Raw genomic sequence first — 132,049 nt, forward strand, 5'->3', positions numbered from 1 at the left:
CCTAGAATCTTACGTTACCTTTAATAACTATAATAATAATAGAGAGCTTACTATTACTCTACTCTATCTACTAGACTTTATATACTTAGAAAAAACTAGCTAGTTATTTAAAGACTTGCTTAGCTATATTACTTCTAAAGTCTACTAAGTTAATTATAACGTACGTCTTTACCTAACTTTAACCTCTATAGGTATCTATAGCTTTAAGACTTACTATCTATTACTCTTACTTTATTAGTGTTTCTTTAATAGGTACTCTACTTAGCCTAAGAAGTTATAGTAAGGTTCTCTATAAAGAGAGCCTTAGTTTTCTTTATTTATATTTTATTCTACTAGGCTCTCTTTTAATAGGCCTAGAGTCTACTAGATATTAAATCTATAGCTACTAAAGTAATTAAACGCTTAGTTAGAACTTTAAGTATTTTAGAGAGAGAACGTATAATAGTTTAGATTCTTAGAGACTCTAGCCTATATTAGCCTAATACCTCTACTATATATATTTACCTCTAATAGCTCTTATTACAAGCTTCTTACTATAATTACTTTATTATTTCTACTAATTATTATCTAATCTCTATAAGACTCTTATAACTATACTCTTACTACTATACTCTTACTACTATACTCTTACTATTTTATATATACTAACTAAGATAACTACTATTTATTAAGTAATATAAATAGATAGCTTAGTAGTAGAGTACTATAGATATATATTAGTAGATAGAACTTAACTTAGGTTATTTTACTTCTCTTATATACTTACTATCTAACTATAATACTTATTTATAAAAATTCTAAGTTTAATCTTTAGTCTATTTATTCTTTCTTTTTACTTTTTTTTTCTTACTTTTTTTTACTTATATAGAGTAGTAGAATATCTTAATTCTAGTAGTAGTAAAATATCTATATTTTTAAGTTAGATAAGTAGTAGTAGAATATAATAAGAGCTTAGAAGCTTATTAGATAGTTACTATAGTAGTAGAATACCTATAAATCTAAAATAGATAAAAAGTAGTAAAATATAACGCTTTATTTCTATTTATAGTATTATTATACGCTTAGACTATCTTAATAGAAGGCTTTTTAGAAAAAGTATAGCTTAAGTTCTACTAGAGTAGTAAGCTTAGTAAGTAGAGAGATATAAAAAAGAGCGTATATAAAGTAGTAGAATATAAGATAGTAGAATATAAGATAGTAAAATATAAGGTAGTAGAATATAAAGTAGTAGAATATAAGGCCTTAGAGGCTAGTAAGCTAGTTATTATAGTAGTAGAATATAAGGCTTTAGAGGCTAGTAAGCTAGTTACTATAGTAGTAGAATATAGAGCCTTAAGTACTAAAGAGCTAATTACTATAGTAGTAAAATATAAAGCTACTAGTATATTATAGCTATTAATAAGAGTAAAGAGAAGTATAGTATTAATAGTACTACTAGTTACTATTAAAGTAGCTTACTATATAAGTATAGTACTAGCTACTATAGCTATTATTACTTATATATACTAAGACTATATAAGTAGAGTATTAAGTATTAGTAGTACTAATAGTATCTACTAAGGTAGCTTACTATAAGTAGAGCTTCTAGCGTTAGTAGTACTAATAGTGTTTACTAAAGTAGCTTACTATAAGCTAAGTAGAACCTCTAGCGCTAATAGTGCTTACTAAAGTAGCTTACTAAGAGTAAAGTAAAGCTTTTATTTTATTTTAACTTAGTATAAACTTAGAAGTATATTAGTAAGTTAGGTAGGTATAGTACTATTATATTCTTAAGATTATCTCTAGTCTTATCTTCTAACTCTTCTATATTACTAAGTAGATTAATAATCTTATACTTTTTTTTTACTATAACTTATTCTATACTTTTTCTATTATCTTATAGTAAAGCTACCTTAGTTTTTATTTACTTAGTAGATTTTAAAGTTACTATAAAATTACTTTACTTTAAGAGAATATTTTACTTTAGAAATAGTAGCTAGTAAGCTAGCGTATAGTAGTAGAATATATAAAGAGCTTAGAAGCGTATAAGTAGTAGTAGAATATATAGAGATTAGAGCGTATAAGTAGTAGTAGAATATATAGAAGTTAGAGTATATAAGTAGTAGTAAAATATATAAAAGTTAGAGGCTTATAAGTAGTAGTAGAATATATAGAAGTTAAAGTATATAAGTAGTAGTAGAATATATAAAAGTTAAGGCGTATAAGTAGTAGTAGAATATATAAAGAGCTTAGAAGTATATTAGTAGTAGTAGAATATAAAAAGACTATAGAGGCTAGTAAGCTAGTTTATAGTAGTAAAATACTCTTATTATAAGTAGTAGTAGAATATAATAAAGTTAAAGTATATAAGTAGTAGTAAAATATATAAAAAGCTTAGAGATATATTAGTAGTAGTAGAATATAAGAAGACTATAAAGGCTAGTAAGCTAGTTTATAGTAGTAGAATACTTATAGACTTAATATAAGTAAGTAGTAGTAGAATATAATAAAGCTTTAGAGCTAGTAAACTAATTATTATAGTAGTAGAATATTTTTATTATAAGTAGTAGTAGAATATTCTTATTATACTATAGTAGTAAGATACTCTTATTATAAGTAGTAGTAGAATACTTTTATTATAAGTAGTAGTAGAATACTTTTATTATAAGTAGTAGTAAAATACTTTATTATAAGTAGTAGTAAGATATAGTAAAGCTTTAATTTACTATATATTATATAATAATAACTACCTTTTTAACTAATTTAAGCTATTCTACTACTATTATATACTTATATAGCGCCTAAAAAGCGTAGAATAATTTCTAAAATTATATAATAAAATTCTCTACTCTAATTAGACTATAATATAATATATTTTATAGCTTTTAAATACGTTGTATTTTATAGAATATATTCTACTACTATTATATAAATTACTTATTACTAAACATAAGTATATAATAAGTTATATAATATTATATTTTTAGTATTATATTAAATATAATAATTGCTAAACAGGCTCTAAGTAAGAAGTTAAAGACGTAAACGACAGACAGTATTAGAGAAAGGCGAGGGACATGAAGGTATAATGACCTGCGATGTTCGTGCAGAGACAAATTCCAATGCAATCAAGGCCTCGTGTTCAGTGTTTGATGTTGACCTCAGGTGGTCGTACCTAGGTGGTGATGTGTGAAGCATGCCGAGGGGGAAGTTGGATGACTGAGCGGATGACTAAGCCACGAGCTGCAAACGCGCCAAACAGCAGGGAAGGCGGGTGTTCGCTGATAGGTGTAGCCCGCAGCTATCACACCTCACTCACCCAGCGCGCCTGCTCGTCTAGTCTGCCTCGCCATTTGGACTGTGCCTGCTAATGGAGACGCGGCTGCTGCTCCTACAGGACGCTGGACTCGCTGGGGGTGGCTCATAGCCCGCAATTCCGAAAGGTACCCATCCAATTGTCCCGCCCCAAGCATGCCACTCTCGTCGGCTATCGCGAAACATGCCGCCCGCCATGTCTGACGGCGGCCCTGGGCACCTCCAGCCGCCGTCTGCCTCTGCCCACGACGTGTCGCCGCTGATGGGCTCGCTCTCTAATGTGCTCGCAGGAACTTCTCACCACGCCGGCCACAGGTTGCCCACCATTCAGCCTGCATCGCCGCCGAACAAAGGCGCGCCGCACGCTTCCACGACGCCCCCGCGCCCTGCCTTCTTTTCCGTAGCCAGGGGCCACCCACATGCGACTGCCATTGCCAGCTCTGGCTCCTCGACTACCGAATCTTTCTCCGAGTTGACGTCGTCGTCGTCACGGGACTCGCTTCCCAATCCCCCCGGGCGCAACGCCCCTACCACGCCCCAGAAACAGGCGCGCACCACCAGGCGGAAACACTCGAACAAGTCCACGGGCCGATGGAGTAGGGGAGGCGGCTCGTCAGATGATACCGGCTCCGACCGCAAACCCCCCACCTCGCAGCCCGTAGAGCCCGCGCAGAGCGCTGCTCGCTCACCCCCGACTGCGTCCAAGACGCGCCAGCACCCCTCTATTGCTACCAACACCGCCTCGACGACCCAGCCGCGATTCATGGCAACGACCTTTGGCGGTCCTTCGGGTGATTCGCGACGGGGAGTCGTCTCTCCTCGCCCTAAGGGACGCGGTATGACGCAGCCACACCTTGTACACATATCATGTCTGACTGGCCTATGCAGAAGCGAAGAACACCCTCTGCCGCAATGTCACCATCTACGGACACTGCCGGTACGAAAACAGTAAGTGCTGCTGGCCGCACCTGCCGAATCCTGTGGTGACCCTGTCTAGCCTGCCCCTACATCCACGACACCCTCAAGCTGGGCCAGAATGAGAATGCCAAAAAGAGATTCAACGTCGACTCTCCCTCCTTCACGCCTCTGCAGGCGAGCACCAATGGATCTGTGACCCCGTCCTCTCGCAGTGCCGCCATCTCCCCCAAGGCGGCCAATGCTGCAGTCTTCACTCCCAAATCGCAACGCTCCGGTGAGTCCTGAGCATTCGCAAATGACTTCTATATGCATGCTGATCGTCTCAGCCGTCACCACCCCGCATATGCACGCGAAAGAACCCGCCATTGATTGGAATTCACATGACTTCCAAGATTTTGTCCCGCAGTCTTTTGAGGGTCAGCAGATGGTGCGTGGCTTTACTTGATATATTTGTCTTCACTTCGTGACCTTGGAGCACGTTCTTACATCCAGTTCTCGACTCACAACGCCCTAGGTGGACCCTAATGTGGGCTACGATCCTTTCAGCACACCGTCCAGCATCTCTACCTTGGCAGGTGCAACCCACCAAGCTGCTACCATCAACCCGTATGCACAAGATGCTTCGACGACGTATTTCCAGAACGCCAACGCGTTTCAAACTCCAGCATACCATCTGTACTGGCCGGTAGGGCCTCAGCCGACGGGTCTGCTTGCTTACCAGCGTACTGCACATGATTTCTTCATACCTGACGCTCTCCGGGAAGAGTTGCAAAAGAAGGCGGATATTGCACGTCAGGTCGCGCCGAATAGTACTTTGCCGGTCATTGAGCAGTTTCACTCCTTGTTTTGTTTAGACATGTCACCCCAGAAGAACACGGCTCCATTTGGGTACGCCAGCTGGATCTACAAAGCTGTGTCAAGCAAAGATGGCAAGACGTATGCGCTACGCCGTCTGGAAAACTTCCGCCTTACAAGCGAGACTGCAATTCGCTCCGCCCAGCCATGGAAACGCGTTTTGAACGGTAATGTGGTTACAATCCACGAAGCGTTCACTACTCGAGCTTTTGGCGATAGTTCCCTAATCTTAGTCACGGACTACCATCCAAATTCGAAGTCACTTGCTGATGAGCATTTCAAGCCAGTGCAGCGTTTCCACGGGAGGCAACCTGCATCATCGCACGTACCAGAGCAAGTGTTATGGGGCTACATTGTTCAGATTGCATCGGCTCTAAAGGCCATACACGGTTCGGGTCTCGCAGCGCGCCTCATCACACCTTCGAAAATACTGTTAACGTCAAAGAACCGGATACGACTCAACGCATGCAGTATTATGGACATAGTCCAGTTTGACAATGCGCGTCCCGTGCCCGAACTGCAAGCAGACGACCTCGTTCAGCTAGGACGACTAATACTTTGCATCGCGAACAACAACGCCACAGCCCATTTGCAGATGCAAAAGTCGATGGATTATATCACTAGAAGTTATACAGCTCGTCTCAAGGAGTGCGTGCAATGGCTGCTCAACCCCCAACCAGCACCAGGAGCTCCGTCTTCGCCCACAACACCAGCGCCGATGCAGAAAGACATTGACACCTTTTTGGGAGGTATTGCCGATCAATTTGCATCGGTCTTCGACAGTGAGCTACATGCTCAAGATACGCTTACGGTGAACCTCGGAAAAGAGTTGGAATCGTCGAGACTGGTCCGTCTGTTGGTCAAGCTCAATATGATCAACGAGCGACCAGAACTAGACGCCTCCCAAAACATGCCCGGCAACAGCGGCGCAAACCCGTCATCGGTATGGGCAGAAACTGGAGAGCGCTACTACCTCAAACTGTTCCGCGACTACGTCTTCCACCAAGTAGACGCCAACGGACACCCAGTCACCGACCTCGCGCACGTTCTCGACTGCTTGAACAAGCTCGACGCCGGGACCGACGAGAAGATACCGCTCGTCAGCCGCGACGAGCAAAACGTGCTGATAGTGAGCTACCGCGAAGTAAAGCGGGCACTAGAATCAGCCTTCCAGGACTTGGTCCGGGCGGGACGTGTTTCGGGGAAATAGGATTCCTCAACCCCCAGTCCACCCGGCTAGCAGCATCGTCATGGATGGACGGAAGAAAAAGGGTTTCTCATTAAAGGGGCTGCGGCGAGACTTGGCTTGTCGACAAAGGACCCAGACGACGCGAATGTGAATGTTGTTTGTGAGGAAGAAACGATTGGATGGACGAATGAATTGGAATGGGTTGGAGAGGAGCTGTTGGAGTCGCTTGCATGAGTTGCGTATTGCTGTTGTATCGAAGGAAACAAGATGGGGGATAGTAGGGATTAGAGGAAACACGTATTATTCATAGCGCAATGAAAACGCAATTCTAGCTTCACATGTAGCATCTCCGTGATTTCCACATTTCAGTAATATATACAGCAAACGACATATTATTATGTTGGCGTACAAAGGCCTTGTCAAGACTTTGATCTTTTTTTTCTCCGCGCCGCAAAGCCTGGGGACCATCTATAGAGGCAAAAGAGATGAACACTCGTACAAGATAAAAAGCTAGAAGCTAAAAAAAACGAATGAAGAAAGTTGAAGCAGACAAGTGAAGTCGCAAATCACTACAAAATGAGTAGGTGAAAGAAAGATGAAGAGAGAAAACCCGCATACAGAAGATCTGATCTGTACACATGCATGCCCGCCAAAATAACCCACCAGGTGAGCGATACTCCTCACTATCGGCGGGTTTGTCTGTCCTTTTGCCGGCTCTGGACTTAGACCCGCTTGTATGTCCGATAAGAAGAGACGTCTATTGACTCTTCTTCGCGCCCCCCTTTCTAGGCAAACCCGCCTTCCTCCTCGCCTCGCGGTCCCCCTCCGCGAGCCACTGGCTCGCCTTAACCATCTGAACAATATTTATCCACTGCTTGACCGCCATAAAGGGAGCAGATGTAAGCATGCAGATCCAGGGCACAGTCGAGTCCATCTTGTTGGCGCGAGCCATCTCCATGGCAGCGGCGGAGAAGGGGCTAGCGAAGAACATGGAGGGTTTGGGAGCGGCGGGGGAGCCGGGCTGGATGGACGAAGGGTTGTTGAGGTCGGAGAAGAGGGTCGGGGACAGGAGGGGCGAGCTGAAGGAGAGGAGGTAGAGGGCGATGAAGAAGATTTCGTTCATGGCGCAGAGGGTGAAGAGGACTTTCTGTGGGTGGTTGTTAGCATATGCTTTGTGATTGTGCTACACAAAGGATTCCAGTTGGGGAACGTACGTTATTAGAGTAGTACTGCTTCAGCAACCAACTCCTGCTCTCATTGACGTTCTTGTGGCTCTGGCCGCTGCCGCCCATGCTCAGCGTCGCGTACATGTGCATGTAGTGGCTAGCCAAGTCGAGGGAGATGAGGCCCTGGAAGACGATGCTGAAGCGCGGGAACGCCTGTGCCAGGAAAACGAGCAGACATGTTGTTGTACACCTGTCCGTCACCATGTCGAGCACAGCTCCAAACTTGGTGCTCTGTTCGTAGGCCCGCGCGGCGTAGCCGTCGAGCGCATCGAGCAGGCAGGATATGCTGTAGAGGAGGGTGCATGTGCGTGGGTGGAGGGGCATGTAGTAGAGCGAGATCAGGGCGAGGAAGACGCGCGAGTAGCCTGTGGGAGTTGTTAGCTCGTGTATGTTGAGTAGAGAGGGACGCGCATACCGATCAAGTTTGGGATGAAGAGGAATATGTTCTCGTACGCGCCCTCCTTCTCAGCCTGTGCTGGCCGTACCGCGGCGCCGTTGCCGTTGGCTTGTGTCTGTACCGATGCCATGGTGGTCGAGATGGCGTCCGATCCGTCTTCCCGATTATCCTCAATGTAGACACTCGCTATAGCTGCGTGTCTTTGTATACACGTGTACCCCGCTGCGCTGACTGCAGAGAGTGGAGGCTCGTATGCGCGCTCTGCTGATGCTCAGAGCGCTAGGCAGCAGGTTGCTCGTATGGGATGACGTGCAGCGACGTAAAGTCCAGCGCTGGGCGTGAACGGACGGAATCGTTCGGAACGGGCGTGCTTCGTGCCAACAGACGCTTTGTCGGGCTTGCAATAGCTGTTGAAGCTGTGCGGGTCCAGACCAGAAAGTTGTCGAATGAGCCGCCGATAAGCCGAGCTGATAACGAACCCTGTCGCGAATGCAGGTGCTTGGTAGTACGGCTGCCAAAAAAGTAAGACCGAGATGGAACAAGAAGGCGTAGTTAGAGGTGTTGGGAGGAGCGTACGTGTCAAGAAACTGGTGGAAGCAAAAGTAGTTGTGCCTGGAAATTGAGGTACCATAAATCTGCCATGTTCGTCCGCCAGCTCCCGGTTACCCGCCTAGACCAGAAAGGGGGTGGGCTTGGCATATGAGGTCAATCGCACATCAGTTCCGTCACCGGACCAAACGGAGTGCGCTCATCAGCAATGAACACTGTGAATTTATGGTTATTGTTTTCACACCATCTGCCTGGTCTTGCTGTTGACGGTAGTCTCGTATATTTCACACAGAAGGGTAATACAACAGTGGGGAGGTCTTTAACGAGAGTTTGCTTGCGTAACGACCTACGAATATGTCTACGCATTCGTCAACCCTGTTCATGTACTTTTATATCTCGCACTCTTCATGTATCTTAAGAGGCAATGAATCAATAAATCGTGATCAGAGGTATCATTAAGCTATGGAACCACTCCTGAACGAACCACCTACTCCTTGAAGCCCTTGAACGACCCGGTCTTCGCGGCGATCTTCTTCGACTTGGCCTTCTGGTGAGCCTGCTTCTCCTTCGCTTTGCCAGTACTGAGACCGCGATCCGCCTTGCCCTTCTTCCATACCTTGCCTTCTGATCGGACGTCATTCATCTCGAGCTTCTTGCGGTCTTTGCCACTGAGCTTCTTCCCCTTCTTGGCCTTCATGGCTGCTCCGGCAGATTGGGAAGACCCGTTTAGTGCAGCAGCACCCTTCTCTTTCTCTGCCAACTTGTCCTTCTCAGACTCGAACCATGTGCGCCTTGGCCGAGACTTGATCTCATCTTCGTGCTGAATCAGGTTCTCACCTCGCTTGAGGTCACGCTCTGTGACGCTCATGGCACGCTCTTCTTTCTCTTCGGCGAGGACCTCCTCAATTTCGCCTTCCAGATCCTTGATTTTCTTCATCCACCTGTCGGTTTCTTCCACTGGTACTTGTCGACTGACAACTTTGGCGCCTTGGTCGCGCGAAGCCTTGACAGCCTGCTTGACAACTTTGCGGTCAGGTTCTGCGGCAAGCGTACAGGCACGACCACTTCGTCCTGCACGAGCGGTACGACCAACACGATGCATGTAGATATCGTGACTTTGCGGTGCTTCGTAATTGATGACTACCGCAACGTTCTTGATATCAAGACCACGCGAGGCGACATCGGTTGCCAATAAGTACGCTGACTTGCCGGATCGGAAAGCCTCCACGGATTGAATACGCTGTAACTGTTAGTATCGCATCAAACGTCAAGTATGGTTGAGTTGCTTACCTGTTCTTGGCTCATGTTACCATGGAGCTCACTAGCCTTGAGCCCACACAGAGCGAACACAACGCGCACCCTATGCGCTTCCTTCTTTTGCCTGAAGAAAATGATGACCTTCTCTGTGTAGATCTTTTCGCAAATATACATCAAATATGCAAGCCTCTTGTCTTCCTTACCCTGCCTCAATCGCACGAACTCTTGCGTCAGACCTGCTACAGTATGCTTCTTCGCATCAACCATCAGACGTACGGGCTTGTCCATACCGATACGGATAAGCTTGTCGACTGAGCTCGTCATGGTAGCGGAGAACAGCATAGTCTGTCGTGATTTCGGAATAGTCGTCAGGATCTCGTTCAGTTGGCTCTCGAAACCCTCTTCGAGCATACGATCGGCCTCATCGAGAACGAGAATTTCGAGATGCTCTACCTGGAAAGCAGCTGTGTTGTGCATGTGATCGATGAAACGACCAGGCGTCGCAATTACAACATCCGGTCGGGTCTTCAGCACAGCCTCTTGGTCGCGCGTTGAGAAACCACCAGCCATCAGTGCGAAGGTAATGTCGGTGAAGGAGGCGAGTTTGGTCGCGACGTTGAAACATTGTACCGCCAACTCACGAGTAGGCATGAAGATGGCGACACGGGTGGTTGGAACCTTCTTCGGTCGGTAGAGCAGACGTTCGAGGATAGGAATGAGGAAAGCGGCCGTTTTACCGGAACCAGTCTCGGCTCCTCCCACGACGTCCTTGCCTTGCATCGCAATCGGAACTGCTTTGTTCTGGATAGGCGTAGGCTCGGTGAAGCCAACAGATGCCAAACCTCGTAGAATGGGTCGTGAAAGCGACATGGCTTGGAAGGAACCAGTACCACCTTTGGCCCCCTTTTTCTTCTTGATCTGCACGCTGTCTTCGGGCGCGAAGAAAGCGGCTGCCTTCTTCGCCTCGACGGCGTCCTCTTCCTCGCTCTGATCTTCCTGGTCTGTTTCGGCGCCCTCAAGGTCCATGGGATGTGGTACATGCGGTACTTCTGCTTCTTCGTCTGAGTCGCCCTCCTCTTCGCTTCCACTACCCTCAGCCCCCGAAGCCTCCTCCTCGTCCTCCTGGTCTTCCTCTGAGTCGCTTGCTGCGCCCATGCCGAACCCGTCTTCGGCCATGAGCTCGTCATCCTCGCCGAAGCCCTCAAAGTCGCCATTGACAGAAGCCTCGGGCGACTCCGTTTCTATGACTGCTTGTGCGCTCTTCTTATTCCGCCTCCGCTCGATGATGTCGTCGACATCGACCGCGGTGCCCTTCTTCTGCGACTCCTGCGCAACTGTGCCGTTGTCGTTGCCCCAGCCGTCAAACTCCTCCACGAATCCGGTATCTATGTCGCCGACCGCAAACTCGAAATCGCTGGCAATGTCGTCGTTCTGTTCGACATCTTCAGTCGGTTCTGGCATTGCGTTGTCATCTTCGATTTCTGGAGCGGGATCGGCTCCTTTCTTTCCCTTCTTCTTGTCCTTCTTCGCTTTCTTCGACGCGACTTCTTTCGGCTTAACGTTGAGATCTGGGTCTTCAGTGTATTTCCTCTTCTTTCCAGCGCCAGCTAGTTTGGCCGTTGCTGCAGCCTCGTCGGCACCACCGTCGTCGGATACATCGTCGTGATCGGAGATGGTGAAAATAAAGTCGTCGTCCTTAGGCGCCATGGTTATCGTGTGACGATACCTCGTGTACTGGGGTAATTGCAGAGATAGTTGAGCGTTCTGCGTTTGCAAGCGTCGCAAAAAAAGTTCGGGCTCGGGGGATCTGTGCTCAGCGCACCCCTGCAGCCTAAAAGTGGGGTCGATGCAGCCGTCGCGACTGCGAACAGCTTGGATCTCCGAGTCGTGGCAAACATCACTCGGACGTCTACATCATCTCGAATACTACCCATTTATCAACATTCAATGGTGTGTATGCAGCAAGATGCACACAGAATCTAGCCACCAGGATCCTCGCTAGCGCGTTGATAGCGCGTTGACAGCCTACCAGGCATCAGAGACGTTTGCGACAAACGAACATGGTCCAATGACGACTGACGAAATGCGCCAATAGATGACACCAAGTCTCACACTGAGGGCGCTCTCTCATGTGATACTGTATAGGTCCTGATATAATACTGCTTACTACTTCTGCTAGCCTTATCCAATGGGATATCTAGGTATAGGCTAAGCAACATACCCATCTGTCTGGCTCAAGCGTCCATGGTACCTAGATGCCAAGTTACAGATCTCAGGCTACAATCTTCCTACTAAAAGGCTGAGAAGTTTACCGTGAGTCACTGCCTGCCAATTGAAGCCAGGCATCCACAGCGCCTTCCGGTTCCATACCGCCAACCGACGTCAGCTGCAGCCTCAGCCTGATATAACCAGCCTTGTCAGTCACGACTCGGTCGAGGCACCTTCTATACCACGCTTTTCACTCTTCAATCTACTTTACTTGGTCGCTGAATCACCACTAATCAACACTCGTACCACCACCCCACTGACCACCTCACTCCACCATGCGTCGAGTGCCACGAACAGCAGCCTCACCCACCCCAACCACCCGAGTCCTCCGCTCGCAAACTAAACAAGCAGCTTCAGAAGCCCAAGCCACCAAGGTCACCAAGCCCAGCAAGAAGCGTCGCCCACGTGCAGATCCCTGGGCGAAGAAGCGCAAGCCAAACCCCAACCCCAGGCCGCGCAAGCCACCGCCCACCCACTTCACATGCCGCATCTGCATCGAAGAGCAACTCACCGATGAGTTCGTCAAATGGGTACCACCCAAGCGCGGCCGCTGGCAGCAACACCTAGACGTCCCCTTCAACTGCATCGCCCACCTAGCCCGGAACCCCAGCAAACGGAAAATCGACCCCGTCTGCAAGACATGTATCGGCAACTTCCTCTCCGCAAAGATGGACACGCTCGGTGTACGCCAACTTGGCGCCGGCTGTCTAGAACCCGGTTGCACGGAGCCCTGGGACCACCACTTCATCCTGCGCTACATGCCTCCTGGTGACGCGCTTGAGAAGTTCAACATGGAGATGCTGGAAGTGTGGAAAGAAACTGCGAGTCCCAAGCCCATGACCTGTCTCTCACCTACATGCACTGCGATCGGTTTGCCAGATGCGACGGCGGCTGGATACCCGCAAGTCGCGTGCAACGACTGTGCTTTCCGGTCTTGCGCCCAGTGTCTTGTTCCGTGGCACAAGGACGTTACGTGTGCGGAGTATGCGGCGAAGCATGTGGATGAGAAGATGAGTGATGCCGAGAAAGAGACGCTCAAACTCATGCAGGGTAAAGATGGAAAGAGGTGTCCGAACTGCCAATTGGTTATCGAGAAGGATGGTGGATGTGATAGCATGGTAAGACCCCATTTTGAACCTCACATATATGTCACTTTGCTAATCTATGAACAGTTCTGCGTTGGCTGCCACAAATACTTCAACTGGGCAAGTGCTGCTTCAGCGTTGACTGGCGCTAAGAAAGCCGAAGCTCCGTACATCCGCGACATGCCGTACTGGCTTCACGATGGTATGGTTGTGTGCGAGATGGACGGTATCAATGGACTGGACGGTACTACTGGTGCGGTTGCTGCGGCGTCAGACAGCGTGGTAGAGGGATGATGTGTGATATTGAATTGGCGAGGTTATGACTGTTATGATTACGAAGGGATATGCATTCTTTACATATTATGTACTTGCGACATGGGTCCCGGCATCGAGTGGATTGGGTTTGGACGTATGTTGTTAATGTCCAACAGAATTTTTATAGAAGAACCTCAGCACATCACAATCACTCATACACAACGATGCCATCAATGGATCTGCCAGAGCACTTAGGCCCCAAATGGTGTAGATTTTTGGTTGTACAGAGTTTGCGTATTAGTTACAGAATCCCAGCTCGCAGCCACGAGTATCCTCTCTTTCCCGGTGTTTGTAAAGCAAATTGATCGCTCCCCTCGCTCTCTGTGACTCCAATCGCGCGCGGACGAATACCACCTGTCCCGCTCGTCGTGAAACGCCATGTGAATGCATTTTGAACGCCAACCAACGCCAACTGCAGAATGGGAGGGTTGATGCATTATGGTAAAAAGTGGGTGATCAAACCTTCTTTGTAGTGTTTTTGTGTCGCGCTCTGCGGCGGATCTTTTCCTACTTTTTTTTTCTGGTTTTGTTTGTTAGAGGCACCTCGGATGTACTGATACGCACCTGCACCTGATGCGGCGTCGGATCGCAAGTCCGGAGGCGTCTCTAGTTCGATCGATAAGACCTGTGTAATCAGGCAGGCAGGTTGCTAACGAGCCGTACCTTTGTCGGCGCGTGAGGAAGCAGCCGGAACTGAAGAAAAGAAGAATGTCAGAAACCCCAAGAATATCAAGTGAATGATGGAGAGTATGGAAAAAGCGAACATGTGCTAGCTTAGCTGAAAGCGAACTTATGCTGCCGCTGGAGTAGCGACTCCATTGGTAGCCAGTTCGGCCTGTCGACGCTTTGCTGCCGAATGCTCGCTGTCCTGTATTAGCACAATCGTCAGCATAATGGCGTATGATTACTCTCGGGACGCGGGTGAGCGTCGAGAGGATTTAGTGAGGCGTGAGTCACGCACGTCAATGCCTGTATCGGCGAAGTGGCGCTTAGCACTTTTCGCGTCCTTCTTCTTCTTGTCTTTGCTAGGCTTCTTTGGTCGGGTCTCTCCTTCGACGAAGACATCATCGGGAAGCGCAGTGCTGACAAGTTAGTGATTGCCACAAGCATCGACAGGTGGTATACTTACTTGCGTGTATGGACTACCTTGACCGACATCACTTTGTCATCGTAGAGGTCGGAATCAGTGATGTAACTCCTGAATTGGCTCACTGGGTAGGAGATGTCGAGCGACTTGGTAGCATCTACACGCCGAGTTAGCTGTGCCATGTGTTGGATAACTTAGACATACGAACCTGGAGGTAAAGTAAGACCAATATAGAAGGTCGTAGTGTAAATGATATGCTGCTCGCCATTCGCTGGCTCAGTACCCTCAGCAGGAACTTCGGATGCCGGGATCATGTACTCGAGAGAACCCTGTGTGACCTCATGGAACTGATCGTCTTTGCAGCGGTGGAAGCGTTCGAAGTAGTGAATGTACGGGCGGGCGGTGTCGATGCCCGTTTGTCCATCGTCGATGCCTTTGACGATATGACGGATCTTCGACTGTACCAGTCCGGAGAAGGTCGAGTTGGCTTCCTTAGTCCGACTCGCGGCAACGACACTGAGGTAGTATTTGTGGTCTTTGGTAAAGAAGGAGTGGCGCTCGAAGAGTGAATCCCAGTCCTTGGCGCCCGAGAAGATATGCTGTAGGATCTTGTCCGCTCGCCCGAACTCCTCCTTCATGATTCGCAGCGTCGATGGCATCACCGTATGTGTAGCGCACATAGAAGGAAAGGCGGGTGTGATGATGGGCATGAGGTGGGCGCGATCGCCGCCGTAGACCTGGGGATTCCACACCCGGAGACCCAAGTCGCCCTCTTCGATGTGCTTTAGCATAACAGGTCGCGGCCAGGTCCATTTGTACATCAAGCTGAAGAACTTGGAAACGATAGTAGCACCGTTGGCCATGGGATACAGCTGGCAGATGCGCGCAACCATGATAGCCCACGCAACTCCGCCAGGGTATCCGAAGACTGCACCGTAGATGCCGCGGCGGTTTGACCAAAGTTTGATGGCCCTCAGCGCGTGTCGAAAGCTGACCTTTTGCGGCACCGCATCCAAGAGTTCGTTGGTGACTCGTGTACCGTTCACACTCCGTGTTGCCGACTCGCCGAGACCTTCCAAATCCTTCTTCTCAATCGTCTCCATTGTTCTTGGTATCGACGATCTCTTCGGCAAGGACGCGAATAGCAGGTCTATGCTCACACCGCGATATTCCATCTTGATAATGGGGACAAAGGCATCTTCGACGGGCACGAATTCGGTGATGTCTTCGGCCTTGGACATCTCTCGGAAGGTCGGAGGGAAGTTTTTGAAGAATTCGTCGATGGTCACGAACTTGGGCGCGACAACGAGTGTATCGATATCCGACGTGGGACCGTGGACGCCGAGAGCGTAACTACCGAAGGTGAAGATCTTGCCGCCGGCGGCATCGAGGACAGGCTGCTGCACACCCTTCTGTTTGCCGACGCGACGGACAAACTCTTCGACGACCTTCTGGATGTGATCGATGACCTCCTCCCTGCGAAGATTAGCTTGGCGCGACTACGTGTTCAGGGACTGCCGTACCTCCTGCGGTTGCCCTCGGGAGTCTCGAAGACATTCTCAGTCTTCAGCGTCTCGATGAGTTTGTCGTTTAGCCGGATATCGTGTTCGGTCGGCGCGGCCTCTGATATGGCGCTGGTGACTCCAAACTGCCGGGTGGGCTTCTTCTGGCCGTCCATGGTGAAGGGTGAGAGAATCGGGGTTGAAAGAGTCGCGCGACTTCGGGGGTGCTGCGGCGAGCTGGCGCGGAAGAAGTCGCAATCGGGCGCGTGTCGGGGTGGATTGTCGTGAGAGACGGCTGGGAAATGAGTGTAATAAGAGATTCAGCGCTCCCACATGGCGACGCGACCTTTCCCGAGTTGAAGTCTGGAAAGTGAATGCACAGCAATCAGAAGTCGAGGATGCATCCGTCTTTCGAGCAGCCCGTTGCCAAGGCGCTAGGGCGCCACTGTGGCTCAACCTGGAAGCGGCGGCATTCACCCGTCGCCATCGCAACATTGGCAAACCTTGCCAACTCAACATCACCATCGCCTAACATGGCGAGACAATTACCCTTGCATCTCTCCCACAAGAGTGCACTAGTGCTATTGCCTCCCGCTAATATCGCTGCACCTATCGAAGGCGTCCGACGCACGCACGATAAGAACTTCGAGCGATGGCCTGCGCATATAAACCTGCTATACCCTTTCCTATCGTCACCTTCTGAAACTAGCGGGCAAGGCGAGGACTCGCACTCGTCTCTCAAGCCTGACATACGTGTCCGTATCGCAAGAGCCGTTCAAGACATACGATCATTCCACATAACGCTCAATGCGGATCCACCCGGGTTCTTCAGCCACGGCAAAGGGGGCAGCAAAACAGTCTGGCTAGGTCCTACTACAGACAATGTCCAACGGCTTCAAGCAGTTCTACAACAGGAATTTGCTGAAGTAAATGCAGATCGGCGGCCCTTCGTCCCTCACCTTTCTGTAGGACAGGTGAAGAGTGAGGTCCGCCTGGATGAACTCCGCACACTGATTAGAAAGAGAATAGCGGAACATCTGGATCACAGCCCAAATGATGAAGTCGTGCCTGCAGCTTTGGACTGGCATGTTGATCAAGTATGTGTTATTCAACGTAATACCTACAATGATCGTTTCAAGGTAGTCGAGACTATCAAGCTATAAAACCAGTAGCATTGTTTACGAGATCAGTTCTTCGAAAAGAACTCCCGCATTTGGTTATCCAGCCATTTCACGTCTTCCGTCGACTGTCCTGGTCCGCCGGCCCTAAGTTGCTTGTCAGCTTCACGTGTTCGATACATTCGGGAGAAAAAACACACCAGTGGCCCCAGATAGACGGGAAAACCTCCAATGTTCCCACGCCTGGCTTCATGTTCTGAACTTCGATTTCTGAATCTTCTGGTGGGAAATACAGATCTGTCTTCGCTGGCAGGACAAGTGTCTTCGCTTTGATACCCTTCATCGCTTTCTCAAAATCGCCATTATACGGTTCTTGCTGCGAGCAGTCACCAGCTTGCCATGTATGCGCCATGACCAGCATATTCTCTGGGTCTTTCGAGAGTGCCCAAGCTTCCCAGAAGTTGACAAGAAAGTCGTCCAGATTCTTGAATCCAAGCGTGGGTGCTGTCTCATACAGCTTCTCACGATAGAATGCTTGTGAGAAGCCCCAGCCAGCATAAACGCGTCCAAGAGCCTTCAATCCGACCTCTCGGTTCGAGGATGCGAATTGCTCTGTTTTGCCTTGAGCAGCTAGAAGACTTGGCTTCGCAACTCCTGCTGAACTTGTTCCTATTGCAGCGTACAAGGTGCTTTTGACGCCTTCTAGGAATACCTGGTTATGCAAGCTCGTCTTTGCACTTCCACAAAACGGCACCGCGAGGTCCATGAAGTCGGGGAATTGCGTAGCCCATTGGTACGTCTGTCCTGCTCCCATGGACCAACCAAGGACTGCACGAGCATGCTTTACACCAAGATGTTTAGTGACGAGCTCATGCTGCGCTCTCACGTTGTCGTAGAACAGCACTTCTGGAAACGGGCGCAAACCTGGCATGTTGGATGGCGAAGATGACTGCCCGTTGCCGAACAAAGCAGGCATGATGATGTAGTATTCAGAAGGTTTGAGTGTCTTCTCTGAGCCCGTCAGCCAGATATTGTCGGATATCGCTACATCATCGTATTAGCAGCTGCTCAGTAATGGGTGCCTGGGGCTATGCATACTCCCAGAATACCATGTTGGATATATGATAGCAGGTAGTGACGGGTTACCTAAAGTCATGTAGGCGATAAAAGCGTCTGGTATCTCTCCACCTGACTTTAGCTTGAAATTGCCCAACTTGTAGGTTTGATAATCATCGTTGGAAGACATGGTGGTATTTGAATGAAAAGACTATGCCGGAATTTTGGACAGCTACGAGAGTATGAGTTTCAAACAGATATCACCATCGAAAGACGTGCGTGTACAGTCACGCTATCTATCTATCATCACCATGCCCCTCAGTTCCAGCTTCCGTGGTAGACCCTGCCACTAAGCTCTGGCGTGGTTATCATTCATGGCGGGGTAGCTGAGAGATATGGTGGGGTACATGACGTTGACAAACCCGTCCCTTGCGGCAAATCGCCGTGTGTACCCGTCAGAATGGCCATGGCCAAACCTTCTATACGGCCCAGAAACATATGTGTTCTAGCAGCCTCAATGCAAATAGAACTTCTTAGTTCCAAGCGGCCTACCAAGATTTCTGCGATGGCGGCTCAAAAAGCCTCGGTGGGCATTCCGCGGCCGCCCCTTGTGCAATTGCAGGCTCGGAATTATATCCGCTATTTGCCGTGGAGCACTTTTTTGCGCGATTGATCATCTTTTACTAAACGGCAGTTGCACCCATACCTAGGTATCGATATAAAAACATCGTTCCTGTGATCATCAGTATAGCACAATTTTTCACCTGAATCACAACCCCAACTACAGATCTCATCATGGCAACCGGACGAGCAGATGCCGAAAAGGAAATAAAACGCAACCCGCACGGTGACTTCAAAGCAGTCGAAGCCTCGCGCCCACCCTTCGACACAAGCTCCTCCTTCCACTACACGCAAACCCCGAAACCCAACTGGCAACCCGGTTCCGGTCCCAACGAGCCCTCGAGCTTGCAAAAGTCGCACCGCTCCATCAACCCCTACGAAGAAGGCCGACCCGTAGTACACAACTACAAGCTGCTCATCTCCGCCATTGTCCCCCGCCCAATTGGCTTTGTCTCAACAATCAGCGCAGATGGAAAAAGCACGAATCTCGCTCCGTTCAGCTACTTCAACCTCGTAAACCACGACCCACCAATGTTCGTCCTTGGTTTTGCAGGCGGCATGGACAAGGCTAAGGATACGCTCAAGAACCTGGTTGATACCAAGGAAGCTGTTATCAACATCATTACGGAGGAGTACATCGAGGCGGCGAATTATACGAGCATCAATGCGCCGGCTGATGTGAGTGAATGGGCGTTTAGCGGGTTGCACGCCGAGAAGAGTAAGTTTGTCAAGCCGGATCGTGTCAAGGAGGCCGTGTTTAGTATTGAGGGAAAGCTGGTGAACACGGTGGAGTGGACGAGTAAGAATCCTGCTACGCCAGATAAGAAGACGGGTGTTACTGCATTTGTGGAGGGTGTCAACTTTTGGGTCAGGGAGGATGCTGTTGATGAGCAGGGTGTGCTTGTTGATCCTGCTGTAAGTATTGAGTGTGAAGGCTGTGGGTGTTGAAGGTTGCTAATGCTGGACAGGTTCTCAAGCCGATATCTAGGTTGGGTGGTATTACGTATGCGAGGTCGACCCAGGCGTTTGAGCTGCCGAGACCGGAGTACGAGGAGGTTACCAAGGATCCTGAGGTTGCGAAGTTGGCGCAGCCGAAGGGTCCAGGTCAGTAGTGGGTCTTATTGAAGCTGCAGGACAGTAGACATGTACTGTGTGCATAGAAAGAAGGAGGGACATAGACCTAGAGGTATAGATGAGTAAATACATGGCCAATACAAGAAGACATCACTCAATGGGAAGAGCGGCCTGTCGTTCGCAGCTCATAACTGTGCAGAAAAGAAGCAGAGGTATCATAACTAAAACTCGTCTACAAATTCGGATGTCGTTCCGCCTCATGCGGCAACCTCATCCCTAGCCAAGGGCAGCCCAATGAAGAAATATAAACGAGCTGCCCTGTAAATCCCATTTCCTCTAATCCAACTTCAACGTTTCGTCCCAACGCTTACAAGGCCATGACACCGGCGAATGCGGCAGCAAAGCCAGCACCCATCACGCCAACTACGTTGGCCATGGCGGCACCGGTTCCGGTAGCAGATGCACTCGCACCTGTCGCAGACGCACCACTGGCACCAGCCCCAGTGGTAGTAGCAAGAGTGCCATTCTCGCCGAGGATAGCCTGGTTGACCAGCCTCTGCACCTCTTGGTTGTACTTGTCGTAGTAGCTCTTCACATCGCTGGGGAGCGCGCTGTACCAGGCCGGTGTCTCGGAGAGGGTCTCGAGCGCACCGACTTCGGTGACGCCGCTGGGAATCGAGTATGAAGCAGTCGCAACGAAGGATTTGAGACCATCGTGAGCGGATTTGGCGGCAGCGAGGTTGGAGGCTTGGGTGAGGGATGCGAGACCCGTCTCGACTACGTTCAACACGGACGAAGCGTAACCGTCGATCTTAATATCGTGGATCAGCATTGATTACACAATGTAATGGGTGGGTAGACTGGAACATACATCGGTGAGAATGTTGAGATTGGTGGGGAACGGTGTGGTGATGATAGCGAACTCTGCGACAGCAGTGCCCGCAACGGCAGTGAGGAGAGCGAGGTTCTTGAACTGCATCGTAACGGTAATTGCGAAGTTGTGGAGACGTTGGTAAAGAACAGGTGAACAGTGCCGTCTAACGTTGAAACTAGATCGAAGAATGCAGAAATAACGATTGACAAGAAGCAAGAGCGAGGACCTAGGAGAGCAAAACGCGTGGGAGAGCAGGCAGCATCCACTTATGTATACTTGAATTTGTGCATCAACACCCGAACGCGTATACTCCGCCACGAAACTCGGCTCCAGCGCATGGGTAATAATGTCGTGTCAGCCCGTCATCTTCGCTGTCTTGCGCCATGCGTAGTATTTTTGTTTTTAGTAACGAAAACCGTTGAGCGCCTCGCAGGTAAGCTGAAGATCTGTCAAACGGTCCCCAACATGATCGTCACGTCAACGCAAACCATCAATCGGGGACCCACAGCAAAAGATCAACGACACGCGTTCGATGTGCAAACTGCAATGAGGGCCACAATCTCACGGTGTTTCGGATGATATTCAGGGGGCGGTTATCTTGGATTCGGTGCGTGGGTGTTTGGGGCGGCCTAGGCCTCGTTTAGAGTGGGTTGCATTAGGGCCCACTTTGGCCCGAACAAGCTTTTTCCCTCAATCGTCCCAATTAGCTGACAGCGAGGCCTCCCACTAGATCTATAAATACGCTCAACACAATTTCACAGCCTTGATATTCGAGGCGGCGATTTCTCACCTCTTCTAATCAACCTCTCGTACCGCTGTTGTGGTTGTGATGCCTTCACCGCTGGACTTCTTTCCTGTGGTTTCGCGTTCCTCGCTGGAAGAAATGCTCTCAGCTTGCGCACTGTGAGGCGGGCTGCTCTTGCTTTCTTTCCAACCTAGGAACGCGAAACCGATGATGACGACGAGCCAGTATAGGTTGTACGAGATGACGGAGCCGTAGGTTGCGCTGTTTTGCCATCCAAAAAGAGAGTTGAAGATACCCCAACTGAACGATGCCATTAGCGAGAGAACAGTTGAATGAGAGTGCATTTACTTACCCGCCATCGCCATTCTCCAATGGTGAGCAGCACTGTTGCAGCAGTTAGCATACGGAAATGCGCTACTGTCAAAACGAAGACCTACGTTGACATGCCACACGCTCTTCCTGATATCATAGCTACCTGGGCCGGCTCCAGCTTCTGCCGCACCCTCGCCAGCGAGCTTAACCCAAGCATTCTGTTCGAGATTCCAGACGCCTTTCGAGAACAGACCCGCTGCAACCAGGTAGAGGAAGCATGTCGAGATGACGAGGAAGATCTGTAGAGATGTCTTGTTGCCGCCCTTGTAGATGAGAAACCCGACCAAGGCACCCGCACCGAGACCACAGAGTACGGCGAGAGGAAAGCTAGTCGCTGGCGCGCCAAGTCCGACACCTGCAATGAACCTGATGGACTGTTCAGCTCTGCGATGCAAAGGCAAGACTTAAGTAACTTACAGCACTGCTTCAATGCCTTCGCGAAGCACGGTAACGAAGGGCAGGATGAACATAGCGTACTTTTCCGACCATCGCTTCAACCTACCCTTGATGGGTAGTTTCGAATCCTTTTGCTCCAGTACCTTGGAAATCTTCACACGCCATTTGTCTTGAAGCTTGCTGACGCGGAGCAGTGCAGCTCCCATCATAGTGATGATGACACTTGCGAGGATTGCGAAGGCGCCTTCCCAGATGTTCTCTGCGGCTTCGAAGGCATTGCGTCCAGCAGTGTAGAAGGTGCCAATGACGCCGGCGCAGATGATCAAGCAGATCAAAACACCAGCTCCAACGCCGTACCAGACCTGGCGTACGAGTCGTTTGTGGACTGTCGCGTCATGTTCAGGGCCGAGGGTTTGCTTAAGAAAGGCGAGGAGCACCGAGACGATGATGCTCGTTTCCAGACACTCTCGGAAGCAAATGAAGAAGACTTGATCAGCGTTAGCAATGATGGCGTGGTCTGCACCGCAAAGTGGAAGCCGACTGTTCTCGCATACATACCTGGCACAGCAAAGACGTTCGGCATCTTGAGGGACCTTGGAACTGTCAAAGTTGCGTGGTTTGCTACCCTCACTGGGTATTTGATAAAGAACAGAGGACGGATCTAATCAGATGGGTGGACATGCAGCGACTCCCGAAGCTGAGGGTGGCTAACACGCGCCTGCCGTTCGTGTCGATAGCGTTAGACCACAGCCGAAGTTCGGGCATGCACGACGACCCTGCCTCTTAATTTGAGTTTCTCCCGGTATCACGACGGACCGATCATGCTTCAGCTTTGTGCTGCGTCGGCTGCGACTCCGACTGCGATATCTCTGGTTGTCATCTTCTGGCGTTAGGCAACTACACCCGACCTCAGTCCCATTTCTCCGCTCTATTTCCGACGACAGATGCTCCAACACCTTCTCAAACCTCCGAGTTATCTGATCCGCACCTTCACATGCCCAGCACGCCAAATCCAATCAAGACTTCGTGGCGCGGACTAGCGCAGGCTTATTGGTCCTTCGGCGCCGTCGCTTACCCCAGACCCTGGCCGATCGTGGTCCAGATTATCAGATGGACCGATAACACCCGGTGAATGTCACCCCACAGCAAATCAAGCTCGACAAACTCGCTAGTCGTTACCCAAGACGTGGAAAATTCAATCTGATACTGGGATGATCAAACACGTCAGACCGAGGTAAGTCTAGTTCGTGAGGGAAAAACACATAAGCCCCGCTTTGCGACACTTTGTGGCCGCCTTCAGACCGTCGAGAACATGGGCTGATGATCTGATAACTCGGCGCCGAAGCATGCGGGCTTGAGATAGTGGAGGCTAAGTGCTTAGAGAGTCTTATCTGATCTCCGCACGTCGGATCTTACGTCCTGCGTCTGACGAGAGTGTTCTTGGATCGGCACTAACGTGGGTGTAGCACATGAACTTCCTTAGTACAGTCGTACTCTGAGCAGCCTGATCATCCGCGACGAGTTCTGGCTCCATTTGAATCTCAGCACTCGCCTCGTGCGCCATCATGGCACCCTCATCATCGAGCCTCCTCCTTCCGCTCTCCCTACTACTATCAGTCGCTACCTGCGCGACCGTCACATATGACTTCGACATAGCATGGACTTATGCGAACCCCGATGGGCAGGAAACGCGCCCAGTTATTGGCATCAACGGCCAATGGCCTTTACCACCCATCGTAGTCACGAAAGGCGATCAGGTCATCGTCAACGCAAAGAACTCTCTAGGAAATGAGTCAACGAGTCTACATTTCCATGGCTTGTACATGAATGGAACTACGCACATGGATGGTCCTGTTGCTGTCACACAATGTGGTATTCCTCCAGGTAGCTCCTTCACATATAACTTTACCGTGAGTTGCGCAGTCTCTGGTGGACAGTCATAGCAGTCTTTAACCTAACTAGGTCGATCAACCCGGCACATATTGGTACCACAGCCATGAGCGCGGCCAATACCCAGATGGTCTTCGAGGCCCTCTGATAGTGCACGACCCCGAAGACCCATTCAAAGATCTCTACGACGAAGAAATCGTCATAACACTTTCTGATTGGTACCACGATCTCATGCACAATCTCTTGGGCGAATTCATCAACATCGCCAATCCTTCCGGCGCGGAACCCGTACCTCAAGCCGCATTGCTCAACGACACTCAGAACTTGACTGTCGCCATTCAACCAGGAAAGACGTATCTCTTCCGCTTGGTCAACATGGGTGCGTTCGCTGCGCAGTACGTCTGGTTCGAGGATCATACCATGCGCGTTGTCGAGGTCGATGGCGTGTATACGGAACCCATGGAGGCAGATATGATCTATCTCACCGCGGCGCAGCGGTATAGTGTTCTTGTCACTGCCAAGAACGACACCAGTTCCAACTTCGCCTTTGTAGGAAGCATGGACCAGGACCTGTTCGATGCTATACCCGATGGGCTGAATCCCAATGTCACGGGATGGCTTGTCTATGATGATAAAAAGGACATGCCTGCCGCAAAAGAGATATCAGCATTTGAGCCTTTTGATGATTTCGCTTTGGTACCGCACGATAAGGAAGAGCTGTTTGATCATGTTGATCGTTCCATCACGCTGGACTTGAAGATGGATAACCTAGACGATGGGGCAAATTAGTGAGTCGCTGATCTACTGTCCCATGCTTGGACTTGGACTGCTAGAAACTAACATATGTCAGCGCTTTCTTCAACGACGTAACTTACGTCAGCCCCAAGGTACCCACGTTATACACCGTCCTATCCACCGGGCCCAACGCAACCAACCCCACCATCTACGGCAGCAACACAAACGCATTCGTACTTGCTCAGAACGAAATTGTGGAAATCGTGCTAAACAATGATGACCCTGGAAAGTGCGTATATCCCTCATCTTCGCATTGTCCACTCTCTACGCCAATGTCGAAGTGTAGATGATGCATTCATACTAACAACGCTTCTTAGACACCCCTTCCATCTCCACGGCCACGCCTTCCAAGTCGTAACCCGCAGCGAAGACGACGCAGGCTTCTACGACCCCACCAACACAACAACACCCCCTTCAACACCCATGCGACGCGACACCGTCCTCGTCCGACCAAACGGACATATCGTGCTACGTTTCCGATCCGATAACCCCGGTAAGTCACTCACTCCCACGCACCACCAAGATCAACATTCCCATCACAACGTTATCTCTGCACGATCCTATATGCGTTCACCTACTAACACCAACCCCAAGGCGTCTGGCTCTTCCACTGCCACATAGAATGGCACGTAGCCTCCGGGCTAACCGCCACCATGATCGAAGCCCCGCTCGCCGTCCAAGCCCAACTCTCCCCTTCTTCCTCAAACGCTATTCCGCAATCGCACTGGGACGTTTGTGAAACGGGGCATGTACCCACGCAAGGGAATGCAGCGGGCAACACGGTTAATTACGAGGATCTGAGCGGTGAGAATAAGAGTCCGGGGCGGTTACCGGAGGGTTTCACGGCGAGGGGGATTGTGGCGTTGGTGTTTAGTTGTTTGAGTGCGTTTGGTGGGATGGGCGTGATTGGGTGGTATGGGTTGAAGCCTATTCAGGGGTGAGAAGGGAGGGGTGGGGTGGGATGGGATGAGAGTGGATTTGAGGGAGATGTGATACCAAACAAATGGGCGTGGATACGATAAGTAGCATGATTACAGCTTGAAAGATGTTGTAGGGTAACGAAGTCTCACTGACGCAACATACTCTCATACAGCGTTGACAGATGATACTCAGGGAAGTAAGTGAGCAATTGAGTCTGTTTTTGATGATACTCCGGTGAGTAACTTCCAAATACAGACTCAATTGCTTACTTCCTTCCCTAATTATTATCTATTACCCTATATCACCACCTCTGTTTGAAGCCTCATACAGCGTTAATGGATGATAATTAGAGAAGTAAGTGAGCAATACAGTTTCTTCTCCAAAGCTTCATTCTGATATGAAGTTTTACAGAAGAAACTGTATTGCTCACTCACTTCCCTGATTACCACCCATTACCCTATATCACCTCCTCTGTACCACACACTCACTTATCCCAATAATAACTCCACATATCCGTCCCCATAAAATCATCCGCATAGCTTCTTCCCTTGCTCCCCGCAGCCGCCCCCGCAGCAACGATCAACGGCAAAAAGTGCTCCGCCCCACCCCGCGGATGCATAGTATAAGCGCCCGGCCACTTCCTCCAATGCTCAAACTTGCGTTCCCTCTCCTGCTCGCTATCCGTCATAGCCGCATCCGTAACAGCTCCACTCCACTCCTTGTTCAGCGCTTTGAACTCTGGATTCCGTGACGTGCCATCGAACATCAAGCGTAGGTTGTGGAATGTAGCGAAGCCGCTGCCGATGATGGCGATGTTTTGGGTGCGGAGCGAGGAGAGGGCGCGGCCGATGGCGTAGGATTGTGTTGGGGACTCGGAGGAGAGGACTGAGAGTTGGATTATGGGGACGTGGGCGGTAGGGTCGATGAGTTTCATCGGGACGAAGACGCCGTGGTCCCATGCTGTGGTGGTGTTGTTAGAAAATGTGGGGATAGGGAAGATAAGGGAGGACATACGTCTTTTGTCGTCTTTTTCACACTCGATACCGGCGTCTTTGAGAGCTTGTGCTACTTGCTCTGCGACTTCAGGACTGCCTGGCGCGTCATGCTTGATCTCGTAGGACTCTGGTGGGAAGCCGTAGTAGTCGTAGAGGAGTTCGTGTTTCGAGCCGCTGGATACGGTCACTTTGCTCGTGCTCCAATGCGCTGTTACCAGCACGATGGCTTTCGGCGCTTCAGGCGTCCCCAATTTGAGTATCTTGGGTACCTTTGTCTTGAGCGACTTGGTGATGGCGGCGTGCGAGGGGTCGCCGAGTAAAGGCATGGGGCCGCCGCCGTGCGAGAGCGAGATGACGGGTGCCAGACGCGTCATGTTGCTGCTGTAGGACGAGATTGGGAATTGCTGGATTCCTTGGAGGGGATTGAAGGTCGTGTTGCTGGAGGAAAGTTCTGCGGATGTGGTTCGTTGGAGGCCGAAGATGGTTGCGAAGAATGATGAGGTGCGCATGAATCTCATGTTCCTGGCAGCTGTAGGGACTGAACGCGGCATATATTCATGCTCAGAAGAAAAGAGCGCATTATCGGTCTCGGCATTTGGATTGTCAGCGTACGAGTCGTGGGCGTCGGTGGCATGTTGAGGGTTTGTAAGATGGGGTTGAGGGTGCGGAATTTTGCCGTCACACATCTCAGGGCAGCTGGTCTGTGTGCCTGATTACGTGTGCATGTCAACGCTAGGACGCGACAAGTCGCGACACGATTTACAATACAAAGGCATGAAGGGAACCGCCATCTACGTACTAATATCCACGTCTATATACGGTATGGAAAGCGAATGGCACAAAGTTCATACCCGAAATCGGCAGTACATCCATCACGGCACATTCACGAACACACAGAATCTTGGAAGTAGAATGTATCATCGTTGATTCGACTACGCGAAGAGTGCGTGCCATACCCAACAAAAGCCGTCAAAAGCCCTCATAGCCTTAACACCGGGGTAGCAATCGTCATATCATGCCATACCATCCACCCAGAAACTCCCTTCGCCAACACACAACCCATCATATACCCAAAGGACACACAATGCTATCGTGCGCAACCCAGAACTTCCTGCTGATGTAAGAATACGGTCCCTTTTCTTAGTACAGTGACGTGGGCAATGCCTACCATTTGCGTGTGTACAACGTCAGGAACCAAGAGCGCCTGCAAGAAGTGATGAGCGTCTCTAGATGTCGTCTTCGATCTCGCCGCCTAACTCACTGTCAGTATTGTTCAACCATGTCTCAAGGTTTTTGAGGTAGGAATACTCACCAAGACCGTCGCCGCCGTCGGCGGAGTTTTCGGCAGACTTGTCCTTGACGACTTCTTCCTCAGAGGCGGGCTCTTTCTTGGCTGCCTTCTTTGGGGCGTTCGGGCCCTTGACGGGAACGCGCTTCTTGGTAGGGGCTTTCTTTTCTTTCTTGGCAGGAGGAGCCTTCTTCTTGGAGTCGGATTTCTCGGCCTCAGACTTGTCAGCGGCGGAAGCGGGAGGAGCAACATCCTCGGCGCCATCCCCAGCATCTTCAGGGACCTCGGAAGCAGCCTTGCGCTTCTTAGTGACCTTGGCGGCGGCAGTAGGCTTGGAATCACCACCGGCAGAAGCAGGGGCGGCGACACCGGCTTGTCCCAAGTAGGCGGCGAACGAGGGATGGGCCTCGAGAGCCTTCTTCTTGACCGGGGGCCCTGCATGATGGAGTATCTCATTAGCGTAGTTAACATGCTGCTGATATGATGCTACTTACACATCTTCTTGAGAGAGCCAGCAGTGTTGCCTGTAAGCGTAGCCATCACATCGTAATCGAACTACTCATGTTAGTATGCGGGAGATAGCATATGTAATGTAATATACCTTGTCGGGAGCAGTAGAGCTCAGAAACGCCGCGGCCAGCAGCTTGGTCTCTTTATCCAAGAAGCCGGAGAGCAGAGCCTCACCCGCTACGACCTCTTTCTTGGGAGGCATCTTGACGAGGTATATGTGAGTGGGTTTGATAGAAGAAAGAGAAAGTAAGCTGCAAAGCTGCGAATTGACGACGAAGTTGTTGAAAGCTTTGAGTAAAGGGAAGAGGGAAGGAAGAAGGAAAGTTGTTGTGAGGGAATAAATGTGGGGTTGTTATTGTGTCTCGTGGAAGAAGACGCAGTGAAGTCGGAATTCGCGCAACGTGCAAACGGGAAATTACCTCTAGGCTGTCATATTCGAGTTCCGACGCTCTCATTCGTCGAAGGATTGTCCTCCCACTGCTATTACCTGTTCGAGGTGAGGAAAAATATGGTAGTGACGGGCAACATCAAAGTCATGTGTAGACCGCTTCGCATGAGCATGCTACGGTGACTATGATTAGGCACCCTCCAACACCAAAACATAGCCGGAAGGCACTCAGTATGTTCGATCTAATCAGTCCATTCAAGGCAAAGTGTATACCTTCAGGGTGTGTCAAAAATAGTCACAGTACTGCTACACCATATTGACATAAGAAAAATGCCGCCACAGCGGGGACCTTGTAGACATTGGCATAATGAGTCTGAGACGAGTGGTATGAACATTTGTTACTGATGCTTTTGTGAAGAGAAGAAAGAATAGTAAGCATACTGAGATGGATGTTGAGTACCTTTGGATATCTAAAGGCTTGTTGTGATGGAAAGAGAAGTTCAAGTGATGAACGGTGGGTAGCAGACTAGAATCCTATAGATTACACAATCAGATACTTGTTAGATTTGTCAGAATGCCCATTTGACGCGTGTTCTGGGCTTCTCATTTCCACATGTACTCGTCGGCTGTAGAGTTCACGATCCGAACAAAATGAAGCCGAGCGAGGTTTCCTTGGCCTGACATCGTTTACCACTAGGGCCATAACAGCGACGGGATATCTATCCTTCCGAGGCGAACGCAGCACCAAAGCGACGGGAAGCAATATCAACAATCAAGCAACGGACCGACCAACTCATCAGAACCGGGGATCGCGATGCGGGCATGATACGACGTCGCCTCTGGGCCCCACTTTCCGATGGAGCACACGCAGGCATCACACGAATAGGGACTGTTGGCGAGCTGCAGGTGTGCAGCCGTTGCCAAGGCCTTGAGTCGACGTGTTGATATTTCGGAGCGGCGCAATTGAGGTTGAGCAATTCGGCGAGGAGGCTGCAATAATCGGATGACAGGCGTAACGTTGCGGTGGGGTGTCTGGCAGCACTACGGTGGCGCTTGAAGCGCTGGCTACGGCATGGTGGTTTACAGCGGGATGGTGGCTGGGGTAATGACAGGAGGAAGCGACATGCAGTCGGTTGGCAACGCTAGCAGTATGGCCGAATAGCCCTGAACATGAGTAAAGCGCCGGTCAGGAGGCGGTGCAGGATCTGGAATACGAGGTGGTGAAGCGGATGAAGTGGTTAAGAGACAGCTGTTGCAGGCGATGCCGGGTGAGGGAAGTGGAGGCTCATCCGGTCAGTGCAGAGGTGCATGGCTAGGCCCGTGGTGCAAAGAGCGGTAGCCGGGCAGGCCGCAGCTTGGGTGGCATTTCTGGCGTCTATGGGCGGTCGCTGGCTGCGGTGCATGACGGTTTCGGTTCGACTGCGCGTCTAGACATGATCTGCGACCAGCGCTGAGCGGGCCGTGCCAGGAACAGGCGCAATTTTTGTGCGCACTGCCTGTCGGCGCCCGCGTCCTCGACCTGCGACGACGGGACCGTCGACGTTAGCCTCCCATTGCTATATTTCTTACTTGGCTGCTATTTCCCGTTCCTTCCTGGGTGGCTTTCTTTTTTTGTATAACACGCCTCATCGCACCTGCCGATCTGTCCATCGCTCCTTCCTCCGTCGACAGCAGTGCCCCTCACCAGAGACATCCCCGCGGAGACACTCGCCAAACAACACCACGCTGCCGATCCATTCCTTCACACGCGTTGGCTATATATCGGCCCTTCTCAAACACACAAGCCAAAATCCGGCGGGCGTCCATCACCGATCGCCGTCATGTCTTCCCACCCGAGCCTCACCAGCACGTACCGTGCGCGCGCCTCACTACCCACGACCGGGCCCTTGGCTTCGTACTTGCTGAGCCTGATATCCGTCAAGCAGACGAACCTCTGCCTCTCCGCCGATGTCGAGACGTCGGCCGAACTCCTCCAACTGGCCGAAGATGTTGGTGACTCAATCTGCGTGCTCAAGACGCACTGCGACATCGTCGTCGACTGGTCGGACAGGACAGCACAGGCACTGAGAGAGATTGCCAAGCGGAAATGGTTCCTCATCTTCGAAGACCGAAAGTTTGCGGACATTGGTGGTATGTCATGTTGGCTCGTAGGATATTCACTGGCGGGGCAGTCTCTAACGCAGCACAGAAACCGTACAGAAGCAGTACACTTCTGGACACCACCGCATCGCGCTCTGGGCCGAGATCACCAACGCGCATGTCATTCCTGGCCCAGCCATCGTCACCGCGCTCGAGAAGGCTGCCGATGCCACCATCGCCAAGTACAACACGTCCGTAAACACCGAAATCTCTGCCACACGGCAAATCAATGGCCTCGACGACGATGATGACGAAGAGGACGATCAATTCGTACAACAACAACAAAACTCGGCGATTGAGTCACCCATCGAGATGGAGGGCGAGGAGAGGCGGCTGAGCATCAAGGCTGCCGACCGCAAACACAGCGTCGTCAGCGTGACAACCTCGATATCCATGCGGACAGAGAGCATATCGCCGCGTCCAGAGCCTAATACCAATGGAGAAGAAGTCTTCAACTTGGACGTAGCAACAGAGCTCATCCGACTTGGTCCACCACCGTTCCTGCGGTCGCTTCTGCTGCTTGCCGAGATGAGCTCCGAGGGCCACCTCATGACACCCGAATACCAGAAGCGGACCGTCGAGATCGCACGCAGCCGTCCCGAGTTTGTCATGGGCTTCATTGCGCAACGAAGCTTGAACGCTGAGCCAGAGGACAACTTCATTACCATGACACCAGGCTGCCAGCTCCCACCGCCAGGCCAGGAAGGCAAGAAGCTGGGCGATGCTCTAGGCCAACAATACAACACTCCTCGCAAGCTGATCTTCGAGCAAGGCTGCGACGTCATCATTGTCGGGCGAGGTATTGTGCGCGCACAAGACCGCAAGGCGGAGGCAGAACGATACAGAAAAGCTGCTTGGTCAGCCTACGAGGAAAGGATCAAGAAGGCGTAGACGACTTGTCTACGCGCTATCTACTATAGCTGATATATACCCCTGCGATTCGCAGTTAGCATGCTGCCTGGAGCATTTGTGTACTTTGTTGCCTCTTCAACTACAGAAACATCAGACACAGGACATTTTGGGGGCGTTGGAGGTCATTTCCACATACATGAAAACGCATATCACGGCGTTACGATTGCTGGCTCACGTATGAGAATACAACACCACCGTGCATGCACACGGGATTAGATTACGATGTATGCTCCCAAGATGACCCAGATAACCCGTTGTGATGCCACGATCCATAAGCATGGCTTCTTGGCCAATCATACTACTAAACGAAGATTTTAAACGGTTTCTGGCACTGCCGCATGCCATAGCCTCATGAAAGCTGATCTAGCCAAGTCCGAGTAATCTGGTAAACTAACAGTGAGTCTGCGAGTGCGTATTTCCAAAAATACGCATACGTCGCGTGGGCCCAGGCGCGCGGAGATGTGTGGGGAAAGAGTCGGAGCTCGGTCCTAACGCCAAAAAGTTCGCGACTCTTCTCTCGCATGCGCATGCGACAGCTTCCATGTCACTCTACTACGAAGCCGCGGCGGTCCTCGCAAACACCGAGAACACAGGCGGGTCTCTCAAGTCGCGAATATACGGCAAGAAAGATTTGAAGAGCACACCAGGCCAATTGTTTGCGCTCATTGCGGAAACATCGAAATGGTCCATCGTGCTCAAGGATGTGATTGAGAAGACTAAATTGCTGGCAGAGGAGAGGAAGGTGGGTAGTTTGATATCCATATTCTGTGTCGCATTCTTTTACTAACGTGTTTTGTAATAGCTCACTCCAATCCTCGCTCTCCTTCTTACCCACGATCTGCTGCTCGCGAAGAACGGTGTTGCCGCAGCCGCCAACCATGTCCTCAAACTCGCCATCACCAGACACAAAGCCCGTCTGAGCGCCGAGCTCACGAAAGCCCGCATACGGTACGGATACGCAACCATAGAGGCATTCAGGGAGGCTGTGAACGATGGCGAGCTGGAGAAGGATGAGGGTGATGCGCCCAAGAGCCGCCATCCTCGCTGGGTGCGCATCAATACCGTCAAGACGACGTTGCAGCAACAGCTATCGACCACATTTGCCGGCTTTGTCAAGACTGAGAATTTGAGCGAAGTGCTTTCTGCGCCTAAGAAGTCGAAAATATACTACGAAGACCCCAACATACCGAACCTGCTCGCGCTACCCTCCAAGATTGATCTGAGCAGGTCAATCGCGTATACGAAGGGACAGATTATCTTCCAAGACAAGGCTTCGTGCTTTCCAGCCTATCTGCTAGACCCGCAGCCTGACGATGGCGACGTTATCGATGCTACAGCGGCACCAGGAAATAAGACAACACATCTGGCAGCTATCGTATCTGACCGGAGGCGACCGGGTGAAGAACAGAAGGTCATTGCATTCGAGCGCGACAAGGGTAGAACTTTCACGTTGCAGAAGATGGTCAAGCTTGCATCAGCGGACAGCATCGTTCAAGTCAAGGGTAGTAGCGACTTTATCGCGGCAAAGCCTGGATCCGACGAGTATGCCAACGTCGGTGCTATACTGCTCGATCCCAGTTGCTCCGGTACTGGCATAGTTGGACGTGACGATGCAATCAAGATGCATCTACCAGAATTACCAAATAGTCGCCCAGCACCGCAAAAGCCTGAGAAGGGCAAGAAGCGGAAGAGAGACGACGAGCCTAAGGAAGCTGACCCTTCAGCGGCGCTTGACTTGGATATGGATGACTCGACACCTGAAGAGACACCAATGCACGGCAAGCTAGCCGAACGACTGACAGCTCTATCATCCTTCCAGCTCCACATCCTCAATCATGCTATGCGATTCGACAACGCGCATAAGATCACGTACTCCACCTGTTCGATACACTTCGAAGAGAACGAAGGCGTTGTCTTCCAGGCATTGGCATCTTCTGTCGCAAAAGAACGGGGCTGGTCGATTCTCAAGAGAGATCAGCAAGTCGATGGGATGAAGAAGTGGCATAGACGCGGAGTGTGGGAGGACGAGAAACTGGAGATTGATGTGGGTGAATCTTTGAAGAGTGACGTACTGGAAGCGTGCATTCGGTGTGATAAGGGTACGGAAGAAGGCACAATGGGTTTCTTCGTTGCTGCCTTTGTCAGGGATGGCAGTCCACATTCGGCACCGATCATGGAAACTGCAGCTGTAGAAGTTGAAGATGAGGAATTCAATGGGTTTAGTGGTGATGAGATGGTTGAAGAGACAGTAAAGCCTGTGGAGACATCGGCAGCTGGAGGGACTGAAAAGCGGAAAAAGAAGAAGCGCAAACACTGAGATATATGAAAGAAATGGGAAGGCGCTCAAACCCTCATGGCAGAGGAAAGGGCAGCTGGTGCCAGGACCTCAGACCTCGAACCAGTACGAAAGCCACCCTTTCACTACACCATTCAATACACTGGCCGTACCTATTCCTTCTCCGCCAAACCCTTACCATTATTCAATGCAACACGACTCCATATCTTGACACCCCCAACACATCAGCACCAACACCATGACACCCGCCCTCCGTGACAGTCTCTCCAGCCCCCTAACCATATCCACAACCCACACCGCCGCCACCTTCCCCGTCACTCCCCCCGTCCACCCGGACCTCTCCCGCCCCCGCCTCAAACAAATAGCCCGCTGGATCCGCGACGAACTCGACCTGCGCGTCGCCCGCGACGGCCCGGACGTCCTCCGCCCAGACGACGTGCTCACCCTGCACGAAACGCTCGTCGCCCTCCGCCAAGCCCAAAACATCACCATCTCCGTCCTGCGCGCAACCGGTATCCACAAAGCCGTCCAAGACGTTGCGGGCGTGGCGACGCGCTGGCCGAGCAGGTTGTGCGACGACTGCGACAAGATTGTAGACAGTTGGACGGCGAAGTTTGGGCCGTTTAGCGAGATTCATCCGTTTTTGTATGGGAGGGGGGGCAGGTTGGAGGGGATTGCTAGTGTGAATGAGTATTCTAGGGAGGCGTTGCTTAAGCGCTGGGCGGAGACTTGTCCGGAGAAGATTCATCCGAAGAGGAGCCATAAATTGGGGGATTTGGGGTTTGTGGCTGGGACGTAAGTCAAACGAACTGTTGTTTGGAGAGACTACGCAGATGGACTGATGTTTGCTGTAGGTGGTGGATTAACCCTCTGTTCGCACACCATGCTGGTATCATCGGGCTTGAGGCATGCGATGGCGGTACGACATACGACAAACACGGTGCATATGCTCTTCTACTCAAGGATACGGGCGAGATTGAAGCCTCGTCCGAAGAACGCTTTACCTATCGTGTTCCGCAGAACGACAAAGGCAAGTTCCGTCTTACCTCTGCTACACCCAAGAGTCGAGATCCCGTCAGGGTACTTCGTAGCCACAGCATCAACAGCGTTTGGGGACCAAAAGCAGGTGTGAGATATGAAGGCTTGTACAGCGTCCGAGGCTGGTCCATCAAGCAAGCCAAAAGCAGTAATCTTGCTGGTGGGCAATGGAAAGAAGGCGATATCCTGTTCGACGTCCTGTTTGAGAGGACCGACTCAGTGCCCATGGCCGTAGTCACCAAGCGACCCACAGCAACCGAAGTAGACGATTACGCCGAATACAAGCGCCTCCGCAAAGTCAACCGAGACGGCAAACGCAAGTCACACAGCACACTTCCCGTAGGCGCCAACAAAGGCGATTTCTCAACCCCGCTCAAGACAGCACCACCAGTCACACCGCACGTAGTCCCCAAACCCCTACCAACAGAAGCTCCACCAAACGAACCACGCAGAGGCATATTCAAACACCTCCACTTCGACGAAGAAGCCCACGTCCACGTCCTCGACAAGGAAGACGTCATATCCCCCAAATCCGTCCCCGAAGCCGACCCCCTCACCACGACCGCTACAATGAGCAAAAGCAACACGCTTCTCGTCCCCGCAAAACCCAACCGCACAAACACACACAGTAAAGCCGATGTATCCACAACAGGCGGCGAACCGCGCAGACATGCCAGTCCTGCTGGTTCAAACGCCAGCAGCGCCCATACCCATGCCTCAGCTACCACTTTCCCCGGCATCAACATCCGCGAAGTCGCACCGTGGATCGACTACGATGCTGATTTATCATTGCCCTCGCCCCCGGAAGACTCGACGATTGTGCACCAGCGTCCTATTATTACGCAGTCTATTGCTACTGATTCTATCAAAACGAGTATTTCAAGGGATACGTTTGGTACGCCGGTGGAGGGGGATATGTCGAGTCCAGTTGGTGGTGGTAATGGGAATGGGAATGGGAGTATTGATGGGGGCAGGCACGGGAGAAGGGGAGATGTTGAGTTTGGGGATAGTCTTAGTCCGCATGGACATGGACATGGACATGGGCTTGGACTTGGGGTGGGGAAGAAGGATGGAGGCAAGAGGAAGAGTATTCTTGTGCGGAATCGGAATCCGGTGGGGAGATTGTTTGATGGGGTTGTTGAGGATGATGAGATGGACGGGAAGCCAGGGAAGTGGAATACTCCTACTTTAACGACACCTATGTTCCACGACTTCGCCGACGTCACCTCCCTAGAGGATCCTTTCATCGCGAATCCTCCTCCACGCATATCACGACGACCTAGACGGCCCTACGCACCAACATCAAGTAGGAACCTTATTTCACGATCTAGAGTCCTAACGCCTGTTGGCAGTCCTGTCTGTATCCTTCATCCTAGGCGCGTAGGTGAAGTACAGAAGGAACCCGCTGAGTCAAAGTCAGAAATGGAGTTGAGAGCCATAATGAAGAGGGTGGATGGTGGTGAGATGGCTCGTTGGCGTTATATCTAGAACACTCAAAGAAATCCTACTATTATCTTCATGGAGATGGAGATGCACTCACTCTGCACAGTGACAAACCCTGTCGATCCATATGTAGATTCCGCCTGTATTCCTATTCATTCCCATCTCCATCTATAATCCTCACGCATAACGTCACGGCCTTACCTCAATACCCTAGCGCCAGTCCATCCAACCGTACGAGGGTCCAGTTCAATCCAATCCAGTCCAGCCCGTCCAGCCCGTCCCAGAGCCCACCAGGCCAGGTCACTGGAACCACATTGCATTAGCGCCGAGCGGGACTGTCTAGCGGGCACGCTTGCATGCACCGGTCCCATCAAATATTTTCGCGGCTATGCTGCACTAACTCCAAATGACGTGTGGGTCGGGTTCACTAATCAAGATTGAGATGGTCCCGGTATTGGCCGACGAGGAAGCGCCGGGGCCTGATGGGGGCGGAAATGGGAACATGGAGCCTGCTTGCGAGGTCTATGGACTTTGTGGGCTTTGTGGAGGTAGTGACATATCGTGGACATGGGACTGTGGAGGCGGCGCGTGCATGGTGCCGGTTTTTCCGGGTCCGATGGTCAAGCTTTTTTTCTTTCTGTGCGTAGAGATGAGGAGCTTGACGTCAAGCTTGTGAAAGCCCAGTCTTGCGATCGCCATGGCAGGTCATGAAGGGACAAAGTTGTAAGTTGCTTGCTCAAAGAATGGATTGGGGTATCGAATTTGCTATTGCGGAAATATACATGTGGGTCAATGTTTCGCTTCACTTGGTAGCGAGATGAGAGACGGCTCATTCATCTTTTCCGCCTCTCTTATGTCTCATCTAGAGTTTGATGGAACTTAGCGACTAGCCATGCTGGCTCTCCTGGCCTCGAGGACAGCATCCTCGTGCGTAGGTGGGCCCTCGTAGTTCTTCTTTCCCCAGACGAAGTACCAGATGGTTGAGATGACGACGACGGCGGCAAGGACAACAGAGGCGTAGTTCATCGAAGCAGGGGTAACTTCGCGGAAAGTGGGCATGCAGAACAGAGGAGTTGCAAGGGCGGACCAGGCTGTTTGTTGTTAGCGATTGCGCTATGACAGTGAAATAGTGATGTAACATACCAAGGGCAACGACGTTGCAGAACGTGCCGAGCATGCCGAGATGGAACGCGCCATCCTTGACCTGCTTACGGCCAGTCATGAGCGAGACAAAGATGGGAGCAGCGTAACTCAGTGTCAAACAAATGACACCAACACCAGAGAAGGCGTTGAAAGCGGCGGCAGCACCGAAGTAGATGAGACCGAGAGCGATCTGGACCACCATGCTGAGCATCATGGCGTTGACTGGGACATCAAGGTTGGTGTTGACGACCCTCCACAGCTTGTAGCCGGGAATGGCACCGTCACGAGAGAAGGCCCAGGTAGCGCGAGACGCAGCTGTCGTGCAGCCGATACCGCAAAGCAGACCGAGGACGAGGAGGGGAACAAGAAGTCCGATGGCACCAGCGGAGGACCCTACGGCTTCCTTGATGATGACAGGCGTAGGCTGGCCGGACAAAAGACCTGCGAGCATGGCTTGGTCGGGCAGTACGAAGACGAGAGGGATAAGAAAGACGAGGCCGGCAACGGTGTTGAACGCGACGGTCGCGACCATGGCCTTGGGGACCTGAGTGGCAGGTTCGCGAACTTCTTCGCACATGCTACGAATGTGTTAGCGTTTGGACAATTGTTGTTAAGAGTTACCGCTTGTAGACACGTATAATGTCGCGATGGAGTGTGTTGCTTGGGATGTCGCTTAGGAAATGTCGCATGGGATAGTCGCTTGGGAAAGTGCATTGGGCAAGGAAAATCTGCTGCAAGTTGCTTGGGCAGAGTAGGGGAGGCTCACGAGATGATCATTCCGGTCGATGAAGTCGCGTAGGCTGCGTGCAGTAGTCCGACCATGAAAGACCATCCTGGGATCCATCCGGAGTTGGAGGGGTCGAATTCAGTGAAGACGTATTCGGCGCTGTGGCGACCATTTTTCGCAATGGCAAGGATGCAGACGATAATGGCAATCACACCAGCAAAGGTCCAGAAGATGGCAAAAGTCTAGATATCTGTAAGTAACACATCCGGTAGCCGTTTGGGGGGAATCTCACATCCAACCATGGTAGGTATTTGTTTCCAAAGGCAGACACGGCGTTGCAAAGGAGTGTGATGCCAAGGAAGATGAGGAAGACCTGGTAGGGTGATCCTGCCATGATACCAACACCAGGTTCGCTTTCGTAGACATTGACGCATGCCACAAGGAACAGCGCGGTAGCAAAGTTGACGGATAGAGTAATGGTAATGTTGCCAACTACGAAACACCAGCCACAGATCCACGAAGCGATTTTCCGATAGGCGGGCGGCGTGATCATGAAGGTCTGGTAGTAGACACCACCACTGGTCGGGTAGACACTGGTGATCTCACCAAGGGATGCGGCGACCGCGAGAATGATAAGCGATACGGCGAGCCATCCCCAGATGATGTTGGTGGGACCTCCGCCAACTACAGGGTAGTAGAGGGTGGTAGCCAAGCCGTAAGGGACGGAAGCCAGGACAAAGGACATGAAGGCCACCTGGAGAGTGGATCTTGATCGGATCAGTTCCGACTTGTAGCCCATGGCAGCCAGAAGGTTGTCGGCATCAGCGGGAACGACATCGTCTCCGGATCCAGAGTAGGTGTTGCCCAGCTTGGTCTCTTTCTCGGGCGCGCCGTTGCGCAGAGAGTGGTCGTGCTCAGCGGCATACGCATCTGACTGCGTGCCGTACCTGTAGTCGGACATGAGGGGCGTGTCGCTTTGGTCCTGGGTCTGGGGGCCTGAGAGAGAGGGAGAGTTGGGGAGTTGTCGCAAAGCAAAGCTCTGGGACATGTCCCCAGCGGCGGATCAGCGCAGGCTTTGAAGGGCTGCAGAGGCACGTCAGTCGGCGCATGGTCCAGGCCCGCTAGCCAGCATGTAGACAAGTCGCCTTAGACTACCCACCCGAATTTCAGATGGCAACAGACGCGGAGCTTGGCGGGCCAATTGCTGGTGGAGGGTGGCCGGATAGGGCTGTTTTACTGCGCCGAGAAAATCACCGACTGAGTGGGAACTACAGTCTAATGCATCCGCGTTCCGTCGCCTAGGTGTTGAGGTTTTTTCTAGAAGTGGGCCAGAAGCTGAGCCGCCGTGTGCCGACGAGTAGCCGGCGATGAAAGGACCCTGACGTGGTCTTTGGAGGTGCGCACGTTGCTGAGCCTCACTCGGCTGTTGCAGAGTTTGCAGGGCAATCGCAGTGAACGCGTGGGGTGATGTTACTTCCATTGCCAGTTGCTGGCTTGCGCGCCAATGGGGGTTGCCGATGGCTCGAGATTGGCGTCGTAGCGGGCGTCCAGCGGGCGTCCATCTCGGCACACGATCCGTATTCGTGGGTAGAGTCCGGGGCACTGGTCGCGTGTGCATAACGCGCTGAAAAACACATGCGAGGCGTTTGCGGAGCCAGCCCAGATACCGAGATAGGGGTGAATGGAGATGTCAGTGTCGGCATGCCAGAGTGGAGTCGGCCTTTGCTGCTACACCTGCCCAGCGCCTTCCCCTCGCTCCTTCGCTCCTTCCGTTGACGACGCGCCCTAACATGTCGCATGCGGCAGTAGCGGACCCAAACCCAAACTTGGCAGCATGAGGCGTTCCATCGCCAGCATAAAATGGCGATAATGGGCGTCTGGAGCAGCGCCAGCCTTGCGCCGAATGCTGTGTAACCGTGTCGCTATGCATCACGAGATTGTAGCCCTTGAGGAGCATCAGCAGCCCCTCCCCATCCACGGATTCACCTTCCCGGCCTCCACAACCCACAAACTGACAGCGTACAACACCACGTCGACTCGTGAAGAGCTCCACTCGCGCATCCACGATGCAACGATAATAATTACTACCACCATTAAGCTTGATGCCGAAACATTGCGCCCCAGTGTTACTCCGAACCTCCGCTATATTGCCATATCCGCGACCGGAACAGACCCTGTGGACCTGGACGCCTGCCGGGCCCGCAATATTCGCGTTACAAACTGCCCGGGGGCAAACCTCGACGCGGTTTCGGAACATGCCATAAGTCTATACTTTGCATCCAGAAGGCGCACCGCCTTGCTGGATCGCATCACTCGTGCGCACCCCAGCGAATGGAAGACGGCGGGTAGCGTGAAGGATCACATGCGTCTGCCGGACGGCATGCCTCCGATGACCTGCAAAGATGAGGTGATGGGCGTTATCGGCTATGGGGGCATAGGTAGGTCTTCATATCCTAATCAGGATGAGATGTCCTGAGCTGACACGGGATGATAGGCAAGCGAATAGCTGCGCTAGGGCAAGCATTGGGCATGCGCGTACTTATCGCGAGTCGAAAGACACCAGCGACGCCTCCCGTAGACACCGGCCTCCCAGCCCCTGACGCCTCTGACGACCGCATACCCTTTGACGATGTGCTCCGCAACTCCACAGTCCTCGTCCTAGCTCTACCGCGAACCCCCGAGACGCTCAACCTCATCTCTACTCCCGAGCTCGAGAAGATGCATCCGTATACTGTCATAATCAACGTCGCGAGAGGCGGCATAGTACACGAAGCTGCTGTAGTGCAGGCCCTGAAGCAGAGGCGCATAGCCGGCTATGCGACCGACGTATACCAGGTGGAACCACTTGGTGGACCTGCAGATACCCCACTGCTGGAGGAAGACGTAAAGGACCTCAACATTACCTTGAGTCCGCATGTGGCATGGTTTTCGACAACGTCGATCAAGAACCTTGGTGAGATATTGAAGGCGACTGTAGAGGGCATGGTGAGCGGCAACGAGATCAATGCCATTCTGTAAACGGAAGACATCGCAAATGGAGGAACCCCGAACACGAGCACATATGCTCTCGTGGGGTAACTCCATCACCAACATCGACGTCCAAAATCCAGTGAGAGTTGCAAGCATGTCTAACACCTGGCCATATCCACAGCAAAGGCTCTTGCGCTACTACCAATATCCTCACAGCTCAGCCATGTCTCTGGACCATACCGTATGGGCGTATGGTCGTGTCAAAGCATAAATCCCAAAAGGTATGCGAGTTGGTCAAGTGCGGTGTGCGGTTTTCGGACATGTTTTCTTCTCCTTTCACTTTTCACTTTTCACTTTCACTTCAAGACGTGTGTTTTCACCGCGCGTGGTACTTTCGGTGCGTTTGACGTGCTCCGCTCCACACGTGTTCCGATGGATGCCAATTCGCTACCGTTCTTCTCATACTGGCGCCCACTCAGAGCAAGCCAAAAGGTCGAAAAAGTCTTCAAAACTGGTACGAGCGTCTCCTGTCAACGCTCGTTGTGCGACAGGCTGAGTCTGTCAGGCCTTGGCACTGCAACCGTCCCCTTCGTATGAGACCCTTCGCATGAGAGCGACCTCCCGCACGCGCCCCTTCCCCGTCCAGACACGCGACAGTCGTGACCGATGCTCCCATCTTGTGGATAAGTTCAGCCTATGCTAACAACATAGACCCTACTGCGCGACATGGCTTCGTCGGGCGAGCGCTCTCGCGACTGGCCCTTCGAAGGTTTCTACACTAATCAAGATGATCAATGGAGCGTCCATTACCTTTTCCCTAAGATCGGCAAGGAAGCCAGTGAAGCATTCGTCCAATTCCTTCAGGATCGGGGCATAACAACGCCTACGCCAGACGATAGCGCCGAGCAATATCTCAAGCTGCAAACGACGCTCTGGAAGAAGCCTTCTCGCGTTACAAAGCCAGGCCATCAATCTTTGAGGCTTATGAACCCTGCCCAAACCTATCGCTGGAGCCGTGATCAGGTTCTCGCTGAGCATGCAGAGCTCATCACACAGCTCCTCGAAGGAAGAGGATCCGGAACACGATATCAAATAATGTGCGACGTCGTCTTCATCTTCAATGACAACTCCAAGGAAACCTGCGGCAACCCCTCCTGTCCGGATACAGAGAGAAAGGCCATTGGACAAGCTCAACACTCTCGCGTCGTCACACTCGAGCCGCTGCTTGACTGGGGAACTGTTGAGCCGGTCTCAGATATCATCGTAGCTGCCGGTAGGATCTTTCCATTTCGCCGCAGCGGACCAAGGATGAAGGATCCATTGTGGACACAGGTGGTTAGAAATCTGGTGTCTCGAGGTCAGCAGCTGCCCACCTACTGTCTGGGCTGCATCGGAGAGCTTGTTGACAGGCATGCGGAGGTGCGTCTCGTCGAACATCCTATATATGTATGTTACGGCCGATAACCCAACATCATGACAACCTTGTCGCATGCATGAAAGTATTTACTGATTTTGTCTACAAAGGGGCTCTTCGATCAACCTCAAGGAGCTGGACACTTCCACTCCCTAATCCGTCCTATTCGGCGTCCTACATCGAAGGAAGATTTGTACGATCTGAGGGAGGGTGGCGACTTGAGGGACGATTGGAGCGTTGAAGGGCTGCCCTGTTCAACCACTGGCTCGCTATACCTCGATGGCGCCCCAGACGAAACTCCACATACGAAGCCCGTTGACTACACGTCCTACCACAGTCTTGGAATCTTCCCTACGCTCAAGGATCGCGAGGCCTCATGGACAAGTGCGTACAATGTCCTCTTCGTTGGGGACAAAAGGAGCGCTGGTGAACCGCTTTCTCCACAGTGCTCTCCACGCTCTTTCACAACTCCGCTGGATTCAACTAGTCTCAACTGTATCTACTCCCCACTCCCATCCTTGGGCTTCCCTTACAACACCCCGCCGCCGACTCCTGATACCCCAAAGAAGCTCATCTCAAAGACGCGCATCTACGTCCATCGAGATCCGGAGTCTGTACAACACGAAGATTACGAAAAGCTCGGCAGCAAGACACTGCTACCAGACAGTATCCCGGATTTCGGCAGTGGTAGTCGCAGGTTCGGTCGCGATATCGATACTAACGCTGTCCGCGGCTTCTTCACCGGTCACCGTATAAAGCGAGAGAGTATGGCCAGTGCGAAGGGCACCGACATCCGCAACTTCTTCACAGTTATAAATCCTGAGGGCCCCTCGACACCTCAACGCGCGGTCAAGACCAAAAACGTCGATGGTGACGATACGGACTTGAGCGATGTACCATCCGACATATCAGAACAGGAATATGACCCAGATGGACCGGGCGGCGAGTATACGCCTGTGAAGAACAAAGGCAAAGCATCGTCAAATAAGAAAACGCCAAGCCCTCCGTCAAAACCCGCAGGCAAGAAACACTCACCGAAGGCGCCCATGTACCGCAAACGCGACCCAGCCGCTGATTATACCGCGCCATTTGGCGTCACCAAAGAAGCCTTCGAAGCCCACCTCCAGCATCTGCCCGCTAAAACCGACCTAATCTGCTCCTGCCGCAAACCCGCTCGCACCAACGAGGTCCAGATCACACAGTGTATGAACAAGGACTGCAGAGTGCGCTGGTACCACAAGGACTGCCTCGATAGAATTGGCAAGCTGAAAGCTAGACACGGAACGTACTTTTGCGAGCAGTGCCAAAACGAGAAGTACTATGCAGATCTGTCTCAGGCGAACGGATGGAGTACGAAGAAACTGGTGCAGAATGAGATCGGAATGCCATTTACGGGACAAGAGGTAGCGGGCACGTTTGGTAATACCGGGGACTTTCAAGCTATGGAGAATCCGTATGGTTTTGGGACGTCGGCTTCAAGTGCGCTATCTCCATCGGCTGAACCTTTCGTCCCGAACAGTGCGGCGGCGTTAAGTCGTCTTGCTATGGGCTCTGAGCCTTCTCTTGGCCTGGCGACTTCGCGGCCGTATTTCGTGAACGAGGCTTATACCCGGGGACAGGAGCATGCGCGTATTGCGGACGAAGACTATGAGCATGCACGACTGTATGGATGTTACCCTGAGAGGTGGGATGAGGATGGTAATGACGGCGATGACGAGGACAGTTACGGTGAGGACGGAGATGAGGAGATGGATCAGACATCATAGGAGGGCCTCATGGATATGGTTGGATATACGGTTCACACATACGAAGCGAGTCGCTGCCTCCAAGTTGTACCTGACGCCTGAAGTACACGCCTAAGTTGTACATTAGGATATACTGTGTCGGTAGGAATCATGACAAAAACATTCAATGCAATTCTCTGCGTGATGACAGATTCACGGACATGCGTTTTGCGAGATGGTAGGCAAACCGAGATATTGGATGTCAAGCGCGTCCGGACGAAAAGCGGGGGAGCTGCGAATGGCGTCATGCATACCACGCGATAATGACGCGACACCAATCGGCCGTACCCGCTTTGGATGGAAGCTTGCGGAAACAGCGGAATGTGAAGTTATTCCGATGTTTGATATATGAAACTGGTACGCATTCGCTATTTTGAGTAAGCATCTGATTGCTCACCGTTCACCGTGCTGACGATCCTCCGAAGTCGCGTGCCGTACTGACCTATCATGACCACCTCACAAAAGCGCATCGGCCTCATTGGCTTATCTGCTAAAGGGTACATTCGCATTGTTCCTGAACTGATCAGCATCGGTAGTTGACACAGTACCAGATCCTGGGCATCGAAGTCCCATCTTCCCTACCTCCAACGCACTCCGCACTATGCGCTCACCGCCCTTCAGAACAGCTCTCTCGCTTCAGCTCAGGCATCCGCCAAACAGTACTCTCTAGACTCCGTATCCACGCACGACTCTCCCAGCTCAGTCGCCCAAGATCCCAACGTAGACATCATTGCTGTTAGCGTCAACGTGCCCCAACACTATGATCTCATCCGTCCGGCTCTGGAAGCGGGAAAAGATGTTTTCTGCGAATGGCCTTTGGCTCGCAACGAGAAAGAAGCAGAAGAATTGACGGCGTTGGCTAAAGAGAAAGGTGTCAGGACCATGGTGGGCTTGCAAGCACGCCAGAACCCATCAATTCTGAAAGCGAAGGAGATTGTTGAGTCGGGGAAGCTGGGCAAGATCTTGGGGACGACAATGTTCGGTCATGTGAGTCCTATAACCTATCCTTCTGAAAGGAAATAGAAGGCACATGGTCTATGAGATGAACAAGCTTGCTAACGCAGAAACCAACAGGGCATGATATTCGGCGGCACAACCATGCCCTCTTACATGTACATGCACCCCGTTGAGAACGGCGCAAACATCCTCACTATCCCCTTCGGCCACGCCGTTGACGCTCTATGCTACGTCTTTTCCAGCGAACTACGCTCCATTTCCGCTGTGCTGTCGAACAGATACCCCGAGCTCGAGCTCGTAGACGAGAACTACAAGCCCCTCGGGAAAAAAGAGGCGAAAACGTCTCACGACTTCGTCTCCATCACCGCAGAACTCGTCAATGGCGGCGGAAACGTCGACGTGACATATGCGCCAGGTTTTTCACGCACCGGACGGGACTTCTACTGGGAGATCATCGGATCCGAGGGTACGCTCGTGTTGGAAGGACCGAACGGACATGTGCAGATGTTCCAGCCTACAGTCAAGATTGCATTAGGCCAAGAGAAATTGAAAGAGATTGAGGTCGAGAAGGCTGAAGACCCTTCGTTCAATGTGGGTAGGGCTTGGGATGCATGGGCTGGAGAGGGCAAGGGCAGTGTTACGACTTGGGACGAGGCTGTTGTTAGGCATAAAATGATTGAGGCGATTTATCGAAGCGCGGAGAAGGGAACGAGGGAGGACTATGCGTAAGCGGCCAGATCAGAGGTACATCTATAGGTATGTGTAAGAAGACCGGAATAAGAAGTTGATAGAATCGGGACAAACAAATAGAGTTTAGCGTCAAAATCTTCGGCTACATCCCGGCTCAACGCCTTCATCGCATCTCCTCAACCATCATCAATCCTCCATCGCCAAAACCTTCGCAACCCTCCAAAGAGCCCTCAACCACCATGCGCACTGAACCCCATCCCCAGGATTCCTCGATCTTAGATGCCCCCGCCCCACAATGCCAGACCGACGGCCCGCCAAGCCAGCGCTTGCCTCGCTTCCACTTTTCGTTACGTTATAGTTAACAAGGCCGCACGAGCGATCCAGTGAACTTAGTCAGGCATGTTATGAACCGTGATGTCAGCGAGAGTCAGGTTTTTGTTTGCACCTCGCATGGTGACCGCCGAGCAAAATGGGGCGATGCTTGTTGTTGGTCTTCCATACTCCACTCAACTACCAAGCTCCAGACAACATCGGTTTCTTGGGGTTGGTGCTTGTGAAAGGCTTGTGTTCTGAGAAGGTCTTTTTCGGCTCATGCGAGTTCTGAGCTCTGGGGTCATTGTGAAACCAACAAAGGGTAGTTTTACGGCAAAAGGCGCGTGCCGCTGCGGATAGCTGCATCTACGCGTCTGGTTACATGAGTCGCACTCGAGTTACAACAGCATATTACCTGTGACTGGACTAGGAAGGGTGTGAAGGTGTGTGTAAGCATTGGGTGACTGCTGCTTAGTCGCACCCTCGCCTCCAACAACCCGACTTATAAGCCAGACCCGGCAACGCTAGGTCCGTCTTAGCCGTGGCCTCTACTCCATCATGGCTTCTCCAACACCGACCTCGACATCTTCGACAAGTCTGAGCTCGCAGACGACAGAGGAAAAGCGAGATCATCGACCGAACCAGGATATATCAGGAGCATCTACACCACCGCCCGCCTCAAAGTCCGATCCTACATTCATTACCTGGACCTCACCAACAGACCCATCCAACCCCTTCAACTTCTCCCCGTCGAAGAAATGGCGGACCACGCTCCTAGCCTGCACCATGACCTTCGTCGTCCAAGTCTCAGGAACAATGCTCACATCCGCCGCCGAGCAAATCAACACCAGCTTCAACGTCAGCGATGAAGCATTTCCGCACTCGTACTGGCCAGTACTAAGCTGGAACCTAGGAGGCGCCGCAGCACCACTACTAGGACTGCCCCTAATGGAGAACTTTGGTGTGCGATGGAGTTATATGGCCATCTACGCGGTATTGATCATCTTCATCGTTCCGCAAGCGCTGGCCAAGAACTTCGCGACGTTGATCATAACGAGGATTATTACGGGTTCGTGCTCGGGCGTACTTGCGAATATCACGTCGGGGATTGTAAGCGATATCTGGAGGGATGGGAGAGCGAAGAGTTCTGGGACGTCGCTTTACATCTTCGCATTGCTTGCGGGGCTTAATATGGGGCCTGTGTTTGGTAGTTTGGTTGTTCAGTATACGACTTGGCGATGGTAAGACATGCTTTAGTTGCTGCGCGGGATTCTGGCTAATCTGGACGTAGGATCTTTCTGAGTCAAATCATCTTCTACAGCGCTCTTATGCCGGTACTGTTCTTCCTTCTTCCTGAGGTGCGACCGGATGTCATCCTCACTCAACGCGCACGGCATATTCGCGCAAAGACGGGGAAAGAGGTGTATGCCCAGGCTGAGAGAGAGCACACAAGTTTTGGTGAAATTCTCAAGGAGACGCTTGTTCGACCAACGCGTATGCTGTGCACCGAAGGCGTCGTTCTTTCCTTTGGACTGTGGAGCGCTTTCTGCATCGGCACAGCTTTCATGTTCACGCAATCCATCGTGCAGGTCTTCTCAGAGCTGTACGGCTGGACATTCTTCGGCACAGGCCTCGTGCAATGCGCTGTCGTAATCGGGGAGCTCATCGGCCTCATCGCATCTCTAATCCAAGACCGCATCTACTTCGCATCTGCGAAACGCAACACCGAAACCCCAGGGCAGCCGATCCCAGAAGCGCGACTTTATCTCAGCATCCCAGCTTCGTTCATCGGTCTGAGCGGTGGACTGTTCTACTTCGCATGGACGTCCTACTCTTCCATACCGTGGATCGTACCCAGTATATCGCTCGCTTTCGTGGGCTTCGGCATGTTCTGTAGTACAGCGGGAGTAACGACGTATGTGGTTGATGCGTACGCGAAGTATGCTGCTAGTGCTATCGCGGGCATTGCGTTTCTGGAGAACTTTATGGCGGCTTTCTTGCCGCTTGCGACGCAGAGTATGTATCGTACGTTGGGATTTAATTGGGCGAGTAGTCTGTTGGGCTTTATCGCGTTGGCGTTGAGTTTCATTCCGTTAATTCTGTTGAGGTTTGGGAAGAGCATACGTGGGAAGAGTCCGTTTATGAGTGAAGCGGGGTATGAAGACTGAGTATGCTCAGGCTTTTAGTAGATGGGGAAGGAGAACACACAATACGAGACATATCTTTGCATAACGAACATGCGAATGTAAGACGTGAGATTGAAAGAGCATAAATGCCTTGGTTGTGAGATGTGTTGCAGTGGTGTAAAGCAAAAGCCCACATGCGGAGGACAATTGGCGTACCCGATGGACCAGATGCGACACCTTCACTTCATCGCTGGAGCCAGCGCAATCGCAGAAAACCTCAGGTCTCCCCCCTTCTCAGACTCGATCCTCATCAAACGCCCAATACCCTTCTCCAACGCAGCCGGACTAAGCACATCCTCGTCCTCCCCCAACACACCCCGATCAAGCGGACCCATGCGCCCGCCCTCAAGTTCCCACAGGTGCCCATCTCTCGCCTTGACGAAAGCCACGAAATGCTGACCGGTATGCGCCTCCTCGATCTCTGCAGGTGGGGCAGAATCTCCCAGTTCCACGGCGTCTGCGTGAGCCTTCTCGAACGCGTCGGAGTCTTCGAGCACTCTCGCGCGCTCCCAGATGGGCTTTGGTAGCGCGTCTTCGCGGATCTGGTCTAGGGTTGAAGAGGGCTGGATGTGCTGTGCAGCGTCGCTGTTGAGCAGGCAGTGCACAAGGCCTATGCTGCCGCAAGCGTTTCCTATGGTCTGCTTGAACCATATGACGGGCTCGGCGTCGCCTTTGCCCTCGTACTCGGTCTTGTCCTTGTCTTCTGTTGTTCGGGCCTCGTCCCAGGTCGGTGTTAGAGGAATGATGACAAGTAGTGCTACCGCTGGTCGCGGGATGAAGCTCAACATGTCGGAGTCAGTGAGTGAGTAGATGTCGTAGAAAGAGAGCGCTGCCGTGTCCAGACCGAGGTCTTGAGCCAGATGGTTCATGACCTCTGGGTTGTTCTCAAGGACATTCCACATCTTCTTCGGCATCTTCTGCGGAATCTCTTGCGACATTTTGAAGGGAGTTGTGGTTGTCCAGAGATGCTGGGGGTTGAGACGAGCTGGCTGGTGTTTAGTAGACTTCGGGTGTGGAAAGGTTAGCCTTGATGAATATGCTGCTTCCTAGGCAGCGATCAGACGCGTCACAACGATATTCAGTGACAGGCAGCCATGCAGGTACGCTGCAGGTAAGTGGAAGGGCGTACAGGGCGGACAAAGGTGGGGAAGGATCAGGCCTGCCAAAAAGGGAAAGGCCCCGCGCTAACCCTGAGTTAGGCGCGGCTGGCGGGGCATCATTCAATCCCCGCGGTGGCAGCATCCCATCGAAGTTCAGACAACGCATCATCTCACAAAATTTACGTATGAAACTGCCTTGTGGGTACGTGATGTCCTTCTATAGTTGAAAGATGTCCTCCCGCAGTCATCTATTGGCGCGGACATCCGAGCAATCTGTAGGGGATACATGTTGCATCCGCCGGCTCTCCGCAGTAGTAAAGTCCAGCGCTTACATTTGAGCCTCTTCATCCACCACACTTATGTATATGACTGACCTAGAGTCTCTCGGCGTATCTCAGCTCACCTTTACCTAATACACCAGCGAGGAAGACACCCAACTCTACAACACCACTCCACATTCCAACTTTCGAGCTCACAATGGATGACGAAGCCCGACAAGCAATGGCAAGCATGAAGATGCCACGCCGCCCCATAAACTTTGTTTCCGCAAAGCAAGGCGAAATTCTCAAACTAGGTCAAATCACTTGCAGAGTCATGGAAGATGGATCGCGGACAGACAACCGCATAGGCTCTGCAGAGTTCACACTGCCTCCAAACACACCTGGGCCACCAGCACACTGGCATGAGATGCACGACGAGACGTTCCTTGTTACCAAGGGAATGGTTCGGGTACGTCTTTATCTTTCCTCCCATTCCATCCAGCTTCTGCAGATAACACAGCTAACCGTCCCCGCAGTTTCACGCACCCGACGGCGCCATTCAAGATGCCTACGTCGGAGACTACGTTACCGTACCCATCCGCGCACCCCACACCTTCTCGAACCCTACAAACGAAGAGTCCAAGTTCTTCAACACGTATACCCCCGCGTTTTACATCGATTACTTCAAGACACTGGCTGAGATAAGTAAGACGGATGAGAAGATGATGAAGGAGAAGAACATCGAGGTTATGGCGCGGTATGCGACACTGCCTGCAAAGGAGATGATGGAGGAGCAGAAGAAGTAAAGGCTGAGAACAGCTTCTCTGGAATGATATAAGAATAGTGCTAGGAATACAATCATGCGCATGCGATACGCAGGAAAAAGCTACAAACAGACGCCGGAGCCTTCAATACAATGAAGAAGTCTCCGCCCAAACACCGCCAGGGCCAGCCGAGCGCAACGTCTCAAATCACAGTCGTATCCCCCTCCTCATCCACTCTACAGATACTGCACTCCTGATACAACTTTGCGCAAAACTCCCTCACCGTCATGTCCGCACCCATATCCGTCCCAATAAGATGGTTCTTCATGCAATACCACACCCACTGCCCACCACTCGCCTCATCTCTTCTCAAATAGTTCTCGCCCGGGCTCCACGTATCCAAACTGAATGTTATGCCAGTGAGCTGCGGGCCCCGCGGCACGGTGTCAGAGTACTCCGTGCCGAGCATCTTGAGCGATTGGGAAGCATGGTACCAGATCCAAAGCGGGTTCCAGAGGGGATCACCGAGGGCTTTGGCGTCGAGAGTAAAGGTCTTGACGTTGGACATGTGTTTGAGTTGCTCGCGCATGCGGCGGCCGAGCGTCCAGGATGAGGATGTCATGGAGCGCGGGTCTGTGACGCCGAGCATGGAGGATGTTGTAACGAGCTTGAGAGAGCAGTTTTGCACCTTGGAGAGCAGATCGGGCGAGATGTTCCATACTCGGTTGTCCTGTGTTGATGGCGCGGGGAATGCAGATGGAGGGGTGCTGGTGGCGGGCTTGTAGGTCTGGGGCGTGACGCTGAAGTGGAAGGTCTTGCGCTTGCAGATCATGTCCATGTATTCGGAGTACACTTGCTTGTTCGCTAGGAATATCCATTTACTCTCGTGTCGTGCAGGCGATGATGTGGATGTGGATGTCCAGCGCGCGGGTCGCATCCAGTTCAGCGTTGAGCGCTGGGTTTCGTTGCGCGCTGGTTGCGGGTAGATGGGGTCGTCAAGGAAATGCTCGTACACCATATCCCGCAGCTCTTGTGGTAGGTCCAGGAACCGGAACGGCTTCTTGTTCTGGTATTGCATCTTGCGGTACTTTCTGAAAGCGACGAAGCATAGTAGGGGAAGTAACAATGCGAGGAGAGTTATCCAACCCTTAGGCTCAACGCCAGCAATATTGCATTCTGCAAGCCATGGCTGCCAGCGCGACAGCTCGCTCGTCTTTATCGATGCGGATGCCATGACGATGCTCGTGGTAAAGTGTGGGGTGCCGTGTAATTGAGCGTGCCTAGCACGCTAGCGGAATACGTGCGATGCGAGGAACACGATGGTGCCAGGGGCGCTGTCCAGCTTCCCTCACACAACGGAAACAGCGCGGGACTACGGGTATCGCGCGATGCTGAAACAATAGTCCTGCCTTCGTATACGGCAGTATCCAATCGCCGAAGCGTTCTGATCGGTCAGACAACAACTCCGAAGGGTGCCGCGTTGTTTGGCCGCTCGCACAAAGGGATCGTGCGCACACGCGTGATGCAAGACTGCGCGATGAGTCGAAATGAGATGATGGGTGGAGGTGCAAACAAGGGAGGTTGTGGAGGAATGCGCGAGGGGGAGAGACGCAGCTGAGTAAGATAATCAATACTGATGCCTTGCGGATACGACTGATGAGGCAACCTGAAACGGGTCGCCTTGCGCCGCAGCTGCTAACAACGACATCGCCACGTTGACACTATCGTCAGGTGGCACCGCGTCAGACATCTATCATCTCCGTACCTGACGCACGTGTTCGATCATAGGTCGCGCACATTAACGACGAGAACAGGAAAGGCACTTATTCGAATACGCGCACGATGGGCTTTGTGTATGTAGAATCTCGTTGTTCTGTTAATGCCTGGCTCAATGCACCTTGGAGGAAGGTGTATGCTACGTAACACGATGCAAGTCGTTCGACAAGACTTCCAACGAGTACTTCTTAGGTGTCTCTTAGTGCCATCTTGAAAATGGCTATGTCCGACGCTCGATTGGCGACTGAACGCCGGCACGCACCCTACTGTCGATCACTCCTTCCTGACCACCACTGCCACACCGATAGTCTCGAGGAAGCGAACTTCTGCAGACTGCTCAAGACGCTGCTTGAAACCCACACCATCGCCATATCCGACCGAACACACAACCTCAACTCGCTCTAGGTCTGGAAAGTCGGTCTTCGTCAGCTCTCCTAACCAGCTTGTGAGCTTGGACTTGCAGTCCCCGTCATCTGGCCCTGGAGACCTAGGGTGGGTGATGACTAGAGTTCGAATACCACGAGGTAACAGCTGAGACGGGCTGGAACCTGCAGGTCGCTGGAACTTGTGACTATCCACCAAAGCACATTCTGCAATCTGGATCCGCCGTAGCTGTTCGAAGGTTCTGACGTCCAGGCGAATAGTCAAAGCCTCGCTAAAACGTACAGGCGTTGCGTACGTGAAAATCAGATTCTCGACTGAACGTCCCCGACTAAGCAATGTCTGCACGACGTGTGGGTGAAATGATCCCGTATTCCCTGAGACTGAATGGCCGAAATCGTCTCTATCACCCTGAGGAAATCTGGTGTGGCCCACATCCCACATATACGAACCCAAAGTCAATGTATGAACGTTTGGGAGAAGATTGAGAAAACCTAACGCTCCCCGGAAATCGACGTCTTGAGCTTCGTTTCCAGCTCCTACTGTGAGAGATGTGATATTGGGGGCTTCGGCGTACTGTGACGGTGTCTCCAATCTTGCCCGGATTCCTATGCACAGGGCATGTAATGTAGGTAATGTAACGACCGACCAGTCCAGGTAACCATGAGAGAGGTAGATAGATGTAAGCTTCGAAAAGCAGGGTAGACGCACGAGATTTTCTACGGGAATCGGGAATCTTCCGAAGACATTCTTGTTGATTTCACCTTTCCGGTAAAATTGGCCATAGCCATCAGGATAGTCCAATTCGGTGTTGCAGGTGTATTCGTCCAGAGCGGTGATGGTCAAAGAACGCAACTCGGTGAGGCGAGCCAGAAGATCGCAAGCGAGGTTCTTCTCATCCACTTCGATTACATAGCTTCCGGGCTTGACCATTAGAGAGACGGGCGACACGCCGGAATACATAAGCTGTGGATACTCGACAGGTAACGAACGCGGCAGGAACCATAAGTCCTGAACTTTGGTAGCCAGGTGAGGCTTTTGTTTGATGGTCCAGAGAAACACGGCGAGAGCAGACTTGGTGGGACGGTCGAATGTGGACTCGTCATCTGAACCCTCTAAATATTCTGAATCTTGGTCCTCTGGACGAAGGTCGACAAAGCGGTAGAGGACATCCTGCGCAACCTCTGTGTAGCGCTTCGAGGCGCGCGCCAAAGAACATAGACCCTTGTAGTCTAGGCTCTCAGCCACTTGTATCATAATCTCGGTGGCGCATCTGTCAATGTGGCATTTGCTGGGTGTCGGGATGGAGCGGTTTTGCATCGCGAGCATATCGAGTGCGCTGGCGAGGTCGGCGTCGGGTGTCGAGGTCACTGACAACGCGGTACCTGAGGCGGGGTTCGAGAGCGCCATGGCAGTCGAATGGGCAGAAGAGACGATGCAGAGACTGATTTTGGAAGCAGCTCGGTGTTGGTAAGTGGTGAGAGACGAGGCGCGCTAGTGGTAGCAAACACGAGGGCATGGCGAAGAAGGGAAAGTGCGCTTGGACACCTTGTTCACCTTCACCACGGGATACGAGCGTGGACTTTTGGACATCAGGCAAAAGCCGGAAGACATGCATATAACCAGATCGAGTTGAGAAGGGAGTCGTTTCTATTTACAGTCTGGGTTGAGTCGAATGTTATCAATGCGGAGGAGTGAAAGACTTCACCACCGTAAATGTTCCGAAATTTTTCCGAGAGGGGAGAGTGTAACCACGAGCCGTATCCGACCGAACCCCTCTTCAGCGCTTCTTTATTAAGAAGACTATAGATCCGAGAAGAAGAAATGGGTATAACAAAGCAGCCGAATTCAGGTAATAAAGCTTCTTTGTACCGTATCGGACCTCTTGCACATGGAGACGCCGTGAAATATTCTCCAACTCTTCCCTGGATCGAGTCAGAGCGTGAGTTTGCTCTTTCATCTTTTTAGTTTGCTCTTTTATCTTTTGAGTGTGCTCTTTAATCTCTTTGGTCTCTTCAATCAACTTCCGTTGCTCTTCCATGAGTCTCTGGTGCCGGTTGCGCATAGCCAGGATCAACGGAATAGGCATGTTCCAAGGTTGCATTTCTTTGGTGTTGAAACGTTGAGCGGATTCTTGTGAGTCAGTAATGCCTAAGACCAGAGGTGAAGTACTCACTAGTAACGTTGGTTAAGTATAAGGTAAGGAGTGGGAAACACTTTCTAGAAGTAGCCTTTTATAGGTATGAGCGATTTGCGACAAAGGGATTTGTTACAGAATGTGATTTTGCACGAATTTCTAGTCTCTCTTGATTGCGCTGCTGCCTACGAATTATTCAGGGTGCGTGACCTGTTAACCATGGTACACAACCACCGAAGTTGCATCAAGACCCTTTGCGAACCTCAAGCACGGAAACGACCACGGAAAAGTCACGCCATGAAAACTTTGTATAGATACTGCGTGTATTTCTTAGACATTAGAAACTACCAAATTATTAGGTATTATCCACAACAATTACTTCCTCCCCCTATTACTGTCCCAAGGAAGGCTTAGTATCCAAGCTGACCCCTAACAGCACCAGCAACAAACTGCGCAGTGTGCGAGTCAGTGAAGAAGCCCTTGGGGTTGGCTACAATCTGCTTGACGTGGAAGCCATCAGCCTGGTCCTTCTGGGTAGTCGGGTTGATGACGCCAACGGTGAAGGGACCCTTGAGGCAGCCAACGGAAGTACGGCGCTCATCGGGACCGGTAGGGTTGGGGAAGGCCTGTGAGATGTGCGTTAGTAATCGTCTCAAGTATGCAGAATGCAAGAGGAAAAGGAGGTAAGCTTACAAGTCTGGGTGGTCCAGCCTTGCCCTTGACAGCCTCGTGGATGTGCGTCGCAGTGAGCGCAGGGGACTGGTAGTCTCCAGTTACACCACTGAGGGTGATGTTGTAGCAGATGGTGTTCTCAGCAATGTTGATGCCGTATTTGAAGAGGCCCTTGGCGCCGGGCTGACCGGGAGCAGGTGCGCCGGTGTTGGCGATGACCTGGTCGGGGGTGGCCTTGACGACGTATTCGGCGTCGAAGTAGAAGAGCTTCTCGTTCTTCTTCCAGCCATTGTCCTTAGCGTTCCATTTGGCGTCCCAGTCCTTCTTGCAGTCGGTCTTGTAGTCGTGCTTGCCGGCAGTGGGAGCGGCGAAGGCAAGGGGAGCGGAGATGAGAGCGAGGAGGGCGGGGGTGGTGAAATGCATGTTGGATGTTGTGTGAGTAGCGGAAGCTGTAGAATAGTATGTGGATGTAGTGAGGAGGATGTGAGATGCTGATGAGAAACAACTGAAGCTATCCTGTGCGGTCCTTTATACACATACGGCTCTCCACTTCACCATCAGAGCTCAACTTCATTTCCTTCTTGCCCTGGCCCGATGACATCGGTGGACGACGCACTGCAAGCATGGATCGGTGGTAAAGACTCTTGGAGATGGACACTGGTGTCTTGGTGAAATCTTCAACGTGAGTTTTGCCAAGTCAACAGTATGATTTGAGATCATTTCCGCCATGGCCGAGCCCGTACATGCGATGTAAGGCGTGACCAGCGGTATGGGTAGTGGTCTTGGTATCTCCATTTTGCTGACAGGATACCAGACGGAAGGAGTGAACCCCGATGCGAGGCTGCCGTCTGCATGGATCTGGCCAACGAGAGTTGAGCCCATTAGAAACCTAGCATGTGCGCCCAATGAGCACAGCGCTCGAACGAGCCGTAGAAGACGCCGTCCACCGTCTTGGTAACGGAAGATCCCATACTTTTGCAAGGCGAGCTTGCATCCATCAAGCCCACGATCGCCCCCAAGATATCGCCTAGCTATCTTGGTGCGGGTAGAGTAAGATCCGTAGTCTTACCCCAGCTCCTGATCGGGCTTACTCCTTCACCAAGTCTTCCTTTTTGAGCCATGATCTACCTACCCGCGTGGCTGTGCTGACTGAAAAGGACTACGTGCCCAAGGCGCTAGCTCGCGTTGGCCTTAATGTCGACCAAACGTACTCGTAAGGCGCTATCGTTTCCCCAGAGATTTGAAATAGACCTTCGGGTCTCGATTGATGTTGACGTTGGTGTCCGCAGCGGAGAAGTTTAGTGAACTTCTTAGATACTCTTGGCTGCAGCACCGTGGGTGCCCTGGAAGGGTGCCACTCATCACTGAGTTGTCCGATGTGGTGAAGCAACGTTGCTCATTCATCGCAATCTGCTGTAATGCCGTGTATGGGTGGTAAACTGTCAGACTTTAGTTGTGATGTTCAGGAAGAAGAAGCTCCCGGTGCTTCCAGCTGACAGGATGACATCACCAATGTGCCAATGCCAAGACCCACCCGATAGCGGCCTGTTCTCCGCCTTTCCTCCTCACGCTTTCCGCGCACTACCGAATTGACAAGCCGGGGACCGGATCTCTAGCAACACGACGGCCCAAATGCCCAGACAACGCTGCTCAGCCGTACTGGCGTCCTGTTACGTTTTCTTTCAACGATAAGAGCAAAACTTCAAATGATCAATCGGCCTTCGCCAACAAGTGCAAGCATTATCACTACGTATCTTTTGAAGAAACCGACTCGCTTGGGAGGTTCAAGGGCCTCTAGTTTCCTACGTGAGGGCTGAGAGATACAATGAGAAGGATGCTAGCGCTAGATGTGATACACCAAGAGCTTGCTTGGTTGGAGACAAAAAAGAATCTAGAAAAGGACTGCTGGTTTCAGGAAGGGAGCAGTCTAAGTCAATCACAACGCCAATAGTTCACGAAAAGCATGTTAATGTCAACAGAAGATTAATATCAGCCTAAGATTGTAGCTACGTAGACAAACCGAAAACTCTCAGATCGTACCTCTCAGCTCTCTTCATCCTTCCGCACTACTCAAGCGATGTCGACACAAGACAAATGAGATATCAGCAGATCACTAAATGCGCCAAGCTCGAAGACATCGATCGTGCTACCCCTAGAAAGCGACTGCGCGCGTTGGAACTGCAGGTGAAGCGGGTGTCCTTGGTGATGGAGCCACGGAGGCAGGCAAAGAGCTCTGCGACGAAGCTGAAGAGCCAGACACTCAAGGGGGCGAATTCTCTTGGGAACCATCAGGCGTTCCATCGCGACAATATGCCAATTTTCTCTCCTCTGAGGACGCTTACAACAACTCATGCGCCTTTCGGTGGGACAACGCCACGGACGACTTGATCTGGGGTCTCCACGAGGTAATGTTTAGAATGGCGTATGCATCTGCCTCTGGTAAGTACTGAAAGGCCCCATAAGGTCGTCTCACCCTTCCTTCACAATATGGAAATCTGACAGGGGTATACAGATAACGAGACAGGCCCTGCGTTGACGTGGACGTACACAGGCAGTGGTTTAGTGTACAAAGCAGAGTACTTGGCGTTTTGGATCGCCATTGGCTCTATGCTAGTTGGCTTACTTGCTTCGATGAGTCTACTCTGGGGCTACTGGCATCTGAAAAGGGAAATTAGCCTGAGTCCGGTCGAGACGGCCCGAGCACTTGCAGAGACTGTTCTCTTGCCGCCCTCGGGTAGCCATGATATGACTGTTGAACAACTGTTGAAGGAGTTTGGTGATCGAAAGGCTAAACAAACAGTGACCGCGGGAGTGGTGTGACGTTTGTCGGGTGTTGAAACTTGAGCTAGATTTGTATCCAGACAAGGAAATCTGTAGAAGGCTGTGAACAGTCACATCACTGTCGCGCGAATATCTCCGTTGGCACGACGATATCATACATCCCACATCAGTCGCTATCCCCTCTCCTAGGTCGCGTTACTACTGAAGTTCCCAATAAACACAATCAGAACAGCACAGTACGCTGCGGTCGCGGCAAAGAGCTCGGCTCGCTTTGCCTTTGTGAGAAGACCCATCGACGCAGCGAACAACAGTGAGAAGACGATCAAGAGGCCAATGTTGAGGAACGTGCTGGAGCGAGTATTTTTCCACGTTATGCGATACATGATGAAGACAGGTGTAGCCAGCAGAAAGATGATGATGAGTACAACAACCAGGATAGCGACTTTCTCAATTCGGTCCATATGCGTATAGCGCCAGTAAGGATTGGGGAATCCCCTCGGCGAGTTATCAATGAAGAACTAATCGCGAGAGGTCAGCAAGCTTTCCTCGTCCCCAGTGTATGATTAAAACACTCACGGCGACCATTCTCTCAGGCAGTCGGATAATGATTTCATCAATCCAGCTATCAAGCTTTCCAGTCTCATCTTTCGGCTTCAAAGTGATCAGATCGTCCTTCATTTGGACGAAGAATGTCTCTCGCACGTTCGACAGAGGTTTCGTAATCCAATACCAGAAACGCATGTTTGACCAGTCACGATTGCTGGGCCGCTGAAGTTCATTGAGCTGAGATGCTTTTAGCAAGATCCTGTCGTATCTGATGAGACGGTCTTCAATGTTAGCTAAAAGTATGGCTCTATCACTTATGATCGAAGTATCGCTCGGCTGTTCATCTTTATCTTGATCTGGTACGTGAGCTGCATTGTTGCTTGCCTCACCGTTGGAACGAACGGTCGGTGGGCGTTTCCGTTTAGCTTGGTACTCTTGCCAAGCAGCATCTCGATCAGCTATTCGGGAGCTGACACGGAGCTTCTCCGTCGGATCATCAGAGAAGGCATGACGATCATCCAGATTCTTGAGGTCTTCTTCCAGTTCGCGTAACTGATCCTGGAGCTCGAGGATGACGCGGGAGTGGAGGTAGCCAAAACGACGGTAGATCGAGGTACTCGGCTCACCCGAATGGAAAGCTGCTTGCATAGGGTAGCCATGTGCGTGGTAACCATATCCTGGAGGCGCGTAATGACTTTAGCAGATCTATCGCTCGCTGTCGTTCAGAACGTACCAGGAGCTTCCCAAATCTGCTTCAGCATTTCCTGGATCTCCTTCGCTGGGTCTTCATTAGATGCTAAAAAAAGTCGTCAGATGTTTCTAATTCGCGGTCAAAGGCAAACACGCAACTACCTTGTGTCCCAGTCCCCAGTTCGAGAGTATTCATATCAATGGCACTAGAGGGAAATCCAGACTCGGCCATCTCGGAAAAATCAAATGACTAACAGAGGAAAGCCAAGAGTTCAAAATGTGAGAGCAGAAGCAGAGGATGTTATGCTTGACCTGAGTTTCGCTGAGGTGATCGCTCCGATAAATAGAGTGGCGTAATGGTGTGACAACCTGCAGATGCGCAATGCAGACATGGCCCCGGGGCGAAAATTCCTTTCGCTAAGCCATGCGTGCTCACCATCAGTCGAACCATTCGTGCTCTCGAGACGATACCGGAGCCGTGACACATGTGATGCGGTGAATCCTTGACCTGGATTCGTCCCTGTAGACATTTCCTGATCCTCGATCATTGTTACAACCATCGGATGGACCATGTCTGGAGCCGAGCTTACTCCAGGCTATTGTTAGTGCGCATGATGCTGAATCAACCAGCTGAAACCGGCGCGACATATGATTACGGTCAGCCCCATATGAGGTCCGGATAAAGTCCTTTTGCATGTGCGTTCAGCCACCGTGGGGGCTATCCGCGCACGCATACGCACATAAGAAATTTCGTAGAAGAGCAGCGATTCGGGTGACCGCAGTCAATTTGGAGGCGGTACACTGTCAGGAATACAAAGCAGTGCTATTGTTTCATGAAGAAGCGTCGAGGCAGGGTACACTAACACAGATCATGATGTAGACATTAGCCATGGCCACTATGGTGCTGTGCATCCAATGCTGAAGACATCTAGCTCGCATATCTCCCAGTAGAGAATCATTAGAGAACGCGATAGAAGACGAAGAACGAACACGCTCATGACCGCTGTAAATGCAATACAAAACAACTCGCTCGAACGCTTCGCTACAAAAGACAGACAGGAAACAACAAATTAAGCCTCCGAGATGCAATCGAGGAACGACAGTATGCATGGTCGTGAGATGGGGACGCGTGAAAAAGAGAGCTGAAAAACGCGAGCGGGTGTCCTCAAACGAATCTAGTCGTGATAACTCCCCGCTGAGAAAAAAAAAACGTGATGATGGAAGGTACGAACAAGCGTACAGATATACGATGAGCCAAGTTGGCGCTGATATTAACAGCACCTGCCACTCTTGCTCTTCTGCGCCCGATTGATGTCTTCTTCCCAATCTTGCTGATGTCCAGCGACGTTGGGTGTAGTAGGGAAGCCCAGCCAGCTTCGCCTCTTGTCACCAGTGCCTAAGCGGAAGCTTCCATTACCCGTTCCAGGGTAATCGAAGTATCCAGCGACATTCCCGTTGTTGTCCATGGCAGGGGTGACACCAGCCATGGCGTATTGCCGTTGCTCTTCCTCGAGCTTCTTCTGCTGCTGTTCCACCAGCTTGCGAGTGATGACGCGAAAGACTTCGTCTACACCCTCGCCATCTTTGGCGCTGATCTCGTGGCAACAGTCCCAACCGAGGTCTTGTCCCCAGAAGCCGCTCGACCGGTTGCTCTGTGGCGACGCCATACCGCTGTGGAAGGCTGCCGGTACAGAGCCCCAGCCGCTTGCTGCAGCACTGTGTGGTTGTCCGTTCTGTGTGGGGTGGAGGTTCTCGGCGACGTATTCGATGCAGCGCTCGAAGGGCACTTTTCGCTTGGTGGGGTCTTCGGCTACGACGTCTGACTTTGTTCCTACAACGTGGAGGATCACGTCCTCTCCGAGATTTGTCTTGAGTTCCTTGAACCAGCGGCCCATCTCCTCGAACGAATATGGATCGGTGATGTCGTAACATAGTACTGCAGCATTTGCGCCTAGAAGAAAACGTTAGTTCTGCGCTGAAGGTTTGCTGATAGTAGACGATCCGAACTCGGCTGCCGAATGTGGGGTATCCAGATAGCGGAAAGAGACCCGATGTGTATCGCGACAGAAAATACTAGTTGGTCTGACGAAAAGGACGATAGTAACGTACCCCTATAATACAGCTTGGATATGGACCGGAAGCGCTCCTGGCCCGCGGTATCCCATATTTGTAACCGAACCACTGTGGAGGTGTCGATATCCACAACCCTCTTTGTCAAGAAGGAAGCACCCACGGTGGACTGTGTCGTGGGAGGCGTAAAAGCGTTTTTGACATATCGGTGGACGAGAGAAGTTTTTCCAACTCCTTGGCTACCGAGGACCACGATCTTTGCTTCCAGGCTGTTGGACATGTCGCCGTATTACGCCAAATCTATTTGTATACGTCGGTGTTGGCGGTGCAGGGATGGGGCGGCAGGCGGTGTTGTGGGGTCGGCTCAGATATGCGCGGTCGCGGTGCCTCGGAGCAAGAAAGAAAGGAAATGCGTGGGAGGCGGCGGGAGAACAAGTTGCATGGCGAGCAGTGAGAAAGAGTCGCCGGCAGATGTGAGAAGAGGCAGAGGATTGACGTAGAGGGTATCTGAGAATATTAGGCAGGAGGTGAGTGCCCGAATGACAGCCCAGCTGCGTTTGGCGCTTGCACCGATTCTCTTGGCTAAGGGAGCCATGTGACAGGCGCCTCAAGCCAATGTGAATCAGATCTGAGAAGGGTGCGTCCCAGATGGGAATATGAATGCCCATCGTGATCGCAGCCCTGGGGACTGATAATCATCCAGGGGATGACGCGCCATGTTGATGCTGTGTGTCGGGCAGTCAACAATGCACGTCATGCCCAGCCAGCTGTCTCTTCCCCGCGTTTCGGAGCAGCACGGAGTCTTCCACGCGACCGACGAGAACGTTAATACCTACCCCAACTAAGCTCCCTCGACGAACGACAGTCCCTGGCCGACACATATATCCTCAAGAAAACCGCCTGCGAAGGACCGAGACGGGATGCCTAATGCGACAAGCCCGGAATCGATCTCGCCTCGATCTCATGAGCTAGGGTGCTAACTCAGGTGCGTCTCCGCGACCAGCATCCGAAGCCCGCGGGGATGAATGTACCGAGCTATTACCCCAAACATGCTGCCGTCACCAACCTGGCCCTTCCGCTCGTCCAAGCCCTCTAGTGTCTGGAAATAACCTAGACCGGCTCCATATATTTTCTGGCCTATCTTCGCGTCTTGATTACCTGCCCTTCAACATTTCGCGCTCGACACACCGCCGCCACGATGAACCACGACAGCAACAACACCCAGAAAGTGAAGCTCACCGGCGAGCAGGTCGCCCAGCACAACAACGCCGAATCATGCTGGGTCATCATCCACGGCCGCGCCTACGATGTCACCGAGTTTCTGCCTGAGCATCCCGGAGGCCAGAAGATTGTCCTAAAGTATGCTGGCAAGGATGGCACTGAGGCATTTGAGCCAATCCACCCGCCCGACACGCTCGACAAGTATCTCGACAAGTCCAAGCACTTGGGCGAGGTGGACATGAACACCGTCAAGGAAGAAGCGAAGGAGATCGATCCTGATGAGGAAGCGAGGCAGGAGCGCATTGCGCGCATGCCAATCCTGGAGCAATGCTACAACCTGATGGACTTTGAGGCTGTTGCGCGCAAAGTCATGAAGAAGACAGCATGGGCATACTACTCCAGTGGTGCCGACGATGAAATCGTAGGACTATCTCACCGACTGCCATTATTTGAGCTGACTTTTGGCAGACACTACGCGAAAACCACAGCGCATTCCACAAGATCTGGTTCCGACCACGCGTACTCATCGACGTCGAGAAGGTCGACATGTCCACCACAATGCTCGGCACCAAAGTCGACATCCCCTTCTATGTCACCGCGACAGCGCTGGGCAAGCTCGGTAACCCGGAGGGAGAGGTCGTCCTTACGCGCGGCGCACACAAGCACAACGTTGTCCAGATGATACCAACACTAGCGTCATGCTCGTTCGACGAGATCATGGACGAAGCAAAAGACGGTCAGGTCCAATGGCTGCAGCTATACGTAAACAAGGACAGGGAGGTCACAAAGCGTATTGTGCAGCACGCCGAGAAGCGCGGCTGCAAGGGTCTCTTCATTACCGTCGACGCACCGCAGCTCGGTCGTCGCGAGAAAGACATGCGGAGCAAGTTCGACGATGTCGGCAGCAACGTCCAGAGCACCGGCGGCGACAATGTGGATCGTAGTCAAGGCGCCGCACGAGCCATCTCGTCCTTCATTGACCCGAGCCTTAGCTGGAAAGATATCCCGTGGTTCAGGAGCATTACCAAGATGCCAATCATTCTCAAGGGTGTACAGTGTGTTGAGGATGTTATTCGCGCTGTCGAGGTTGGCTGTGATGGTGTTGTCCTTTCCAACCACGGTGGTCGTCAACTCGATTTCGCTCGCTCGGGTGTCGAAGTACTCGCTGAGGTTATGCCGGTTCTTCGCGCACGCGGCTGGCAAGATCGCATCGAAGTGTACATCGATGGCGGTATTCGACGTGCGACAGACATTATCAAGGCTGTCGCACTCGGCGCCAAGGGTGTAGGCATCGGTAGGCCTTTCCTTTACGCCATGTCTGCATACGGTTTGCCAGGTGTCGACCGTGCTATGCAGCTACTGAAGGATGAGATGGAGATGAACATGCGCTTGATTGGCGCTTCAAGCATTGCGGACCTGAACCCTTCGATGCTCGACACAAGAGGGCTCAGCATGCACACTGCTACCGTGCCTCATGACACTTTGGGCATGAATGTCTACGACCCGCTCATCGGCCCTCAAGAGAGTGTTGTGAAGGAGAAGTCTAAGTTATAGAGGAGCTTGTGATTGTATTGTATATATATCTAGGCGCAACACATTTCTTCAAATATGGTCAATCGATCCTTACAGCGAGATGCCGTCTTTGAACCAAGTCAAAACATATTTGGACTATCCATCCCTCCAATATGTGCCATTATTCACAGCTCTGCGCTATCAAGTATGCCCATGTGGCATCCTTTGTCCGCATCGTGACTACGCGTAGACGCGTTCGGCGAGTGGGGAAGGAGCGCCCGGTGGACCTTCCGATCGTCAAGCGTCCTTGAACCACGGGTTGCTCCTTCCACTTCAATCGCAGCACGCCTCATCCATTCACATTATCGCACCTTATTATTTCACATATCCCCGCCTTTGAATCGCCTTCGCATCATCGCTTTTACTTTTTGATTATATCTTGATATTATTCCATGGGCGCTCCTGACGTTGCAGCGCAGCCCGGCGCTGGCTGGGACGAGGCGCAATGTACAGCAGCACTCGCGCAACTGGAGCAGCTCCAGGCGCAGGTGAGGATCGCATGCCACCTTCTCTGGATAAGTTATGTTAATATGCGATAGATCAGCGACATGCGCCTAGCCATCCCCCGCATCATCGAGCCCTTCCACCGCCCTCGCAGTTCCGCGACGTATAAACTCTACGCTGACGGCGTACTCGGTTCACAGAAGAACCTCGATTCCCTCAAGAGCCAGTGGAAGTCACCAGAATTACAGAGCACGTTCGAACACGTCAAGCAGAGCCTCGGCGCAAATGCGGATTTGTCGGAAAGCGTCTCGATACCTTCTCATGGCTGGACGGAAAGAGCACGGAAGGCGAAGGAGTCGACGAAAAATCAGGGAGGGGACAATAAAGAGGATACCGGTGCTATCGTCACTGACGAGGATATCGAGAGGATTGTGGTCGAGTTCAGGAAGGCGCATCCGAATCTCAAGGTGGAGACAAATGATGAGGATCGCAGCATCCAGACACGCTTCGTATCCGGCTCCGTCATGTTGAAATTCCGCGTTGGCATCGAGCGCGACACGAACGGACGGCACAAACTCAACGCAGAGTGTTTGGGGACTACGGAGCCCTTTTTAGCTATCACAAGATGTATTGCATCACGGTCGAACTCAGATGATTTGAAGTATCTTTTGGTATGTACATGGGATTGTGTGGCATGAGCATGTTTTGGGTGGATGCTAATTATTACAGGATATGATTGCTGCGTACAAGACTGTGAAAGGAACGTCGTGTGCCAAATGCGGAAAACTTCTGGATGACTCGGCGTTGACGCCTACCGCGAGACGAAGTAAACAAGTTGCCGTCGGAAACGAAAGTCCAGATACGGTCTGGGTGGCACTCCACGAGGCTTGCATTGAGTAAATCCAGATGGCACTCACGTCGATCTAGTGCGAGCTCATCTCACATAGGGGGGCGGGATGTGAAAGAATGGCTCCCCCTGGCCAAACTCGTTGTCGACATCACCACCCCATCTTCGCGGCAGATACTGCATGTCATGATGCCACTGGCCGAACACGTTTCTCATCGCCTGGGGGTAACAGTTCCATTCGCTGTTTCTGTATGGCTCTGGTTGCCAAATCGCATCTGTCCACATATCCAGGCTTGGCTCTGTGTACTGTCGAGTCCGGAAGTCGTAGCACTTGTCTTTACCTCGTCCACCGAGAATGCTGTCTTGGGTCCACGGAGCGAATTTCGAGCTATTAAAGCCGAAAGGATGACGTCCGAATCCGGGCTGATGGCCATATCCCGCCCATTGATTTTTGTGTGGACGATTGGACACGCAATCCGTCTTGCGAGCCCCAAACGCAACGTACATGTCTGGGCCCTCGTTTTTGAATATATCCTTGAGGCGTCCGCGAAATGAGCCATTCCTTCCGTCCTTTGGCCATATAAATGCCTTTGATGGTTTGACATTATGGAGCTTCCGGCCATCTTGGTACCATCCTCGCCAGTACGGTTCACGAACGTATCGAGCTGCTTGTGGTTTCGATCCGCACTTCCGCCCGGTTTCCGTGAAGTAGGGAGGTCTCGGCAGAATATCAGGCATGTTGAAGATGTCTTAGTAAAGGGACTGTTTCCTTCGAGGAAAGTATAGTACCTTTAGCGATGGACAACCGCCTTTGTAGAGATGATACTGTCAGTCGTTTGCTAGCGAAGATTGCAGATACAAGATAATTATACACAGTATGGCAGAGACAGAGCGTGTGTATAGTCGTTTGCGTGCCGCTACTACCTAGCATACAAAGTTTTATATCATTCGGTCATGCACCCGCTCGCATTTGGCTCATCTTTGAACTGCTGGGTGTGGCCATGCGCCTGCTGTGCCAACTTTTCATCAAGCTTCTAAACCCTACTCTCACCAAATGGATGTGAAGCATCTACGTGACGGAGATCGTAATTCAATCTGTTGATGCTTTGAGAAGACGAGATGATACTAGTCCTTTCACACGACGCGGTACCTGAAAGACAGGGATCGCGAGGGTCCGAGCTCTTAAGCTTGAACAACGCGATCTCGTTTCTCCAGGTTTGTTTTCGGGACCATCAACAACACCGCCCAACACACCACCATGTCGCTCTTCGGCAATCTTGGAGGCTCGCAGCCCGCCTCTACTGGCGCATCCGGTGGAGGACTGTTTGGAACCGCACCCGGCGGATCAGGCGGTACTGGATCAAGCTTGTTTGGCAACCTGGGCGGAGGCACTTCGAATGCGCAATCTGGTACGACACAGGCACCAAGCTCTGGAGGCTTAGGAGGCGGACTTTTCAGTGGATTGGGCGGAGCAAAACCCGCTACGACCACGACATCCTCACTGTTCGCTGGCGCCGGATCGACTTCGCAGCCGCAAACACAAACGCAACCCAGCAGCCTTGGGCTGTTCAACAACACGGCGTCGCAATCAACAACCAACAACGCGCAACAAACGAGCGGATTCGGTCAATCGTCTCTCTTCGGCGCTACCTCGAACCAGCAGCAACCCCAACAGCAGCAGCAGCAGCAACAGCAACAGGGCACGTCACTGGCCCAGGCAAACGCTGGCACCGGTCGCTCAGCCCATTTCGATAATCTGCTCGAGCGAGGGCGAAAGCGCAATGCTGGCGAGAATGGCACGACCAACTTCGACGAGCTGCCGTCCCTGCAGTTGGGCCTTGGGGACATCGCACGCAAGGTGCGCAACCTGGGCGCTGGCGGTCCCTCAGCCGACCAGGTTCAGGACCGCTCCCAAGATCGCGCTGCGTAAGTTGAACACAACTCGTGACATGTAATCTTATGCTGACTGCTTCCAGACACTACCTACTCTCCGCCTCAGGCGTGAAGATGGGTAGCACCCTCCGCGACCTCAACCAATTCTCTTCGCAGGCCGGACTCGCTGCACCTGGTCAGGCACAGAACCTCTTCGATAACGACGTTGACGGCTACATTTCCAACTTGCACTCGCAATCAACCCTGGCACTTATTCAGGAAGGACTCGAGCAATCTAAGCGCGACTTCGACACGTTCCTCGAGGACAATGTTCAGATTGAATGGGACAAGCAGAGGCAAAGGATCTACGAACACTTTGGGCTTGGTCGACAGAGCGAAGACATGGCAGCATCCCAGAGCGGCGCATTCGGCAGCACAGCTCGCGGAGCTTTTGGACGCGCAACAGGACGCAAGGGTCGTTCTATGGGTCCCAATGGTGCATCTGTCAACGGAAGATCGACCTTTGGAGCATCTGCTGCTGGACCGCCTGTTCTGGGTGCTTCCCAGAGCGTTCTTGGTGGGCGCGATTCTTCCGACAAGTCAGTCATGGGCGGACAAGCTGCTCCGCAGGATCGATACGCTCGTGACAAGCAAGAGAAGTTTATGGAAGAGGTCAAGAAGCTCAACGAGTCCAGGCTGCGGGAGAGTACATTCTCGGTACTTCATGCGTTCTCTGATGTAGAGATGGCTGCCGGTACAGAATACTCGGAGCAGTTCACACGCGCCTACGAAACGCTCATCTCCATCACCGGCGAGAAGACCGAACTCGAGGCATCCAACCCTGGCTCGAACCAACCGAAAGAGCGAAGTTTCGCCAGAGACTACCTGGACGAACAATCAAACTCTGCTGCTAGCGTTCGCATGCGCAAGCGCATACTCGACGGGTCTCGAAAGTACCTTGAAAGCAGGTTCCTGGAGCAGGTGGAAGACGTCCTACGGAGAAACCCCGCGGAGGCGCTTGTTGGTGGTGTTCCCTCAATGCTCAACAAGATCCGAGGCTTCGTGAGAGCAAAGGCTGCATTCAAGGAGCTTGGCGCAGACACTGAGCTATTCCAACGGATAGGCGAAGCCGGTGAAGAGTTTCCCTGGATCATCATATTCTTCCTCCTGAAGGGTGGTCTGCTTGCCGAGGCTGCTGAATATGTACGAGAGAAGAGGAACTTCTTCCAGAACACCGACCGAAACTTCCAGGCGGCGATATCCCAATACGCCAGCGATCCGGACCGAAGACTGAACCCCGATACGCAACAGAAGGTCGCTCACACACATGCCCAGAGGACCCGCTTGAAGACGCCAGAGGACCCTTACCGACTGGCTTGCTACAAGATCGTTGGTCGATGTGATATGAGCAAGCGCAACCTGGAGCCGATCAGAGAGAACATGGACGACTGGGTATGGCTGCAGTTCAACCTGGCTCGCGAAGGCAACCGCGCTGAGGAGAACGCCGGCGAGATCTTTGGCTTGGAAGAATTGAGAACAGTTATCAAAGACATCGGCCAGCGCCACTTCATGAACGACGACGCTGAATCCTCGGGCGGCTATGGAGTTTACTTCTATCTCGCCACCCTGGCTGGTCTGTTCGAGCCAGCTATCAACTACTTGTACACCCACAACTACGTCTCGGCGGTTCATTTCGCAGTCGCTCTAGACTACTACGGCCTCATCCGCGTGTCGGACTGGACGACTGCAGGTGGAGAGATTATGACCTTCACTACTCGACAACAACCACAGCTCAACTTTGGACGCATCGTCGGCCACTACACAAGCGACTTCCGTGCTGCACGAGCTGATGCTGCGGCCGACTACTTGGTGCTGATCTGCATGAATGCGGATCTACCAGGCGAAGCAGGCCGACAACAGGCAGAACTCTGCCATGAAGCTCTTCGCGAACTTGTTCTTGAGACGCGCGAGTTCTCTACCTTGTTGGGTGACGTCAAATCCAACGGCGAGACGACACCAGGTCTCATCCAGGAACGCGTGCCTTTGCTCAAGCTGGACGGCGAGATGGGCTTGTTGAACACCATCACCAGCGAAGCCGCGAGGATGGCAGACGACAACGGACGCATCAACGACGCCATTCTACTCTGCCATCTTGCTGGCGAGTACGACAGTGTCGTAACGATCCTGAACCGCGCGCTGGCTGAGGCACTCTCTGTAGAACTCGGTCAAGAGCCTCTCCGTCTGGAGCCGTTGAAGCCGCGTCTGACAGCTGCGGAGTCACAACAGCAGCAACAGCAACGAACTGATCTGACTTCGTCGAGCTTGAGCATGCTGGGAACAGACGATCCTGTCGAGCTCGCGCAGAAGGTTCTTGCGTTGTATGACGCGAACAGCCTATGGTGGAGGAAGGTGTCGCAGATGAACCGCGACACAGTTGGAATACTATTTCAGCTCAACAACGCGAAGAAGATCATTGAAGCCGGCGACTTCATGGCCGCACTCGGCGTAAGTTATCACATCACTGTCTCTCACAGTCAGTCACTAACATTCCGCAGCAAATCGAAAACCTCCGCATCCTTCCCCTGTCCGCCAACGGCAATGTCAGCGACATCCGTGCCACCGCCAACAGCTTCAACTCATACCCACAAGAGATCTCACGCAACATTGGCAACGTACTTCTCTGGTGCATTGGCTGCTGCTCGAGACATCGTGAGCGTCTTCTGTCCGGACAGTTCGAGGACAAGATGCGCAAGGTTCTCGCCGATCAATTGCTTCAAAAGGCGAAGGACCTTATGGTCTTTGCTGGTTTGATCAAGTACAAGCTGCCACCGAGGGTGTTCGAGACGCTGGCAAGGGAGGGTCAGGAGGTTGGTGCTTTCTAGAGTTGAGATGGTAATGATAGATGTCAATTAGTTGGAGTCTTTGGATTTGGCAAGGCTGTAATAGCATGTGCTTGGAAGCGCTTGGGTTCATGAGTAAAAGGTGATTGAGCATCTGCACAGCGATTGGGCATGTTTGGCTTGACATAGAGTGATACCAATAAATAATTGTAATTCGCGGCCAATCGGACCTCTTCGTGATCGTGATGCTGGGACGCCTTCGCCGGAAGAGGCCGCGTGGGGTGATGGCTAAGAAGAACATGTCACAGTAGTCGTACGGTGACCGTGGCGCAGGCAATGTCTCGCCATCTTGGCCATTGTTGGCATGCAGCTACCGCCGATTCAAGCAACGAAAAGGTTGTCCGATGCCAGGAACGTGCCGGTGGCCGGTGTTGGAGTTCGCCAGACGATCCTTCGAGGCTCGGGCTGATCGGCGGAGTGGTGTGACCCCACTTGACGGACCGGGGAGCTCTTTTCTTTTGGAGCTCCCACGTCATATGCGCGCGACGCCGCGACCCATGCTCCGACTCCCATCACCTTATCGCCAGTTTGAGTAATACCATCAACTGTTGCCTATGATACATAAACACCACGTAGAGGTCATCTAATCACCAACTAATCGTATTACCTCTGCTACTCACAACCACCCAGGACTCGGCAAAGCTACCCCTCCAACCACCGTTGAGACCTGAATCTTCCCAACACGTAGGGACCCGCTTCTTCTCGGCGTCTTAACTTTTCCAACTAGACAGGTGAATCCACATTGACCTCATACTGACCCACGGCCAAATATCTCTTCGGACCTTCGCATCCAGCTGCGACTACCTCCAGCCTCCACTTACTACCTCAACTTCAACCTACACCTCCCACCCCGCCTAATACCCCAATCAACAACACCTAGACTCACAACATGGCGCCCACCGAGATCCCGCCGCCCCTCGATGGCAAGAAGAGGCGCATTGGAGTCATGACGAGCGGAGGTGACGCGCCCGGCATGAACGGAGCGGTACGCGCTGTCGTGCGTATGGCGATTCACAACAACTGCGAGGCCTTCGCTATATACGAGGGTTACGACGGTCTGGTCAAGGGCGGAGACATGATCAAGGAGATGCACTGGGAAGACGTCAGAGGCTTCCTCTCAGAAGGTGGTACCCTCATTGGCACAGCCCGATGCATGGAGTTCATGCAGCGCGAAGGCCGCCGGACGGCCGCGAAGAACATGATCATCAAGGGCATCGATGCGCTGATTATCTGCGGTGGTGACGGATCTCTCACAGGTGCTGACAAGTTCCGCGCGGAGTGGCCGGAGCTGCTGAAGGAGCTGGTGGAAGAGAAGCAGCTCACACAGGAGCAGGTCGAGCCCTTCAAGCACCTGAACATTGTCGGTCTCGTCGGCTCCATTGACAACGACCTTTCCATGACCGATGCCACCATTGGCTGCTACACCTCGCTCGGACGTATCTGCGAAGCCATTGACTCGGTCGACACCACCGCCGTCAGCCATCAGCGTGCTTTCGTTATCGAGGTTATGGGTCGACACTGTGGTTGGCTCGCACTCAGTGCCGGTGTCGCAACAGGCGCCGACTTCGTCTTCACACCCGAGAACCCACCGAGCGAAGGCTGGCAGGAGCAGATGTGCAAACAGATCAAGAAGCAGAGACAAATGGGCAAGCGGAAGACCATTGTCGTGGTTGCCGAGGGCGCCATCGATCGCAACCTGAACAAGATCACTTCAGAACAGGTCAAGGACATTCTGGCGAAGGAGGCAAAGCTCGACACACGAGTGACAACTCTTGGACACGTCCAGCGTGGAGGTACGCCCTGCGCCTACGACCGTATGCTTGCGACACTCCAAGGTGTTGAAGCTGTCAAGGCGGTGTTGGAGGCTACTCCCGACACACCCAGCCCGGTCATCTGTATGCAAGAGAACAAGATTGTCCGACGGCCGCTCCTCGAGGCTGTTGCACAAACCAAGGAAGTCGCTGTAGCCATCGAGAACAAGAACTTCTCAAGGGCTATGCAGCTCCGTGACACCGAGTTCGAGCAACAATACCAAGCCTACCAAATCACCACAGCACAAGATCAGCCAGACCTACTATTACCAGAGAACAAGCGCATGCGCGTTGGTATCATCCACGTAGGTGCCCCAGCCGGAGGTATGAACGCAGCGACCCGTGCTGCGGTGGCACACTGCATTGCCCGTGGCCACACACCAGTCGCGCTCCACAATGGTTTCCCTGGCATAATCCGCCACCACTCTGATGAGCCAGTGGGCGCGGTGCGCGACATCAAGTGGATCGACGCTGAGACCTGGGCCTCCAAGGGTGGATCTGAGATCGGAACGAACCGTGGGCTCCCTAGTGAGGATCTCGAGACTGTTGCGTTCGTCTTCAAGAAGTTCAACATCCAGTCCCTGTTCGTTGTTGGTGGTTTCGAAGCATTCACAGCTGTCTCGGAGCTGAGGAAAGCACGCGAGTACTACAAGTCTTTCAAGATTCCTATGGTAAGTGCATCTCCTGATAACGTTATTTCAATTCCAAGATGAGTAGTATGCTAACTCGACTTTAGGTCATTATTCCTGCCACCATCTCGAACAACGTCCCCGGAACAGAGTACTCCATCGGTTCAGATACCTGCCTGAACGCCCTCATTCAATACTCCGATGCCTGCCGTCAATCGGCATCAGCATCTCGTCGCCGTGTCTTCGTTATCGAGACTCAAGGTGGTGAATCAGGCTACATCGCAACTGTCGCTGGTCTCAGTATCGGAGCTATGGGCGTATACACTCCCGAAGAAGGCATCAGCCTCAAGATGCTCGACCGCGACATTGACCACCTCCGCGAGGTCTTCAAGAAGGACAAGGGTATCAGCAGATCTGGTAAGGTAATCCTAGTCAACGAGAAGGCATCCAAGACCTACAACGTGCAAATCATCGCCCAAATGATCGCGGAAGCCGGTCAAGGCAAATTCGAGTCCCGTCACGGAGTACCCGGCCACTTCCAACAAGGCACTATCCCCTCCCCCATGGACCGCGTCCGAGCCGTCAGATTCGCAATCAAGGCCATGCAACATCTGGAGAACTACGCCGGCATGGACCCCGACGAGATCGAAGACGACTCCATGTCCATCAGCGTCATCGGTATCAAGGGCAGCAAGCTCCTGTTTTCGCCCATGGAGCAAGTGGAGAAGAGAGAGACGGAGTGGCACCGTCGCCGCCCCAAGCATGAGTTCTGGATGGCGCTCAAGGAGACGGTTGATACGTTGAGTGGCAGGCCTCAGGCGCCTGTTAACCCGGACGATATCGCTACGTTGGCTGGACGGCCGAGGGCTACGAGCAAGGCTTATGGGTATTAAGGTGTGGGGCCGAGGGTTTTAGGGATTGTGGCGACGGAGTTATGATTATGAAGTATTTGTAGATAGATGGATATGGCTTTCCCATGATAATGACTTTGGAATGACAAACGATTAACACTCATCACCAGTACCATGGAACGGTTCGCTTAAACAATGGTTTGCCGGGGTTCGTAGGGATGGTCGAATCCATACCTAGGTACTCAACCATGGTAGCCAAGTATGACTCTACTGTGAAGACAGTACTAGGGAACATCTTTTTCCTCCAAGGCTTCTGCATTCACGATCCAAGACCACGGACATTCACCAAATCGCGGCTGAGCTGAACTTCCATTCGCACACTTGAACCGGAATTGACGCCGAACTATTTCAGCACACCACCCCCTAACTACTCTAGCTGCGGTAAGCTCCCAACTGCAGCAGTACGAGTCACGATGAGCGAATTCCAGTACGGGCTCAAGGATAAGTTCCTCACCAAGGAGGAACTCTACGAATTTCGTTTCCTCACAACTGTACTGGCCTGGACGAATCCTCTTAAGAAGAAGGCCACGGTCAGTACGAATACTACCGATTCCGGGCATTCAAATAACAAGCTATACCCGTTCGCAGAGAAGCTTACCAACTTGTTGGTCCGTGATGTGGAAGTTGTCGCCGTGACAGCATCAGACGCAGGAGAGATTCTGTTCCAAACAGTGTGCGATGACAGCGGCGTATTGCTCACAGAAGATGACACTGCCTCTGAAGCGGAAGAAGAGAGCGAGCCAGATCCTGCAGCGGCTGTTGGGTATGTGCAGAGCCTCTGCAATGAACAGCGAAGCAAGACGTTGGACGAGCAAGAGCATCACCCTGCCCTACAAGTCCATATTCCATTGACTACTGCCGATGATATGGGAGACTCAATCGGCTGTTGGTTGCTTTCCAAGACAGAGAGACATCTGGAAGGAGTGACGCATCCCCGGACAACTGTCAGTTTCTCTCAGCATGCAGCCAATCTCGTGCACTTGATCAAGGCAACCTACGAACAAACATCAAAGGGTACAGCTGCATTGGCCAGAGACCAGTTACGTAACTACGTGCTCTTGACCTCGACCGCCAAGATAGCTTCGCGCATCCAGAAAGGCAGCAAAGACCGCAACTTTTACGACTATCTAAGCAAGCCTGGCAGTGACCTTGATGACTTCATGCTGCAGGAAGGTTACCACTTCAGGTCATTGCTTCTGGGTGACGCCCGCGATGTTCTCTACTCAAACTTTACCGAAATCCAGCGGAAAGTGATCGTTGCAACGATCAAGTTTCTGGAACGTCGGTCATCCGCCAATGCAGACAAACTGCCCTGCCGTACTCAAGAGGCACTGGAGAATACCCGAAAAATCATCAAACCACTCACCCAGTTCAAGGACCTCCTGAACACCGGCGAATCGATTGTCTACAACCAACATACTGCTAGTCTTTTGCAGGACATTCTTAGTGCTGTGCTCGACAATTTAGTTGCCTGCTTCGAGTGGCTCGCAGCTGCATTGCGAGAATCACAATTGTTCAAGATCAGCAATTACGACGCACTTCCAGGAAGTCCCGCAAGCGACGAGATTGCACTCGCAGGTCACTATCTCGATCATCTTTCGAAACAAGCAGGTGACTGGCTTGATGTTTTGACATGGTTCAAGAAGACGCTCCGCAAGTACTTGTATACAAACCTAGGGCTTTTGCGAAAGGTTCATATGATAAAGAATGCAACGAAGACCGGCGACATTGCTCAAGATACCGAAGGCCTCCCTGGATCCTCGACCCCACTTGAAAAGCAACAAACGATCGACCCCGAGTTCGAGCAGCTCGACTCTCTTGCCGAGAGGCAGCAGTGGGAGCACGCAGCCATGGCATGGCTGGATCTGATATGTTTACACTGGACAGCGATCCTGGATCTCCAGAGTGAAGGCAGACAGGCACCCCGCAACAAAGTCCTCAGGACTTACTGGCAGCAAGCGAAGTTCCAACACTTTGAAACTCGTCAAGAGCACCCGGACAGGAGATTGATCATAAAGGGTCATCTGGAGAACTTCACATTGCTATCTGGAGAGAAGCTCACAACGGACGAATGCCAAAAGATCAGAACATGGCTGCTAAGAAATGGCACTGGCTACTCCGCCAAGTTTGAGAACGAAAAAGCAGAAGCTACAAACTTCACCGGTACCTACCACTGCGAAACAGTCCTACTGAGTCTTGCCTTACTAGCCAAGAAGCGGGCTGATATCCTAGACGTCGATATCAATTGCGCGTCTGCACCACTAAGCAAGGCTCACCTGCAGCTCCCTGGTAAAACAACTACGGATGCACTAAAGGGTAAGATGAGCGCCCTACCAGTATCGCAGAAGTGCTGTCCTGCTTGTTATGCGCTGGTCGAATACTTCATTGAGAATGTAAACCCAGCTCTGGTATACCCCGGCAAGCATGAGGTATGGTCAGCGGCAGCACTTCCACCGTGGATTCCAAGGGAAGCGGGTCAGGTAGTTCTGAGCGCTGCCCGGAAGGCACTACGATGTCGGTTTGACAGCATACTGCGAGGCTGAGCTTGAGTCTTGTATAAAGCGCGATGGGCGTGTTGTATCGTAGAGGTAGTATAGACTAGCAAGAATTAATACGATTGTAATAGCTTGGGTCTTGTTTGCTAGAGTGTTGGTTGTGGTGTCACAATATTGTAGGTGTCACGGTACTGGAAGCTATCGCAGTACTGGAGTTGTCGCAGTAGTGTAGCTGTCGCAGTATTGTAAGCTGTCGCACTTTTGCAGGTGTCGGAGTAATGTAGTTGTCGCAGTGTTGTAGTTGCTGGCAGTGTCTGGCAAGAAGCTGACTAATATGACGTACCCCTCCAACACGAGCATAACCTTTCCGATCCGTCCCGACATATGAACTTAACCCACCCAAACAACAGTCAAGATGAGCGAGTCCAAGGAAATGGTCGTTATACTCACGGGAGCTTCTCGAGGTATGTATTGTCCATGGCTTAGCTTGCTATTCTGGTCAAGCATGCATTACACTTCCGTAGTCTGCAACCCTCCCAGACGTGTGACAAAACCCGTACACGACACTCATCTTCAACATCAACAAGCGTTTTCCCACCGAGAACTTCCTCACTAACCCACCCTCACAGGCATCGGCCAAGCGATAGCCCACCACCTCCTCTCCCGCAACCACAAAGTCGTCCTCGTCTCACGGACTGAATCTGCCCTGTCCGCCCTCCAATCCCAATATGGCAACGAGAAAGTAGCTGTACTCGCAGGAGATATGGCGGATGCATCACTGCCGCAGAAAGCGGTCGACCTGGCGAATGAGCGATGGGGACGCATTGATTCGCTGATTGTAAACCACGGCACGTTGGATCCAGTGAAGAAGGTCGCCGACAGTAGTGCTGAGGAGTGGAGGAAGGGGTTTGATGTTAATGTTTTTAGTGCGGTTGGCATGGTAAGTCGAAGTCTCGTTCTGTTCTGTTCATTTCTCCTGCTATCGACGATACTTACTCGGATTTTCAACATCAACATTACTTATCCTGGTCTCATGCAATAGACTAACTCCCTGCTCTATCTAGGTACAAGCCGCCCTTCCCTCCCTGCGCAAAACCTCCGGCACAATCCTCCTTACCTCTTCTGGCGCTGCAACATCCGCCTACCAAGGCTGGGGTTGCTACGGCGCGGGTAAAGCCGTCTTGAACCACCTTGCTCTCACGCTCTCCGTCGAAGAGCCTTCCATTACTACCATCTCGATCCGTCCTGGCGTTGTAGACACAGAGATGCAGCGAGAGATCCGCGAAGTGCACCACGAGCGCATGAGCGAGAAGGACCGGACCAAGTTCAGTGGATTGAAGAAAGAAGGTGGATTGTTGAAGCCCGAGCAGCCGGGGTATGTTATGGCGAGGTTGGCTGTGGCGAAGGGGGAGGATGTTAAGGGGTTCAATGGACAGTTTTTGAGCTGGAATGATGAGAGTTTGGGAGCTTTTCAGCAGGATTAGTTGGTGACTTTTCGTTAGTTACATAGTGATTATCGTCACAATCAGTACACTTCTTCTAGCCTCAGCCAGACTCATCTTCCTCTTCCTCTTCCTCTCGATCTTCATACCGAAAGTGCTTGGCCGCTCTCGGAAACAAGGTCCCCTCCCTTTCTATATGCTCGATAATCTCCCTTTTCCACTCCAACTTAGGCGTCCACACGCTAACAATGTGATCAAGACTGAACACCCATCTCAGCATATCTGTTTGCTCAAGTGCCCTTGTATAATGCCAGTATAGATGCACTTCCGCTCCTGCAGCTTGGAAAGCAGTCCAAAGAGGAACTAGGATGCGGAATAGCAAGTCCCATTGCTTCAGTCGGATCTCGGTCTGGATGAATGTGATGTTGAGTTTGAAGTCTTTCTTCCGGCGAATACCTTCAGTGAGTTGCGTGAAAGCTTTGCTGAGTTTTTTTTCATCGATCGTCCAGGGTAGCCACACTTCAGATCGCTCCTGTGTAAGATATAGATCCATTGCCCTCAGATGCTCTGCGGGTAGTACACCAAGTTTAAACGCATCTTCGTGCAGTATGGTATGCATTTGTTCAGGACATCTGACCAGGAAAGCGTGTTCATGGTGCGCAGAAATGCGGTAGTACGCCTCCAGGGCCTCTCGGGCCGTGTCCAGGTCGACGTATGCAGGGTTTATGACGATGGGCTTGGTGTCACGCGGAGTACGGCCAATCTTGGGATGCATGTGAGCTGTCGTCCATCTAAAACCGTGTCCGATAGTAGGACTCGGAGACATATAGCATGATGCCAGTCGGTGATAGTTGTCATCCCAGATGTAGTCGTATATCAAATCACGCAGTTCCCGTGGTAGGCAGGCTTGCATCTTAGTAGCGAGGCAAAGACAAGATATCTGCGCATGTGTTTGAGCGACTTGATCGAATGAGCTGCCGCCGATTGATTAGTAAATTGATAAGAACACGACATGGTGTTGACATCGCGTACCCTCCTCTGGACAAGCCCTGGGCGCGCATTGCTTCCCTTTTCAGCCCTTGTAGCCTCCCGTTCTCGCTTTCGTACTCCCACTTGCTGTCTGCGCGTTATTACCGACATATGCTCCGCACTGAACTTACTGACGATGTATGCTTGCTCATAGCCGCTACGATTCTTCTCCTTCCCTTTTCCCTCTTTCCTATGTCGCTGAGCGCCTGGAGATAGCTTTCTATCATCTCGTAGCGCATGACATGCTGGGATAACCGCCTTTCTGCAGCGGCCAGTTCTATCTGCAAGCCAGCCTCGCGCCTTTGTAAAAAAGCTTGTCGTTGTGTAGCCATGACGTCGGTTACGTGGTTGTAACGTAACATCGTGCAAAACACCGAAGTTTGAGTTGCGACACCTGAGAAGCTGGAACGCTAGTCCTAAAAGGGCGAGGTTCCGTTGCTAGTACACGAAAGACCTCGGGAGCGTATTTCCAAAGGTAATTACACAAACGCCCAATCCCAGAGGTGCAGCATCGCCCGGGGTGGTTGTTTTGATAACGGGACCTCGCAAAAGATGCTCTTTTGACCGCGGCATCGGGGCATATGCGGTGGCATCAGCCGCATGATAGTCAGCACTAGCTCGCTGGCTAGTTCCAAGGTTATACGAGGCGCATTATCTTGCAGACGTAATCAATCTGAACCATGTACACTGCAGATAGGGAAAGATCATGGGCGTTGAGTGAGAACAGAGAAATGTGCATCAAAATTAACTACATAAAATGGTTCCTCATAGCTTCGACTTAGATACGATCATAGAGTTGCCAATGTTCAACCACTTGACAGCATCTGTGACGAGCTCATCCACAATCTCCCTCGCGTTCTTCCTCTCGTTAACAACGGCAGCGACCTTGCCCATTAGGAACGGCCGCGCGTTGTCCATAGTCTCGTCGTCGAGGTCGTCGCCCATCTTCTCGAGATCATGCTCGACAGGCAATATGCCCTTGGCAGTAAGATCCTTGATCTCTTGTTGCCTGTTCTCCTCCCAGTTCTGGACGTATGGGTTGGTGCGGATGCGGAGTGGGCGTCCGGTGAAGATGATGGTGCGGATGTTGTCGTCCCAGCCAGCTGTGCGGACGGCTTCTTGGTGGGCCTTGGGCGCACCGGCTTCCTCGGAGAGAACGAAGCGTGTTCCGACCCAGACACCGGTGGCACCGAATGTGAGCATCGCAGCGAGCGACTGGCCGTTGTAGATACCGCCGGCAGCTACGATTTGTACCTGCTCGCCGGTCAAAGGCGACTTGTGGCCCTCGACCATCTTGACCGCTGCTGGGATGAAGATGGATGTGGGAACGTCGCCAGTGTGTCCTCCGCCCTCGCCTCCTTGTGCGCAGATGATGTCGACGCCTATATCGAGGCACTTCTTGATGTGCTTGGGGTGGCCGATCATGTTCATGTAAAGGATTCCGTGCTTGTGTAGCTTCTCGACGACGGCCTTGGGTGGGACACCGACGGCGGAGACGAATAGTTTGGCGCCGGAGTCGATGATGATGTCGACGAGCTCGTTCAGCTTGCCCTTGGTGTAGTCGTAGCTATATGCCGTTAGTCGCGTGCCTTCTGGCATGTCATGGATCGCCCTGTACGTACTTGGTCTTGCGCGCGCTGCCTCCAACCTGGGGAAGGAGCAGGTCGATGCCGAATGGCGCGTTCTTGTCGTTCAGGTATCCCTTCAACTCGGCGATCTGCTCGCGGAGCATGTCGGGTGTGTATCCGACACCGCCGATGACACCAAGACCTCCAGCGTTGGTGACGGCGGCGGCGAGCTTGGGTCCAGCAGCCACGTTCATGCCCGCAAGCATGACGGGGTGCTGGATCTTCAGCAGGTCGGTAAGCTTGGTGCGGATTTGCTCTGAGGTTTGTCAGCTGGGCACATGTGAATGAGGCGTGGATGCGTACGTGGAGAAGCCATGATGACGGTATGGAGGTTTGCGGTTGAGAGAGGGAAGATGCGAGGTATTTCAACAGCAAGAAAGGAAGACGAGTGGATCGAGGATTCGGGCGAATTCTTAAGGTTTGAGGAGTCGGGCCCTTTCTTATGGTTGAGGAGTCCTGGTCGACTCTCTGTAAGCCGTGAGCCGAGGCACGACGCATGTCTCACGCGGAGAGCGCTAACCGCTTATCGTCTAGTGGCATCCGGGGAAGGCTGTCGGCATCGCGCGCCTGCCTCTGTCTGTCCCACCGCGTCACATGCTAACATGTTCACTAATGCATCCAGATGTTTAGCCACGCTCAGGGCGGCCCCATCACGGTGTCCACGCCGTGTAGCGCTCTCAGTTGATGCCATTCACAGCAAAGTCTCTAATCGATCGAATTTTCACTCGTCACCCACTCAACGCCAGGAGTGTGATGCACCCTCCGACTCTCGCGTTCCGCGCGAGCCTCCATCGCAAGATGTGCGGAAAGTTTTTTCTTATAAACCAGTCTACCATAAGAAGGAACTTGCCGTCGTTGCTTTGGGGAGCAACATGGGCGACAGAGCGGCCATGATTGAACGTGCATGCAGAGAGATGGAGTCAAGTGGAAAAATAAAGATCGTACGAACCAGTAGTTTGTGGGAGAGCAAAGCCATGTACGTACTCGATCAGGACAACTTCGTCAATGGTGCCTGTCAGGTATGCTATATAATGTCTCTTCTTCCAAACGTCAAATTTACGCAAACAGATAGAAACTAGTCTGTCACCAATCGAACTCTTAGACGCGCTTCAGAAAGTTGAGAATGACATGGGCCGCGTTAAAGTCATCGACAAAGGACCCAGAAATATTGATTTGGATATTTTACTTCATGGAAACGAGAAAAGTTCCAGCGAAAGACTTACGATCCCGCATGCGTTGATGTTCGAGAGGCAGTTCGTTCTACGCCCTCTTGTTGAGTAAGATAATCATCTATCTGGCCAGTGAAACAGTGCTGATCCTCTCTAGACTTTTGCGCAATCAGCGTGAAGATTACCCATTCTCGAATCAAATTAAACGCCATTTCAAAAGACTCCTTAAATCAGAGGTGCCGCTGGTGCCGCTGACGCCACTTGGACCAGATCTATCCCCAATATCGTCTTCTCGAATAGCGAATAACACGAGGATCATGTCTATCCTGAATGTCACACCGGACTCATTCTCCGATGGCGGCCAAAACTACAATATCGATGAAGCAACCCTAGCGAACATCATTCGCGAACACATCTCGGCCGGAGCCACAATCATCGATGTAGGCGGACAGTCAACACGACCCGGTGCCGTCCAGGTCTCCGCGGAAGAAGAGCTAGCACGTGTTCTCCCAGCTGTAAAGCTGATCCGCTCAATGCCAGAGGCAAACAACATCGCAATCAGCGTCGACACATACCGCGGCAGCGTCGCCGAAGCCGCCATCAACGCCGGCGCAAACATGATCAACGACGTCAGTGCAGGTGCCATGGACGACACGATGCTTCCCACCATGGGAAAACTTGGCTGCACAGTATGTCTCATGCACATGCGCGGCACGCCGGAAACCATGACCAGTCCTGAAATGACATCCTACCCCCACGGCATCATAGAGACCGTAGGCCGCGAACTCGTCGAGCGCGTTATTGCTGCGGAACATGCGGGTGTCAGGCGCTGGCGTATCGTTCTCGATCCTGGTATTGGCTTTGCGAAGACAAAGGAACATAATCTTGAACTCCTTCGCCGACAGGATGAGTTGATGAGGTATCCGGGTCTAGAAGGCATTCCTTGGCTTGTGGGCACGAGTCGGAAGAAGTTTATCGGCGATATTACGGGGGTCCAGGACGCGAAAGATAGGGTCTGGGGGACTGCTGTTGGGGTGGCAGCGGCCATCAGGGGTGGTGCGCATATTTTGAGGGTCCATGATGTTAAGGAGATGGCGCAGGTTGCAAAGATGGCGGATGCGCTGTGGCGCACGTGAACATGACGCGACGCGACAGTCTTCCAACGATGTTCGCTCTCGTCCTCATTTAGTGGGAGGTCTCAGGCGTCATTTGTGTTGTTGGTTCCGCTCCACGCGGTAGCGCTCCGGTTGGTTCCGAGTCCTTCATGAGCGTGGTTGTCGACTCGGTTCCACAAAACCTAAACCAAACAAAGAATACGTAGAAGGAAAACCTGTAACCTCGAACAACATCCCACTTCTCTTTACCATCAACAACGAACATGGCGAATCTACGTGAGCTCCATCAAGAACTGCGACGCGTACAGGACCGAGTATTTCAGTAGGTGGTTACCGTACCAAGTCGCTGCCTGTTTTGACTAATTCTCACAGGATCAAACGTCGTCAGAACGAGTGAGCACGTTCATACTAGACGCTGTCAAAGACATGAAGGAAGCTAACGGTCGACTCAAGTGAACTATGGATGGCAAGTAGCTACTCTTGGAGTCACGATGATTGGAACGAGTGGAAAGCGTGAGTTCTTATGATTCCGAGAAGATGCAGTTTCACGGTGAGCGATAGCTTACAGACACAGTCTGAATGAAGAACTGGAAGCATCGTACGAATCACACTCAAAAGCCTGGAACAAACTTTACTATGCCAGAATGCACGACCGGCTACCGCGCGAGATCCGAGATATGATCAATGCTGAATTCTGGGATGAAAACTACTTGACATGCGGAGAAGGCTATGAGGTAGCCATGAAGGCTAATGACGAACCCACACTTCGCCATATATCGTTACCTCATCGTATCCTGCGCATCTCCCACGTCGTCCTACCAGAGTACGTAGGAGATGCAGCTGCAAAAGAGAACGTCCAGATGTGGTACGAGGCCTACGGAGCCATGACCTGCTCCCGCGACTGGCTCGCACTCGGCCGCCGCAACATAAGGGAAGATCTCACAAGAGCTATATGCAAAGATACATTCGGAGTGGGCTTGGATCCTGCCACTGCTCTCCGAAAATTGACCATCGAAGTCTCCGACACCTCTCTCGTGCTAGACCACGAGCAATCCGACTTCAAAGATGCTACCTCACGTCAAGACGCATTCAACCTGCTTCATCGCATCAAGAAGAAGAGAGGGTTCAAGCTCGAGATCAATATTCGCCACGATTGCATCCGTCTCAAGATGTGGCCCGAAATCCTTGGCCTCCTGCAACCCATCGTTAAGGTATTTGAGCAGGAAGGAGCCCACGTTCGTGTTTTGTCTAGTTATGACCCTCACCGCACGAATTGCATGGATGAGAGCCCGGGGGTTGGCACCGAGATGGAACACCTGATCAGGACATACGATCCGGTGACTTGGGAGCAGAGTGTGAAGCAGGAAATGATCGATTATTTCGAGGGGGTGAGACAGTTGCAACTCATCTGAATGGTAATATCTGACAAGTGATTTAGATCGATGATGAGTATCTCAGACCGTACCATCGCTACTATCGTAGTGAAGAAGATAATCCAGGCTCTGATCCTGATGTCGCTGCCTGGAAACGTTATGTTGGGCCCTCTGGTGTGCGCGGAACGGGAGGATGATCAAGCTCGTTTGGGGGGAAAGATGGCAGCTGTCACTGCGTGGATGCCATGTCAATCTAACTCTTTTAAACCACATGCAAATGTACCAGTTTGGCACATGAGGCGTTCAATGATCGTGAGGCCACCCATGAAGCACGCATAAGTGGGGCAAGCCGCGAATTTAGCGCGACTTCTACTTGCGAACATGATGATGCTCTACAATTCACGACGTCCAAATGAGAAAAAACGCTTTTGACTCAGACTGTCATCTTCTCTCCTTTCGCGCGATACCACCACCATGAGAAGTTTATACGACTTGGAGCAAGATGTGCGCGACACGTGTAATAGACTGTTCATGTTCGTATCTCCATCCTCATACACTGCTGCCTGGACTTCAGAGAAACTGACCTGCCTAACTAGCCTGAAACGCGCGAAAGCTGCTGCAGAGAAGAGGGAGCGTACAGCAGCAAAACATGAGTGGCTATCAGCAGCGGAGAAGAAGACGGAAGTGCAGATGTAAGTGGTCGCCAGCTCTACCCAATTTTATTTGTCGCTGACGTTGCTTGATACATAGCGAGATTGATACATCCTGTGAGCAGTTATCAAGAACTTGGAACATGTTATGCTCTGCTAGGATGCAAGAGCGATTGCCTGTCGAGATTCGCGAGATGATATATGCACAGATCTGGAATGTGGAGTATCTCAACTCCACAAGACAGCCAAGTCAGCAGTCTAGCTCTCTTGGTCACACCGATCCAAGGTGCCAGACACATGTTGTTCTGCCCGACTTCATGGGCAAAGAGACAGCACTGGAGATGGTGCAAGCATGGTACGAAGCCGCAGCTACAGTCACACCAGACACCTTCACAATCCCCGATACCCGGGAGTTGATCCAACAAACCGTGTGTGAAGATCGCTTCAAAGTCGGTCTAGATCCAGCAACCGTTCTTCGGACTCTCACCATCGATTTCGACGAGACCACGTCTAGGCTCGCTAGTCCGTATTGTAAGTGGCCAAACGCGGCTACACGGCGGAAGACTTTCGATCTTCTCCACCGGATCAAGAAGAAGACTGGATTTCGACTCAACTTTCGTATATGCACTCCTAAGTTCCGATTGAAGTGTTGGCCCGACTTCCTCGATCTCATGCAACCTATAGTCAAGACATTGGAGAACGAGGGCGCTATCGTCGACGTCCAGGCTATACATTGCAGTCGGGGCCCTCATCCGATGCCGTATGTCTATGTGGACCTCAACAAAATCGTCAGAGGCTATGATCCAAACACGTGGAAGCAGGGTGTTTTCAAATATCTTGATTCGGTAATACTGGCCCTCGCATCATCTCATCTTCATGCAAGTACGGCGCTGACAAGCAGAGTAGATATGTTTCTGTCGCATTAGACATCAGGACAGACATTATCGAGGGGAGGACGAGCCGGATTACAATCCAGACGATGGGCAGGAGGATTATTGGAACTGGGATTTGCTCGAAGACACAGGCTTGCGACCTTCTGATTTTGATAGAGGGTTGTCGAGACAGAATTGTGGTTGCGATGGCTCCGGGAGACGCAGGTCGTTTGAGTCTGGCTTGTAAGTGGTACGCAAACAAAGCTGTAGGCTGCAGGGAAGTCCCAGAAAGGAAGGCGGGGACGGAAACGTTAATGGATAGGTGCGGAGTCTTCTTCGGTAGTTGCAGCTCGCTGCGCTTCAGGGTTGTTGCTGAGACAAGGGATCGGAATGTTCCGAGGCTGCCGCTGTGCCGCAGGCCCGCAGTCGATAAACATGCAGTAATCCCAACTCTTAACTTCTTGACCCCCTCCCCCGAGGGCCGTACGTCTCACACTCCCCACGCTTCCCACAGTGTGAGCTCATCGCCATATACAGCCGCAACAATGGATACAGACCTGGAATCAGCGCTCGACTGTCTGCGCGAGTGAGACGGACTATTCGGCCCCACTTCGCTCTTGTGCTAACGAGCTGGCAGCATCAAGCGGAAGGACCTCGATGCTCAGAAAGAGTATGTGAATTCCAGAAATTCTCCAATCTCTAAAACTGTACTAAAAACTGCGTCAGGGTCAACTCAGTCAAAGATGAAATCGTAGCTACTAATGCAAAGCTCGATGCGTTACAGAAACAACGCAAAGAGATGACGAAAAAGAAGATTGATGCGCTTCTCCGGTAAGTGCATAGAGCTCGGAAACTTGAGATCATCCCCAGCTTAATGTAGTTCTACCCACCAGGAATCTTCCGTCAGCTATCCGGCGGTACTCTGCAGCCTGGAGTCTTCCATTCTTCGAGATGTTCCAACAACGTCTACCCCGCGAGCTCCGAGATATGGTCTATGCGCACATCTGGGACAGTAAAACTCTGGCCGATACAAACAGAAGTATGATACCCATCATGGACTCTCGTTGCCGGAGTTTGCGGCAAGACTGCAAGAAAGCCATGACGACGTTCGTCGAATCGGATGCGATTGACGGCTGCCATCACAACCTGGCACCATACTTTATAAAGCCAGTTTTCGTCGGGCAAGACTCTGCCCTTGAAATGATCGAAGCTTGGTATAGTCGCTTGGCTCGCGGCAACGACTACTATGCAATGGGAATACATGTGACTGACATACCGTCTTTCCTTCATCAAGACAAATTTCATGTTGGTCTGAAGCCTGCAGCTATTTTGCGAAGGCTAGCTGTCGTTTTGAACGCTGACTCAACAATCGCGATCCTCGAAGAAGAATCAGACGGCGAGCATGTTTATAAGCTCCACTTCAAAAGGCTTCTGTCCATCGAGAAGAAAAGGGACTTTACGCTGACTCTTCGGGTCCTCCAAAAATACATTAGGCTCAACGTTTGGCAGCGGATCTTCGACACATTTAGGGATACAGTTGTCAACTTTGAGAAAGAGGGAGGTCGTGTGCGGGTCCAGTTCGTGTACGACAGCTTCTACCCACGTCGAGTACCGAAGTATGATATGCTCCCCGCTCTGAGACATCCAGAATCCAACTGGCGAGAGGATGCAGTACGCTTCTTTGACAATGTAAGATCTTCCCGTCATCCATATCCTACTCACTTCATCTGACCATATGCGTGAACCAGGTTACACGTCTGTGCGACATACACAGGGCTTATCGTATCGAAAACAACGACGATTATGACCCCACTTCACGTCCCGAAGATGGCGATACTCCTTACGGGACGGATGAAGACATCTACAGCGATGAAGGCGATAGCGATGACAGTGTTGAAAGGTATCGCCATGATGGTCGAGGAAATTATCCAGGTGCAGTGTCTTCGCCACGTCAGTACGGAAGTGACCTCATACAATGGAAGAACGACTTGCTAGAGGATCTCGAAATGGAAGAAAGTGAGGCAATCAAAGACATGTACGAATACTGGGAGAGCTTCGACGCGCCCAGCTGGGTGGGTGCCTCCTCTGAGTCTGAGCACTTAGATGGACCTGGGTACGACCCAGATTCAGGTTCCGATTGAGAAGGCCGGAATAGCATCACGTGATTACTTATCTCACTCGGGTTTACTACCCTTACTAGTTAGCTCCTCAGCCATTTCAATACATATGATGCTCCATAAATCTCTCGCAACCATCAGACGTTCGTGAACACTGACATATACCATGTTGTATGGATGATATACTGCGGCCATCTTAATAGTGCAGGGATTCGGATCTTCGGAATGCTAGCCGGTCCGATGCCACTAGAGCGCGAGCGCCTATCCACCGTGCCACCTCATATTCCTAGCAACAAGACTTCAACCCCCAAGGTTCATCCGCATTGATCACGCCACCCAAAAACAGCCATGGAGAGAGCAGCTATGATCGATTGGAAGCTATCGGCTGAGTCCGCAGTGCAGCGGCTTCGCGCGTAGGTCTTTGGGCCCTGTCAGCACCTCATGTCGGATCAGTTCTAACCTAGTTGCAGCATCAAGGGTATGGAATTAGACGCGAACGATACGTACGCAAAGCTCCTAGAGCTTGACTGGTGCACCTTGTGCTAAAACCTCCCAGAATTCGTACAGCTACGCGAACTATCTCAGCATTGAGAAGGCAGATCAAAGCATTAAAAATCGAAGAAGCAAGAGCGCGACAACGTAAGAGAGACGTTCGGCGCGAGTAAGTCTTGATCTCTCTGAACTCGAGCAAAGACCTCATACAAGACTCCAACACAGACACCTTCCGTTAGCTCTCTCGGCGTTCACCGCCTCATGGAGTCGCCCCTTCTTTGAGCAAATGCAACGGCGTTTGCCTCGTGAAGTTCGCGACATTGTATACGCATACGTCTGGGACGACAAGACACTGAAAGATACTCGTATAACATATCATCCTAAGTGGAATTGCACTGGGGGCGACATAGATTGCGACACTTTAGTAAAAACGCATCACCCGGGAACAGTGGACAGCTGCCCTAAACATGGACAAATTCCTTACTTTATGAGACCTGGATTCGTAGGGGATGCATCGGCCTTGGAGATTGTCGAATCCTGGTACAAGTCGATCTCAAGAGTAAAACCCGACATATGGGAATTACGAACCACAGACGAACTCGACTACGTTATCCGTGGCGACGCCTTCTCTGTCGGTTTGGATACTACAACTGTTGTGCGCAAGTTGACACTCAGGCTTACTACCGACGGATTCCTAAGGAACAAGGGCAAGGACACCAGCGAATCGAAACGAACTGTCGACGCGCTGCTCCAGATAAAGAATAAGGCGAATTTCAAACTAAGACTGCGGTTGGAGCAGTCATACCTCCAACTGAATCCCTGGTTCACCGTCTTCGACATCTTCCGACCCATGATTGAGAAATTTGAGGAAGAAGGCGCGGACGTAAGGCTGCTTCTTGTCTACGCCCAAGATCTTATACCGAAATTGGTGTTCAACATGCTCCCCGCGTTGAAAAATCCCGAATCCAACTGGAGAGAGGAAGCCGCTCGTCACTTCGATAGTGTAAGCACACTAATTCTACATCGCTCGCTGCCTCACACATAGTGACTTACGAATATATAGGATTCCCGCGTACGCGAGCACCACAAACACTACCGCATCGAAAACGACGCAGACTACGACCCGCGGGAACTTAAGAGCAGGGACTACAGCGAGGATGACTGGGAGTCAGACGATTACCTAGGCTATGAAGAAACTGACTCTGACCGCGATGAATATGGCAAATCGGTTTCTCCGGAACCTCCATGGACTCCTTATGAGCCGCCACGGTATTATGGAACTATGTTTAGAGAGGATCAGATTGAAGAGGGGTATGAGCTGGATAGCGCGAGTGAGGGGGATGACTAGAAGGCAGGAGGCTTGTCAATTTGTTAGAATGGGCAGCATTGCTCGTAAAGCTTTAGTATCTTACAAGAGCTGCGTTTACTATATATATATACCTTCTGAAGATACGAGGAAATAGACATTATCTAGCCTGATTGTGATCACCGGCAGGTGATAGCCTGCTAAATACTGATAGATACAACATCGTAACAATTATAACGCATGTCAGCTAACGAAGTAGCGCAGAGATTCCCGACGTCATGTCGTCGGAACGCTAGCTGTTCCTACGCCACTAGAGCGCCTTTCCACTTCGTGTATCCAGCCACCGTGCGTCAACTTCCACATTGCGCTGACCCTGATCAGGCTGTCTAAGTCCAGCCACGGAGACGGCAATGGCCGATGATCCAAAGCCACTGGAGGAGCTCAGCCCACGGACGCGCATCCGACGTGAAGACGAAAGATTGCGTCAAAAGTAAGCTCTAAAAGCTCAGTAGATCGTGACATTGATCTGATATGGCGTCTGCCAAATAGATACCGTCCCTTGGTGAAAGCGATATGCCGTGTCTGCGCAACATGGAACCTTGCTTTTTGCGAACAAATGCAAGCGCGCCTCCCCTTGGAACTGCGCAACATGGTGTACAAGCATATATGGGACGCGCCTACACTTCAATCAACACAAGGTTCGATGGCCTACCTGGTCCACCGCCGGTGTAGAGGCGCACGTAGAGGCAAGGAAGAAGAATGCCAAAAGGTGGCCTCGACGTACGAGCCAGGCACAAGATACACCTGCTACCTGCATCCCTGCTACATGCATACCTGGACCCCTTTCTTCGTCAGGCCGGGATACGTGGGCCAGGAAACAGCTCGAGAGGTTGTGGAGGCGTGGTACAAAATCATCGGTACATGGTGGCCTAAGGTGTGGAATATAGGGGACCTTATTGAGCTTCAGCACATTATACGCAGGGATGTGTTTTTCGTTGGCCTAGATCCGTCAAAGTTCCTTCGCACTCTGACGCTTGACCTCCATACTGAGAATCTCTTCACGAGTCGTGACGGCGAGTCGACTCAGGATTGCATCGACTCGCTCCTTAGCATCAAGCGCAAAACCGACTTCAAATTGATCATACAATTGAGGCAGAGGAACATCAGCTTCAACTCATGGTCTACAGCTTTCGATGCGCTCTGGCATGTGGTCACTGTGTTTGAGGCCGAGGGCGCACACGTCGAAGCTACTTTTACCTACGACAAGGAAAGTCTCTGTCCGAAGATTACCTGGGACTTACTTTCCGCGCTGAAGAGTGGTAATGATGACTGGCGCGTAGAAGCAGAACGTTATCTGAACTCCGTAAGTGCTCATCTTCATCACTGTCATCATCTTCACACACACACACACACACACACACACACACACACTAACACGACTCTTCAATCCAAACAGGACAGCCGGCTTCGCTCACGACACAAGGTCTACCATCAAGCTAGCAACATAGCGGACGTCGAACATTCCGACGAGTCAGAGTACGATCCTAATGATGAAGTCGAGCCCGAGAAAGACGATCTACGCGATAACAGCGACTTCTACATGGACAGTTTCATCAACAGTCTTCCAGATTTGGGTCGGGGAGACCCTTTTTATGGGACCTATCTTGAGCCGAGTGACTTCAAGCCTCCTCCTCCTCCCAAAATACGCCGGCCGGTGTGGGAAAACTATATACGGTGGAACGAATAGGGGCCTTGTGCGGAATAAACGGTGGTCATGGTGAGGGCTTCTAAGTCGAACGCATATTCTGGAAGATGGACTCATGACATAAACACTACATATATACAACAAGGCATCAACACCCGTCAACACCTATAAACCTCCCCTTCTTAAATCCTCCACATCTACAACTTACTCCCACCCCCCATCAGTTCCGCACCAGCCCCACTAATAGCCAGCTTACCCGTCTCCTTAACCTTAGTCTGGAACAGCACGGTATTACCCACCTTCCACATCTCGGTAATAAGTGTCTGACCAGGCAGCACAACACCCGCAAACCTGACCTTGATGTTCTTGAACGGACCATACGTCTGCAGAACGTGCTTGCCTGAGATACCAAAGCTGCACAGGCCGTGCAGAATGGGTGTGGGGAAGCCGCCAGCTTTGCTGAACTGGGGGTCGATGTGTAGGGGGTTGAGGTCGCCGGAGAGACGGTAGATAGCAGCTTGCTCCTCGGTTGTGCGTTCCTCGACGACGGTGTCGGGGGCGCGCTCCGGTGCCTTGTGGATCTTCGTTGCGGCGCCGCGGTCAGCACCCTTCTTCTGGCCGCCGAAGTTGCCAGAGCCGCGGATGAAGACTGTGCTTTCGTTGTAGAAGATTTCCTCGCCCGTCTTTGCGTCCTTGGTTACGCTTCCGTATACGACGAGCCCTGCGGCGCCCTTGTCTACGACCTCGACTAGCTTGGGTACGGCGACGAGCTTGGCTTCGGTGGGGATGGGGAACTTTCGGATTTCGAGGAATTGCTCGCCGTGGAGGAGCATGCGCGGGTCGAAGTTGGGGACGATTTCGTCGAAGGAGAAGGGGGGTTCGGCGTTGAAGGGGGGCACGACACCGAAGGTGGGGATGACTTGGAAGTTCTCGTCGCCTTCGTAGACGAAGGGCAGGTCGGTGCGCTTGGCGCCAATTCCGAGATCTGGGGATAGTGTTAGTTGTAGTTACTCATACCGAATGAAGCTGACTTACTGTAAAGAATGACATCCCTCTCGGTGTACTCGAAGGGTGTGCCTTCAGCCTTAGCGGCCAAGGCCTTCTTCTGAGCCTCGAGGACCTCCTCGTTGCTCTTGGTGGGCTTCTTCTCCTTCTTGCTCTTCTTGCTCGTGTTCTCCATGTTGGCCATGATAGACTTGAGACCGCTAGCGTTGTCGAAGGGGTGGTCGGCACGGCCGTCGTCGAAGTTGGTAATGCGTTCCCATTGGGAGAGAACAGCCTCGGGAGTGAGCTTGACGTCCACGGGGAAACCGTGTCCGCCAGAGCGTTGCCACCTGGTCGCCGCAAACCAGCCAGAACCCATCTCGTATAGGCCACCTGTTGGCTCGGGAGCCTTGTCGGAAACGAGAAGAATGACGAGAGGAGCGTTATAATCGGGCTTGAGGGCCTGTACAACCTCTTCAGGAAAGATGCTGCGGGTCATCTGAGTGCCGGCGTTGGGAGCAACGGTGTTGACGAAGATGTTGTTCTTCTTGCCCTCAAGAGCGAGGGACTTCGAGAAACCGAGGATACCGCACTTCGCTGAAGCGTAGTTTGCCTGGCCGAAGTTGCCGTAGATACCACTGGTAGAGGTGGTGTTGAGGATGCGGCCGTACTTCTGCTTGAGCATGTAAGGCCAGGCGGCCTTAGTGCAGGAGTAGGTACCGAACAGGTGAACCTTGTGGATGATGTCCCACTGCTCGTCGGTCATGTTGGCAAACGCCTTGTCGCGCAAGATACCAGCGTTGTTGATCAGGATGTCGATGCGGCCATATGTCTCAATGGCGGTCTTGACGACAGACTCGCCGTCCTGAACATCGCCCTTGTTGCCGACAGCCTCTCCACCGAGCTTCTGAATCTCCTGGACGGTGTTGTCGGGGTTCACAAGATCGTTCACGACAACCTTGGCACCACGCTTCGCCAACTGCAAGCAGTAGATGCGACCGAGACCAGCACCTCCACCAGTGACAAGAGCGACCTTGCCCTTGAAGTCAAGAGGCTCGCCCTTGGGGTTGGGCGGCAGCTGGTTGGCATGCTCGAGGAGCTCAAGCGCGTTCGCCGGGCCTTGTGGGTGTTCAGCCTTGGAGAAGTCGACAATATCCTTCCACTTGGCTGGAACAGCTTCGGGTGTGAGGGTCTCGTCGGCCTTGAACAGAGCACCAGAGGCTCGCTCCCATCGTAGCTTGGCGACGTGACCCGCGCCGGCCTCGAAGATAGCGCCAGTCTCAGTGGACGACTTGTGTGTAAGGACAGCGACGAGCGGGACAATCCACTCAGGCTTCATCTTCTCCAAAACATCCGGAGGCATGACGGTCTCGGTCATTCGGCTGGCGGCGATCGGGGCGACGACGTTGCAGAGGATGTTGTACTTCAAGCCCTCCTTTGCGAGTGTCTCGGTGAAACCGACAAGAGCGAGCTTGGCAGCTGTGGAAGTTAGTAGACATTCATCTCTTCACAAAACGCATGTGCATACCAGAGTAGTTTGTCTGTCCGAAAGATCCGAAAAGACCGGCAGCAGACGCAGTGCTGATCACCCTTCCGTACTTCTGTTTCCTGAAGTATGGCCACGCGGCATGCGCGCACTTGTAAGCTCCAAGGACGTGGACCCGGTAGATCAGATCCCAGTCTGCCTGCTTCATGTTCTTGAAGCTGACATCGCGCAAGATACCCGCATTGTTTATGAGGATATCAATGCGACCGAATGTGTCGATAGCAGTCTTGATGATGGACTCTCCGTTCTCGACCGAATCGTAGTTGGCGACCGCCTTTCCGCCAGCGGAGCGGATGGTGTCAACGACCTTGTCTGCGGCCTGTCGGGTGAATTAGCTATGAAGGAGGATCTGTGAATGGGATGACATACCGCTGAGCCCGCGCCCTCGCCCTTGAAGCTGCCACCCAAGTCGTTCACAACGACGTTCGCGCCGCGACTGCCGTAGAAGACAGCGTACTCGCGACCGAGACCACCACCCGCGCCCGTGACGACAACGGTCTGGCCGTCATATCGCAGCTCCTGCGCAGCCATGATGTGTTTTCTGTGCTGTTCGAAGAGGCTACCCCTTCGTTGTTTCGCGGAAAGAAGTTGCGCTTGAGGAATCTCCTATGCAAGCAAGCAACAAAGGTATTTGTAAAGTCGAATGGGTATCAGCAAAGATCCCACGATAGAAAGGTGTATGATTTGGAAAGTGTGAGGATGAGAGGATAGGTGGCTGGATGCGTGGAGGATGGCTCAAAAGTAAGGTCGTTCGCGATCTGACCCGGTCGTGTCTCATGAAAGCAGCCGAGCTGTTGATGATGACGAGTTACCTCGGTCCCGACGGCAGTTGGTCATGTGTGGGGATTGCGCACCGTGCACCTCACGCTTTCACATGTCCGCGTCTTGCTCCCCATTATCAGCTGGACGAGTCCGGGGTATCACATGATAGTGATTAGAAAGTGCGCAATCTCACACTCGCATATCCAGAGCGTGCAGTCTTGGCTGGAGAAGTTCGATGAGATGATGATTCTTGAGCGCATGTGGGGCTGCGAAATGCGCCGCGTGAGGCCCGAACACGTATCGTACGCGTCCTAAATATCGCGATTTCGTGGTGCATTGGAAACGGAACAGATGCGATGGCGGATGTGTCTTTCCATCACAGCTGTACCATGCACTGAAAGTGACGGCTCCTTCTTCTTGGTCATGTCACCAAAAGATGGGCGTCCTACCCGAACAATGCATCGAATGAAGCACTAGCAACAGTTGTATATCCAGTACAGAGGAGCTCGTAGACTTCTTCGTGCTGCGTGATGGCGTTCTGATCAACTTCCATCTACTAAACGTCGCTGAATCAAATAATGTAGAGCCTGCCCAGGTGCTGTTGAACCTTGGTCTTATTCGAGGCTTGTTATTCAAGCGCAGCAAGCCCGTGGTCAAATACCCACACGCCAGGCCCAAACCTTATCACCCGACTAAGCACAGTCGACATCATCGATCCTTTGCAAACACGATTCTCCTCCAGGATCATTGCAACCCACTCAACATCTGCACTATGCCGAAGGCAACGCGGATCCAGACCCTCATCGTCACCGCTTGTTGCCGGCCATTTGCTCGCTCGCTCAAAGTCAAGGCCGAGGGACTCCACAGCGCTTTCGTACATGAGCGTCCTGGGTACCATTCTTGCTACGCTGGCTCCCATCATGCGCGGTTCGGCCCGTTGACGGACTTGACCGCCGTAGGTATTCGCGTACCTACCTTACCGAGCGTTGAGATCTTCTGTAGTGCACCTATTACATGCCGTGTTTTATTACTGTCATTGAGTAGAGGCGTAAGGCGTCGAATTAGCGGAGTCAAAGACTTGTAGACACTGAGCAGGGGAATGTGCGCCGGACGCTACCATGACCGACATCACACCGACTACCACATGACGGATATTGTATAGTGAGGCAGACGACAATATTCTGCTCAGTTTGTGGCCGGAAATAAATTTCGCATCTCTTTGAATTGCGTTTTTCGGTCGACACAGGTGCTCAAGAGTTTCTCGTAGGAACAAGCCGCGAATTCTTCCGGTGTAGGTGAAATTGTTGAAAAGTTTCTGCTTGTGGTGCCTATATGATGCACTACTTTCTAATGCATCGGAGTCGATGACATAGCCGAATACGGAACGGGAAAAGCTCGCGAGGAGGCGTTATAGGAGTAGTAATCATCGTCGACATACCAGCCTCAAGAATCATATGGATGTAGATTTTCGATGTGCGATTGTGGGCACGAAAACCCCCACAGATACGGGTGGGTGTAACCCGTGCGTCTCATCTTCCTTGCTTGATCCGGGTCGGATGAACTTTTCTCTTGTCACGAAACAAATGCCTGTTGATTTCTGGTCGAAATCGACATCTGAAGGCTACGTTTTTGCTAGAACGCCTCTGCTATCAGCGTTATCCAGTTCTGGCGCCCCTGAGTGATCAAATGACAACGAGTGTCGCGTCAACAAACCGTATACATCTCGACAGGCCAAAAGTCGTGTGGGGGGCTTGGTCCGTCTCCGACGACTGTGCGTCTTTGCATACATGTGGAGTTTCCATCGCATCCATCGCATCCATCGAATGTGCGTGGGCTGTGATGCGGAGGTGTTGATTGGCTGTTTCCCTTACGAACCCATCGGCGCCGTGTGAAGTTGTCGTCCTTACGTTAAAGAAAGTCGGAGATATTGCGCGGCATGCTCTCTGCCTAAACATGTAGCTGGCCGAGAGTAGGCTACACTAAGCCTATAGTTATCAACCGGCAGCTGTCATGTTAAGATCCATGGATTAATGAACGCACAGGGCAGCAGGGTTGCAACACCTGGCCTGTTAATCATCGAAGATTCTGATAGCCGTGGCGACAATGGGAACCCCTAGGCGCTGCGTCCAGTCATAACGTATACGTCCAACAGCCACAAGAATGACGTTGTGGCTTGGCTTTGATGGGCCTGTATCCCGAGGCCATGTCAGCGGTGTCGTTTTTCGAGAAGGCTGTCAGCGGGGCCATCCGTCCGGGCATGCACCACGTGCCCTCCAACGACCGAATCTATACACTAGCGCAAGCAATGCTTGCCTTCACGGCGAATCGCTTCTAGTGTAGCGGAATTGCTTCCGGTGGCATTTTTGTCTAACATGAGTAGCAAAGATGTCCTAGTGAAGAAAATCCAGGTAGGTGGAGGTGGGCCTCTCCCTGTCTCACCTGACGCTGAACACTTACCGCATATGCCGATGTGTCAAGAGTTGCAACGAGCCAGATACGAAATTTGATGATGCTTCGCAGCAGTATGACTGTGAAGGTCTTCGGATGAGTCCTTTGTACGGGAGACGTGGACCCCTGATTGCCAGTCCGCAGTGGCGACACGCCTTGTTTTGATCCGACTCTTAGCGAGTAGGATGTTGAATGGAAGCAGTGAAACGATCTGCTCATCTTTCCGCCTTCCAAAACGGATATTGCTCCCGCCGATGCAGTAGCCTCTCTAGCTACATATGTCACCGGATCGTGGGGACTATCCTGATGCTCAGAAGCAAGCTGGAGAGATAGCGCCTGGTTTTATGGAGAGCGAATGTGATCAACCTTGGTCATTCGTGATTCGAGACTTGCGGCCACTTCGTCAGCCTGCTTTTAGTGACGTTTCCTCTCGCCACGATATCGGATAATTTTGCGCCTTTGCCGAGCTTGTTGCCAGCTCACAGCGATACGCAGATCGCAAAGTCTACAGCGTCGGGCTATCGTCGTGCTGTTTCCATGAGGTCCGCATCATCGCCATCATACACCACAACTCGTCTTGGGCCGCCCGTTCCATCGTTTGTTATTGCCTGCGTATCCCGCCGTGTTCTTCGAGACGTGAGTGACAATGAGCGAAGATACAGAAACAGTTAGCGTCCACGGCCGAGAGTTCCAAAGAACATCCCTCGACGAGGGTGTCTACTACGCCCCGGTGGCCTTCGACGACCGCGAAGAGAGCAGACTGACAGCTCAGCACGAAATTGTGTCCCGTATCTTCGGCGATGGACTGTTCTCCCCTCGAATACCAGTTGGGGAGCCCGAAGCGATATTGGAGTGCGGCTACGGCGGTGGAGACTGGGCTGTCCAATGCGCAGATGAGTTTGAGGATTGTGAGGTGCGTACTTGACCCCATGACAGCCATATAAGATGAGATTGATACTTCCAATGTGGCTCGTATCGATCGTAGCGTGTTAACAGTCTCAGGTAACTGCTCTTGATATCTTCCCCATGTGAGTTAAGCCTGTACATAGGGCATGCGGGTACGAAAACTGAGCAGTCGTCCCATGTCTAGGCAGATGGACCGACCCGAGAACCTAGACCTGGTCGCTCATAACCTCAACGATCCTCTTCGTGATCCCGAAATATTCAAAGCGAATCACTACGATCTCATCCACTCGCGATTCGTGTTTCCAGGCATTAAGAGCGGCAGATGGAATGGATACATCAGAGATATGAGGTTATTGCTACGGCCGGGAGGTTGGGTGCAGATAATGGAGTATCTGCCGATTATCCAATCGCACAATGGACGTCTTACGGACCAGAATGCTGTGCGAAGATGGTGGCAGGAATACCAGGGCGCCATGGCGGACATGGACCGTGACCCGCGGATAGGTCGACGGTTGAAGCGGCTGTTGCTCGACAACAGATATCGAGACGTCGACGTCGACATAGTGCAGCTTCATATAGGTGACTGGTCGAAAAGTGAGTCTCCCGTTGTGTTCCAACGTTGAATGTTGTCCGATCGTGGGAGGGAATGGATCTTTCACTGCGGTTGGCCATCACCCAGTACTCCGAAACATCCTACTGAAGAGCAGTACTGACAGTCGATATACAGATGAGACCCAAGCTAGCATTGGTAGAGACTCTGTCGAAGTACGTATGCGTCCCAGTTGTAAAAGGTGGGTATGTGCTGACTACGCGTCATCCGTCCAGATGATTGGTGACCTCCTTGAGTCACTTGGGCTGTGGCCGTTCACATCGAAACTGGATTGGACAGCTGCGCAGTTCGAAGACCTTATGCGGGAAGTTCGTGCAGAGCTCCAGAATGTGGAGCTGAACCTATACATTGAGCTGTAATGATGACCCGTCCTGTTTTATGGAGTATGTCTAATCCGCTTCTAGGTATGTTGCCAGGGGCCGGAAGAGCACTCGGTGATATCGTGTGCGTTGCCTCGCATCAATGTGGGCTACATAGCGTATAGTAGATGCCGCAGGACGTATGATAGTGCAGCTTGTGCACCCACGAGGTGTAGAGGGTCGGTCGACATAGGCGGTAGAGAGAGATTCTTCCTGTAGTAGTCAGACTTGTATGCTCAGATTCGGGTAGTGAATGCGACTGTACCTCATCCAGTAGCTGTCAACAGGCTACTCTCAAACTAGCCGGGCTGATGTGCACTTCAAACGTCCTCCAAACGTTCACAGTTCCAGGTTAGAATTCGTGGTGAGGGTTCCAGTCGTGCCTTCGGTTCCTTCAAGCTTCTCAACTCAAGGCAAACCAGAAGCACATTCGTCACTGCCTCCGGCCAAGAGACGGCGCCGATTGCAGGAGCTATTCCTTTGGTCGACGCAGCGGTGCGGCCGTGCTATGCCATCACGGATCTGTCGAGTTCATGACAAGGAGACCGGCGCGTGATTGTGGCATCGTGGAAGCTGTCTCCATTGCAAATAGTCAGCTCCAGACCGCGATGAGGGACTGCTGGTCAAACAGAAGATGGGGCGAATCGGTAGATGGTATGCAGCAGGGGAGCACAGCATCGGCACGGGTGCTGCGATACATGCACAGATGGAATGAGGATGAGAATTTGAAAAGGTAAAGAGGGTCAAACACACGAGGGAAGGTGGGGCGACTGAACAGGGACCAGGCTATGGGACGCTAGAGGCCCCGAAGAGTGAGGGTTCGTGGTGAGGAAGGAACCACCATCAACACCACCTACGTCAACCCTCGAGATTGCGTCTTTGCTCCCACAGATCGAGAAGGAAGGGGGGTAAACACAGCCGTCCGATGCAAATGGGATCTAATCGGTACCTCTCCTTGCCTGCAGCCCAGTTCCCCGACAGTCTGGTACCGAGATACGCGCTCTAATGGGGCGCTTTCCTGGCTAGACGCCAACGCCTTTGCGACTTCGCGACGAGACAGCCGAATGCCGCTTCATCGGCATCGAGTCCCCTCAATTGTGTCAGGCTTCGGCTTGCCGAAGTTTCCGCTACATGAAGTCTCTGCTTTCTCGCTACAAACTCTATACGGTGTTGTTCCCATCTCAGCACTACCGCTATCGACGTTGGACTATCGAGTGCTTTGGTCCAATATGGTTAGACGCATCCACCAGCGATAGCCTGCGCAAGACGCGTGCACCGGGGAAGCGGGCACGGTCAAGGAACCAACGGCTTCGAGGCGAGACACCTCCATGTCAGTATTGGCGTGCACAAAGGTTGTCTCGTCAAAATGTCGATCCGCATTCAGTACACGATCTAAGCATCCTAGCGACAGATCGAAAATGTACCAGGAAAAACAAATCCTCGGCCTTCAGCTCCAGAAGAAGCATATAAAGACAACACATGATCGGGCCATCTTCCGATGAGACAGGCCAACACTTACTTGCGCCATTCTTCTAATGCACCCCTTCCACGAAGTGTGCGAGCAAGAACTTCGACATTGGGATGTGCCCTTCGTACCTCAGCAGACTGTACACATGAACCAGTGTGAACGACATGCGGCATACAATAATCTCGCTCATCTCGCCGAACTCTGGTTCTCACTGCGATCCCGGGTTTTGTGCATCGAGACCTCGGCTGGAGGAACATTAAGCACGCTCGGCGGCAACCGACCGACACACCAGAACGTTGTGAAGCAACAACGACGTCACCATACATCCCCAGATCTAGTCTGCCCCAGACCCACCAGCCACGTGTGATCTCAAAGCATTCATTGATGGTCGCAACGGTGCCTTAGGATGACAATCCGGCGCGTAAATTAGCGATGACATATCGAGCATCACCGATCGAAAGCTGTCAGTGTATCCCTGACAGACATCAACACAAAGACCACGGTCAATGCAAGTTCATGTCGAGAATGCGACGTGCTTGTTATTGGCCCAGGTTTCAATCTCCGGTTCATCGACACCAGCCTCGGATCGAAAATGCACACCTGTTTAGCCTGATCCCAGACCGTCCACACCCATAAAGCGTATAGTTCCCGCGACCGGCATCATTTCCACGAACAACCGGGCTCGCGTCCCCAATTTCCCCGCGTACCAGCTGCAATTCATCATGAAATATTTGCCGACCTGGTTTAGCCCCATGCGTCGGCGGAAAGGAATGGCTAGTGCTTTGGAGAATTCCCGCCCGCGTCCGCCTGTTTAGCGATATAAGTACCTGTGTATTTCTCGGCGCAGATGCTGTCACCGGTAACCAGGCTATCTCACAATGGTGTCTTCTTGGTCAATTCGATTGCTCGTCGCTAGTTTAGCGATTACTGGCGGAGTCGCAGGGGGCTGGCGCGATGGGAAGTTCAAGACGTTGGTGACGTTTGGCGATAGTTACACGGATGAGAACCGATTGGGATACTTCATCAACAACAATGGTTCTGCACCACCTGTGGCATGGCAACAGCCTGTGGTAAGTCAATCGTCAAGCATAATTGCCTATCAACTTGTGCTAAAAACACCAGGGTCTAGCAACAGCCTCGGGTGGCCTCTCCTGGGCGCGATACGCCAGCATCTATTCCAAAACCAACCTCTACAACTACGCCGTCTCAGGCGCCGTATGCTCCAACGAAATAACACCCCGCTACTTCTCCGCCATCGACGCCCCCTTCCCCGACATCGCGGGTTACGAACTCCCCGCCTTCATCGCCGACTCCACGGCCACCACATCCAACGGCACGCAATTCTTCACCGGCAAGCCCTCCTCCACCGTCTACGCAATCTGGATCGGCACCAACGACCTCGGCAACGGCGCCTTCCTAACCGACAGCCAAGTTCCAAACAAAACCGTAGCCGACTACATGGACTGCGTATACACGCAAATCGACCGCCTGTACGAAAACGGCGGCCGGTATTTTGTTGTTATGAATCTTGCGCCGCTGAACCTGCTCCCTCAGTACCAACGACCCGGCGAAGGCGGCCTCCAATCAACGCAATACTACCCCGACACCCCCGGAAAAAACCTCACAGAAGTCCACGGCCGCATGCAAAACACCGTCGCAGCTCTCAACCAAGTCTACGCCTACCGCACGCCCTTTGCCGCGGAGATCGAGGAGCGCTGGGAAGATGCCAAGGTCGCTTCCTTTGACGTCAACGCGCTCATGACGGATATCTACTATAACCCGTCTAGCTATTTGAATGGAACGGGCGCGCCGTTGAATGTCCAAGGAGTGGAGAGTCTGTGTGATGAGCAGGGAAGTAATTGTACGAGCACGGATAGTCCGGATAGTTTCATGTGGTTTGATCCGTTGCATCCGAGTGAGCAGACGAGTAGGGTTGTGGCGAGGGAGTTTGTGGGGGTGTTGGGCGGGAAGAGTCGGTGGGCTAGTTATTGGGGGTGTTAGGAGGGTGTTGTGGAAGCTGTAAAGCGTGGAGGGAAGACATGAGCAACGTACGCAATATTGAAATGATAATATACGATCTATGCTTATCTTACAAACGTAGTCTTTTGTTGTAGCCCTTCTTTTCAAAACGCGAATACGCCAACCCGCTATGCTATGCCATGCCTATCAAAACAACATCCCACCCAACCCCCTCCCGCTATGCTATTCAAACAACAATCCATCCCCATCCACCATCCCATCCAACACAGATACCCCAAACTCGCTCTCAACAAAACTTAGATACTCCGACACCACCTCTCCAACCCCTTATCCCCACCCTTAACCCCCCTCAATACCTCCCCCACCTCCTCCAAACTAACATCGCACCTAACCATCCCAAACGCACCCACAGCCCCTCCCGTCAAAACCGGCATGCACAACCCCAACTCCACCAGCCCCTCCCACTCCCTCCGCGCCACATCCTTGCCCCACACTTTACTCGCACCACTGCTACTGCTCAGCCCGCCTGCCGCCGATTGAATGCGCGCGCGGCTGGCGAGGGTGACGTATTCGTCGTAGGCCATGTTGAAGTTGCACGTGTCGGAGTCGTGGATGATGTCTAGACGCGCGGCGGCGATGAGGAGGGAGAGGGAGAGCTGGGAGAGGGAGGGGATGAGGGTGAGTTTTGAGTCTGGGGACGAGAGGGTGGTGGTGGGTTGGAAGGGCGTGGTTGGGGAGAGGGTGGCGGTGGGGAGGAGGAAGGTGGTTAGGATTTTGGGGACGGATTTCGAGAGGTAGAAGGTTGGGGCTAGGTGCGTGGTTAGGAAGGTGGGGGTCGAGAAGAGTTTCTGCGGGGAAGGTTAGCTGGGTTGTGGATGGATACTATGGAGGGTGGATGGGCTTACGGAGATGTTTTTGTTCCATTGGGATAGTGCGTCTTCTTTCGTGTCGCCCTTCTTCCCCTTCCTGGCTGGCGTAGTCTTGGTGCCACCTTCTAGTATACCTCGTTCCTCGACGCTCAGTTGCTCGGGCTGTATTAACAAACACGCTTTGCATGTTTCTTGGAACGCGGTAAATGTCGTTGCCAGTCTGAGATGCACGTAGCGGTGGCTGAAACGACTCTTGACACGCTTCTCGAGACTGTTAGTCACGTCGATGCGTGTTGTCAGTCCTAAGACCGCGATAGGCGCTTTTCGTGACTGCGCGATGTCGAAGAGATTGTAAAGCAACGTCTGACGAGGATGTTGAGCGAAGAGGTCAAACTCGTCCATGACGAAAACGACGGCTTTGGCGACTTCGTCAGTTACCTCACCAGTCTGTTCGGATGGGTGGGACAACAGAGCGAGCAGGGTCGCTAGCGTATCAGCGTAGTTCTTTCCTGGGCCGCTACCATCCTCCTCGATGTCCATCTCTCTCCCTAACTGGCGCCAGATTTCACGGAGTGCAATCTTGTCGTCTGTGTGGACAAAGCCGTTGAGCCGAACAACGTGGTATTGGCCGCCGTTATCTTTGGAGACTTCAGAAAGGACTTTGTTGACGAGTGCCGTCTTTCCACTACCCCGGGCCCCGATTACGAGCATCGAGTTGCCCTCGCCAGCGGTGATAGTGTGCTCGACAAGTTGGTGCACAGACTTGTACTCTTCGTCTAAGCCCACCAAGGGGGATGGGCGTTTACCGGTAATACGTTCCATGACGATCGTCTTCAGTAGATCAAGTTCGCGGCCCGGTGCAATGTCGCTGTAGATGGCCGATAGAGCGAGCTTCTCCTTCTCCTTTTGCGCTGATGTAGGCTTGTTAAAGGGACTGGGTTCTGTGGGATCCAGCAAACTGTCCAAAATGCTGTTCCCATCTACCTCCATATCATCCTCGTCATGGCCATTGACCTGCTCCTCCGCATTCGACCAGCGCTCCTCGTCGTTGTTGGCGATGTGATCGGTGCGGTTGAAGCGTCTTCGCGCACTAGCAGTAAGCTTCCTGTTGCTTGTGGGAGAGCCATCGCCGAGTTCGTCCTCGCTTTCCGGTATGGTCGTTTGCTCTGCTGCTGGTTTTCGTCGCTTGGTGGACTTGGAAGGCGTAGCTACGACTACCTCTTCCGACTCGGGTTCTGTCGCTGCTGCCTTCTTTCGTGTACTGGTAGCCGGCTTTCGTACGGAGCGTGGCTTCGAGGTCTTAGCGGCTTTGGTTTCGTTCTGCAGCTCATCCGTCTCATCCTCCTCGGGGATAGGACTAGGGTCTCTCTTCTTGCGCGCACTCGCTCGTGGGGCAGCTGGTTTGCGCGCCGACGCAGCTGGCTTCCGTACAGCCTTTGCAACTTTTGCAGGTGCGATGACATCCGTCGATGCCTCTTTCAAAGCGGCCCGACTTGCAACTTCCGCCTTTGTAGGTCGCCCCTTTCCTCGCTTCGGTGGTGTGTTTGTTTGCGTCTCCTCCTTGTCCTGCGCCGCGATTGGCGTGTTCTCTTTGAGCGCTTTCTGCGAAGGTTTGCGGACCCGCGTTGGTCGTGAGGATATTTCGACGTTCAATGCGCCCTCGATGTCATCGTAGATGTCAATCTCTTCTTCTGCCGCACGCTTTGTCGCAGTGCCATTTGTTGCGCCCTTCAGCGCCCGGCCTTTACGCACTGGCGCTGGCTTCTTTTCCACGTTCTGTTCAGAATCGCCGTTCGTATTCGTCGTGGTTCGGGCTGCAAGCCTGCCAGAGGCTTTCCTGGTAGACGGCTTTGTTGACGGGCTCGATTCTGTGCGCTTCGGGGTGTCGAGCTTTCTCCGCTTAGAAGATCGTGGCGATTCGTCCATGGCGGTACTTGGGACGTTCTATTATCGTATTTGTATAGTTGATGGCTGTTGGTTATTGGGAATGCATCGTGATGGTCGTATGCGCCAAACGTTTCGAGATGGTGAAAGCGCTGGTCAAGGCGCGTCAATCCACAAGTCGCGTCGCGCTACAATTCCGCTTCCCGCCCGGGCGCCCCTGCATCATACCAGGAGTCATCCACCCTCGCTTCTCCATGTGGAAGACGAGCACCAAACACCACACCAGCTGAGCGCCAGTACTAACCGTACAATCCGTATGGAACATTAGACTGAGTCATCATGGCTCCGCAGTCGGGCTCTTGTCGTGACTTTCGCGCTTTCCGACGGGCCCAGGGCCTCAGAGCCCCACTCGACCGTACATCGAGCGCGCCCTACAAGTGATTCCCAAGCTAACGCCGTCACTACTTATCTCAACATACAATGGCGACTGTAAATAAGTATGAGTCTGCTGCCATCGATTCAACATCAAATTCGAGCACTCAATGGCTTCAACTCATAGCACCCAGGTCGACTTGACCACTTACCCACAGCAGCCTTCGGCCGCAACAACGGACATCGAAATACTACGCCAACACGAAGATGACAACCAACGTCTTAACGACGACAATGGCTTCTCTCTTCCGCCTACCGATGGTGGTAAGGATGCCTGGCTCTGTCTGTTCGCTTGCTTCATGCTTGAAGCCATGATCTGGGGGTTCCCTTCCTGCTACGGCGTCTTTCAAGAGTATTATGCTACTAGTGAGGAGTTCTCCGGTCAAAGCAACATCGCCGTGGTTGGCGCTTGCGCAATGGTATGTTCTATGGATCTTTGTTGGTTCCCATTCTGACATTACTCTAGGGCATCATGTACATGGACATCGCGTTCTGGTTCGCCGTGCTCAAATACTTTCCCAAATTCCGCATCTGGGCCACACCAGTCGGTCTAGTTGTCGTTTGCCTCGCTTTGGGTCTTGGATCGCTGTCGACAAGCGTAACGCACCTCATAATCACTCAAGGCATCTTGTACGCACTCGGCGGCGGCCTCGCCTGGACTCCAATCCTCTTCAACATAGAAGAGTGGTGGGTACGCAGAAGAGGCTTTGCCTATGGAGCCACCATGGCTGGTCTAGGATTGAGCGGGGCCATCCTTCCTCTTATACTCGAATGGCTTCTACACTCATACGGATTTCGGACGACTCTCCGAGTATGTGCGCTCAGCTTCGTGGCCCTGAACTTTCCAATAGTCTTCTTCTTCAAGCCTCGACTTCCACCATCGCAAACATCGCAGTCTAGAGGGTTTGATCTGTCGTTCTGGACATGTTCGAATTATCTCATCCTGCAATCCGGCAACATCATCCAAAGTCTTGGCTTCTTCCTACCAGCAATCTATCTACCCACGTTTGCTCGGTCCATTGGCGCAGGCAGCATCGAAAGTACCGTCACTATCATCCTCGTCAACGCCGCTGCGTTCGTCGGATGTCTATGCATGGGTATCGCTACCGACAAGTACCATGTCACGACCTGTCTTATGGTCTCCGCACTGGGGTCAACGGTCGGCATATTTCTCCTATGGGGGTTCTCTACATCACTAGCGCCATTGTACATGTTCTGCATTGTGTACGGTGCCTTTGCTGGCTGTCAATCGAGCGCCTGGAGTGCAATTGTCGCAGACACTCAAAAGAAGCGCAGAGGCGCGGATTCTGGCTTCGTATGGGCATGTCTATCGGCTGGAAAAGGAGTAGGCAACTTGTGCAGTGGTCCGCTCTCAGAAGCATTGCTACATGCTGGTGATTGGAGTGCAGGCTTTGCTTATGGTAGCGGATATGGCGCGTTGATCGCCTTCACAGGTGTGACTGCACTGTTGAGCGGCTGGGGATATGCTGCGAGGAGGATTGGATGGATATGATCCGATGCCTCTGGATGCCTGACGTAGTTCATTGCCGAGGTGTGCGTCCCGCACGGCAGTACGTCACACATCACGCCGTTACTACATTTCAAACACCAAGCAGGTCTCCCGATGCTCAAGTAGACGATGTGCCCGTTCCTGTTACAGAGCAACCATGGTCGGCATCTGGTTGCGCCAATCAGCTAGCGACATGCCCTCTTGGCGTCGAGGTACGCGTACGCCTGAAACAGACCCACCACTACCATCAACATGCGATCGGCCCTCCCGCTCGCATCTCGACCTCTCCCTCGAAACATGTTGGCTTTCTACCCAATCTATCCATGGCCATCGCAGCCTTGCTTTTACGCAAATTACCGACTTGGTCCTTGTCATCCACCTGTTTACAGCTTTGTTTTATAGCGCGCACAACGATTCCATTGGAGAAGGTCATGAAACTCCACAGCGATCGGCATGAAATCCCCATACTACAATTTACGAATCAGGCCATGCAGACGCGCTTCCTGGCTAGACCTGCAGAGATTGACCTACCAAGCCCGCGCCGCCGCGTCTTCGCAATGTCTTGATCGATCTTATCTGTAACTAGCTGCTAGCAGGTAGGCGCACAGACGCCTGCTCATAGTGATTCTCCAGCAACTTCAAACGACTGGGCAATCTGGGGGCGGCGGGCCCGCGGGATGCTGGTTTGAGATGAATTGAGTGGTTGATCATGGGTAGATCATGGCCTGGAAATCTCCGAAACGAAACAAGAAGATATATATCTAGGGCTCTCTGGCCTCAGTTTGTAGGATCATCAACACAGTTCTTCACAGATCAGTTGTCCAGCACTCTTTCTCTCTTCCCTCTCTTACACTTCGGGCAGGCCTTTCTTTGCTCTACCCAAGTTCACTCTCTCTAGATATCCCAGTGGTATATACATTCTTTTTGGCTGAGCCACTATCTTTACATTTTCAACAACTTCAGCCTCAAACATCCACACCGACTTCCACGCTACTACTTCCATCAAGATGAAGTACTCCGTTCCCGTTGTCCTCGCTCTCTCGAGCAGCGCTGCTGCCTTCCCCCTCGGCGACTACCTCGACGCCATCTTCGGCACCAAGGACACCCGTCAAGCACCTCCTCAAGCTCCACCTGGCTTCCCTTCCATGGGCATGCCACCAATGGGCTCTCCCACCCCAGGCTTCCCTCCCATGGGTCCTCCCATGGGAACTGGTGCACCAACACCTGGTTTCCCACCAATGGGTGCCCCAACCCCAGGCTTCCCCCCAATGGGCCCTCCCTCCGGTCTCCCTCCCATGGGCGCACCAACCCCCGGTTTCCCTCCCATGGGCCCCCCCATGGGCACCGGCGCCCCAACACCCCCCGGCTTCCCCATGCCTATGCCCACCGGCGGCTTCCCAGGCGGTCCAGGCGGCCCAGGCGGCTCCAGCAACATGCCACCCTCATGGCCCGTCCGCGCGCGCGCCGCCCGCAACCTAGCCATCGACTACCAGCTCGCCCCGCGCCAAGGCGGCGACCTGCCCCTCCCTTCCTTCTCGCTCGCAGACCCCGAGAACGGCGGCGCACCTACTCCTACTGAGTCCCCCTCCGGCGGAGGCGAAGAAGCTCCAGGTGGATTCCCCGGCCTACCCACTCCCACTCCTGGTGCCCCCGAGGGCCCCGGCGGCGGTTTCCCTGCGCCCACAGGCGGATTCCCGGGTTTGCCTACTGGTGCGCCTGAGGGACCCGGTGGACCAGGTGGACCAGGTGGTTTCCCAACTGACCTTCCTTCTTTCCCTATGCCGACTGGTATGCCCGGTGGATCGGGTGGTTTCCCCGGTCTGCCTGGTACTGGCATGCCTGGTCTGCCTACTACCATGGAGACGATGACGCGTGGACCTAAGCCAACTGGTATGCCTGAACTTCCTGGTCAGGAGGATGGTCAGCAGGGTCCTGGTGGTGACAACGGGTCTGGTGGCTGGTGGAGCTGGCTTGGTGGATTGTTTGGCGGTGGTAAGGGAGACGGCGAGGGTGCTGGAGCTGGTGAGGGTGAGGGTGCTGGAAGTGGAATTGGTGCTTAGATGCCCGATACCCCCTTGACATTTGGATGATCGGAGGAAGGAAAGGTGGGATGAAGACGTCTTGATGGCGCGATTGGTTTCGATTCTTGTCAAAATACTTTACACATTCACTTTACTACAAAGAACTCATACATGCCAATACGGCAGAATGACAAACAAACAAATTATCTCAGCACAAGCATTTCTTCCACACCATGTTCTCAAGTGTCTTCGATGAATTCAACCAAGTATCAAAGGTGAAGATAAGATGCAATTATCTATATCAACAACATACATACCACAATGTTAAAGAACGTAAATCATCAAAATTGACCGCCGCCGTTGAGGGCAGCAATCGGGTATCTCAGAAAGGCAGGCCATGCCTACATCACCATCCTCCTTCTCCTCCACTAACTATGCTTCTCGAACTTTTTAGGGTTCCCGCACCATAATCTTTACTTTTTGCGTGACGGTCGTCGGGTTGAATTGACGCCTCCCAGATGCATATGCATATGCTTTGTAATGCTTTCACTTTTCTTGAAAGCACCTATTAGAACCGAATTTGCGCCGAGATATGAAGAGTCGGAGAATTTTGCGCTTGTTGAAGTGCAAGAGTCCTGTTGAAAAAGGGACTCTGTTGCGTATGTTGTTGAAGACCGAAGTGAAAGTGGAGATTGTCCGAGGGAAGCTCCTCAAGAGTTGGGTCTTAATGTGTTGAATACAGTGAGACCGGGTGTCGTTGTGGAATCCAAGCAAGCCTAGTTGGACATTGCAAGGCTCCTCATGCCGTTCGTGACCTCGACAGCGGCTGCCTTGGCGGCGTCAATGAGGCTTGGGTTCTCTTCTTTGCGAGGTCCGACTTTCTCGCCATTCGTGCCGTTCACGTTGCTTTCGCCGTTGACTGGCTTCTTCGCTTCCTCTCCGTTTGTGCCAGGCACGTCAACGTTGTTGGGGTCGACCAGGGGCTTGTCCATGTCCTTGACTTCTAGTCCGTCGAAGATGGGGAAGATGCCGCGAGTGGCGTGGAAGTCATTATGTACTGTAGGATGTTAGTTGACAGAGCTGGATGGTTAAGCGAATATACTCACCGATGTTCAGGAGGTACCATGTGTCTACAACATCCTGGATCACATAACGTGAAGGACTGACACCAGCATGGCAGTTGGCCCACTGCTGTCCGAGGCGGTAGAATTCGTCCTTCCAGGCGAGGAAGCTGACTGTTTCGACAATGGTTGGCTGCACAATCTCCTTGCCTGGGAAGACACCCCAAGTAACAGCATTTGGTCCTTCGTTGGGAGCATTCGTCTTCAAGTCGCCATCCTTGTTGACCGCATAGTATGTGAACTCAGGGTCGCGCTCGAGACGTGTGATGATCTCCGAAATGTGCTCTGGAGAGACAAACACTTCTAGGTATGCCTTCTGGTAGACGTAACCATTGCGTGGACCCCAACCAAAGACAGGGTCCGAAGACTTGGCTCCGTTGACAGCGGGCTGGGAGTTGATGGTCAGGAAACCGCGACGGTTCAGATCGATGAGATCATCAGTGATGGATCCAGCTTCAGTCGTGATGGGCTGTTCACTCCACGGCAACGAGTCGAGCTTTCCCTCCATGTAGCGTACGAAGAGTTCGGACAGATCCCTAATCGACATTGGTGTGCCCCATAGCTTGATGTTCTGCTCATTGGTTCCCTTCAGACCGATGCCATATGAGTCCAATTCACCGAACGCAGGCGAGCGAGAATCTCCCCAGCGACCGTTGGGGAACTCGTCCCAGTCTTGTGTGCGTGCGATATACGATCGGTTGCGGTTGCGCCAGAAGATGGGTCGCACGTTCTCGTCGCGTCGGTTGAGGGCCAGGGAAGGCCGCCACGGAAGGGGCTTCTCTAGCGGTGACTCGGGGTCTGGTAGGAGGTCTAGTTCTTCGAGGACCATGCGGGTGGCTTGTGCGAGATTCATGGTGTAGCTATAAGGGAATTAGTCGGCAATCTTTCAGTCTCGAGCACCTACTTACAAGTGCAGATGTATGATACCAGCATCGATCAGCCGCCGGCACATGTCTGCGACCAGAGTCTTGCCAACTTCACGGACTTCGACGTCGTCGTTCTTGACAGGCTCCAATGCCTCAGTCCAGTTCTTGGGGATGTTGCACTTGGTCCATTGAGCTCGGCGTAAAAATGCCGCGTATGTGTGGATCGGCATAATGCCAGGAATGATGGGAACGTCGATGCCCTTGGCACGAACCTTCCTGACCCACTCGAGGAAGAGATCGGTATCGTAGAACATCTGTGTGACAATGAAGGTTCCTCCGGCATCAACCTTCTCTTTGAGATGGTCGATGAGCTCATCGACGTTGTCATTATCGTCGCTCCCTTCGGAGTATCCGGCCACACCAATGTCGAAATGGTTTCCGTACTTCTCCTTGATGTATACGACGAGATCCTTGGCATAGCGGAAGCCACCTGCTGTCGCCTCCCACTTTTCTCTCTCACGCGGCGGGTCTCCCCTCAGGGCGAGGATGTTGGTGCAGCCGGCATTGTATGCGTCGCGGAGGGCGTCGTCGAGCTTGGACTTTTCCATGTCGGTGCATGTGAGGTGCATGCAGGTTTCGAGGCCGTAGACGGATTGTGCGACCTTGACCATCTCGCAGGTCAGCTTGGAGTGGCGGCCACCGGCGCCCCAGGTGAGATCGATGAACTGTGGACCGAAGCCATGCATGCGGTCCATGCGGTCGTAGAGGTTTTGGACTCCCTATATGAAATCAGCTTCTTGCTCCTTGTGCCATGGACATCAGGGTGCGGCGTACCTGCGCTGTCTTGGGCGGGAAGAATTCGAAGGAGAAGGTTGGCTTTCCCTCCTCCCGCGCCTGGGCGAGTTTCTGAGAGATGTGCATGATGGAGAGGTGTAGGACTGCTAGAAAAAGAAGAGGAAGGAGAATGTAGAGTCTGCGTCAATTCTCCCGACGTTAGTGAAATGTATATGAGAGATATGCACCCCGCGGTGGAATTCGGGCAATGTGCAAGGATGCTGCGTACTGCGGTGTTGACACGAGCTATCCAAAGTATCGTTTGCGGGCCCAGCGATCTGCGAGTGTCCGCGACATGTACCACTGCTGTCTTGCGGTCGGTCAGTGGGCGAGAGGTGAGTGATGCGTTGATGTACAGTTTTCCTTAGCGGACCTCAGGTCGACGTTGAAGCGGTTAGCGCAGTACGGAGGCACAATCGGAGCCCTCCAGCCCTGCCAAGCGTGGCCCATCTTCGGCGGTCTGCCATGGCTGCTCTGGCACCACTGGACGATCCGATGGCTATACGTAACATGTGCATGCGGTGGGCGCGCGTCGTCACAGGAGATGCAGAGAGCGCTTGGGCAGGCCGCAAGACGCGCATATTATAATGTGGCATTGCAGGTGGTGATGGATGTGGCATGGGAGCCCCACAAACGTGTCCCGTCCCACACGAGCTCCCCTCCACCGCTGGTGGCCGAATTGTCCCTTCCCCGGGTTTACCCTATGCGGTAACCCCGGATCATCATCGTTGCGCAAGAGTGTGTTTAGGAAGCTGCCAGACGCTCTACAAGTAACATTCTTCATACACACATACACAGACCGCAGCTATGCCGCCCATCACGCGCCCCCGCCGCATCGTCGGCGTCTCGCTGAAAATGTACTTCGACCTGCCCAGCACCCTGTCCTACGTCCGCGGCGTCTTGCAGCTTGACGGCGACGCCTGGAACTCGCGCATCGATCTCTTCGTCATCCCCGACTTCGTCTCGCTCACCGAATCTGCCCGCATCCTCGAGTCCTCGTCTATCATGCTTGGCGCCCAAGATACCATGTGGGAGGACAAGGGCGCATACACCGGTGAGGTCAGCCCACTGGTGCTGCGCCAGGCAGGTGCGCGCATAGTAGAGATTGGACATGCGGAGCGGAGGGCCATATTCGGCGAGACAGGCGAGACGGTCGCGAAGAAAGCCGGTGCAGCAGCGAGGAACGGCCTCATACCGCTTGTGTGCATTGGCGAGAAGACGCACCACAGCGTCGCATCAGCAGCTGTCGGTGCAGCTATACAAGAGTGCAAACCCCAGGTCATGTCAGTGCTGGCTGCGGTCCCAGACGACACTGAGGTAATCCTGGCCTACGAGCCTGTCTGGGCCATTGGCGCAAAGGAGCCCGCCGACCCCGACCACGTTGTCAATGTTACGAAAGAGCTTAGGAAGCTGGCTGCTGGCAGAGCGGGCACCACAAGAATCGTCTACGGAGGGAGTGCTGGCCCTGGCACCTTTGCGAAGATTGCCGAAGGCGTCGATGGCTTGTTCCTGGGTCGTTTCGCGCATGACATTAAGAATCTCAAGAAGGTAATCGAAGAAGTTGGCGGAGCTTGAGGTCGCTATGGATGACCATACGGCCGTTGAAGCTCTCATTCTTTTTCGCATGAATCATCCAGCGGGGGATCGGAGTCGGGGAAGGAGGAACAAGGCGAACAAACCAGCCGGGTGAGATTACTTATCTTCTCATCACCACCGTCCATCTCGTCATGTGCGCAGGTATAAGAGAATGACGTGCCGGCTTGGTACCTTGTCTCAAACTGATCCATCTCATCTTCTCTGAGAGCGCGTGCAATGCACCTTCCTATTCTATCAGCACTTCTGTTGACGTTGCATCATGTTGACTGGCGCGGAATACATGTCCATTCGCAAAGACAGTATCCAACTAATGACTGCTGAACGCAATCTGCTCGATTCGATCATCGGTATGCTTCGCGATCATGGCGAACAAGTTTATGACAGTCGTTCGGCACTAGGCAGAAGCGACGCGCACCTGGCCATGCTGAGCAAGTACGGGGTACCCAGGAGCAGAAGGTGCGAACGACGACGAGGAGACTTTCTGCCATCGAACATCCGAATGTACCGACGATCTGTATCTCCTTGCACCTTCTCACCAGCTTTCGGCACTTCACACTGGAAAGCACCGAAGACCGAAACCCTCCGAAGGCTACCCACATGAACTTTCAACGCCGCATGATCCACACTCCGCATAGGACTCTTGGTCGCAATCTCGTGTCACGTTCTTCGGATGCCGATTTCGGATGCCGGTAGCCCATACGCAGTGGAAGCATGTCCCGCAGAGCAGATGCATGCTTTCACGATGGATAAGGCGATGCAGATTCTATGGACAACTTTGTGCTGGACCGGAAGCGTCGTTCCCTGTGATCGCAAAAAGCCCGAATCCCTTCTGATCAGAGGGGTCACGGCATACGCCGCTAGAATCCTGGGTCGCGGTCTTACTGGGATCCTGATGGCTCGGATCCACGGAAGATGCGGTCTGCCTTTTGGACACCTGGCAAACTTGCCTATTACCGACTAAGAGGTTGCGAGCGCGTTAATCGGAACGAATTTTGGGAATCGTCGTGCGACCTGCGGTGTGCGGTCAACCAGGTTTTCATTTCGAGTGCGACTGGAGCCTGCGTGAAACAATGCAACTCCCCGGAACACTTGATGCGATATGCCAGCCTCGATTCACTCCAACCACGAGCCCAGTGTTTGTACATCTATCTATTCCCGGGGCTTGGTTTCAAAAAACCACCAGTCTTCCCGCATCGTAGGCTGGATTGGGTTAGGCGGGCTTGCTCGCGGAATCAATCCGCCGCCTACCCGTTTCGTGGTCGGATGAGCGCAAGCTACTCGCCAAATGCCCTACGCTCGATACCAGTCACCAGATTCCGAAGCCACCATGCACACCTCGGTAGTGGAACGCGGGGGCTGGCTCTGGGCCCTCCCTTGCAGTTTGACACCAACTGCGGAACTGATTTATCGACCATAAGATGCACATGCAACCACAACAGCTTCGCCGCACGAGGCCGGACTGCATATGTTCTGGACTGAGTCGAAGCAGTTGGTCGTTCTCGTCACACAGATCTGCAACTGCCTCAATTGCAACGTTGCACACGATCGCACTTTGGAGCCACACCATCAGTAATCGATGTCGCCTACGCGACTCGTTTGCGAGACGTCAAAAGGAACTCTCATGCGCGGCTTCAGAGATGCCGTGGCGACATGACGTTTGGGAATAACGCCTGCACCACTCATCCGGATCTAGCGTTCCTAGTACGCTTTCCCCGCAAAGTCAACCCCAATAAGTGACGGCCCGACGATCATTTAGCTCCAAAGTCTAGGCTCCGCACACATCCCCAGCTTTCGCGTGCTTCATCTCCACTCGACTCCGCAGAACCGATCTTATTTCCTGCAGCTGCAGATCCCTTACTGGTTGTCACTGAGTCGGATCACGATCACGTTACAACGTTCAATGCGTACCATTTGCATTGCGACCGTTTTGGGCACTAGGGTCGCCGAGGTCTTGCCAATACGGCGAGGCTAAGAGTGTGATCAATTGTGTTTCACGAAGAAGCATGCTTATCGTAGAGTCCTCGATGGGAATCTACATCTCCAATCGCCCATTCAGACGCTCGTTATCATGCACTCTTGGATAAGCCCCGACGGTGTTATAGGCAGAAGGTCTGGGGTGTGCAATGTGACTGCGCGGAACGCCACTGTTGTTTCTGGGGATGCGTCGCCAGGGAAGCCACGTCCGCAGCTAAGGATGAACTCCTCATGACTCCGGCGAATCAAGACCTGGCCGTCCTTCGAGCTCTGGTCTGGGCAGATCTGCCCTCCCGCCAATTCGACTACGTGCATCAGGTCCAACGCGGAGCCGCAGCGGTTGGTCCTCAAACTCTTGTTCTACCGGGGTGGCCTGGCTGCACCTGCCACCTACTTGGTGATGATCCCTTGCTTTCGTCCGCGGCTACGCTTTCTCGGAATTGGAATCCGTGCCTCAAGGTTTGCGGAGCACCATCGTTACGTTACCTACACTCTTAATGAAGATTGTCTGCCCACCTATATCAATCCTATCCTCCATCTTCTAGCCTCCTATGTCACGTTACGAGAACTCTACAGCAACTACCACTTCCTCCACTGGCCATCATCACGAAACATCCTCCTCTAATACTAACTCTAACGGAAGCGGTCTATTCGATAACCACATCGCCTGTATGACTTCCAACCACGACCACAAGTACGCAACAAACGACGCCCATCTCGGTGCGACTACGGCTCGGGACGCGGAGACTCTATCAGCTGGATCAACCGCGAGAAACGAGTCGACGACACGAATGATGGACAACCCCAACGCTTTGGAGAAGGACTTTTCTCGGCAAGATGGTAAGACACTTTTGCGACGCGTACTTCTGAATTCAGCTGACGCTCTCTAGCTTACGGCAATGGATATGGAGGACACGCACACCTCGATGCTTCGGCCGACTCTGGTACTGCGCTGCATCAAATCCGAACAGCAGGTAGCATCTCCATCTCGCCAGAGCTTTTCGAGAAGCTGTACTTGTCACCTCCGAACAAAGTAAAGGGAGATCTGCGCAAGACGTTCGGTAACCCAACACCTCTGTAAGTTCTCATTACACATTTCGAGTTCGTGGTTGCTGACATTGCATAGCGCTTTGATCGGTTTCTTGTTGTCGCTGCATCCATTGAGCATGACCCTTATGGGATGGCGAGGCGCTGGTGGGAGTGGATCTGCAAGCATCGGGTGGTATTACTTCTGCGGTGGTCTGCTCATGATCCTCGGTGGCCTCGGTGAAGTATGTTTGTCCTGAAACTTGTAACAGCAAACACTAACCGCTACCACAGTGGATTCTCGGCAACACCTTCCCCTTCGTTGTCTTCTGCTCTTTCGGTGCCTTCTGGCTCGGTTTCGCCGCAACTCTCCAACCTTTCTACAACTCATACGCCGCATACGCAGATCCAAGTGTCGAAGGCAGCACAGGTCTCGAGTCTGTGGGCTTCAATGTCGGCCTTGGTACGTTGCCTACAATATGTTTCGGAATTGCACCTCTAACGGTTGATACAGCATACTTCCTCGTCATGATGGGCATTCTATGCCTCGTCTACCTCGTCTGCTCCATCCGCACGAACCTCATCTTCTTCCTCATCTTCTTCACACTTGTACCCGCCTTTGGTCTCCTTGCCGGAAGCTACTTCCAGCTTGCCAATGGCCAAGCTGCTCTTGCTGTCAAGCTCGCTGAAGCTGCTGGAGCTTTCACCTTCGTCACGTGTATGTGCGGATGGTACATCTTCTTCGCCATTATGCTGGCTAGTGTCGACTTCCCATTCGATCTACCTCGTAAGTTGACTATGTCTTGGTCAAGTTCAGTTCGTCTGCTAACACGAAACAGTTGTCGATCTATCCAGCGTGGTGAAGGGCGCCAGCGAGAAGCGCAAGATTGACCATATGGAGTAGACAAGACCTCGATGGTGTATGGTCGGAATGCGGAGCATTGGATATGGGAGTGGCAGACAAGTGGAGACATCAAGAGTGGGTCAGATACCAGACGAAAGGCACGCTACACGCGTCAGACAGTCGAGACGGTGATACTGTCAGTGGCCGATCAGAGTGTGAAGCTACGCTTTCCCTTCCATCATGTGCCAATGCTACGGGTAATATTTATAAGTTACGCACGAAATAGTAATTATGCAATTCACGAAATCATATCTCTCCACATGTACTAACTCATCTTCATGTCCAATGCATCGTCACGATCCAAGAAATGGTCGCGTGTCCATCGCATGACGAATCCCACCAGCTGGCGTCGGGCTCGCCCGAGGCATTTCGATCCTGCAAATCTCACGACGACTAAACGATCATTTCAGCCATAGGATTAGGGAACTCGAGACACAATTTCCGCGAAAGCATAACATCGCAGCCTCGTTCTGGTCGACACGCCGTGTCGCATGAAGCCCCATGTCACAGAGTTGACAGGTCTGACACGCCCGACCCCAATTTACGGGTCCGCCAACCAGCTCCTTCAAGCGAACAGATGGTACGTGCATATATACATATAACCAAATCGACGAACAACATATAGGTCTTTTGCCAACAAAATATCTGATATCCAACGACCTACCAAACTTGCATCCAACTTCCCCTCCTCCCACGCTCCGCACCACACGTCACCACCATGATTTACCCGGTGGAAGCAGCCCCCATGCATGCCACACGGCACACCACATCCACATCCACCAGCACATCAGCCCGTCCGCGGAGGCGAAGTACATCATCAAGTCGCTCGTCCGCATCCCAGAACTTCTCGCGCCCCCATTTACAACCCACTGTACCGCGGAAATCTGCTCCAGCCACGCTTCCCCTACGAGCCCTCACAGACTCCTCCGCTCCAATTGCCCAAACCATCATTATAAAACCAAAATCACATCATATCCCTTCTACTACATCAAGATCAAGATCGAGAAAACCTCCACACAAAATGGCAACCTACTTCCTCACTGGCGCGAACCGCGGTATTGGATTGGAATTCGTGCGGCAGTTGGCTGCCAAGGGCGACAACACCATCATCGCGGGCGTACGCTCGAAAACAGGTGACAACGCCGAATTAGAAGCGATGAGCAAGACCAACCCCAAAATCCACATCATCGAATGCGACGTCTCCTCGCTGGACTCCCTCTCCAGCATCGAGTTCCGCGTCGCAGAAATCCTCTCCAAGAGCGGCGCATCACTCGACTACCTCTTCAACGTCGCCGGCATAAACGCCACATCCAGCGACACGAGTCTGACGCTCGATCCGAAAAGCATGTCAGAGCACATGCAAACCAACGTGCTGGGCCCGGCGAAAATCGTCTCCTCGCTGCAAAAATACCTCGCCCGCGGCGCTACGGTGCTGAACATGTCGTCCGGGCTCGGCAGTCTGACTGTTGCGACGGATATAACAAAGTGCTGTACTTATAGTATGAGTAAAGCGGCGTTGAACATGTTGACGGTGCACCAGGCGAAGGATTTGAAGAAGCTGGGGGTTAAAGTCATTTGTATGGATCCTGGGTGGGTGAAGACGAGGATGGGGGGCGAGGGCGCGATGATTGAGGCGAGTGTTAGTGTGGGGAGTATGTTGGAGGTTGTGGGCGGGTTGAAGGAGGCGGATAGTGGGAGGTTTTTTAGGTATGATGGTGTGCCTGTTGCGTGGTAGGTTGGGATGGGGAATATGTGTTGGAAAGTGGTAGAGGGGGAATAGCTGGAGGGGGATATGTAGATAGCATGTTGGACATGATAGTCTGAGATAATTGTGGATGGTATCTAAAGCGACAGTGAACTACATACTTCATGCCTTGAACTCCGTCTGTAAAGCGTCTTTCATCTCTACTCCGCCACAGGGCACAAATCGTAGTTACCAGCGACGTTGTTACCCCACCATTGCGGGAACGGAATAGCCGGCCCACCAGCTCCAAACACAGCAAACGACAAGATGAACAAGCAAGTCAAACTCGCGCCATCAAATGCACCCGCAATGAGGTACGAGTAGTCCTTGAAGATGCGGGGACGGTAGTTCCTCAGGTAGAACTGCGTGAAGAAACCCACAATCGTCCAGCTGAGAAGCACGCACGTCTGACTCTGGTTGTAAGGAATGTATCCCGCGTACTGGATGAACTGAGGGAAGTTGATCTCGCGGAGGGAGAAGTTACCGATCTTAGGCACGAAACGAACGAAGATGCGGTGGGCGAGGACGATAGCGGCGCCGATAAGGAGACCAAAGGGGACGATGGAGTAGGCTTTTCCTTGCTTGTAGAGGTAGGCAGCGAGCGCCCAGGTGGAGGCGTTGGTGTTGTAAGATTGGATGTTTGCACCCGACCACGACGCGTTACCGTCGGTGTCGGCGAGGAGGTGCTTGTTTCCTGTTACGATGGAGATCATGACGGCGTAGTTGATGAAGCCGCCGAGGACGGTGCCGTATATTTGTGTCATGAACATCACGCGGGGCGGGATCTTGAGGTATTCGCCTAGTTTCAGATCCATGCTGAGTTGCACGGCGCTGTTGATGACGTTGTGAGACCACGCGGCGAAGTACATGTTACCGATGGGGCGACCGGGGAGGATCAGTCCGGCAATGACCTTGGACAGGTTGTTGGTTGCGATACCGTTACCGAAGCGGGCGTAGAGGAGGGTGCTGAAGGGCGAGATGATCGTACCCATCACCAGTGCGATAACGTAGGCCCAAACGGGGAGAGTGACGTTCTCCTTGATCACGACGACGAGACCGAGCACGAAACTGACGACGAGTACGGCTAGGTACCACCACTGTGGTGCGTCCTTGTAGTGCTTGGCCATGTGCGCGTGATGAGGATCGTCGAACTTGCCCTTTTTGGCATCCTTGAATGCTCGGACTGTGTCGCCGCCCCAGAAGAGCACGATGTGGGCAATGAGGGCGCCAATCGCGGCATTAGCCATGAACATGGCGTAAGCGAAGGTGCCAGTAATCCTCGGTAGACCGTATTGCAGGAGAGCCTTCTCGTCCAGTATGCCATCGATGAAGACGCTTTCGCTTGGGTACTGCTTGCCCTCCTGTGTCAAGAGACGTGTTGACATGAAAGGGAGGTCCTTCGAACCCCAAGCATTGCCGTAGTAAATGCCGAGCATGATGAAAAAGCAGAACACGAATCCGGCAGCTTGATGGAGTTGGAGCTTGAGCGGAAGCGAGGACTGGAAGGAAGTGATCTGTAATAGCGATTAGTGCCTGCAAAGTATGAGTGTTTCGGAGCGCCTTCTTACGTATTGCCAGTCAAGCGAAATGCTGAACCAACCAAGACCCTCGTTGTTTGAGGCACCACCGAAGAGGTTGGTAAGCGTAGCCGCCGTGTTTCCAGTCGCATGCATGGCAGCCAGACAGGGGATCGAGATAGAGTTCAACCAGGGGAAGATGTATGCAGGGAAGAACTCGTAGACGAACATGCAGGAGAAGGCAATCCAGAACCATCGGAGAGGCTTTGAATCCTTGACGCTCTGCCAGTGGAGACCTTGGAGAACCTTGACTGTAGGAAGACTGCTCCAGTAGACCGAGTCAACGTGCCATACGCAGATGGGGCGCATGATACCGCAGATACCGTATCCAAAGAGTCCAATAGAAATGGTGCTGAAGATGACTGTGACAGGGCTCAAAGGCATGTCGTAGAAGAGGTCAGATGCAGCGAAGACCTGACTGGCGGGAGCAGCAATCGATGCGGAAGTCGCGGTGATGGATGTGATGGCATGCTCCTTCAAGTTCCACTCGCCGTGGTTGAAGAAGGACATGATTGTAATCCACATGGGCGCCTTGCCGACTCCGCCCTTCTCCCTCCACCGAGCCTCGAACTTGTCTCCGCGGGGCAGTAGCTTGACCCATCCCCTGCCGAGGAAGTAGGCCATGAGGACGATGAAGGTTCCTTGGATGGTGACGAGAGTGGGTTTGAACTGGTTTCGTCAGCATTCAACGTACGCAGTCTGTGGTGATGTTGACATACCTGGTAGATCTGGTACACGACGGCTTGGAATCCGGATAGAACGGTGGCCAGGAACAGACTTCGGAAAGTCAACGCAGGCACAAAGTCGTCTCGCATAGGCAGTAGGTAGGCTGCTGCGTCGGCGCCAGTAACGATGACATGGTCCTCACCGTCGCCGTCCTTGTCGTGCCCATCGCCGTCGTACTCAGGAAGAGCGGCCTTGATCTCAGGGTCCAAAGGGCCTTTGATGTCGATGTCTCCGTCGTGGGCAGCATGCTTCTTCTCGCTGAAGTCGTTGATAGCCTTGTGGCTGGGGAGATTGACGACCTTGCCCTCGACGGCGTCGGGGCGGCCCATAACCATCACGTCACCAAGAGGAGCTGCCATGGTTGCGCGCGGTAATGGTTTGGTTCATTGTCCGAGCGGGGAGTACTGTTACTCAAATATACAACTGCTCACGTGTTCTAGTGCAAACGCGTTATCGTGGCCTTCACCTGTGTGATTGCGGCGAGGTTGCGCGCAATAGCACGTCAGATAAGGCCCCTGTTGCAGGAGCGATAGGACTGCCACTCCTAGGTTTGAAAGGGCAGGTGTCCCATGTCAGGAAGCGGCCGAATACAGAAGGGTATCTAAAGATCATGCAAGGCGATGTTGGTGGCACGGCAGGTAACCTAACTGTGCAACCCGTGGGTCCTATCACTTCTTCCCTTCGTATTCTAGAACACCCGGCATATCAGAAACGAAGCCTGCAACCGTATATTGGGCAGGAAACTGCGGGGATAACGAGGTCGTGCCATCCCGTGTCGGAGATGCCGTTCCAAAGGGGATGGCCTGGCACCCTGTTGCAACGGCAGGCTGATAGCGACCGATACCTAGGTAAACAACGGAATGGTGTCGCCACCAGGTTGAATGGCATCATCCGCAGACACGATATCGAATGCGCCCGGAAGAAGCATTCGCCGTGCTTATGACCGCGCGACAAGCCAATCGCGGGCAGACCTGGTGTCGCCGAACAATTGCAATGCAATTTAGGGAAGTTTCCTCGGCGTTCGTGCGACAGACGATCCTGTCTCGTGCGATTGGGGCGCTCGTCGTTTGGCGTTGTCCTCGAGAATGCGACGATAAGCGTTGCCAAGTGGGGGTGGCGCCCGCTAGGTCGTGCTTGTCCATCACAAGATGAAGCCTTGGTGGATTGAAGCACGCAGATGTGGACGGCGTTCCCGCGAGCAGCGGCGTCGTGGACCAGAATGCGGCAGTCAGGCCCGCAGTGTCGCCGTGGTGCGCGAAGATAAGCTGCCGAGTCCCGGGATTCCGTTAGGCTGGTTTCCGGTCGATGCAACGCCCACCTCTATCATTCTTCCACGAACAATAAGACATCTCAATGGAGCGTAAGAAAAACGATGTTTGTCGTGTAGGAAAGCGCGCAGCAGTGTACTTAAGATGTAGTACTAGGATGGTCTTTAGTGCTGACATCCAGGCAGCCATCTTGGCATTCTTCCACGCTGACTCAGATCTGCAGGCAAGCGCTCTGCATACAAGTCATGCAATATAGCAACAAGCCATCAACATAGCCAGTATAGTCCAGTTTCCAAATGGCGCATGTATCCAGGAACCCATCGCTCGGGACGTGTGCAGCAAGGTCGTGATTGTCAATTAACCTCAAGCTCGTCTAGCTCATCAGTCCACTCTCAAACGCTGAGGTCTTTTTCTCTACGAAGCATCCATTATGTCTCGAAGTCTCATCAGAATCAAGGCGCTGTATCCTTCAGTCACAATGTCTTCAACTCGAAATGTATCAGCTCCTACAGCAAGGCTCACAGTCTAGATCAATCTCAAACACGTTCCCAGTACCTTTCGAGGAATGATCGAGCTTCTTGCGTCGCACCACGTACACCAGGAAAATCTCTTCAAGAGTCGCTTCTCTCCACTGCCACGGCCTTTAATTATTCATACTCAGTATATTTGAGCTGAGAAACATCTCCGTTGAGATGTAAAGTACACTAGTCTCCATCAATTGTACGCAGCCCGGTCGTTGATTCAACGCTCTATCATTCGTGTCACTTCAAAAAGATAATAGCGAGTTATTCGGGAGGCTACTTGCTATGCAGGATTCTCTGCTGTTGCTTTCCAGCGCAATTCTGGCGGATGGCGATTTTAATAAGACATACAAGCACATAACTATTTCACTCAGCTGTCTCAAATCTTGAAAGAACATGTGCGTCATCGGCTAGTAACATCTACACCATTCACTACGTCTCCAGGCAAAACATACATACCCACAATGCTCTAGTCACTTCTCACGCCTACCCTATAGTCCGAGACTTTCTATCAAAACGTTTTTGACAAAATCCCTCCTGCGTAGCCGTTCGTCCATCCGGACCTCCTCAACTCCAACACCACCATGTCCTCCACGCACGAGCGTTCCATCCCCGGCCTGTCCGCCCTCTCCCCCACCGTAAACCCAGAACAATGCTACAGCGCCCTCTCCTTCTGCCTGCCCACCTCCCTCGCCTTCGCCAAACGCCTAACCTGGGAGCAAACCCCATGGATCCCCCACACATCCAACCACAGATCCGTGAACCCGATCGACGAAGCCGACACCCATCGCATCGCCACCTACCTCTCCCTACATGGCCACTCAGTCACAGCTCGAGATGTACAATGCGCGTTGCTGTTCGGAAGCACAACACCAGGTCAAGACAAGATGACAGAGGGAATGGGGTCGTGTCCGCACCTCTTCGTTATCTTCCCCCACGCTACAAAGGTCCCGTGTATCGACCCCGAGTTCCTCAAAGTCTGGCACGACGACATAGTGAAACCGGCGTTCGACCGCGCGTGGAAAGACTCCGGTCTTGCACACGTCTCCGGGTCGTCGCTCGACACACCCACACGCGTTTTACCTCCCACCGGCGTCCGCACGTCGCGCGACGCCTTTCCCGCTTCCGGATTCCTTGAGCGCCTACGTCATGCGAAGAGCGGCGCTGTGCGAGACTACTGGCCTAGCTGGAAAGACGACTCGTGGTACCTTGGTCTCGAAGGCAAACACACTGGTACACGGACTACAATTTACGATGCTGCTTGGGATGCTATAAAGGGCATGTTGAAGGACCATCCGCAGTTATCTTCGTACCAGCATCCTGTGTACCAGCATCCCATCTTGTTAGCGGTGTCGAGGGGAGTGGTGCATGTGAATCCTAGGTTGAGCACGAAAGACAAGTACAGGTATGTGGCGCAGGAGTGGGATCGGCTTGTTGATTCGCGGTTCGTGAAACAAGGGAGTTTTCAGGTGGTTTTCGAGACGGTGTTGGGTAATACGCCGGAGCCGGAGGAGTATTCTGAGGGGGAGGAGATGTTGAGGGATGAGGAGCTGCTAGATGAGGGGGAAATCAAGAAGATCAGGGATAAGGAGGAGATGTTGAAGAAAGAGGACATCCTAGCGATTGAGAAGATGGAGGCGGATGAGCCGGTCGTGACAGTTGGGCCGGTGGAGGCGACTTTGGCTGTCGAAGAGAAAAGCGAAGGCATCAAGAGGAAGGAAGACTTCAGAATACCTACGAGTGAGGACGAGTATGGCAATAAGCGGAGGAGGACGGAATAGCCTGGTTCGGCCTCTTTGTCAAAGAAACGCTGCAGCCGAAGAAGTGAACGCGGTCAGAAGAGAAGCGAAAGAGTGAGAACGTAAAATGTAGGTAAAAAGTTCATCAAAGCTATCCAAGCTTACCATACAACGCCAACCAATGCAATACTCCGGCTACGCACTACCAAAATGCGATAGCGATGATGAGGTGTTTCCTCACTCATGTCAGATGATACCAGCGATCCTATTTACGCTGTTCGTCGATCCTAGCCCTAGCCCCAGCATCGTCCTCAACCTTCTTCTATCTCGGCTTCGGTCGCCGGAAAGGATGTGCCTAAGTATTGAACACCCAATCATCCAAGCTAATCATGTCAGGCGTGCTGAAAATAAGGTAGAAATACTTCAATGTCTCCGCCGTCCAGAAACTCTCCATCTTGTTCTCAATATTGTCGTCGCGTGTGTAGGGTACGTCTACCACACCAGGAACGGATTTGTAGGCCCGGCCTGGAGCCTTCGGCGCTACGAACGTGACGTCTCGGACTTGTCCGTTGGCATATGGCGTTCGAGTTGCGGCAACAATGCTGGTGAACATGTCCCACGCGTCATCGAGATACTGCCGGTCACCCGTGATGCGGTACATGATGAAGACGGATTCGATGGCTTCGGGTCTGAGCAGATACCGCTTGTCGCGGATGTTAGTGAAGCCAGGTGGGATCTTGTACTTTTCCACTGCATCGTTGAAAGTTTCGACATATTTGCTGCTGTAGTGATACAGGGCACCCTCTTCCCAAGCTGTATGGTTCCAGGGACAGGTTTTTCGGGAGTCGCAGGCGACCATATCGAATGTCTCGGGCATGATACCAGTTTGTGTGGCGGCGTAGGCGTATATACATCCCTTGGTAAGCTTCGCGCCGAGATCCACGTGGTCAGGGTCAGAGAACAGGCGACCTGCTAGACCGAACATGCCACCAATGAAGCATGTAAGATGTTGCATAGTTGGGTCGAGTTTGGCTTCTTCGCCGTGTGTGAAGACATCGCCGCACAAGAGTAGGTCTTCTCCGTGGAACTTGTCAGGCACCATGGGGCGGAACAGCATGTATGCGTCAATCATCTCCGCAGAGTCGCGGTACAATTTCTCGTACGCAGGTTCCACCCCGCCCAGCAACGCATGCATCTTGGGGAAGTATTCGTACGTGCTGTCAGCAAGCGCGCCGATGGAGAAAAAGCGAGATTGATTGAATTCTTCTTTCGCAGCATTCACCATAGTTGGCCATAGGCCAGGAAGCCTCGTGCTATCCTGCGCGCGATCCATCATTATGGTGACTCTCGCAACAGCGTCGTAGTACTTTGGCTCTGACGTAACCTGCGCCAGCCGCGTGAACTCCATGGTTAAGCTGCCGAGACAGGCAAAGCAGATGTTGCTCTCGGCGGAGAAGGCCAGCCTGGGTACCTTCTTGACGCCCTCCACATTCAGCCAGCCCAAGGGTGTATTATTCGTTGTGTCGAACGCTCGATACAGCATCTCTCCGAGTTGTATCGCCTTCTTAAGCAAAATAGGCTTCCCGCTCATGTCGTATGCGCTCAGCAGCCCGCCGAGGTATCTGATGGTCGTTTCGAAGACGCTTACGGTGGTCAGATTGGTCTTGCCAAAATCTATGGCCGCGACAGCCTCCACGGCCTCTTCGAACTCTTCTTTGAGCCCCATGATCCACAACGTGTCTAACGAATCGACGAGTGTGGCACCCCAGCCGCCGAACGACTCCTCGCCCTCACCAGTAATTGGCTTAAGCTCATCCTGTGCCCACGCAAACTTCTTGTAATTATTCCAGCTATGTCTGAATTCGTCTCGCACGGCGACTCTACGTTGTTCCCTCTGTTTTCTTTGCGCGCTTGTTTCCGGAAAGTCTTCGGACTGGACGCGCGGGAGTTTGCGAGGAGCGGTAGTCGGCAGCGGTATGTAGGACGTGATCGTGTTCACAAAAGGCGCTTCTCGCCAATCATATGACTGCTCGGATTTGATGCGCGCGAGGCTCGATCCATCGTGCATATACGCTTCGTGCTCTTCGAATGCGACGGCGAGCGCATCGGTGGGCTGCGCGTAGAGCCAGTAATACCCGCCGAACGCGACGGCCGAAAGAAGCGCATATATAAGGGTTCGCTTATGTTGTCTCGACATTGGCCGCTGGTATGGCACCCCGCGGGGCACTTTAATCCTACGCATTGTGAGATAAACGCGTAGACCTGTAGTCTCTCATCGAATATACAATGGGAGAAATGATGTCGTGAGAAGTAAGCAGCCAACACCAAGTGGGTGGCCTGAATAAGAGGGTATGCGATGTAGTCGGATTAAGGTATCATGCAATGATGAGGGAAATGATGCCGGTTGTGGTGATGCCACCAAAAAGTGTGTTGTTCATGAAACCGCCATGGTGAAGCCGGCGCAAGGACACCTCTCCAATGTGGAGGGATGTAACGGAAGTGACCCATCTGCCAAGGCAAGCTCCATTGCCGATCAAACAGAAAGTACAGATCGAAGCACTTCCGGTAACCGTAGCGCCAGAAGCGACTATAGCACGTGTCGGCGAAATATATGAAGGTGCGTACAAGCGACGGTGTACTCTTCGCCGTGAAGCGCATGTGTTCAGTTGTGCCGGCACGCTAGAGACGCGTTGGTGCACACGTGTCCGTGCATCTCCTTGCCCTGCTTGCAGAGCTGTCACCATTGCATTCAATCGACCAAGAGTGTAGATTTTCAAGTAAATTCATTCTTCTGCATGCTAATAAGGGCGAAAGAGCTGGCTGCTGATGCCGGTGGGGTGACACGGAGGCGGTCTCTCTGCTTGGGCTCTATGCGTCATGAGCTCGTCCCGAAACGGCTCTTTGGCACGTGACGTCAGCAGAGGGTCAGGCCAGCGACGACGCACTGATGCCAATTCCACTTCGTTGCTGACACCGAGTCATCTACATTGAGCACTCCGACGCCAAATTCTGTGAGCTTAAACCACAGCATGTCTCTCAAACTAATCGGCCAACCAGGGGTGTGCCAATATCTGCTCATCAACCCCGTCTCCTGCACCATCTCGATTTGGGTCTTCAGAATCTTCTCTTGCTCCGCGCTCAGTCGGTTGAACCACATCATGCCGATAGCATCTCTGAGATTGACACTGGCGTAATACGAGTTTGTACAATTGAAGGTAGTGTTGCCAGCAGAAAAATCGTCGAGCTGAGATCCCCGTCCCGTAGACTTCACCATCCTTCGTGGAGTGAGCGAACGAGACTTTAACGACTCCAAAAACCAAGAAAAAGCGAGCATAAAATCAAGGAATCTCTAAGTATATTTGATCTATCTACCCCTCAAACACGCCAAATGATCGTCCAGCTTCAAGAAGTCCCCGCCATCTTGATACGCCCTGAGGATCCCTGAGTTACGATCGTGTACTTGGCCGACCATGCGGTCAATAGCCTCCGTAGTCTGCTCCTCGAGAGTCTTCTCGTTTGCCTCATTCGCCTCTTGACGAATTTCATGAAGACGTTTGAGCCAATACATCCATCTCCACGGGGTGAAACCAGTCGGTGACCGCTTCCCAAAGTCGGATTCAAGGAAGTGTTGCCCACCCTGCCCGATATGGCTAGGACAGTCATTCCATGAGAGTTCAGAGAGTTGGACAAGAACGTGACCAGCCTCTTTGATCCAGGCACATACAGACGGCATGAGCTGCGTCAGATCGAGAGTCGAGATCGTCTGGTGTGAAGAGAGTTCGTCTGGTTGACCTCCGTCGATGCTGCTCCTTCCTTCAAAGGTAGAGCAGAATAACAGAAGAGCGATCTGACAGATTCGATCTTTGCTAACGCGAGTCGACGCCAGCTTGGCCAGGAAGGATGCGAGATTGAGTCGCTGGGCGTTCTTCAAAGCCGCGCAGTTCTCGATCCAGAATGCGGTCATGTCAGTGGCTAGAAAGGGTAGATCTAAAGATTGGTGTACAACGTCAGTGTGTGTCTCACATAAAGTTTGTACAGGGATATTACTGACCGTTCCACACCGTTCCATCTACTGTTCGCGCGATGTCGATACCGTAGTGCCCAGTAGCAGGCCTGGTCAACGGCCCCAATCCCTGAATTCTCACGATGTCGAGGATTAAGCGGTCCTGTTCGCGCGTATCGTACGCCGTGTGCACAGCAACTTGGTAATACATGTGCCACGCAGAGTGGATGTGGTGCACAAGAGAGTCGATGCCATCTCCTAAGCTGCAGTATCGCTCACTGACAACCCCGGTTCGATTATAGAAGGCTGTTCCGCGGAGTCCGTCGAGTTCCCCACGTGCCCCGTCTTCGCGAACCATTAGGACGTCATGAGCCTCATTGTCTAGGTGGTTGAGTTCGGGAGGGCCCTCCGGTGAGGCGCCCAGTAGAGCATCACGGAGGTGATGCATGTCGAGTTCGCGGTTGTGTTTGTGTCGTTCACTGAATGAGTAGAGTACAGAACGAAGGATAATGGAGATAGGAAAGCGCTCTTGGATATGCCTTTAAATCTCGCTTTCTTGTCACAATTTGGGTGCCTAAAAGAAGTCTCCGAACCTTGAAGATCCTTCTCACCCCAATGCAACAGCGTCACTGATTCACTGTGTATTGTCTCTGATACGCTAATCTCTATTGCAGGTGTCTGCCTTGCCTTACCTGAGTAGGGTTTCCAGCGCATGCCACCCCACATCTGCACTGTGCCGCCGACGGAGAATGGTCTGCGGCCCGCAAGCGCCGCTGCTCTGATATCTTCGCTAGGCTGGTCTCTGTTGCTAGCGTTTGCGCCTTGGGCGTCGAGTAGTATCGGTGTATGGGCAAAGAATGTCTGCACGTTGCTGCCGGTTGAAGTCTGCAATCGGTACGCGGCAAGCGGGTTGCTTGGCATGGGGAAGCAAGGGGCACGCGTGTTTAATCGTTTTGAGACGCGCTAGACACGCGTCGTGCATCCCCTCGCCAACTTTGTGACGCTCGCGCTTCTACACCTGAACACTCCCGCGGGTTTGCACAGCACGCATAGAGACGTGAACACTTCGATTACCATTTCTTTGTTTTCCAGCTATGGCCCGAAGGACCAAACCGAAGTCTAAGCCAAAGGCGCCCCCTATTCATTCTGCCAATTCCCCGCCGGTCCAGCAGGACGATGTCCAGGCCGCGTACCAGACCCTCGTGGAGTAAGACCACCTACGTAAAGGAAACCGCGGAAACTGACATAGGTACAGCATTCGCAGCAAACTCGAGGCCCCAAAGAGGCGTACCGCCAAACAGCAAACGAAAATCCTCAGAGAGTGAGTTTCTCTCCTCGTACGAAACAGAAACTGCGTAGATTAACCACTAAGTTCGCTTTAGAGAATGGCCGGCCGCTGTCACGAAATACAGCGAATTATGGAATCTCCAATTCGCCCGTGAGATAGAGACCCGTCTACCGACCGAACTGAGAGCGATGATCTTCGACTATATTTGGGATAACAAAGCATTCAAGTATCATGAAGAGTCGATGCAATACCGTCTCAACCCTGAGTCTTGCCGCAGCGACGTACCAGAGTTACCGCACTTCATTCAAAGCCGCTTCATGGGTTTGAAAATAGCCCACGAAGTTATGGTGAAGTGGTACGAGGTACAACCCGACCGTAGCGATTCTGGCAGCTATCCCGACATTGATGGCTTTGGTCCAGTTGAATATATCACCATAGCATCAACGGAACGAGTCGTCTGTCAAGATATTTGGGATGTTGGACTTATTCCCGCAGATGTTTTGCAGTCACTGTATGTTTGTCTTTGGGAATCCAATACAGACATCGATGCAGAAGGCGAGACGCTTGTCAAGACCCTGATGAGTATCAGGAAGAAGAGGAATTTCAGTCTCCATATCGAATTGGTTCAACAGGAGGTCAGGTTAAACTTGTGGGTCCCGTGGATCGAACTCCTGAGACCTGTTCTCCAGGCATATGAACGCGAAGGAGGGCATTTGCGTTTCAAATGGGGGCATCCGTTTAACAGGTACGACGACATAGAGTTTGACCTCACCGAGGTGCTCAGAGATACGAGTGGAAGTGAACAGTGGAGGCAAGATGCGAGAGAGTATCTGGACAGTCTGGATGACTATATCCTCAAGGAATATCACGAGGTAGGTGCTTATTTGACCTCCCGATGATGACCTATAAATGAGTCCTCGAACCATGCGATCAACCCCTGAAAACGCAAGTCGGTAGCTAATGCTTTAACCGGTATCTAGGATCCGTGGATCGCATTTTCGGAACGCCATTACCTTATCGAGAATGAGCCAGATTATGACCCCAAGAATTATGCTCATCCTGCGCTCAACACTCCGCCCGGCTTTTATCCTGAATCATCAGAATATAGCGATAGCGAAGATGATAGCGAAGATGATGCTAGTCAAGACGATGCTGGCGAAGACGACCCCAGCGAAGAGGACTCAAGCGCAGACGACGCTAGCGAAGACGATGTCAACGCGGACGATGCTGGCGAACATGACTCTACTGCGCAAGTCTCTACTACGGATTAATCTGTCAAACATCCTGTCGAAGCCATTCAAGTGCAAACG

General features: G+C 52.4%; 51 protein-coding genes across 51 annotated transcripts; 31 read left to right on the forward strand and 20 right to left on the reverse strand.

The window, feature by feature from the left end:
* Positions 1-3,556: 3,556 nt before the first annotated feature.
* PAN3 (PAB-dependent poly(A)-specific ribonuclease subunit 3) lies at positions 3,557-6,277 on the forward strand (the record flags this gene model as incomplete). The annotated part of the gene is made up of 5 exons (XM_049331601.1): positions 3,557-4,130; positions 4,183-4,242; positions 4,292-4,486; positions 4,539-4,639; positions 4,727-6,277. The coding sequence occupies 5 exons, from the start codon at positions 3,557-3,559 to the stop codon at positions 6,275-6,277; spliced, it is 2,481 nt and encodes an 826-aa protein (XP_049189375.1).
* A 736-nt stretch (positions 6,278-7,013) lies between these two features.
* J4E83_004676 (uncharacterized protein) lies at positions 7,014-8,009 on the reverse strand (the record flags this gene model as incomplete). Its single annotated transcript, XM_049331602.1, has 3 exons — positions 7,014-7,403; positions 7,471-7,847; positions 7,898-8,009. 3 exons carry the CDS (start codon positions 8,007-8,009, stop codon positions 7,014-7,016), a joined length of 879 nt encoding a protein of 292 aa, XP_049189376.1.
* A 906-nt stretch (positions 8,010-8,915) lies between these two features.
* On the reverse strand, positions 8,916-11,392 carry DRS1 (nucleolar DEAD-box protein required for synthesis of 60S ribosomal subunit; the record flags this gene model as incomplete). The annotated part of the gene is made up of 2 exons (XM_049331603.1): positions 8,916-9,668; positions 9,719-11,392. 2 exons carry the CDS (start codon positions 11,390-11,392, stop codon positions 8,916-8,918), a joined length of 2,427 nt encoding a protein of 808 aa, XP_049189377.1.
* Positions 11,393-12,228: 836 nt separating this feature from the next.
* Positions 12,229-13,332, forward strand: J4E83_004678 (uncharacterized protein; the record flags this gene model as incomplete). Its single annotated transcript, XM_049331604.1, has 2 exons — positions 12,229-13,071; positions 13,126-13,332. The coding sequence occupies 2 exons, from the start codon at positions 12,229-12,231 to the stop codon at positions 13,330-13,332; spliced, it is 1,050 nt and encodes a 349-aa protein (XP_049189378.1).
* Positions 13,333-14,257: 925 nt separating this feature from the next.
* Positions 14,258-16,118, reverse strand: J4E83_004679 (uncharacterized protein; the record flags this gene model as incomplete). Its single annotated transcript, XM_049331605.1, has 4 exons — positions 14,258-14,435; positions 14,483-14,597; positions 14,649-15,916; positions 15,964-16,118. The coding sequence occupies 4 exons, from the start codon at positions 16,116-16,118 to the stop codon at positions 14,258-14,260; spliced, it is 1,716 nt and encodes a 571-aa protein (XP_049189379.1).
* Positions 16,119-17,128: 1,010 nt separating this feature from the next.
* On the reverse strand, positions 17,129-18,306 carry J4E83_004680 (uncharacterized protein; the record flags this gene model as incomplete). The annotated part of the gene is made up of 3 exons (XM_049331606.1): positions 17,129-17,207; positions 17,261-18,104; positions 18,159-18,306. The coding sequence occupies 3 exons, from the start codon at positions 18,304-18,306 to the stop codon at positions 17,129-17,131; spliced, it is 1,071 nt and encodes a 356-aa protein (XP_049189380.1).
* Positions 18,307-18,911: 605 nt separating this feature from the next.
* J4E83_004681 (uncharacterized protein) lies at positions 18,912-19,849 on the forward strand (the record flags this gene model as incomplete). The annotated part of the gene is made up of 2 exons (XM_049331607.1): positions 18,912-19,652; positions 19,706-19,849. The coding sequence occupies 2 exons, from the start codon at positions 18,912-18,914 to the stop codon at positions 19,847-19,849; spliced, it is 885 nt and encodes a 294-aa protein (XP_049189381.1).
* Positions 19,850-20,178: 329 nt separating this feature from the next.
* J4E83_004682 (uncharacterized protein) lies at positions 20,179-20,790 on the reverse strand (the record flags this gene model as incomplete). Its single annotated transcript, XM_049331608.1, has 2 exons — positions 20,179-20,622; positions 20,683-20,790. The coding sequence occupies 2 exons, from the start codon at positions 20,788-20,790 to the stop codon at positions 20,179-20,181; spliced, it is 552 nt and encodes a 183-aa protein (XP_049189382.1).
* A 690-nt stretch (positions 20,791-21,480) lies between these two features.
* Positions 21,481-22,781, reverse strand: J4E83_004683 (uncharacterized protein; the record flags this gene model as incomplete). The annotated part of the gene is made up of 5 exons (XM_049331609.1): positions 21,481-21,730; positions 21,783-21,814; positions 21,868-22,168; positions 22,220-22,685; positions 22,757-22,781. The coding sequence occupies 5 exons, from the start codon at positions 22,779-22,781 to the stop codon at positions 21,481-21,483; spliced, it is 1,074 nt and encodes a 357-aa protein (XP_049189383.1).
* Positions 22,782-23,763: 982 nt separating this feature from the next.
* Positions 23,764-25,504, forward strand: J4E83_004684 (uncharacterized protein; the record flags this gene model as incomplete). The annotated part of the gene is made up of 4 exons (XM_049331610.1): positions 23,764-24,108; positions 24,161-24,876; positions 24,939-25,112; positions 25,201-25,504. The coding sequence occupies 4 exons, from the start codon at positions 23,764-23,766 to the stop codon at positions 25,502-25,504; spliced, it is 1,539 nt and encodes a 512-aa protein (XP_049189384.1).
* A 784-nt stretch (positions 25,505-26,288) lies between these two features.
* On the reverse strand, positions 26,289-27,524 carry J4E83_004685 (uncharacterized protein; the record flags this gene model as incomplete). The annotated part of the gene is made up of 2 exons (XM_049331611.1): positions 26,289-27,321; positions 27,517-27,524. 2 exons carry the CDS (start codon positions 27,522-27,524, stop codon positions 26,289-26,291), a joined length of 1,041 nt encoding a protein of 346 aa, XP_049189385.1.
* A 501-nt stretch (positions 27,525-28,025) lies between these two features.
* On the reverse strand, positions 28,026-28,799 carry J4E83_004686 (uncharacterized protein; the record flags this gene model as incomplete). Its single annotated transcript, XM_049331612.1, has 3 exons — positions 28,026-28,522; positions 28,582-28,642; positions 28,689-28,799. 3 exons carry the CDS (start codon positions 28,797-28,799, stop codon positions 28,026-28,028), a joined length of 669 nt encoding a protein of 222 aa, XP_049189386.1.
* Positions 28,800-30,805: 2,006 nt separating this feature from the next.
* J4E83_004687 (uncharacterized protein) lies at positions 30,806-32,015 on the forward strand (the record flags this gene model as incomplete). Its single annotated transcript, XM_049331613.1, has 2 exons — positions 30,806-31,115; positions 31,174-32,015. The coding sequence occupies 2 exons, from the start codon at positions 30,806-30,808 to the stop codon at positions 32,013-32,015; spliced, it is 1,152 nt and encodes a 383-aa protein (XP_049189387.1).
* A 480-nt stretch (positions 32,016-32,495) lies between these two features.
* J4E83_004688 (uncharacterized protein) lies at positions 32,496-34,353 on the forward strand (the record flags this gene model as incomplete). The annotated part of the gene is made up of 3 exons (XM_049331614.1): positions 32,496-32,499; positions 32,573-32,778; positions 32,839-34,353. 3 exons carry the CDS (start codon positions 32,496-32,498, stop codon positions 34,351-34,353), a joined length of 1,725 nt encoding a protein of 574 aa, XP_049189388.1.
* Positions 34,354-34,570: 217 nt separating this feature from the next.
* Positions 34,571-36,858, forward strand: J4E83_004689 (uncharacterized protein; the record flags this gene model as incomplete). Its single annotated transcript, XM_049331615.1, has 2 exons — positions 34,571-35,127; positions 35,187-36,858. 2 exons carry the CDS (start codon positions 34,571-34,573, stop codon positions 36,856-36,858), a joined length of 2,229 nt encoding a protein of 742 aa, XP_049189389.1.
* An 834-nt stretch (positions 36,859-37,692) lies between these two features.
* On the reverse strand, positions 37,693-40,163 carry J4E83_004690 (uncharacterized protein; the record flags this gene model as incomplete). Its single annotated transcript, XM_049331616.1, has 6 exons — positions 37,693-37,904; positions 37,957-38,534; positions 38,723-38,925; positions 38,976-39,679; positions 39,730-39,766; positions 39,843-40,163. The coding sequence occupies 6 exons, from the start codon at positions 40,161-40,163 to the stop codon at positions 37,693-37,695; spliced, it is 2,055 nt and encodes a 684-aa protein (XP_049189390.1).
* A 900-nt stretch (positions 40,164-41,063) lies between these two features.
* Positions 41,064-41,701, forward strand: J4E83_004691 (uncharacterized protein; the record flags this gene model as incomplete). The annotated part of the gene is made up of 2 exons (XM_049331617.1): positions 41,064-41,121; positions 41,178-41,701. 2 exons carry the CDS (start codon positions 41,064-41,066, stop codon positions 41,699-41,701), a joined length of 582 nt encoding a protein of 193 aa, XP_049189391.1.
* A 678-nt stretch (positions 41,702-42,379) lies between these two features.
* On the forward strand, positions 42,380-44,833 carry J4E83_004692 (uncharacterized protein; the record flags this gene model as incomplete). Its single annotated transcript, XM_049331618.1, has 2 exons — positions 42,380-43,072; positions 43,178-44,833. The coding sequence occupies 2 exons, from the start codon at positions 42,380-42,382 to the stop codon at positions 44,831-44,833; spliced, it is 2,349 nt and encodes a 782-aa protein (XP_049189392.1).
* Positions 44,834-45,298: 465 nt separating this feature from the next.
* Positions 45,299-46,537, forward strand: J4E83_004693 (uncharacterized protein; the record flags this gene model as incomplete). The annotated part of the gene is made up of 3 exons (XM_049331619.1): positions 45,299-45,348; positions 45,403-45,838; positions 45,926-46,537. The coding sequence occupies 3 exons, from the start codon at positions 45,299-45,301 to the stop codon at positions 46,535-46,537; spliced, it is 1,098 nt and encodes a 365-aa protein (XP_049189393.1).
* Positions 46,538-47,368: 831 nt separating this feature from the next.
* On the forward strand, positions 47,369-48,978 carry J4E83_004694 (uncharacterized protein; the record flags this gene model as incomplete). The annotated part of the gene is made up of 2 exons (XM_049331620.1): positions 47,369-48,051; positions 48,102-48,978. The coding sequence occupies 2 exons, from the start codon at positions 47,369-47,371 to the stop codon at positions 48,976-48,978; spliced, it is 1,560 nt and encodes a 519-aa protein (XP_049189394.1).
* A 197-nt stretch (positions 48,979-49,175) lies between these two features.
* J4E83_004695 (uncharacterized protein) lies at positions 49,176-49,934 on the reverse strand (the record flags this gene model as incomplete). Its single annotated transcript, XM_049331621.1, has 1 exon — positions 49,176-49,934. The coding sequence occupies one exon, from the start codon at positions 49,932-49,934 to the stop codon at positions 49,176-49,178; it is 759 nt and encodes a 252-aa protein (XP_049189395.1).
* A 672-nt stretch (positions 49,935-50,606) lies between these two features.
* On the forward strand, positions 50,607-51,162 carry J4E83_004696 (uncharacterized protein; the record flags this gene model as incomplete). Its single annotated transcript, XM_049331622.1, has 2 exons — positions 50,607-50,825; positions 50,893-51,162. 2 exons carry the CDS (start codon positions 50,607-50,609, stop codon positions 51,160-51,162), a joined length of 489 nt encoding a protein of 162 aa, XP_049189396.1.
* Positions 51,163-51,322: 160 nt separating this feature from the next.
* Positions 51,323-52,354, reverse strand: J4E83_004697 (uncharacterized protein; the record flags this gene model as incomplete). The annotated part of the gene is made up of 1 exon (XM_049331623.1): positions 51,323-52,354. The coding sequence occupies one exon, from the start codon at positions 52,352-52,354 to the stop codon at positions 51,323-51,325; it is 1,032 nt and encodes a 343-aa protein (XP_049189397.1).
* Positions 52,355-53,169: 815 nt separating this feature from the next.
* J4E83_004698 (uncharacterized protein) lies at positions 53,170-54,687 on the reverse strand (the record flags this gene model as incomplete). The annotated part of the gene is made up of 2 exons (XM_049331624.1): positions 53,170-53,467; positions 53,777-54,687. The coding sequence occupies 2 exons, from the start codon at positions 54,685-54,687 to the stop codon at positions 53,170-53,172; spliced, it is 1,209 nt and encodes a 402-aa protein (XP_049189398.1).
* A 1,137-nt stretch (positions 54,688-55,824) lies between these two features.
* On the reverse strand, positions 55,825-56,509 carry J4E83_004699 (uncharacterized protein; the record flags this gene model as incomplete). The annotated part of the gene is made up of 2 exons (XM_049331625.1): positions 55,825-56,040; positions 56,108-56,509. 2 exons carry the CDS (start codon positions 56,507-56,509, stop codon positions 55,825-55,827), a joined length of 618 nt encoding a protein of 205 aa, XP_049189399.1.
* A 2,865-nt stretch (positions 56,510-59,374) lies between these two features.
* On the reverse strand, positions 59,375-62,453 carry J4E83_004700 (uncharacterized protein; the record flags this gene model as incomplete). Its single annotated transcript, XM_049331626.1, has 4 exons — positions 59,375-60,054; positions 60,147-60,209; positions 61,380-62,054; positions 62,213-62,453. The coding sequence occupies 4 exons, from the start codon at positions 62,451-62,453 to the stop codon at positions 59,375-59,377; spliced, it is 1,659 nt and encodes a 552-aa protein (XP_049189400.1).
* A 918-nt stretch (positions 62,454-63,371) lies between these two features.
* On the forward strand, positions 63,372-64,948 carry J4E83_004701 (uncharacterized protein; the record flags this gene model as incomplete). The annotated part of the gene is made up of 2 exons (XM_049331627.1): positions 63,372-63,815; positions 63,863-64,948. 2 exons carry the CDS (start codon positions 63,372-63,374, stop codon positions 64,946-64,948), a joined length of 1,530 nt encoding a protein of 509 aa, XP_049189401.1.
* A 410-nt stretch (positions 64,949-65,358) lies between these two features.
* J4E83_004702 (uncharacterized protein) lies at positions 65,359-66,310 on the forward strand (the record flags this gene model as incomplete). The annotated part of the gene is made up of 3 exons (XM_049331628.1): positions 65,359-65,454; positions 65,506-66,081; positions 66,140-66,310. The coding sequence occupies 3 exons, from the start codon at positions 65,359-65,361 to the stop codon at positions 66,308-66,310; spliced, it is 843 nt and encodes a 280-aa protein (XP_049189402.1).
* A 1,205-nt stretch (positions 66,311-67,515) lies between these two features.
* On the forward strand, positions 67,516-71,011 carry J4E83_004703 (uncharacterized protein; the record flags this gene model as incomplete). The annotated part of the gene is made up of 3 exons (XM_049331629.1): positions 67,516-68,183; positions 68,234-70,634; positions 70,685-71,011. 3 exons carry the CDS (start codon positions 67,516-67,518, stop codon positions 71,009-71,011), a joined length of 3,396 nt encoding a protein of 1,131 aa, XP_049189403.1.
* Positions 71,012-71,918: 907 nt separating this feature from the next.
* J4E83_004704 (uncharacterized protein) lies at positions 71,919-74,362 on the forward strand (the record flags this gene model as incomplete). The annotated part of the gene is made up of 2 exons (XM_049331630.1): positions 71,919-73,511; positions 73,577-74,362. 2 exons carry the CDS (start codon positions 71,919-71,921, stop codon positions 74,360-74,362), a joined length of 2,379 nt encoding a protein of 792 aa, XP_049189404.1.
* A 132-nt stretch (positions 74,363-74,494) lies between these two features.
* Positions 74,495-76,923, forward strand: J4E83_004705 (uncharacterized protein; the record flags this gene model as incomplete). The annotated part of the gene is made up of 2 exons (XM_049331631.1): positions 74,495-74,502; positions 74,757-76,923. The coding sequence occupies 2 exons, from the start codon at positions 74,495-74,497 to the stop codon at positions 76,921-76,923; spliced, it is 2,175 nt and encodes a 724-aa protein (XP_049189405.1).
* Positions 76,924-77,290: 367 nt separating this feature from the next.
* On the forward strand, positions 77,291-78,359 carry J4E83_004706 (uncharacterized protein; the record flags this gene model as incomplete). The annotated part of the gene is made up of 3 exons (XM_049331632.1): positions 77,291-77,339; positions 77,505-77,815; positions 77,940-78,359. The coding sequence occupies 3 exons, from the start codon at positions 77,291-77,293 to the stop codon at positions 78,357-78,359; spliced, it is 780 nt and encodes a 259-aa protein (XP_049189406.1).
* A 1,752-nt stretch (positions 78,360-80,111) lies between these two features.
* J4E83_004707 (uncharacterized protein) lies at positions 80,112-81,290 on the reverse strand (the record flags this gene model as incomplete). The annotated part of the gene is made up of 3 exons (XM_049331633.1): positions 80,112-80,913; positions 80,969-81,230; positions 81,278-81,290. The coding sequence occupies 3 exons, from the start codon at positions 81,288-81,290 to the stop codon at positions 80,112-80,114; spliced, it is 1,077 nt and encodes a 358-aa protein (XP_049189407.1).
* Positions 81,291-81,888: 598 nt separating this feature from the next.
* J4E83_004708 (uncharacterized protein) lies at positions 81,889-83,279 on the forward strand (the record flags this gene model as incomplete). The annotated part of the gene is made up of 3 exons (XM_049331634.1): positions 81,889-81,993; positions 82,043-82,251; positions 82,301-83,279. 3 exons carry the CDS (start codon positions 81,889-81,891, stop codon positions 83,277-83,279), a joined length of 1,293 nt encoding a protein of 430 aa, XP_049189408.1.
* A 516-nt stretch (positions 83,280-83,795) lies between these two features.
* J4E83_004709 (uncharacterized protein) lies at positions 83,796-84,670 on the forward strand (the record flags this gene model as incomplete). Its single annotated transcript, XM_049331635.1, has 2 exons — positions 83,796-83,800; positions 83,833-84,670. The coding sequence occupies 2 exons, from the start codon at positions 83,796-83,798 to the stop codon at positions 84,668-84,670; spliced, it is 843 nt and encodes a 280-aa protein (XP_049189409.1).
* A 772-nt stretch (positions 84,671-85,442) lies between these two features.
* Positions 85,443-88,294, forward strand: J4E83_004710 (uncharacterized protein; the record flags this gene model as incomplete). Its single annotated transcript, XM_049331636.1, has 2 exons — positions 85,443-86,041; positions 87,928-88,294. 2 exons carry the CDS (start codon positions 85,443-85,445, stop codon positions 88,292-88,294), a joined length of 966 nt encoding a protein of 321 aa, XP_049189410.1.
* A 955-nt stretch (positions 88,295-89,249) lies between these two features.
* Positions 89,250-90,110, forward strand: J4E83_004711 (uncharacterized protein; the record flags this gene model as incomplete). Its single annotated transcript, XM_049331637.1, has 2 exons — positions 89,250-89,765; positions 89,826-90,110. The coding sequence occupies 2 exons, from the start codon at positions 89,250-89,252 to the stop codon at positions 90,108-90,110; spliced, it is 801 nt and encodes a 266-aa protein (XP_049189411.1).
* A 784-nt stretch (positions 90,111-90,894) lies between these two features.
* Positions 90,895-91,815, forward strand: J4E83_004712 (uncharacterized protein; the record flags this gene model as incomplete). The annotated part of the gene is made up of 2 exons (XM_049331638.1): positions 90,895-91,431; positions 91,525-91,815. The coding sequence occupies 2 exons, from the start codon at positions 90,895-90,897 to the stop codon at positions 91,813-91,815; spliced, it is 828 nt and encodes a 275-aa protein (XP_049189412.1).
* Positions 91,816-91,970: 155 nt separating this feature from the next.
* On the reverse strand, positions 91,971-94,834 carry FOX2 (bifunctional hydroxyacyl-CoA dehydrogenase/enoyl-CoA hydratase fox2; the record flags this gene model as incomplete). Its single annotated transcript, XM_049331639.1, has 4 exons — positions 91,971-92,758; positions 92,809-94,236; positions 94,286-94,622; positions 94,673-94,834. 4 exons carry the CDS (start codon positions 94,832-94,834, stop codon positions 91,971-91,973), a joined length of 2,715 nt encoding a protein of 904 aa, XP_049189413.1.
* A 3,325-nt stretch (positions 94,835-98,159) lies between these two features.
* J4E83_004714 (uncharacterized protein) lies at positions 98,160-99,388 on the forward strand (the record flags this gene model as incomplete). The annotated part of the gene is made up of 5 exons (XM_049331640.1): positions 98,160-98,426; positions 98,516-98,541; positions 98,604-99,013; positions 99,147-99,184; positions 99,245-99,388. 5 exons carry the CDS (start codon positions 98,160-98,162, stop codon positions 99,386-99,388), a joined length of 885 nt encoding a protein of 294 aa, XP_049189414.1.
* Positions 99,389-101,734: 2,346 nt separating this feature from the next.
* On the forward strand, positions 101,735-102,857 carry J4E83_004715 (uncharacterized protein; the record flags this gene model as incomplete). Its single annotated transcript, XM_049331641.1, has 2 exons — positions 101,735-101,926; positions 101,979-102,857. The coding sequence occupies 2 exons, from the start codon at positions 101,735-101,737 to the stop codon at positions 102,855-102,857; spliced, it is 1,071 nt and encodes a 356-aa protein (XP_049189415.1).
* A 275-nt stretch (positions 102,858-103,132) lies between these two features.
* J4E83_004716 (uncharacterized protein) lies at positions 103,133-105,631 on the reverse strand (the record flags this gene model as incomplete). Its single annotated transcript, XM_049331642.1, has 2 exons — positions 103,133-103,684; positions 103,742-105,631. The coding sequence occupies 2 exons, from the start codon at positions 105,629-105,631 to the stop codon at positions 103,133-103,135; spliced, it is 2,442 nt and encodes an 813-aa protein (XP_049189416.1).
* Positions 105,632-106,131: 500 nt separating this feature from the next.
* Positions 106,132-107,534, forward strand: J4E83_004717 (uncharacterized protein; the record flags this gene model as incomplete). Its single annotated transcript, XM_049331643.1, has 2 exons — positions 106,132-106,440; positions 106,488-107,534. The coding sequence occupies 2 exons, from the start codon at positions 106,132-106,134 to the stop codon at positions 107,532-107,534; spliced, it is 1,356 nt and encodes a 451-aa protein (XP_049189417.1).
* Positions 107,535-108,538: 1,004 nt separating this feature from the next.
* Positions 108,539-109,591, forward strand: J4E83_004718 (uncharacterized protein; the record flags this gene model as incomplete). The annotated part of the gene is made up of 1 exon (XM_049331644.1): positions 108,539-109,591. The coding sequence occupies one exon, from the start codon at positions 108,539-108,541 to the stop codon at positions 109,589-109,591; it is 1,053 nt and encodes a 350-aa protein (XP_049189418.1).
* Positions 109,592-110,328: 737 nt separating this feature from the next.
* J4E83_004719 (uncharacterized protein) lies at positions 110,329-112,460 on the reverse strand (the record flags this gene model as incomplete). Its single annotated transcript, XM_049331645.1, has 4 exons — positions 110,329-110,609; positions 110,659-111,533; positions 111,582-112,318; positions 112,374-112,460. The coding sequence occupies 4 exons, from the start codon at positions 112,458-112,460 to the stop codon at positions 110,329-110,331; spliced, it is 1,980 nt and encodes a 659-aa protein (XP_049189419.1).
* Positions 112,461-113,180: 720 nt separating this feature from the next.
* On the forward strand, positions 113,181-113,948 carry J4E83_004720 (uncharacterized protein; the record flags this gene model as incomplete). The annotated part of the gene is made up of 1 exon (XM_049331646.1): positions 113,181-113,948. One exon carries the CDS (start codon positions 113,181-113,183, stop codon positions 113,946-113,948), a length of 768 nt encoding a protein of 255 aa, XP_049189420.1.
* Positions 113,949-116,614: 2,666 nt separating this feature from the next.
* J4E83_004721 (uncharacterized protein) lies at positions 116,615-117,873 on the forward strand (the record flags this gene model as incomplete). Its single annotated transcript, XM_049331647.1, has 6 exons — positions 116,615-116,783; positions 116,834-117,020; positions 117,070-117,214; positions 117,264-117,432; positions 117,484-117,756; positions 117,809-117,873. 6 exons carry the CDS (start codon positions 116,615-116,617, stop codon positions 117,871-117,873), a joined length of 1,008 nt encoding a protein of 335 aa, XP_049189421.1.
* A 1,021-nt stretch (positions 117,874-118,894) lies between these two features.
* Positions 118,895-119,608, forward strand: J4E83_004722 (uncharacterized protein; the record flags this gene model as incomplete). The annotated part of the gene is made up of 1 exon (XM_049331648.1): positions 118,895-119,608. The coding sequence occupies one exon, from the start codon at positions 118,895-118,897 to the stop codon at positions 119,606-119,608; it is 714 nt and encodes a 237-aa protein (XP_049189422.1).
* Positions 119,609-119,778: 170 nt separating this feature from the next.
* Positions 119,779-122,279, reverse strand: J4E83_004723 (uncharacterized protein; the record flags this gene model as incomplete). The annotated part of the gene is made up of 3 exons (XM_049331649.1): positions 119,779-121,131; positions 121,186-121,863; positions 121,914-122,279. 3 exons carry the CDS (start codon positions 122,277-122,279, stop codon positions 119,779-119,781), a joined length of 2,397 nt encoding a protein of 798 aa, XP_049189423.1.
* A 2,014-nt stretch (positions 122,280-124,293) lies between these two features.
* J4E83_004724 (uncharacterized protein) lies at positions 124,294-125,490 on the forward strand (the record flags this gene model as incomplete). The annotated part of the gene is made up of 1 exon (XM_049331650.1): positions 124,294-125,490. The coding sequence occupies one exon, from the start codon at positions 124,294-124,296 to the stop codon at positions 125,488-125,490; it is 1,197 nt and encodes a 398-aa protein (XP_049189424.1).
* Positions 125,491-125,803: 313 nt separating this feature from the next.
* J4E83_004725 (uncharacterized protein) lies at positions 125,804-127,690 on the reverse strand (the record flags this gene model as incomplete). Its single annotated transcript, XM_049331651.1, has 1 exon — positions 125,804-127,690. The coding sequence occupies one exon, from the start codon at positions 127,688-127,690 to the stop codon at positions 125,804-125,806; it is 1,887 nt and encodes a 628-aa protein (XP_049189425.1).
* Between the last annotated feature and the right edge of the window lie 4,359 nt (positions 127,691-132,049).

Source organism: Alternaria metachromatica (assembly GCF_023757995.1).
Source record: "Alternaria metachromatica strain BMP 0045 chromosome Unknown scaffold_8, whole genome shotgun sequence".
In the NCBI taxonomy this organism is placed as follows: Eukaryota; Fungi; Ascomycota; class Dothideomycetes; order Pleosporales; family Pleosporaceae; genus Alternaria; species Alternaria metachromatica.